A 144179-nucleotide genomic window follows, 5' to 3' on the forward strand; every position below is an offset into this window, starting at 1 on the left:
TCAGTGGCTTTTGAATAAGATTTTGAAGAAACAATTTTTTGTATCAAAGTGAAACCTTTAGTAAATTATTGAGAAAACCATTGTCTAGAACCTTTGTTAAGAGTTCAATAATATTTAACTAACAAGTCTTAAGTTATTGCGGTTAAAAATTCAATAAAGAACTTTTATTCTGAGAATTTCTTCTAGAGAGAACTTTAAGAATTTTGAGACCTTTAATCAAAAAAAAAAAACAGTATAAAACCCGATTTGTTGTCGTCTTTTTAAAGCTTATAATAAAGCCGAAACAATCTCATTATCCAAGTTAGGATCTCCTCGTATTCCCAAAACAATCAGCGTGTATGTGAGAAAGACAGAGAGTGTAGCGAGACTATTAAATTTTCTATTAGCGCGCCACGTTCGTTCGTTCGTTCGGCGGGAGTATTAAAACTTTCGAAAGTTTCCTAAACCCGACAAACGATCCTCCGGGACTAAATATATATACACACACACAACCGGATCATAATCCCCCACGGGAGAGTCGGGTTTCCGATATGATTATTAAATTACGTTTTATGATAAGTTCATTAATTACGTAACTGATCGGGTTTGAAAGAACTATTGAGGTTCTACTGCTTCTCGTGCTTTAGCTGTGGTCTTGAAATGCTACTCTTTTTTTATACAGACGAGCAAATTGTTTATCATTTTAAAAATTGAGAAAAAAAATTACTTTGAGCGTCAGACCGGTTTTAAAAACATGTTAAAATTTCTTTATTGAGTTCACATTTAATCCTTTATTTGAATAAACTATAAGGCGTCAGTAGAATTTTTTTTCATATTTTCAACCAAAATTTAAGAAATAATTATTTCAAACAATAAGTCGTTTGAATTAATTTTTACTTGGTATCAGTTTAACATCGCTTTGTTTTTAAGCAAACTATTTTTGTCAATATTCAAATACTTGATAAACATTTGCCTCGTCATTTTGAAACTATACACATCTCACTATAGATCAGACTATCTATGAGTCGTGGTGGATGTAGTATCCTAACCAGACTGAACATACTAGAGACCACCCAAGTAACAATTTGCAGTCACCTAAGTTGAGATTACTCTTATTTTCACTAGTTGTAACGTTTTCAGTGCAAAATTTAGTTGGTTTTGCAACGTTGTTTATTTCCGACCAAACTTCGATATACTGCACCTGTATCGCAACTATTGTAAAACTCTGCTGTTTACAACGTTTTTTTTACTATAGATGGTAGCAGTGGTGATTTACACTTAAAACAACGACGTGCAGATGAGTACAATTTTTCGGATCAAAAACGCAGTAAGCACAACTTTACCTCATCGTGGGTATTTCATTGCCTGATTGTCTGTGTTAAGCATTTTTCGCTGTAAGGAAGCTTTTTGACATGTTAAGAGTTTCAGGAAGAAGATGAAAAATAAAGGTAGAGAGAATAAGAGGAAGAAAAAAATATTCAATTCAACATAACCTACTTAATCTATATTTTTATTTTTAAAATTCATTTTTTTGCTTGGAAATATTGGGATTTATTATTATTGTTTTGCTTTAAAAAATGAAGAGATATAAAGACTTTAAATATTCTGCAACTTGCAATGGAAGCAAAAATGCCTTTAACTAGCTTACCTGAAGTTGATATGGATTATGTAGAATCAATGGAAGTGGCGGAAGATAGCAGTGAAAAGGTTTGTAGTAAATTTTACATATTTAGGTCCGATTGTACAAGCAGTGGTGCAACTTAAATTCTACTAAACTGCAGTTCTTCGTTGAACGTAGTTCAGAGGTTTGTGTGTTGTTCCAGTACAAGTTTAGTTAAAAAAAATTAAGGCAAGCAATTTCTCTGTGAGAGACGAAAAGGTTCTTATTCATTTAGTAAAGAAATACAAGAAAAGCATAGAATGTAAGTAAACGGATCACAACAATCAGGAATTTAACAGTGTTCTCGGAGAGCCCCTGTAATATACATTCATATATATAAATATCGCTGTGCGAAATCTCCTTAATAATTTTTAAAATGCCAATAGTTATTATATAAATTTTCGATGCTTTGGCCCTGTCGCACATCTATGTATGTAGGAATTTTTCCAGTTATTATTAAATGAACTTACTAAGATCAGTAGTCATTTTATTTAATTATTCCCCAAATTCATATTAATTTTGATTTCATCTAGGGTATTAGTTCATTTTGATCCATCGAGAAAAATTAAACTTCATCATTTGCTTTGGGCGCTACATTAAGCCATATTTTTTATAAAAATGTCAAAAAACCAATAGCATTTGCTTCGCGACTACTAAATAAAGCAGAAATGTATTATTCCCAAATTGAAAAAGAAACGGCTGCAATTATTTTTGGCGTAAAAATTTTTTTTTTGGTTTATATAATCAAAGGTTTATATTAGTTACAGATCATAAGCCGTTATTAACCATTTTTGGCGAAAAAAAGGGCATTCCGGTTTTTACAGCTAATAGGTTACAACGATGGGCTCATATCCTGTCAGCTTTCAATTTTAAAATTCAGTATGTTTGTTTAGAAAAAAATACAGCGAACTTTTTTTCTAGAGTTCCTTTAGAAAATTAAATTAAAGGGCCAGATGAAGATAAACTTTTATTAAGTCTCAAATTTAAACTTTTTACAAAATCAAAAAGTTCCCTTGCATTTTGTACAAATTAAGAATGAAATTGTTAAGGACAGAATTTTGGCTAAGGTATGTTTTTTTTTAAAAATGGATGGCCAAAGAGCTGCCCAGACAATGATTTTTTACCTTTTTTTAAAAGGAGACACGAACTTAGTATCAAACAAGAATGTTTGTTATGGGAATTTAGATTGATTATTCCATTAAAATTTCAAGAAAATATTTTAAAATTATTACATTCTACTCACATGAAAATGGTTAAAATGAAAGCGTTTGCTCGATCCTATGTTTGGTGGCCTCAAATGGATTCTCAAATTGAGTTAACAGTAAAAAATTGTCCGGCTTGTATGTATTTTCCAAATCCCAGCAAAAAGTTCCTTTGCAAGTTTGAGAATGGCCACGTAACTCTTAGACACGCTTACATGCGGATTTTTTTGGTCCTTTTTTAAATAGGAATTTTTTGATGCCACATCAAAGTGGATTGAATGTTTTCAGGTACCCAGTTTGATGGCTACAACAACAATTGAAATTCTACTTTTTGTACGATTCGGATTTAGTTCGGCCAATAGTTTTTATATAAATTCTCGATGCTTTGGCCCGGTCTCACATCTGTGTATGTAGGATTTTTGACCAGTTATTATTAAATGAACTTACTAAGATCGATAGTCATTTTATTTAATTATTCTCCAAATTCATATTAATTTGTAGAATATCTCAAGATATTAGAGCCCCTTAACTGTTACATTTCTAAAAAATAAGTATGAGAGTATAAAAAAAGAGCCAAGCAAAACTTTATAACAATAGCTGCAAGCGAGAGTGATATCCATGAAATATTAGGGAGCCAACTTACAGGACTAACATCAAAATATGACATTGATGCTACTGCAAGTTTTTTTAACTTGTTTTAAATCATCTTAAATATTGTAAAATTTTTAGAATCAATTGTTATTCAGATTGAAAGCAAAAATGCTGACGATATTCTATCTAAAATCTAAAAGTATTTTTAAAGTCTATGAATAATATAATTGAACTAATACAAATCATCATACTTGTCCGTAACCGATGAAATTTGTTCAGAAATTCTATCTACTATAAATCTTACAGCTTGCTTTTCCAACCTAAATCTAGCCCTAAATTCTTTATCATCCTAAATGTTTAAATGATCCGGTCTATCCCTGTATATCTGTGATGATCTAAAGTGTACAATTTTATTTACTAATTCTAGAAAATTTTCGTCATCCGTAATATCTTCCCAAATACAATCTCTTTTTATATGTATGGTTTGTAAACTAAACCTAGGGTACCTAGTAGCTAATAAATTAGCACCTTACCAGACACAATAAACAGGCGGCTGTATTTACATAAATAAAAAATATCACAATGATATACTAAATATTAATTTATTCTAAAAAATTTGCTTGAACTCCCTTTGAACGCTCCAAATTGGACGTTCAAGATGGACCGCAGGTTATCGTTTGAACCAACATTGTACAACGGATTAATTCCGCTGAACTTGGAGAACTGTTGTTGAACGCCCATTGTACAACCGGGCCTTCAAGTTTAAAATACTGGGTTTATTTTTTGTAAATGGTTTCCTTCATGGTTCCTATATCCTACTTTAAAGCCTTTCTTTACATTCTGAGTTCATACTTGTACATACAGTTGCATACGCGCAACAAACTGCAGACAATAATTGAACTATTGAAATTTTAGGTCAGGTCTATCCGTTCTTCCTCTTGCTTCAGGCCAACCAGGGACAACGACAGCGGGTAACCAATAAAAAAAAATTACTTTTTTTTTTTTTCGAAATCCGCTATAAATTCAGGGCGCGCATGTTATTTAGGGCTAAAATAACATCTTTTTACAGTAAACTATGTTTATAAATTAAGTGCTTGTAAATCTTTTAAAACGGATATTTTACCCATATAATTCACTAAATTAAACTACATACAAAACAAATATTAATAAGGACTGTTCAAAAGATGGATTAAAAAGGTTGTATTATTGGAGTAGCTGCCTACTGGAGCTATCTATTAGTTTATTGTTAAAAAAGTAATTAATTTTTCTGTCGCTAGGGCGTCCATCCGTCCAAAAATTAGTAAGTCTAAAAACGTTGCAAAAGCGTTTAAAAAGTGAACGGGTAGTCACTACGTCACGTTAAGACAACCAAAAAATCTCTGTCAAATTGGTGTAAAACGGAGTTGTCTCTACGGTTAAGACAACGTAACAATGCAACGTCATCGCGTCGAAAAATTGCTAATTGGGCACAAAATATGGAAAAAAATATGGTACTGACGTAAAATGCGCACAAGCCTACTTTCAAACCAAAAAATCAATAAAAAGGAGCGTGCATATTTCACTCATTAGGTTTAGGCCGCTTACAGACGGGTCGGTATGGCAGCGGTACAACAGCCGTGCGGTAGACGTTCGGTATGCAGAGCGAATGTCGCTTCTATATAACCAAATGTTTGACTTCACACGAGTCGACGCAACAAGATTTCGGCACGACATGCTTTCTACATGCTGCTTATCTGCAAGTTTTTAGACGGTAAACGGTTTATACCGCATGTATGTTTGATTGTTTACGTTTGTGTTTGGAAGTTGAAAATGTCGAACGAGATAAATTTAGTACCAGAAATAGAAAAAAATGAGTGTCTCTATAACTACAAAATCGCAGAATATTCGCGGAAAGATATTACGGATAAAGCATGGGAAAGAGTGGCAAAAAAAACAAACCTCTCAGGTAATAAACATTTTTTATATTAGTCTTATAAACAATGGTTATACTGCCATGGGATGCTACCATTTGGCTTGATAATAATTTGGCTTGGCTTGCTAAATAATTACGACTGCAAGGTTTATGCGAATAATCTCTTCTAGCAAATTATAGTTTTGAACTGCGATATTCAGTCGATGTTCGGATTTTGGTATCGAATACCACGTCCCGTCTTTAATTCGTACAAAATTATGTAAAACACAAACACATTTTATTAATATTTATAATATTAGAGATTTTTGTACACCTTATGAGGGTTAGCAACACTTGAAATTTTTGAGTTACCGTGCCAAAACTACATTCTATGGTTTTTCGTCCCCTGCTCAACCTATAGTTAAATATACCTTTCTTATTATCCAGTGTTTGTATAGGGAATGGTCTCATTAAATATCGTTTTAAGGGAAACGCGTTATCTCCTACGAAGAAATATGGTACTTTTTCCTGGCTCTCATCATGTGGCAAATAAGCGCTAGCGGGTAGATTTAGACCATTTCTTTCCAACCACTGACCTAAATTTGATGCACGAAAAATTCCTCCATCATTATTTCTGCCTGCATAGCCGGTTTCTATCATTGTGAATAAGCCATCTGCATCACAAATCGCAAGTAAAACAATTGAATGGTAGTGTTTGTAGTTGTAATTTGTTGATCCAGAGTTGGGATTTTTTTGTATTCTAACGTGCTTGCCATCAATTGCTCCTAAGCAGTTAGGTAAGTTCCATAATTCGTAAAAGCGATTTGCTATTTCCGTCCACTTTTCGTTAGAGGGAATTTTCATATAAACATTGTGAAGAGTGTTCCAAATAGCTAATGTTGTTTCATTTACTATATACGATACTGTCGTAACTCCTCTTGAAAAATATAGGGCCAGAGCAGAATAAGTGCATCCCGTGGCAAGATACCTAGAATTAATAAGAAATAATCAAACATATAACTTTTGTATTTCTACAAATTGATTTGTTTTTATTTTATTTCAGTTCAAGAGTGTAAGGAAAAATTGCGCAACATCAGATCTTCATTTCTTCGAAGTATGAAGACCCCTCCAAGTGGTTCTAAACCAAAAAAATCGTATTACCTCAAGGATTATTTGCAATTTATACTGCCTTATGTAAAAGCAGTAAATACTTATGAAAATAATGGCAATGTCCCAGAACCTATTCCTGATGAAGACCGTAGTTGTGAAAATCTAGCAACAAAAGACTCACCTTCAAATTAAAATTCTCGGAATGACGACTTTAATTTAACAGAAAAGAAACAAATCGACCTGCATCATTAGCAAAACAGAAAATAATACAACATTTATCAGCGACGCCAGCATCTACCTCAATGAGTACCGTTCGATGTCGAAAACGTTACAATACAGAAGGTGAGCAAACATTTGTCAACTACTTAAAAGCAAAAACAAGAAAGGTTCAAGATGTGCAGAACTCTGAAAATAAAGAAAAAATCAGCCACATGCATCACTTCTTACTAAGCATGCTACCTGACCTCGAAAGTATGACAGAAGAACAACAAGGGAAATTTAAAATCAAACTGATGATCCTTGTTGATGAAATAAAATCGCAAAATGTTCAACCTACATTCAATCCATCCTCTTCATCTTCATTCGAAAGACCATCTATTAGCCACTCTGTACTAACACCTTTAGTGTCTCCTGATCGATCGATTCACTCTCCAGAAGAAACTTATTACAATGAAATAACACCAAATGTTTACTCTTTTTTCTCGAATTTAAATACAGATAATGTAGAGTAGTGTGTTTTGTTTTATTCATAGTACTTACTGCAAAGTTATTAAAATCCTTTCTCCAGCACTTACACATTCTCTTATGTTCGTATTTTGTCTACGAATAATTGGACTAATAATTTGTTCAAGTTCTTGGAATGAAGCTTTTCTCATTCTGTACATTGACTGAAATTTTCCATCATTTAAAGTTAATTCTTGAGCAGCAACAAATAACCGACAGTTAATGTTTCTTTCAATGTATGGATGCACCCAATATTTTATTTTTTTTTTCTCTATTGTAATCTATTAAAATACATATATAACACAATGTCCTCTTCATCACTAGACGACGACATGTTCACTACACTGCTGTGGAATATGTTGCCTCATGTAAATAGATAATGCGGCAGAGCATCGTTACAGTAATTGCTGCGCCGCTACCAGACCGCTGCTACACCGACCCGTGTGAAAGTGGCCTTACTTGACCATGAATACAACCATCCCGTGCTTTCACAAGAAAAAAGATAAAGTGATAGTCCCATGGTTTGAACCTTTGGTGTGATACTCAAATTACGAAACAGTTTTACCACTAACAGAAACTCCTTAATTATACTCTTGACACGTGTTTCGTTAACGATATTAGCATCTTCAAGAGAAGATTAAATCTAAATTAAAACTTCTTACGAATGGCCGTATATATACTAATGATGTAAATAATAGAGTGGAAAATTAAATGAAGCATGGCCGAAAAAAATCTTAAACACTAACGAAACTATAATATAATTGACTAAAAGGGATTGGACCTTCATTCCTGTTAAGAAAGTTTAAAATGTTTTTAAAAATAATAATAAGTTAGAATTTGATATTTATAGAAAGGAAACTTCAAAAATACTTCATTATAGTGCCTCGACCTCCAAAGTTTCGGATTTTTCATTTTTCGGGTGTATCCCCGCGTATCCAATTTTTTCACCAAAACTTGATGTTTATCGAAATCGAACTGAATGAGAGCACTTTGAAAATTCGGAAAAGGTCATTTTTCGACCTCGTTTTTGAGCCCAAAAATGGACACTTAAAATGCGTGATCTTATTTAATATAAGAGCTACGACCTTGCAGATAGTCTCGTTGAATTTAGAATGACGAAACTAAAACAAAACCGTTGGAATTTTCTCGATATGACCCATAGAAGCCGAGATATCGACCTTCAAAGTTTAAGATTTTTCGACGTTGACGACTACGACCTTGCTGATAGTCTCGTTGGATTCAGAATGATGAAAGTAAGACAAAATCGTTGGAATTTTCCCGATATGACCCATAGAAGCCGAGATATCGACCTTCAAAGTTTGGGATTTTTTATTTTCCAAGTATACCCCCCCGTATCGAATTTTTTCTCCAAAAATTGATTTTTGTCGAAATCAAACTATACCAGTGGCTTCCTCTCATCACCCACATCCCGAAAACTCCGGGTTATAACAAGATTCAAGCAGAACTAACTACTGAATGAGAACACTTTGAAAATTCGGAAAGAGTCTTTTTCGACCTCGTTTTTGAGGCCAAAAATGGGCTCCAAAAATGCGATATCTCAGCTAATATAAGAGCTACGCTCTTGCGGATAGTCTCGTTGGATTCAGATTAGCGAAACTAAGACAAAACTGTTGGAATTTTCCCGATATGACCCATAGAAACCGAGATATCGACCTTCAAAATTTGGGATTTTTCATTTTCCAAATCGCACTAACTATACCAGCGGCTTCCTCTCATCACCCACATCACGAAAATACCGGGTTGTAATGGGATTCGAGCAAAACTAATTAAATAAGAGCACTTTGAAAATTCGGAAAAAGTCATTTTTTTACCTCGTTTTTGAGACCATAAATGAGCTCCAAAAATGCGATATCTTAGCTAATATAGGAGCTACGATCTTGCGGATGGTCTCGTTGGATTCAGAAGGGCGAATCTAAGAGAAAACCGTTAGAATTTTTCCGATAGTGCTTATAGAAGCCGAGATATCGACCTTCAAAGTTTGGGATTTTTCATTTTCCAGGTATACCTCCCCGTATCAAATTTTTTCACCAAAAATTAAATAATTAGGAAAAATAAGATCCTTTTTTAGGAAAAATAAGACCATATTTTTTCGAAGAAAATCTAAATGAAGATTTATATTTAGATTTATTATGAATAATGATGAATGAATATTTCAGAAATTTCCATTCTTATATAAAATGTACTAAATGTTACGTTTTATATAACAGTTTTTGAATCATATCTTTATCTCCAATAGTAAAGGAGTTATTCAAAATTTTGAAAATTATTTGAAACACAAAAATGACAAAGAAGTGAAAATTTTATTCCTCATAAACCATTTATTTCTCAGAAATTTTCACTCTTCTATAAAATGTACTGAATTTTCCATTTTATATAACAGTCTTTGAATCATATCTTTATCTTCAAAAGTAAACAAGTTTTTCATCCAAAACATTTCCAAATCCCAAAAAACGGTGTAGGTACTGAAAACTTTCTAATATTAATAATTGTCAAGTTATTTAGAAAGTTTACTATAAATATAGCCATGTATTAAACGAGTGTGACTTAGAATATGTTGATCTAGTGAATGATGGAATGGTGGTAATTTTTGAATATTTTTGACTTTTAATGCCCCTATCGACAACATTACAATAAAAAGTTTTAGAATGCTAGATTTAATAAGACATTGTAATGAAATAATAAGCAACATTAGGGCCATAACACGTTTATATAATAGTTTAGTTCGTAGTGTTTAAAAATCTTATTGTTTTAGAATATAATATGGTCTCTAATTAATAATCTATACATTGATGGTATAGAATAGTTCTGATAGTTTTTACTTTATCAATAAAGATCACTTACACTAGGATATTAGGTTTTAGTTAATCAGTCTGCAAACCTTGGAAATACGAAGAAACAATGCATTAATTTATTTTGCCTTTAAATTGTTGGATAGTAAAATCTACAGCTCGTTTCTTTTAACTAAAGTTTCATTAAAAATACGGATTAGAGCTACACACCAAATAATTCAATTATGGATTTAGAAGAGTAAAAGATGTTGCATAACGTGCACTTTAGTAATCGTTACTTGTTCATCTAAAAGTTTTTTACAATTTTTAAAAGTAAGAGTTTAAAGGAAATCTATGTCCAATAACAATTATGTAGTACTACTCTGTTACTTTATTTTCTTAAATATTAGTATCTTTACCTGTAGGTGTTTGTAAGTTTTAAATAGCTAAATACTAATTTTCAGCCAATTTTACCTCAGAAATTCAATAGTAAAACCAGAATTTCCCTATCATCAATCGGTTCTCTTAAAATGAATAAAAAAATATCTCTTTCGTGCTACTAACTAATTTTTATTAGACAAGTAACGCCAATTAATATCTAACATCTCCTTTTGTCGTTAATTAACGTCAATTCAATCATCATATTTTCCAAATAACTAGTTAATTTAAAACCGATTGTTGCCAATTAAGAAACACAGCAGTTGGCTGGTGTCTCAATTAAATTCATAAAATTAAATTTGTGCGGGTGTCTGGAGACGAATAAGGCCATCAATGTTCATTCAAATGATAACGAACAATATTGCCTATGAAAAAAGAAGAATAGAAAAATGTAGGGCCCAAAAAATCCCGTTGAAAATTCTAAATTTTAAAAGGCATAATCGCCTCGGCCAAACCTCAACACTTTATCCGAAATAAGTTTAAGAAAACTTCTTTGAAATTAAACCGACACTAATTTTCCGGAGCGAGAATCGAGTTTAAGTGGGAGGGGGAGGCATTAGAGCCAAATGAATTTAAATGTAAATGCCCTTTACATTTAAATGAGAAAAGCCGAATAAGCCGAGTGGACGAGAAACGAGAAAAACCGCATCGTACGTTTCGTGAGAATGTTGTTTTTCGGTTTAACTTTACCTCTATGCGGTTTTACCCTTAACGTATGCACAGAGGTGCAAAAGTCAACGTTTGGAGGATGGTAACTTAGTTATTTTATATAGGACACCTTCTATATTATCGTATTTCTGGATTCCACGGGAAATACCAAGATGGGTCACATGCCATACTTTACTCAAATAGTTTTTGAGCTGTAAAGAGGTGAAAATCGTCAGTTTGCCGATTCTTCCAGGCTCTAGAATAAAAACTATTACAGATAGAGGAAAATAGTTGTCACTTTTGTTATCTTAGATTTTTAAAATGTAACTATTGGCAACTTTTATGAATGTAACTATTTGGCAAATTTATATGAAGAGTTTTTAAAAAAATTAAAATTTATGACTATGAGAGATTAAAGGTTCAAGATTTTGCTTGATATATTGCACTGTGATGAAAATCTTTTTGAGAAAGTAACATTTTTAAATTCTATATAACGACTAGTATTTCAGTTATACACATACCATAGATCAAAAACTGGTAATAAAGATAGTCGAAAATGGTTTTCAAAAGTATTACATTTCCCTGTTATACCGGTATAGCAAAAAAATATTATGGACACAGTATACAAGGTTATTGACAACGGAGAATAATATGGTTAAATTACAAGGTTGAAAAAAATTTAAAAAAATAGGGATTATTAGTGTCTCAAAGTGTAAAAACATATCAAAGTTATGTTTTTCTTTAATGGATATTATTTGATTTTTGGATTCTACGTCATAAATAAAGCTATTGAGGTTTTAAACATTAAAGGTTTCAAAATATTGTATGTTTTGTGAAAATACTGACACAATTTTAATGATAAACTCCTTAAAATATGTTTTATTCTTTTGTACCATATATGAAATGAGGAACACTAAATTAATAAATTTTATATTTTATCTGTAAAAAAAAATACTATTGTAATGGGATTTTTGGTCCCGAGGTTTCTTACTTTAACAATTTTTTTTTAAAGTTATTACATTTCATAAGCAAGTACAAAATACAATATAAAAATTAAGAAATACACAATGTCTATGAAAAATAAAAGGCCGTGTTACGTCAGTATTCTGGTATGCAGACCAGATACTGTTTAGGCGCTCTCTAAAAAAATGTAAAAAATATAACATACAACCAGTACCAATATTTCAAATTACAGATCATAACAGTTGAAACTTAAAAATACAAAAACACATTCAGCGACATCACACAAAAAATCAAAATCAAAATAAAAGACCAACTTTATTTACTGACGTAAAAACAGAATGTCTCTAGTTTTTCTTTGAAAAGTAGAACAGGCCAGATCAAATGATGTAATCTTTAAGGAATTCAAACTGGAAGCCAAATTATATGAAAAGCTTCGTTTAAAAAGTTCTTTTCTGTGTCGAGGAATGGTAAGAAGATGTAAATTGCGTAAGTTACGATTATTGTTGATAATTCTAAAATTGGGGAGATTTAAATTTTATTACCTTGTAGCCCAACGAAATGAAGTGTAGTTTTCTGCGGCTATACATATTAAGCCAGCCGATGTCTACAAGCTTATGAGAGATCCGATTTCTGCGGCGTATCCCAAAAATAAGGCGAAGGCACGCATTTTGTACTTTCTGAATTCTACGAGAATCAAACTGATCCAAACATGGGCCATATACAGTGTCACAGTGGTTTAAGTTGGTAAAAAAGTATCTAAAATTTAACACCTTTTAATAGCAAACATAGATAATATAAATCGCTAGACAAGAAACAGGAGAGTTGTAAGCTTACCTTTTAATAATAAAAGCACTGAACCAAATTAAAACGGAATCACACACTCAAAGGCACGACACTTCTTTATTAAATGGTGATACACGAAGTAATAATCATAGGAAGAATCCGAGCAAAAATATAGGCTTTAAAGAATATCATGCATTTCCACAAATAAAGTAAATATTCAAAGGCGCCCGATGATCTAATAGAACAAACTATAGCAAAGGTAGAGGTAGTTTCGTTATACTATTTTATACAGGACGTTCAAAAATAAGGTTTATATTATCATAGATTTTTTAAGGCAATAAGTCTTAAATGATATTATTGATGCTACCAAATTTAAAATAGAACTGGTTATGCCACGTGGAAAAGTCTGATCTCTTGATAAGATGGACGACGGACAAAAAAGACTTTGGAATGGAGCCTTTGCAGTAGGGTATACCCACCAACCAGATGGTTCAACGACATCAAGAAAATCCGGACAAATTGGATGAGTGCCCCAGAGGACCGGTAACAATAGTGGATTACCGGAGCCTATATGAACAAGCCAAGCAAAATTGAAGCTTTAAAAATCAAAAACTTTTAAAAGAAATCTTGTGTATATCTCGTTCTTTTAAATTACGGATTTTTTACTAGAATAAACCATATAACTGAGAAAAACATTTTGTCATTGACTTAACGTTATCAACTCCAGAAATTCAAAATAAAATTTTGTGAAATACTTTAAATAATAATAATAATAATAATAATAATAAATCGTCTTTTATTAATCATGCATATACATTACACAGATTTAAATGTTTTATAATGGTATAAATAATATGAATGGTATATACATATAAGATTAAGGTTAAAGAATACAAATGGCGAAGTTTAGCCTTAGGCTACTCTTACACTTAACCATCCCTATTCTAAATCAAAAAAGAAGTGAAAAGTAAACATAATTCATAATGACACTAAGTATTTTGTAAATTTAACAAATAAGTTTTAAACTGAGACCTAAAGCCGTTTAAACTAATATCTCTTAAATAGGGATCTAAGGAGTTATATAAAGATACTGCATTATAGGTAAAACCTCTTTGAAAGAGTGCTGAATGATGTTGTGGCATAGTAAAGTGATTTCCATAACGAAGTTCACGGTTATGAATAAATGTTCGAAATACTAACTTTTCCCTCAAATATACAGGAATATTTGATATTAACAACCTCATTAGAAAAGTAGCAAAATGATGCTTTACCACACCCGACATATTTAACCAATTTAATTGTTTAAATTCTGCTGAGACATGATCATATCTCCTCAGACCAAATATGAAGCGACAACAGTTATTTTGCACAACTTGCAATCTATTTTTTGTCACTAAATCTAAACAGGGGTAGTACACTATATTACAATAATAAAAAATTGGCAAAACCAGAGATTCACAGAGTTTTTTCCTAATATTAAAGTCTAAGATAAATCTGTTGGCATAGAGAACTTTCATTTTTACATAACTTTTTTGAAGTAACTTATTCACATGATCTCTGAACCTTAAATCAGTATCAATGATAAGCCCTAAGTTCTTCGCATTTTTAGAAAATCCCAAAGTTGTGTCGCCCAGTTTCAGGTGCAACCTACCTTCTAGCAGTTTTCTTCGCTTTTCTGAACAAAAGAGAAGTACCTCTGTTTTTTCAGGATTTATCTTTAAGTTATGTTCTCTTGAGTAATCATTGATGGATTTTAGATCGTCATTGAGAGATGCTTCAGCTGCTGCTGGTTTATTGGGGTCAAAATAATGCAAAACCTGTTTATCATCTGCATATGACTGTGAATCTGAATTTTTGATTACCTGGAAAATGTCAAAAATGTATATTAGAAACAAAAGTGGTCCAATTATAGATCCTTGTGGTACACCAGATATCACAGTCTCAGCAGAAGAAAACTTGTTACCAATTTGTACGCGCTGTTGTCTATCTGTCAGGTAGCACCTGAAAAAGGAGACAGAGCATTCGTCAAAGCCCAGATATTTTAGTTTAGCACACAGTAAATCATGGTCTATCAGATCAAAAGCTTTAGAGTAGTCCAGGGATACTAGGACAACCGCAATATTTTTGTCTAATGCCCTTATTATGTTGTCAGTTAAGTTCAGAAGAGCAGTAGTAGTACTATGTCCAGACCTAAAGCCTGACTGATGAACTGGGAGCAAATTATTAAGATTTAGGTAATTTAATACTTGTGTGTGAACAGTTCTTTCAAGAATTTTAGATAGGACAGGCAACAGGCTTATGGGACGAAGTTCATTCACAGCAGTTACTTTTCTGGTCTTAGGAACAGGAAGAATTATGGACTTTTTCCAGTCCTCTGGAAAATACCCAGCTTCTAGGCAAGAATTAACAATATGTGTCAAATGAGGTAGGATAGCAGGAAGGCTAAGCTTTATCATAAAAAGTGTCAAATTGTCATGACCAGAAGCATTGGACTTAATGGAATAAATATTTTTTTTCACTGAACTGGAATCTATCATATTAAATTGAAAGTGCAAGTTGTTCTTAAGTTTATTTGTGTTATAGAAATGTATTTTTTGGTCACATTTATTTGATTTTTTAAATACACTCAAAAAGTAGTCATTTGCACTATCAGGATTAACAGAGTCAAGTGGAAATTCACTATTAGAAGTTTTTGAGCTTACATTTACATTCATATTTTTAAGATTTTTCCAGAGTAACTTACTATTTTTTTGTTGTTCCAAAAAACTTAAATAGCCCTTTTTTTCCCTTCGAATAGAAGCAAGTGCAAAGTTTCGAGCCCGCTTATAAGCTTCAAAATCAGCTAATGACTTTGATTTTTTATATTTTAAGTTAGCCTTATCACGTTCCTTTAATATGGCCTCTAGAGCTGGTGTAAGCCAAGGTGCTGGGGGTTTATTAACGCGGACGGTCTTTATTGGTACATGTTTGTCAAATAATTTTATTAGGTTCTGTGTCAGAAATTGTACTTTGTCATCTATATTTGGAAAATAATATATGTTATCCCAGGGTATTTGTAAAAGCTCTGTATTAAAAAGGTTTTCATTAAAATGTTTGTAACTGCGGAATGATATTATTTTCTGGACTCTTTTAAGATTTGGTAAGCGTATATTACAAAATGCCAACTTATGGTCACTTATCCCGATAGCAGAGATGGTGCCAACATCCATAACAGCATCTGCATCACTAAAAAATATAGGATCTAGTAATGTTGATACTCTATCAGTGACCCTTGTAGCCTCATCAATGGTCTGAGTGAAACCAAAAACATCAAATATGTCGGATATTGGATTATTGCTGTTAAAAAAATTAATATTTAAATCCCCTAGAACCGTTACATAGTCGGAGGTTGATATTATTTCTGGTAGAATATTGTCGAGTGCATTTGCACAAGCCCCAATATTATTCATAGTACGATATATGACCCCAGCAGTAATAGAGACCCTGTTTATATTAATTTTTAGCCACATATTTTCAAAATCATCTATATCTGTACCTATATTAAGGTTAAGAATCTCAGCCTTTAAGTGAGATTTAACAAAAAATCCTACCCCCCCACCTCGGCCAGTAGACCTATCTTTGCGATAAAAATTGTAACCAGTTATAGAAATCACATTTGACGAGACGTTATTAGTTAACCAAGTTTCTGTCACTGCGATAATGTCATAATCATTACCTATTACCAAATCCACAAACTCCTGAAATCCCGTGAAAATCGACCTTAAGTTTAAATGTGCCATTTTAAGAATGGCAGACATATTGCTATTAATATTATTCATATTGAAATAGATTTATACACAGTCAGATAAATAGTCAACCTTCTTATTATATAAGCTAATTATTCTCAATAGGCAAGGACATTCTCGACTTAAGGCTTCATGACTAACATCTAAGTTTTCATTTGGCTTTTTAGATTTTATACAATTCATACATTTTTTTTCATTAGACCTACATTCTTTATAAGAGTGATTGCCAGAGCATCTTGAGCAGATTTGTTGTGATTTACAATCCTTACCATAGTGATTAAAGCCCATGCAATTAAAACATTGTAGGACACTTACGTGATTAAAAACACGACACCTAGACCACCCTAGTTTGACCTTTTCTTGACTTAATAATTTGTTATGAGTAATTGAATCGACTTCAAGGATAAGATTTATATTTTTAAAATTATTTACCGATTTTTTTAAAACTTTCATATAAAAATCTTCCCCGTCAAATAAGTTATTCCACTTAACAATTAAATCTATTATTGTACTATCAGAGTCTTCTAAACCTACATCATCCTTGTTAATATTTACTATTTTCATTTTTGGTTTTTTCAAAGATGGTACCTCCACAGTGTATTTTTGTCCTAACTGTTTTTCCAATTGTGTACGAAGATCCTTAATCTGGTTTTTATCCGAACAGCCTATTACAACACCACCTCCGTTAATTTGCCTAAACTTCGAAACTTCAATTTTAGAAGGATCTACGTTTTGCCTAATCTCCTTTTTGGTTAAAATGCCATCCTGCTCATCAACAGGCTTTATTAGAACAACAGATTCTGGTTTTCCTCTCCTTACCACGTCAGAAAAGGTCCCCTTGCTCTCGTTCTGCGTATTTTGAAGCTTCTTCTCTAACATCTCTATTTTTTGTAATAATTCCTTATTATTTGTTTCCAGACAACTGATAATCTTCTCTTTAGCTTCAATATGTTTTTGTTTCTCCTCAATAAGTGATTGATATAGAGAAAATGATTCACCTTTAGTACATTTTTCACAGTAGAATTTCAAGTGCCGCTTTGATTTAAGCTGCAAAACCTTGTATTCAGAAGCATTTATCAATGACAACACTTCATTTCTACATAATCGAGTTTTGCAACCATCACAAGCAAAAATTTCAATTTGCGAGCTGTTTTTTTTACAAACATCGCATTCCATAATTAGTCAGTTTTATCCGACAAGCCGGCAATACCGCAACCAACCTTGTAAGCAGGTTGCCTTGATATTCGCTATACTGCGCAATGTTTACGTTTCTCACATGCGGACCCGAGAAAGGAATTTAAATAGTTCTAAAGTTATGTGTCTAGAAAATTACAGACTTTTTCCACTAATTTATGGACTAGTTTCTAGGTAATATAAATTACCAGGTTTGAACAATTTTTATTGCCTTAATCTGCATAAAAACACTAAATTTTTGAGGAGCAAAAACAAGGTAATATTCTCGTCACTTTGGCGACGTTGCCACCATGTTAAATGACCCTTATGGATCAGATGATATATGGAATAAATGATAACATTTATTCCACAATATCAACAAAACTATAAAGAAGGCAAATCCTAGTGGAACGAGAAATTCAAAAATGTATAGTAAATAAACAAAAAATCTATTTTAAAAGGTCTAAATTAAAGCCAATGTTAACAAATTTAATTCAATATTTTGCCAATACTAAAATTAAAAAGCGCCTGTAAGTAGTATTTGGCAAAATTAAATAATTTTAAAAATCAAAAGCAAAAAAAGAGAAAAGCAATACTAGAACAGATTTTGATGCAGGAGCTGCATTTAAATCTGGCACATCGTTAGTTGTTTGTCAATCACCTTCATTTATGAACATCACAAAAAAAAATAAGTTTATTTTATCACAAGTGAAATTAAAATGTAGAAGTTATTTAGGGCCTTGACGCAGAATAACAATGCAGCACAGATAGTAACCAATATTCGAAAATCTTTAACTTACGAGAATCTGTATAGATATTATCCCTGTCAGTATTTACAGAATATTGAGACAAACTCATCCCAACTCGCAAGGCCGGAAAGACTACATTATTATATCCATTAAGAAATGAGAGAAACAATTAAACGTAGAAAGATCATTTCGTCCAATTGATCTCGTGTCTCCTTAAGACATATGAGCGAATTATTAAAAATTAATTGGAATTTTAAATAACTACTAAAGGTAAATTTTCTGCTACCCAATTTAGTGTTTGAAGAGCTAGCTCAACTTAAGAAGCTCTATCAGATACAGATATTTAATAAATGCGTCAGCTATATTTCTAGACATCAAAGGCGCTTATGACATATAACATTTTAATTAAATCATTGGAAAAAGTGTGTCTTTACAGAATTTTTTTTTATTGACATTTGATTGTACATAAAAAATACAGAACAGCAGTGTCTAACAGAACTACAAAGAAACTTTTCACATAATGCTATCATCGTTAGCGGAAAGGGGATGAATGTTACCAGTAGAAAAAAACGACTTTATGTAACTTTAACGACGTCCAACGAATTTAATAAAATCTTTCTATACTTTTCCTTTATTTACGATGCAGAATCCAAAAATCAAGGTGTTCCAATTAACAAAAAACATAACTTTGATTGTCTCCCTCCTCCCTCATATCTTTTAAATGCAGTTATATAAAAATTTGAAATTTGGCACACATTATTAGCAATCTAAATACTACTTTTTGGTCCCTAACCTAACTTATTTTGCAAAACTTCAAACAATTTTAAAATATTAAATTAAATGACCCCCTTTTTAGGTCATGCGATACATCGCTTGAAAGCTCTCACTGAATTCTTTATTATCCTACAATATTAAATCATTACTTCTATTCATAGTAAAATGGCAGCCTTTCAAAATCTTATTTTTCACATTTTTATTTCCATTTAAAATAATTAAACTTTAGTTAACACAGAAATGTAGCTATTTCACTACAAAAGATATCCAACATGCCTCATTAACTTCAAGAGAGTAAAATAATCTATTGGAGAACTCTTCACGAATATTTTGGAAAGTGGCAACAACAATATTGCGACATGCATCAATTATTCTTGATTCTGGCTTTGTTTCAAGTAGCCCCATACAAAAATGTCCAGAGGTGTAAGGTCGGGCGACCTGGCTGGCCATTCGGTAAGCCCTCGAGGACCAATCCAGCGATTAGGGTAAGTCTTAGTGAAATATTCTCTAGCATTTCTGCTAAAGTGAGGCGGTGCCCCATCTTGTTGAAAAACTGTTTCCAACTCAAATTCATAAGGGTTGTCTTCAATAATCTTCAATAAGTAAAGGTTCCCTGTCAAAGTTATTTATATAGTTATTAGCCAGCGCACACATTTATTTTTTCTGGGTATTGTGTGTATGTGTTTTATGAAATATGTGGGGATTTACGTCGCTTCAATAACGGACATTTTGTTTATGAACATTACCATTCAAACAAAAAGTAGAAAGAAAGAAATTTATGTATTTTAAGTACCCTTTTCACAGTAGCAGAAGATACATCACACTAACTGTGGAAGTAGACTGTTTTCTTCTGCGGATTTCTTACCATAGCTGCTATAATATCCACCTGTTTTTCTTCTGGATAGCGTCCCACCTATCCTGGATTATTTCTACTGGCAACACTATCCGTCTCGGTAAATTTCTGAATTCGCTTACGAATAGACTTTCCACATAAATTGCACCTGAACAGGTGTAGTAAAGAAACTAAAAATACGAAAAAAAAACATTTTTAAGGCTGCCATTTTGCTATGCGTAAAAATAATGATTTGATATTCTAGGAGCATAAAGCATTCAGTGCGAGCTTTCAAACGATGTATCGCATAAATAAATTTTTATTTAATTTTTCAAAGTAACATCCTGCCGCCGTTTTGAAGTTTTGCAAAGTGAGCTAGGGACCAAAAACTAGTTTTTAGGTTGCTAATGTTGTATGCCTAATTTCAAATTTTTATATAAACGCATTCAAAAGATAAGGGGGGAGAGGACAATTAAGAGCCGCACGTATGTTTTACTAATAAAAATATTTATTGTTGTGACTATATGTTAATTCACGTTAAACTTCATCGTTATTATTCACCTGTTAATATTATTTATTGAGTCAACAGCAAAACCCAACAAATTAAAAAGTGTACCAGACAAAACCAAAAAATACTATTGGGGACACACTGAATCCACTCCCATTTTTGTCAATAAGGTTGTCTATGTCTGTTCAATTTTTTCCTGTGTGTAAATTACAAAATATGTGATTATAACGGTACAAAGTGCTATAATAAAAAAAAACTAATATTAAATAATAAATCGCGCACCCTCCGACATCGTCGGTTTATGCATCGCAACTCACCCCTCACCTAAATAATTAAAAAGTTCTTCATCGATAAGTCTTGAAATAGTATTAATTTCCCGATAGTCTTTCTATATTAATTTTATCATATAAACTTTCGCTCATATGAGTTTCAGGCTATATCAAATAGTTCTCGTATTTTTTTTTACGACTTTGTAACCCCTTAGCACACCTACGCAACGCAACTTGGCCAGCTGAGGGCTGATTCGTGACTTTGCTGCGATCAAAGTAGAGTTTGATGAAAACATTTCGGAAAAAATTGAATAACCATGACTTGTCACTGTACAGGGTGTCTTAAATTCGAGCTTCAACATTGGGATCTCGTGAAATAGAATAGATACGAGGTCGGGTAAGTTGAGGCAAAGTTGCGCAATTCGGTGCTCATTAAAACGCCCTTTTGAAATTTCAAAAATTCCGAATACTTCCGAAGATATTTGGAAAAAACCGAATATTTGCGATTTTATTTTTTATTTTCTTACGACTCTATTTGAATAGATATAACAAAATACATTACTTATTCTCATTGCTAGTTTCCTTAGAAAAGGCCTTTCAATGTTCCAAGCTAGTTTTTCTATTTTACAAATTGGATTCGTCAGATTTTCAAACCGACCTTTTGTATTTGAAGCCCTGGATTTTTTATTACGGATTTTAAGAGCCCCATATGATCCTGAACCAATGATGTATCGCACTTATTCAAAAACTTTATATTAATAGATATTTCCTTAAGGACTTATGTGTTAGAGAGAACTTCTTTTAACTTCTGAAAGATATGCAGATTTAATAAGGATCAATATAATGGATTCCTTAATAAAAGAACCTTTGGATGTATTACGTCAACTATGGTAGCAACAGAACGGTGCACCACCCCATGGACGATGCGTCACTAATTTATTAAATAAATTGTTCTCTAACAAATGAATTGGAAACCAAGGATCGGTACGTTGGCCCGCTAGAAGCCCCGACCTAAACCCTTTAGATTACTTTCTTTGGGGGTTTCTTCAAAACCGTCTATCAAAATACACTTCAAAATCTTGAAGCCTTACACATGGACTAACTCGAAAATGCATCCAAGCCGGCGTATTACTATTTGAATATTTGCTTTAATAGTGTTATTTTTGAAAGTCGTTTTATGTTAGTTTTTTTTTTAATTAATGCGTTATTATAAAAAAGTTATTTGTTTTTAATCCCATTAAAAATATATTTTTTGTCTTTCTCTTTAACACTCTGTTAAAGAGAATGAGTCCTTATGGAAATATCCATTAATATAAAATTTTTGAAAAATTGATACATCGTTGGTTCAGGGAAATAAGGGGCTCTTAAAATCCGTAATAAAAAATCCAGGGCCGTATTTAAAAAAACAAACTTAAGTTGACAGCTCAAATACGAAACGTCGGTTTGAAAATTTGACGACACCATTTTGTAAAATAGAGAAAGTAGCAATGAGAATGAGTAATTTATTTTGTTATATGTGTTAAATCTCTAATGTCTAAATGTCTCAAATAGAATTGTAAAAAAAAATATTTTTCCAAATATCTTCGGAAGTATTAGGAATTCTTGAAATTTCCAAAGGGCGTTTTAATGAGTACCAAATTGCGCAACTTTGCCTCGATTCAACCGACCTCGTATCTCTTCTAGTTTAAGAGATCCCAATGATGAGCCTCGAATTTGAGACACTCTGTACAGTGCACAATGTTTGCTTTTCTGACGAAGCCACGTTTTGCTTAAATGAAGAAGTAAATCATAATAACTGATATTGGAGTGACAGTAACCCTCATTTATTCTGTGTAACACATACCCACCATCTTTTAGAACTAAACGTGCAGATGGGAATTCTAGGCAATCTCATTGTTAGACCTTTTTTCATACAGGCCAATTTAAATAGTGAAATTTATTTAAATTTACTTGAAAATGCCATCAATTGCCAGATCACAGAAATTTTAGGAAACGATCCGGATTTAGTCGAAGACTATTGTTACTCTTTCAACAAGATAGAGCTTCTCTTCACTATGCTTATCCTATAAGAGATTTTCTAGATATTACTTTTTCTGGTCGATGGGTTGGACGGAGAGGCACAATAGATTAGCCGGTATGATCACCTGATTTAACACCGTTGGACTTCTTTCTTTGAGGACAACTACAATCAGTTGTTTATAAGATGCGACCAGCCTCACTTGACGATTTAAGACAACGAATCCTAGTTGAATGCCGTCATCAGTAAATGGCGAACATTTCGAACAATTTATAAAATAAACTATTGTTTGTACAAAACATTATTAATTATATTTATTTATTATTTAAAAAATCACCAAAACTCTCTTATTTTTATCTCAACCCAAGTAATATCGCAGCAAAAAATTAAATCTTTTCAAATAAAATAAAACAAATTTTTAAAATGATACCTTCTAATCGTACTTATTTTGCGATTCTCTTTTTCAAACTCCGTTACCAGCTTATTGTAAACATCCTCTGACCCTCATGATTAGTCACGCAGTTTAAAGCGGCTAATTTTTGTGGTTCGTTAATTAAATTAAAAATATTTGACAAGCTGTCATTTCAACAAGAATGACAGTAGAGGCCTCAAACTTGGCAGTTGTTCTCAAAGGCAAGAGACCTTGTCGTCAGATGTCATTTTTTGATATTTAATTGTTGTGATTAATCGACACGATTTTCCATTGAATATATTAGGGATGAAGCGGTGACGCTGAAAATAGGTACAAAATGTTTGCCCTTTAAAACAAAAATCGACGGGTCCGAGCATTTTTTTTTGGAGGTGGGCAGTTATTAATTAGTAATTATCAGTTAAGCCTAGGGCCAAAAAAAATACAAGAGAGGGCTGTCCAATAAACAGTTAATTAACCAATATTCAAACTGAATAAAAAAGATACTTCTCAGACGCAATGGAAGTAGATTAAAGCAGCCCAATAATTGGTGGTGTTCAAAACCCTTTACAGTCATCATCAAGCCTATAGGCTAAGTACTTACCAAACCTTCGTTGAAGAGACTGAATCAAATCAATGTGACACTAGTAAACTGGACTTCACACAAAGCAACTAAAAAACAGTTTAAATATAGACTCCCTAGTAAAGCTCTAAAAGCTTCTAATTATCAACCCCAGTTTCTTCATGGCTGACCTCACAACCCTATTCAAAAGTGGTATAAACGTAAATATACCAAGATCAGTAATCTGACTAAGCCTGCTCAAAATAGCATTATTGTTAGAGTAGTTGTAAGTAATGGGAATCTTCAATCTTGAATAACTAATTACACTATACTTCACAGCCACAGATTACCTAAACGTTTAGGTAATCAGGTAATCTGTGCCTACAGCCTGTTATCAGCACACCAAGTCTCTAAGAAATCCAGACAATTCGGAAAAAATTAACATTTTAAACATAAGTCCAAAATAACCGGAAATAACTTCATGTTTTTTTAACTATACCTCGTATATTTTAAGCCCTTGTAGAGAAATGACAAAAAAAAAACGTTTACCAAAGAAAAAATATTTACCGGTGAATATCAATATCTCAAACATCGGCGGCGTATAACTCGTTTTTCCACCGTGTTGTAGAATTTTTTAATGAAAAACTTTTAATCAAAAGGGATAATCTTCGATGCGGAGCGGCTTCGACGTGCTTTCCTCTTGGTTCTTTTTTTTTTTTTTTTTTCGTAAGGTAACGATCGGTTTGAAAGCAGGTTAACCCCCGTTTTCGACATCTTTTTCGAGCTTTTATACACAAATTAGGAAAAAAAAAGTTGTCTCATGCAACGAACTATTTTTTTCACCAGTCTTTCCGATATTCCGAATTTTCAATCAGATGCAGTGTGACGAGCATATTATGTTGTATCAAGAAGCCTAACCAATCATAATTTAGTATACGCCATATTAAATTTTCCAAAAATACAAAACAAAGTACAACATTTAAAATACCTTAATAATACAAATTTTTTTGTGTTTTTGTATATGTATGCTATAGTCGTTGTTACATTTACTTGTTTATTACATTTTATACGAGCACCCACAAGCACACGTTTTTTTTTAATTTACTTTCATTTTTTATTTTTGTAATTTTTTTTTATTGATTTAAAAGTTTTAAATTATATATATTATATTATCTATATTATGTATTACCTTTGTAGCTGAATCTAAATAAATACATTATTATTATTATTATTGAAAACATTAATTTTAAGGATTTTCGCAGAGATGCTGAGCAAATAGACTGGAATGGAATTTATTTCACAAACAAGATTGATACAGAATTAAATATTTTCAATAAAAATATATAAAATTTAATAAATAAACACGCTCCACTTCAACAGAAATTGGTTAAAGAGAAACATTTTATGCCTTGGATAACTGATAAGATAAAACGTGCTTAAGGGATAAGGCACACAAGAAATATTTAAAAAAACCTTGGGTAACTTAATAATGTTATTACTAAAACCTACTTATTTTAACCAATTTTCTTCAAAGAAAAGAAAAAAATGTATGGGACAATGCTAAAAAATTAAATATATCATCCAATAAGACAGTTGAAATTCTCAATGAATTATGTGATCCAGTACAGATTTGCAATTGTCTTTCATCTGTTTTTCAAGCTCCTAACTCTGTGTCAGATGACAAAATCTTTTTCTATCGTTCAAATGTTCATCCCAATGTTAATGTCAAACTGCATTTTACCCGTATAGACGAGAATTCCCTGCCAAAGATTCTGAATCGTAGGGTAAAAGGAGGAGAGATGGACCTCATTTAAAAAAATTAAACGTGCCTCTTTAATAAAAAAAATAACAAAATTGGAAAAAAATATATACAGTGCTTTCATTTCAAAACGATCCACCCTTAATAATTTTTTTTTTTTAAGAAAGTTATTAAGGGTGGATCGTTTTGAAATGAAAGCACTGTATAACATAACATAACACTGATATTTCTTTTGGTATAATTAGGAATTATAAATATTAATTCTAGGCACTAGAAAATATATATAATGACAGGTATGCCATTGGTCCATCTATCCTGCTCTGTGGAGATGAGATGGACCACAACGGGTAGGATAGACGGACCATGCTATACTTTTTTTTTTTGGTGGCTACAGTCTTTCCACACTTATTGCAAAGGTTAACGAAGCCAGAACAAGTTTCATGTAACCAATGTTTACAAATGATACATTGCAGCCATTCGTCTTTTTTAGACGTTTGGTTATAGTCCTCCTTGCAACCGACACATTCATTTTCTAAATCACTAAAGTTTTCTTCACCACTGGAACTGTCATCAAGAGTAACGTCATCTTCAGACACTGAATATTCACTCACCTTTCTCTTACTTTTTAATTTTCTTACAGGTTTTACGTTCTTTTTGAGTTGTGCATCTTTCTTATTTTTTATAAATTCATTAGCTGTTATCTCTGCGGATATTTTTTTACGAACTCTTTTCACTGCTGCAGATAAAACAGGTACAGGCGTTACTTTATCAAGAGCCTTTCCGCGAGTTATATCTTCATCAGGTACTGATGACTTGTTAGGGTTGATGGGTAAGGCTTTTAGATTTTGAATTCCGGGGACTGGTTGAGGAGACTCAGCTCTAACTGATAAGTTATCTGTCTGGACCGTCTGTAATGTTTCTGTTTCAGGACTTTCAAGGGGAGTCTGTGTTAAAAAAGCATATTCCGGGATAATTAACGGATTAAATGGATAAATCCCAGTGGATTTAAATGCAGAGGCCGCATTTTGAACAGTTGCCGAGTATCCCCATGCTCGACCTAACAGCTTACCAAATTGAAGACGATTAAGGACCCCGTTTGGGTTATTTTGAACCATAAAACGGCATTCGGCGTAGAAGTTGCTTTTAAGAGATTTAAAGAAGGCGCGATCAAGAGGCTGCAGGTAGTGAGTGGTATGCGATGGTAAACAAAACAAAATTATATCATTTTGCTCATCAAATTCTAGTAGGTCCAGGTTGGTCGTATGGGACGTATGGCCATCCACTATTTACCCGAGGGCTTTCTTGGTAGAAAATGTGTTCGTAACCATTTTAAAAAAAATCTCGCTATTAACGTAAGCAGATTTTTCCGACATTCTAATTTTAGAACCCGGTGGCATACCTTCATGCCAGTCTTCTTTTTTATTTTTTCCTTTGAAAATATAATATGGGGGGATAAAAGTGCCTTCTGCGCTACAACATGCTATGACACTAATTGTCTCACCCTTTTCCCCAGGGCTTACGCTTGGAACAAATTTTGATTCTTTTTCGGCTAGTACCTGACCAGCCCTAGTGTTCAGCTGTAATCCTGTTTCGTCTGTATTGAATAGGTATATGCCCGGGTTTATCATAAAAAATGTGTTCAGTCATAATTCTCTGTAGATCCGAAAAGTAATTATTAACGGTTTCTCTTGACATTCCCAAAGCTCGCGCAATTGAGGTGTTCTCGGATTTTCTGATTGAAATTTCAGGTCTTCGCTTTAAAAACAGTTCTAACCATTTTGGCCAGCTTTACCTAAAAAAGATGATAATAAATTAGCAACGTGGTTTTCATTTTTTTTTAATATACCTTCTTTTTTATTAAATTTATTTGGAATCCCCAATCGTTCAGCTAAATTAAACACCATGATTCTTACATCTGTTCTGGTGGGTGCAAAGCCTGCCTTTTGCAGTTTTTTTATGTGACTGACTATTTTTATTTCGACGTTCGAGCCCAAAGAACAATCTGGCCCCAGACGATTACAGCTATCGATGTTATTTGCTTTTAATCTGCGCTTAAAAGTTGTTTTTGGAATCCCAAATGCTTTCGCGGCTTCGTTAATGCCCATACCACCATTCTTCACAGCATCAACTGCATCACCGTCCAAGAACCTCTTTTAGGTGCGTTTTGTTTTCGGATATATTTATTGGGCATAATCCTAAAAAAAAATAGGCCGGTCCAACTCTCCTCCACTTAAGTGGGCCATCTATCCTCAAATAGGAGGATAGATGGACCAGTGTCTGGCTTCTAAAATATGCCGATTACAGTTACGAATGGTCCTCTCTAGTACACCCTGTATATGGTATCTAAACACTAATCCAACAAAAATCGGTTAAACTTACCTGATTTAAAAAAAATATAAAATTCTCAAAACTGATCTAAAATTTTTGCACGTGGTGATTTCAACTATGGTAAATAACATTCGCGAAGGTGCGTTATAATGCGTTCCAGTTGCCGTCTCAAAGGCAACTGGCGCTAAGAAACAGAACGGAACAGGTTAGTCTTGCCCTGTTGCCAAACCTTGCCGGATATTTTGAGTGGACCGTCTACCCTCCTGGTCCATCTCCCATCCTTTTACCCTATATCCACTAAGAAAATTGGCGATGATGGTATGTCAGTAGAGGATATTAAACTTTAAAGATTACAAATAGGGGAAGTCTAAATGCATGTAGGTCACTTATTATGCATTTCGGCTGTCTAAACAGCCATCATCAGATACAGAACATTACAAAAACATATATGTATTTTAGAAAGTTATTTTCCATTTTTATGGAATTCACGTTTCACATTTTTACGGTCAGGATTCCGATCTGTCTACAGCACTTCTACTTGTTTGGTAAATCTTATAAATGATGTTGGTCAGGCTGAAGATAAAACTGATAACTTGCACTGGAATTTCCTGATTTTAGCAAAGCATTCGATACGATGGACTTTCTGATTATTCTATAAAATTTTTTGAATAATATTTCATTTTTGTGTGGGAATTGTGAGAGATTTTCAAACCGTTCGATCTGAATTTTTACCAATTGCCACAGATGTTCCTCAGGGCCCTAATATATGTAAGCGGAAATGCCTGTGTATAAACCTGATGATGAGATCATCGACTTGATTTTGGTTCTTTGCAAGCTCAGCAAAGCTGAGCTTGAGGCGAGGGGAACACGGGAATGGGTCGCGCGTTCTGGCACCGTTGCATCAGTCTTTGCGGGCACTGTATAACTGTAGTGTCAAGTTATTTTGTATAAGTTTAATAATAAATTATTGTCCTTTGTTTTGAAGATTTATGTTTATTTGTTTTATGTGTTTTATGTGTTGTTTTATGTGTGGTGTAATTTTGTATCAAGATACGTGCGGTGTAATTTTGTATCAAGATAAACTTCTTTTGTGTTTTTTTTCCTTTATACCAAGAACAATGGCTGAAGAAAACAGTTCGCGTTGCGGAAGTATCGAGTCCGTTAACAGTGTAGTGGGTGAAGTGGATGGGGATGGTGAACTTCCACGTCAAAAACGTCAAAAAGTAGATTGGCAAGAAACTTTGGTGAATTTAGTGGCTGCTCAGCAAAAGCAGTTGGCTGAATTATCTCGCCAATCAAAGATGCCTACACAAATGCTGACGTGTTCAACGCCAACGCCCAGTACCTCGGGCGTGGATTTTTCTCATGCGCCTGTGCAGGGAATTATGAACGCAGGGTCTGTGACCTCATTTAAGCTCATCAGTTATGATCCGGATAAAAGTACTTACTCTATCAAAGAATGGTTGGATGACGCAAGCAAACTAAAAGAAGAACTCAATATAAGTGATTACCTCATATTTTTCTAAGGCGAGTGAAGCTTTGAAAAATCGTGCCTACCGCTATTGTTGTGATTGGCGGCCACTTTCTCGCAGCTGGGCAACCTTTTGTGCAGATTTGACAATTGCGTTTCCAGATCGAGAAACTCCAGGTGCACGTGCATTTAAAGCCGCGACGCTTCGCAGCCGAGAGTATGATTCACTTAGCGAGTATTCAAAAATTGCGCCATGTCAGCCGTTTTCATGAAAATTTTCCATGGTTCAAAATTCTTAGTATGGTGGAATTTGGGATGGATCATGGAGAGGCATGTTCTGCATTGCACATCCAAAATCCACAAAATGAGCGGGAATTGCTAAAATTATTTAGCGAGTTTGATGCAAGACGACTTGGCTCATCAAAAATTCCCAGAAATTTCGATTCAGAAAGCCAGATCGACGGTCTGAAACAACAAATAAACAATTCAGAGGAAGTTCAACCAAGTCGTGCATGCCAAGTTAAAGAACAATTAGAGCCTAAAAATGACAGTGAAGTACCAATCTGCAAGTTTTGCAAAAAAATTGGCCACACTGAGGCTAATTGAAAACATCTTGTCGGACTTGCATTGTCTTATTTATTTAATGTAACACGACGTTTCGGTTGGTAAGTATCTCCAACCGTTATCAAGTGTAAACTGGCTTACGCATATTTGGCATGACATAGAGCGTTTATTTGATCATCAATGATGGGCAAACAGTTTAAACTTGTGCAAACAGTTTACACTTGATAACGGTTGGAGATACTTACCAACCGAAACGTCGTGTTACATTAAATAAATAAGACAATGCAAGTCCGACAAGATGTTTTCACTGTACCATTGTCTACCACCTTCAAAAACTGAGGCTAATTGTTGGTCGAAAAATGGTAAACCGAAGAAGGCATGTTCTTTAAAATTGTTTTTAAAAAATGACGCCAGATGCGGAGAACCCCTATTGCCACTGTTTTATGTTCCCAGTGGTAAAATATCTCATTGACACCGGTTCCGATATTTCAATAATAAAGGAATCTGTTGTGAAAGCAATTAATGGGATTATTAAGCCCGAGAACAGCGTGCGTGTTTTTTCGGGACTCGGTTCTCAAGTGGTTTATGCCGTTGGCGTTAGTGACCTAATAATTGTTTTGCCTACGTTGACTTTGGAAATTTGTTTTATGGTAGTTTACGATAATGTTATTCCTGGCGATGTTGATGTTATTATAGGATGGGATGTCATCAGTCGACCTTCCATACGTATTGAGAAAGGTCATGACGGGATCGAATTACACCACTCAAATGCGATTGAAGCCAAAGTGTTTAGTTTACAAGTTGATGTAGTGCGAATGAAGCAATTAGATTTAGAAGATAGTTTAAGGTATCGTTTAGAGAGTTTATTGACATTTTATAAAAATAGAACCCCAGATAAAATTACCTGTGCCAAAATGACAATTCGGTTAAAAGACAATACTCCGGTAGTGTACCGTGCATGTCGTTTGGCGTATCAGCAAAGAGTGGAAGTGAATAAAATAATTAAAGACCTTTTAGATAAAGGAATTATTCGAAAAAATCGTTCTGAATATGCTAGTCCTATAGTACTTGTTCAGAAGAAAAACAATGAAACTCGAATGTGTGTTGATCTTCGCGATGTGAATAAAAAGGTGTATAGTTCAGTTCAGAGATCTATTAGAATCTTTGATGTACCGCAAATAGTCCGTGTGCCGGTGTTGCTTGTATTGTCACATGACATGCATCTTTAAACCGCAAAATTTTATGTGGAAAGAGTCATAAAGTATTATTCTAAGCGATATTTAATCATTTCATTAAATAAATAAATGTTTTAAGCATTTTTTTAAGAATTAATACATTTGATTCGTAAAATGTGACTGCATGTGCCCACGTACTATTTTGTTAAACGCCTGACCTTAGTCACAGCCACTCAAGCGTGAAAAGTTGCCCAGGTCCGGCCTTAAAATTCATTTGTATTTAAAACTTTATTATTCGGGATTTTTGGGTTTAGTATTATTAAGTTAGAAATTCAGGATAGTTGATAGCAAGATAATATTTAATTTAAATATAAGATTTAAGTACGTTAAATGAGTTTAAGCAAAATTTTTATTTTCATAAGTTTAGTTTTTAGCGCAATCAGTCCCTTATGTCAAGTCTCTTTACTTTGCAATATGTCAAGTTGGAATAATGTATTGACTACTGTTAACCCACTGCATAGCTTTCATCAAATAGTATTAAACAATTTTAACACTCCTTTTCCTGTTGTCAATATTAATAAACGAAATAGAAAACCTCGATATACTAAGGGTTTACGAGTATCTGGAAAAAATATGCGCTTCCTTTTTTACATTAGGAAATACGCTATGAACAATGCAACATTTTTAAATTATTATAACAGATACCGCAAGATTTACAGAAACTCAATCAGAATGGCTAAGTGGACCTACTTTCAAAGGAGGATAAATAATTCCTCCAACAGAGCAAAAGAGTCTTGGAAGATTTTAAATGAGCTTAGGGGTAAAAATAATGTTTTGGTTATTCCAAGTACCTTAGATTCCAATGTCCTCAATTCCTTCTACTGTGTTATTTGCAGCCAATCTCTCACAAAAAATAGATCCCAGGAGCTATCTCAGCAATGTGGTAGTAGCCGAATCTTTCTTTTTTGCCCCCACAAGTGTAGAAGAGCTTAAACAGTTAATGGTTAATATTAAGAATAAGAGTTCATGCCACAACTGCAGGTAACTGGTGTGCCGATGATACCACCATCCTCTGGCACGACTCTGATGTTTCTCAAATGGAGGCCAATATACGTGCAGATTTGTGAAAAATAAAAGACTGGTGTGATGCAAATTTTTTGACATTTAATGTTTCCAAAACAAATATCCTTAAATGTAATACAAATGATATATGTTTAAATAATGAAGCCATCAACATGCCACCGTTCAGTAAGTTTTTGGGTCTTTCCATAGACAAGTTCCTTAAATTTGAAGACCATATTGTGAATGTATGTAGAAAAGTCTCATCAGGCTGCTACGCCCTAAGGGTTATTGCCACCAGTCTTAATTTCTCCATCGCCAGATCTGCATACTTCGCGATTATCGGGTCGCACCTTCAATATCGAATTTGCTTTTGGGGTTCATGTTCAAATTCACTTTTTAGTTCAGTGTTTGTACTCCAAAAAGGGGCCATTAGATATCTATGTGGGGCCAAGCCTCGTGATTCATGTCGCCCGCTTTTGTAAGTCATAATATTTTAACCCTGTGTTGTATTTTTATTTTGGAAACAGTTTGCTTAGTTTTTAGAAAATATAAACAGGAACTCCACTTAGGAAGCCACTATAATACGCGATAAAACTATTTGTTGAGGCTACCCATTCCTCATTTTGAACTTGTCCGTAGCTCTATCATATATGGAGGTAGAAAGCTGTTTAATAAACTTCCACTAGAAATAAGACAACTTAAGACTGAAAAAAGCCTACGTACAAGGAAGAAAATATTTCTTGCTAGTAAAGCGTACTAAACTATGTAGCACCTAAACTATGATGAATTTTTAATGATTAGCATTTAAGTATTTTTCAAAGTTTTACTATATAATTTTATTTTATTTTAAATTAGTTTCTCGTTTTTATTCCTTTAATGTACAGTCTATTGGCTTTGTCTACAACTTCTATGTTTATATTGACAATAAAGCATTTTGGAGTTTAATGAGAGAGTAGGTGACAAATTACTTAGGCCCATTTATTCTGTGGATTAAGGCATTAAATAGTTACTTTTTGACACAAAAGTGTAAAATGTTTTGGTTTGTCTTCAAATTTTATATATTTCCTTTTTTTGGGAATTGAGATTTATTTTTACATGGTGGTGGTTATTAATGGGGATTGTGGCTGCCATATTCAATGTCCTTTATTATAGTTTTTTTTTATTAATACATATTATGATATATTATTATAATAATATACTCATGAAAACCCCCCATCTCTATATTTAGTACCAACTTCTTTTGATAAAAAGTAATTATGTAGTCAGAAAATTGGAAGTATATTTTTTAAAATAAACTTTTACATTAAAAATCATCTGGCTGTCTATACTTTATGCCTTTAAAAGACACAAGTTTTACTTATAAAAAAAAACACACCTTACATCCCTAACGTATTTATTAATTTGTTTGCCTCGTATTTAGTTATTATGCATATTAGGAGAGATTAGATAAAAATTAACAAAAATAAATGCTTATACTAAAAACTAAAAATCTTATACAAAACACTACATTTTAAGTATACTGGATCCTAAAACTACAGTGAGGATACTAAATACTTTTATAAATTTATCCACTCTTTTGAATCTGGCCCAAAAAGTTAATACAAATTTTGTAAATTCTGTTTTTTTGCCATTGTTCTTTAGCAGTTTCTTCCATTAAGGAAGGAAACAGTTTCTCTGTTGCTGCTATGGATTTCAACTTCATCTCGCACATCAGCATATGGATACTAAAGCATTACATTATAATTATATTCTTTATTGTGTCGCTTAAGGACAAACAGGGGCAGTAAGCTGAAAAAAACAAAACTTTAAACTTGTTTAATTAATAAAAATAGGATTTTCTTACTATGGCAAAAAAGGGACTTTTTTCCAGAGAATGGAGGAAGAAGCAGTCTTCATTGTGTTGCTGAAGGACAACAGGGGTAGTAAGCTGTAAAAAACAAAATTTTAGATTTGTTTTCTTATAAAAAACAGTGTTTTTCTTACCATAGCAAAACAGGGTTTTTCCCAGAGAATGGTGGAAGAAGCAGTCTTTATTGTATCACTGAAGGACAACAGGGGCAGTAAGCTGTAAAAAACAAAATTTTAAACTTGTTTTATTAATAAAAATATGGTTTTCTTACTATGGCAAAAAAGAGACTTTTTTCCCAGAGAATGGAAATCATACATCAATCATAAATGTATCATATCATGTTTCGGCTAAATAATATATGGATCTTTCTTCCTCCCAAATTTTTTAAATTTTCCTCAAATATTCTATACACCACCTGACAATTCCATTACAGCAGCTCTTTTGTTAACCATCTTAAGCTTAAATCCAAGTTTTATCAGGTATCTCTGCAAGGTTAAGACTGAGAAATGTTCGTCCCTTGCCGATAAGGTGTCTATATGGTCAGAACCTCATTGTTTTTGTATTTAGAATACACACCTTTCCTTAGCAATTTGGCAATATCCATGTCAAGTCCCTTTGATTGTCCTGCATCTTTCCTTTTTATTCTGTGTTTAATCCTTTTTTTTACAGGCATATTGTACTATAGTACATATATCCCTATAGGGAACCCCTGTTAAAAACGCTATTTTTTGCAAAGCACTACAATCATTTGTGAACTGAGTATCATTTCTTAGATTGTTATAGATATTTAGATAAATTTGTTCTTTTAAAACTGCTTGATTTCCTCTGTAGCTTCTACTTCCCTTGGTTCTTTTTGCTTCCTCAATACTAGAAAATGAACTATCAGAACTATGTAAGTCTAAATCACTGCCCAGATCACTCTTATTTTTTTTTTTCACAAATGTTATTGTCTTTCTTTCTTGTACACCCACGGCCTCCGTAAGCCCGCACAAACACTTTCCTCTTCATTTGCCAAATTTTCCTGCCTATTTTTCCAGGGTCGAAACATTTTAAGGTCTATAGGTATAATACCAAAACAAATCCACAAACACAAATAAAAAAACACTGTTCCTCACAGTAAAAACTGCAAAAAATTTACAGGAATACAGGCCAAATTCTAAATTCTTTACTTTCATAAACGTGTAAAAAGCATAACCGGCAAAACACATCAAATAATAACCTCACATGGCCCCCCTCCCAACTATTAAAGCTGAAAGACCCATCCAACAACTATTTTAAAGGCGATAGACCCATCCGTAAAGATCTCTTTAAAAACACGACGAAAATAATACAAAAACGGTACAAAAATTTATTTGGGCACGGCCCCGTAATTCTTAAATTCAGTGGGATAGAGAGAGATACACAATCACTTGCACAGCCTAAAGTGGGAATTGTCAGAACGCAGGTGTTTTATCTTTGTTTAATAGACTGGCTAAAAAGAGGTGACAAGTCTGTGAGTGCTGGAAGTGTTTAAAATATTTTGTCAGATGCTTGAATTTTAGTCCGCGGTCAATTTTTCGATATTATTTTCTTGTGATATTATTTTCTTTCTAAAAATTGACATTTTCGAAAGAAAAATAAAAAATAGTATAAAACATGGGGTTTTACGTATATTTAAATGATTTCATAGATAGATAATATAAAATTTTGCCATTTAAACATATATATCATGCAACAATAAATATGACATAGGCGCACGGACTAGTTAGTGCGGCATCTGCGACACATCAAAGATTCTAATAGATCTCTGAACTGGACTTTATAAGGAAATTTATCCCTTGCCCATCATTGATGATCAAATAAACGCTCTATGTCATGCCAAATATTTTACAACGTTGGACATGAAATCTGGATTCTATCAAATGGAAATTGATAAGGATTCTAAACACATTACCGCCTTTATTACTCCAGATGAACTGTATGAGTTTAATCGTAGTAAAGCCTACATTTATTTGGATGATGTTCTCGTGCCTTCAAAAACAATCTCGAAAAGCTGTCTGCGAAAAGTGAATGCGTTACTTCAATCGCCTACTCCTAAAGATGTATAAAAGGTGTTAGACAGTTTATGGGACTTGCTGGATATTTTCGCAAGTTTATTAAAGGTTTTTCTATGTTGGCTGCTCCGATTACAGCATTGTTAAGAAAAAATAGTGTTTTTGAATGCACTACAGAATGTGAGAGTGTTAAACAATTAATTTTAAAGAAACTTACTGAAACGCCAGTTTTGCGTATGTTTAATCCGGCATTAGAATGTGAACTTCACACTGATGCAAGCTCAATCAAAGGATTAGCCATAATGTGCTACTAGCCAATATTCATTACTATGGAAATTCTGATTATTCTATAAAATTTTTCGAACAATATTACATTTTTATGTGGAAAGATTCAAACCGTTCGATCTGAATTTTTACCAATTGCCACAGATGTTCCTCAAGGCCCTAATATATATAAAAAATATGTAAATAGTTTCTAGTATGGTCCATTTCTTTGTAAGTAGATATTTAACTAATATGTGAAATTAATGAGAAGTATTTAGGTATGTCAAAATGTCAAAGCATTATTTACTTTGCAAAGCCTACTTAAAAATATGTTAAAAAAATAAAAAAGTCGCATTTATTCTTCATCGTTGAATTTGTAATAAAAAATGGAATCAGATCAGGGTATACTTTTTTCCGGGCCATATAAAAAAATAAAGTTGATGATGGTTTCTCGAAAGCCATCACGTAGTTCTTAAAAAGTTATTAATTTTTTTATATCTTTTAAAATAAAGTCAGAAAAAAATAAAATCGATTTTGGCAAATTTCCCTTTTCCCCCAATATATCGGCAGGCCATGAAATTTTTTGAATTTTCTCAACGGCATAATTAAATACGCTTCAAAGTACGCAACTTTTTTCTAGTTTAACCTAAGCTGTAACTTCAATGGGTACTGAGATCCCCATGATTAGGATCCTTAACTTGAACACCCTGTATATATTCGGCAACTAAAAAGATTTTGAATTTGTATTTGTTATCCTTCTTTTTGCTTTTGATGAGGAAAAGAGATAAAAAGCACCAAAATCCCGACGGTAAATGCGATTAGAACCGTCAAGTAGAACATGCCAGGGGGGATTTCTATACATGGCTGGTTTGTGTTTCGATGTGTTACCCACTAATCTTCTCTTGTTTTGGAAGACGTTCGGTCTGTTAAATGTTGTGGATGTAAAACAGAGATTCAGACAGCCTTGTCGCTTGTTTGTTTCTGTAATTTTATATGTGAGAATGTTGTGGCTTTTATAAAGAACGTCTTGGCAGAGGATCCGTTATTTAAATTATTGATGATCGGGAAAATGTAATTCACTTATTGGAAAGAAAAAAAGTAGCTTAAAATGAATAACATCAAGATACAAAATAACAAGAAGATTCTTAAAGAAAAAATTGCTAAAAACGAGTACCAGAGAGTAGTATTTAGGTTGCTAATGATGTGTGCCAAATTTCAATTTTTCATATAAATGCATTCAAAAGATAAGAGGGAAGACAAATAGGCACTGTATAACTACAATAGAACTTTATTACAGGTAAGTCATTTGATTTAGTAAAAATAATATTTTGATTTGTATATTTTAAATGGTTCTGATAAACATAGTAATAAAAGATTTTTTCAAGTTCCTTCAGTCCCCATTATAAGAAAAACATGGAGAGCGAACCATGAATTTGTTTACATTAAGACCTCACCCCACTCGCCCGCAAACCGACACAACATTGTACATACATAAATCTGTGCAAACGGTGGGTGAAGAAACAACAAATCCGGCTCACGAGCGCCAGTTTCGACGTTTTAAGGCCTATAAAAATAAATTAAGCCGCTTAATTTAAACGGTTTACCTCCCCCTTCCACCTCACAGTCGATGGGGTGGAGTAGGGGGCTAAGAGGGAGTGAGGAGGAACGCGAGGCACCGCCGTCGTAAACCAAATTACTTTCATCCAACCTCCGGTTTCGTAATCGCATGCCATTACGGCCCTGCCCTTAAAACCCCACCTCGATTCAATTTTGAATATATTTTTAATTAACCAGAATGTATATAGATGACTAGTCAGGATCATCAGTTTTTTTGAGGTTCCTAAGCAACATGCAATGTTAATTTTTAGTTTATACCAGATGTAGATTTTTGCTTGAACTTCAATTATAAATATCGTATAAAATGTCCGTATGATATACGTCGAGGAATTCGATATTATGTTTCATTCACGTTTAACAAGAAGGTTTATTACATGGTGATAATATACAATTATTATCTCATAAAATTCAAACTTTTAAGTATGGTATAATGTATGATATTCCATTATTACACCATAAGATATATAGGTGTATGAAAAGTATAACGTATGCTACGCGATGGTATATTGTATGTAATATCGGAGTCATTTTATCGCATATTTAAGGTGTAGTAATCGAATGTAAAGACTAATTATATAAGTCCTTTGTCAATTTTTTCAAAAAACCAAAATTTTCTTCCTTGTATAAACAGAATCGTATATGATATACGTATGTATATTCTACTGTTCAATAAATATACCTTGACCATATACAGTTGATAATTACACCAATAGTTTTAATTTAAAAACTGTATTTTTGAACCTAGATAATGAAAAGTTGAAGCAGCAACACTACGACCGTCATCAGGTGGTTAATGCAAATTTTTTCCGTTATTCTCCTGAACAACAAATTGACAAGAATTATGGCGAGTGGAAACTCGGGCCGTAATTTCCGAGGATTTATGCGCTTGTTAAATGGATTAAAAGATTCCGGTGACCCGATATGGAGAGCCGTATGTATGGGTCACGTGATAGGAAATCGCTTGACGGTTTCATTTTGTTTTATGGCTAGGTTTTGGGTTTCTTGCGTTTTGTCAGTTTCCGGTATATAATTGGAATTATGGGTTTTTTTTTAGGATTAAAACGATCAGTATTAAAAGATTCATTATATTTTTAATGTATATGTCGTAGCTGGATTATAAACAAAGTCGTTTTATAAAACAACTGTGACTAATTAATCAGAGTACCAAACGATAAGGTTTTTATTATTTAACATTCTTGTGGGTGAAGCAAGTTTGTCAGTTTGTAAAATGCTAATTGTATTTAATAAAATATTGATACCATACACAATACCGGTGACAATTTGAAAAAGAAGAGCATTTAATATTTCTTCTACCAATGATTGAAGTTGAAAGTTGAAATTTTGAATTCATGACTATTTTTCTAAAAAGTTCTCTTTCAACATTGGGAGTAATATTTTAATTGATTTGCGGCAAGCAATTCCAAGTTTCTGGTAAGAAAATCTGATTTTATTTATTACTATTTTGTTTTTGTATTGTCAATCTTTAGTCTTTAATAAAATCAAATTCAGTTGATTTCAATGAAGAAGTTTCACTTTTCAAGTATTTAATTTTTAACTACATTATTATAAATACATATTACAGAATGTCTGGTTTCTCATTTTCTATTCAACAATTTAAAATTGATTTAAAATTTTTCAATTTCCTTGATGTAACATCTGTCCTTGAATTAAGTTTTTATTAATATTATAGTTCCAAGATATGTTGTTAGTATTATAAGTGACCAACAAATATATATAATACTATGTAAATGATATACGTTCATAGTAAAAAGTTGTTTTCATTTTCAAAGAGTTTATTTTGTTTTGTAGATGGATATATTGTTTCTTTAGATAATACTCTGCTATAGAATTTTTAATTAATTTTTAAAATTTTTCTTTTGGAAACCGATACAAGTACATATTAAATAAGGATAATTCATCCTCTAGTGAATCTATGTGTAAATAAAATGATATTATTAACCTAATGGAAGTGCCTTTGGATGTATGATGACAAAATAGAACAAAAATTTTGATAACCTTTTCTAATCTGTTTAAAATTAGGGTAGTTCAGTGCTAACAAAATACTTTAAAACATTTTTAGATTAATTCTAATTTATATAATGTGCTGTTATAATAAATTATTGTATATTATGTACCGTGAAACGGGGTTAAATTGATCATTTCGATTGTAAATTGGTTATTTTTTAGGTAAAATAAAAAATAAACATTGCAGTTTTTCAATACTTTATTAAAAACACTTGCTTAAAAATACAAAAACTTATAAAAGACATTCAAAAAGTAAAGAAACAAATTTTCAATTAATAGATAGAAGCAGTAATGCGTATAGTAAGGCTTTACATCTCCTTAATATCTACTGCTTTTTTGAATTGATAAATGATTTGACCTTTGACGCATTCAGCGGCAGGTTCTGGCAAAATAGCAATTATATCTACCAACTCTATCGAAAACTCGTAGCCTTCTTGTGGTTTAAAAACAGTTTTTCTTCCATCGACAGATTTTAGTCCCAGAACTTCGAATTCCTTTTCATTGAAATTTTGAACTGTAGCTATGTAACGATAGCTAACACTTTTTCGCATGCCCCCCAACACTTTAACCAATAAAAATGTCCCAATTTTGATCTCACTTTGACGCACTTCCAAATATTCAATGTCGCTGTCTGAACTGTTGGAATCATTTTGGGCTGTCACACTTTTCCCTGGCTGAACATCAAGTTTTGTTCTCTTCTTATTTCGTCTTGTTGGAGCATTTGAAAATCTCTGTTGTTGTAAGTAATTTACCAACACGTTCTACGCTTAATCTTGATTAAAATCTTCTCTAGGCAGCTTGTCTAATACTCGGTTTGGATTTAAAGGGACTATGCCACTTGCTTCAAAAGAAGAAATAAGATTTCGTTTAACCGCATGAGGTATTTTATCTTTGGATAGTTTACTATCCATTGTCACCAAGGTTTTTTGCAACAAATGTGGAAAATCCTTTTTGTCAATTGATGAATGTGTCGAATAGGTATTTTTCCATTCTAGCAAGACTTCTCTCCAGGCCATTTTAAATGGCCTGAAAAACCCTACGTCCAACGGCTGACATAAATGTGTCGCGTTCTTTGGCAAGCATACAAATCCAATGTTATGTTCTTCACACAGTCTAATAACTTTTTCTGTGAAATGTGAGGCTAAGTTATCGCCTATTAGAATTTTTCGCCCTTGCTGTCTTTTGGCATGTGGAAGAAACGCAGACTTAAACCAGTCATTAAAAGTTTCGGCGTCGATCCACCCATGTGACGTTCGGTTGTATCATGATCCAGCTGCACAGCATCTATCTATGCAACAGGGTTCTAATTTTGGTCCTTGTTCAGTCCACTGCGCCCACATTTTTTCTCCTTGATAAATTATATGTGGTGGCAAAAAAACTCCTGCTGCAGAACCACACATCATCACTGAGGTTATAGATTTAGTAAAATTGCACACTCGTTCAGGGTATTTTATTCCACGGGAATATATTATTTTTTTGCGCCCAGGGTCGTCAAGCAAATTAGTTTCATCATAATTATATACGTTGCACAACGGAATACCATTTAAAGTTGTTTTAAGGTTTTCAAAATATTCAGTTATGTTTGCCTGGAAACATCAGCACGAGCCCTTTTAATATTAGCTGCAAGCCTTTCAGTTATTATATTGTTATGTCTTTTTAACAGCAAAAATACCCAATCGGTACCGGGTAAATTGTCCTTAAATTTTGCCACTGAACGACCTTGGATATCTAGCAGGTTTTTTGCCATATGCCTTAAATCTGTTAAATTAAGAGGAAACCCCCATTCGCCACAAATAGCAACACATTTAAGAATTGATTGCTCTTCATTGGAGCTAAAAACGGTTTGCCCGCCGTTACTTTTAACATGATGCCCATGGTATCTATTATTTAAGGTCCCGTAAGAAATCTTGAACCATTTTGCAGCTTTGCGTAAACTCCACCCTTCATTTATGAACGCTTTTTCTATGGGCTCTTGACCGTAGTCTTTGTACCTTCGTGCCCCAACTTTTCTCTTATAAACTCTCGGCATTATGTCAATATTCTAAAACCAAAAATATTATTATTACTAGTAGTACTATACCCTTAAAATTATATAAGCTTTACAATCTGCTGATCAATTTCACCCCATTCAGTTGATCAATTTAATAATAATAATAATAATAATAATAAATGCCTTTATATTACGAAAATAGTTACAAAAGTTATTATCCAAAAATGCGGCGAGATCTAGCCTGGGGCTACTCTATCTAACCGCACTGCTAACTTAACATACGAAAGCATAACAATGTAAATAATAAATAAATTGAATAAGTTTTAAACATTATGAAAAACATGCAGAAAAAAAAAAGAAAAAAAGAGAAGCCTAAAATTATAAGAAACCTAAAATAGAATTTTGCTTATATCACATGACGTAATTAATTATTAAAATAATTATAATTATATCTAGTTTATAAAAGAAAAAAGTAATTAGTGATATAACTTAAAATTAAATGAAATATATATTTTTTATATTTTAGTTATTAGTTCGCAGTGTTAGAAAAGTAAGATTTGACAGCTTTTCGAAATAAGACAGCCGAGGTTTTAGCTTTAAGGTTATTTGGCAATGAATTATATACCTTAACCGCACTATAACTGAAAGACCCTTGGAATTTGGCAGTTCTATGATTTGGTATCAAAAGGTTTGCAGAGTGGCGCATTTCACGGCCATGTATGCTGTTATGACTGGATAATTTGTCATATAGATATTGGGGAAGTTTATTATGGAGTACCTTATAAACAACAACAGCCATATTGATTTTATAACGTTCATCCAAATTCAACCAGCCAGAGGCAAGAAATAACGGGGTGACGTGATCAAATTTTCTTCTATCGTAGCAAAACTTTAGGCAAGCATTTTGTAGCTTTTGTAGGCTTAACTTGTCCTTTTGAGCAAGAGCTGGCCAGAAGAGTACACTACCATAGCTAATTAAAGAGAGAATCAACGAATCACTTAATTTGAGTTTAACATCAGAAGATAAAATATCCTTATGCATGTATAGAATTTTCAATTTATAATAGGCTTTTTGTAAAATACTGGAAATATGTTTTACAAAATTAAGCTGATTATCAAGAAGAATGCCTAGGTTTCTTTCGCAGTCAGATGGTTGTATAATATTTCCATCGATAATAACATTTAAATTCAAATGATAAGACTTAGGCATTCCAAAAAGTAATAGTTTAGATTTAGTACCGTTGAGAGCCAGCCCATGAAAATTAGACACCTGTACAATTTGATTTAAATCGGTATTAATGCGTGCTAAGCCAGTATTCAGTTCATTTATCGGAAAAGCTGAGTAGAGTTGGACGTCATCTGCATATTGGTGAGACTTGCAGTTATGCAGGAATTCAGAAAAATCACAAGTATAAATCGAAAATAGTAGTGGCCCCAAAATGCTGCCTTGAGGAACTCCCTGATTAATATTTAAATATTCTGAAAAGGTGGAATTTAAGCGCACTCTTTGCTTTCTATTACTTAAGTAATTACAAAGTAGACTCAGCGCCGACTCGTGTAATCCAAAATATTTTAGTTTGGTAAGAAGAAGAGAGTGATCCAGAGTATCAAACGCTTTGCTATAGTCCAGCAGCACTAATGCAGTAACCTTTCTATTATCCAAAGCACTAAAAATATCATCACATACATGCAATAGTGCTGTCATGGTACCATGCTGCGATCGAAACCCTGACTGAGTACTAGGAATTATGGAATTAAGTCTAAAAAAATAATTTAATTGCATATACATGGCCTTTTCCAATATTTTAGAAAGGGTTGGCAATATACTTATAGGTCGATAATGAGAAAATTCCGTAGGGGTATTATTTTTTGGGATGGGCAGTAAATCAGCATTCTTCCATTCAGATGGAAATTTTGATAATACAAGTGCTTTATTAATTATAAAAGTTATATAGGGTGTTAAATAAGGAACTAAAAGTGAAATCATTTTAATGCCCATGCCATCAGAACCAGTTGCAGTAGATTTTATACTACAAATTATTTTTTCAACTTGCTTTTCAGAAACTTCTTTAAATTGAAATAGTTTCTTAACATTAGGGTGTACTTTATTGGTATACTTAGTTTTAAGGCCATTATTAGTGCATACCGTATTTACCTTGGGACCATTTGACCTCATCCAATAAATCTTAAAATTTGACAAAATCCGGCAACGCCGCAAACTTCATTTTGAAGTTATAAAAATACAAGATATTCAGGATACTAAATATATCACGCACATATCCACAATTTGCATGTATTTTTAAATAGCAGTCAAATTTTGGAAAGTTATATTTTTGTCTAAATATTACTTACATGCTTGAGAGCCGCAAACTCCAAAAAAAAACGTTTAACTGACAAAAAACATGCACATGGATCACTAGCCACACCATTACTGAATATGATTTTTTACCGAACGGAAAAAATCGGCACTTAATATGCGCGGGAAATTTCAATGTAAAATATTTTGATATGGTGATCAAAGTCGCCCCGTGAAATCAAATTCACCCTATTTGACGGTATATCATTTTAAGTAATTTTTTTCAGGAAAATTAAAAAATTAATGTATTAAAGAAAAATATTGTTTTATTTTCATTTGTCCAATTGGTAATATGTCATGCACTATTGTTAATTTATTGCAGTAAATTAACTCATATACAGATCGTGTTTTCGTTCGTTACTTATAGGAAACCGCATAGAGGCGAAATTTTGCAACGTCGCGCGTGTACGAGTGCCTGCGACAGAGCACCGCCCCGGCCGGCCCGAGGACGGGATTAGTAAACATCTGACTTTCGTGGGAGCTGAGTCGTTTGGTGACAAAATGTCCCAAAATATTGCGCGAAAATCCAGGCATTTTTAAAATATTTAATCTAATGCGGATTTTACAGACATGACAATGTGTAAAACCCGCATGGAATTGTAATCTTAAAATGTTTAATTTGCTGTGTTTTGCATAATGAAAACTAAAGCGTTATTCTAATAAAAAATAAAATATCAACTCTGATAAAAATATAATAAAAAATCAGAAATAAAACTCTAATAAACAAACTTAACAACATATCATTTTTTAAATAAAAGGCTCAAATAAATCGCCTTCTTTCGCTAAACAAAAACTTAACCTATCGTAAAAGCTATTTCGCACCTCCAAAAGAGTTTCAGGTAAAATGTAATTGGCACCCTCGACAATTTTATTTCGCAACTCCTCTAAATTTGTTGGCCTACTAAATTCATGCTTGTAAATGGTCTGTTTAGGGTAACCCCATAGATAAAAGTCATTTGGAGACAAATCTGGAGATCTAGGAGGCCATTTAATATCGCCAGTCCCACTAATAAGGCGGTTAGGAAAAGTATTTGTTAAAAATTCTTTTACCCTAGCCGCGTTATGAGCAGGACAGCCATCTTGCTGAAAATAAACCGATCCCAGGTCTACATCAGGTAGGATTTGAATGGCAGGAAGAACTTGGTTTTGCAGCAACTCAAGGTACTTTTGGGCGTTTAAAGTGCCATCAATAAAAAATGGCCCTATAACATTGTCGCCCAAACATTCAATTTCTGAGGATACTGGGTACGAAACTGAAAAGTTCTGTGCTCGTTTTCCTGAGACCCATAACGAACAATGGAAGGATTGTGTTTGCCATGTAATGGAAAAGAAGATTCATCAGAAAACAAAATATTTTTTTAAAAAATATTCGTTTTCATTTGCCTTTTCCATCATGGTTTTACAAAATTCCAATCTTCGCCACTGGTCTTCAGGAAATATTTCCTGTGTTTTTGAATACTTGAAACATTTGTACCCATATTTTTTTCCAGATACGAGGCAACAGTTTTATTGCTCATTCTCAGTTCCTCTCCAACACTTCTAGTGGACCGTGTCGAATCAAGTTCTAGGGTACTGCAAACCATTTCTTCCCGCCGTTCTATATCCTGGACCATTTCAACAGGTGGTTCTTGACGTTTGTGTGGCATTTTTTACAATCTTGAAGACAAAAAGATGTCTCAAAATTTGTAACCACATTTAAAACCGGTTTTGCACAACGAATCGGTCTATTCTCAAATGTCACTGAAAACAAATATCTATATTGTTCTGCCGAATTGCCCCCATCAAACCATTAGTTGAACTCTTTCGGAAGGGGTATAAACAGCCATAGTGAAAAAAACACGAAAATAACGCTCAAAAATTATTAATGCAACGTGCAGTAACAGCAAAGTGAGGTCTGTTGACTCCCGGTTCAAAAAATAAAAACGAAAAATTCCGCCGCGCTGCCTGCAAGCCGCAACCAAGTGGTGTTACCATTATTTTGGGTAATACGTAGCTCACGATAACACGATCTGTAGATACATATGTAAAATAAAGCTGAAAAGTTTTATTTAAATTCAGATCAATATCTGATGCTAACACCTAATCAAAAAGGCTCTTTTCTCTATGAGTAACCTTTTTGATTAGGCGTTTTCATTAGATATTACGATTAAATGATAAGATTGTCAGATTAAATGAAACTTGATTTCCCGCCTTAATTTGGCCACGCCTTTCTACCATTTTGATTGGTACAATTAGGCACGTCAAACTGTCAAGTTAGTTATAACAGTTTCCGTTGCCAAGCGAGAGGACGCTAGCTGACTTGTCAGAAGAATTTCAGTTTGTATGCAACCACCACTTCTCTATTGTATATTTGTATTCTGTGGTGTAGCCTGTGCGCAGTTCTCATTGCCCTGAATTCCACAACGAGGTCCAGAGATAGTATGAAAATTAGGCGAAACACGTCAATTTAAATCAGATTTTTCCATCGTCATGGAATTTGTTTTTAGCTACTTTTGCCCAACTAAGCCTATGGCATAATTAGTTTTTTGATAACAACATCGGTTTTTCCAAAAACACAAATTTTTCGTAATTTTTAAAATAAACCCATTGACATGGCACTCTTTTCCTACAAAGCTAATGGTATAATCAAATTTATTGTACCATTAACGGGTTCCATTAAACTTCTCGGTTCTGGTAACGAATGGAATGACCTTTGACCATCAACCTAATATGCTTCATACAAGCACCTCAACCTGAACCCAAATATCCAGAAAAAAACGCGATTTTGAATTTTCGCTATATTACCATTGTTTTCCCGTTAAACAAAACGTTCCCTTAATTGCCATTAATTTACACCGCGCGATCGTTCGCGTGTCTCTTACATTGTATAAAAAAAAAAAACAAGAAAAAACCCATGGGGGGGGTGAAGGTGGTGGGCACACCCTTATGTCACCCCCTCGATCCAGGGCCGCACCCAGGCGAACAAGGGCAGGGCCGCGCCCCATCGTTTCCGTCGACGGGGCCTCGCCTACTTCCATTAAGTTAATGGGGGGGCTCACCCCCCCTTTTACCCAACGAACGATGGAACGACACCGCAGTGGCGTTCGTGCAGTATGTTTGTTTTGGTTTGTGTACATTAGAAAAATGTCTAGGAATATTCTTTACTAATTGGGAATAAATCAATAAAATAAATAATGCGCTTATTTAACTAACAATTTAAACAAAGATTGTAAAGTTTTTAACAAAATATCATGTCGCTACCTTCCAGAAAGACCGTCACAAGTCCGAAAAATCGATTTTTCGGTTTTCCACGAAAATCGATTCAGCAGAAGTTGCTTCTATTACAAAAAATATCGCATCAAGCTAATTTCGACGAATAGCCGCTTGGCGGCGCATGTGGTCAGTGTACTAAGTGAGAACCTTTCCTGTTTTAACACGCAAGAGCGTATCAATTCAGTTGTGCCTGGTCAGTTGCAGTCATCACCTGTGTTTGTTCAGTTAAGAGCGTCACAACATAAAAGTGACAAGTGTTTTTTAAAATATTTGTGGGAAAGACCGTCCTATATAAGTTTAGGTTCTTTTTTTATATATTTTTCGAGAAATATCGTCACATTTTATGTTGGTGCATTTTTTATGGAAAATGTGGTAAATAAAATATAGTTTTTTTCGGAAAAAAAACGTCATATTTAGAATTAGTGCGCTCTTCCTTGTAAAAATAAATAATTTTTTTACTTTGTGTTGAACATTGTTTATTTACGACGTTTTATTATGAAAATTTCTGTACTTTTAAAGACCTGAACACGTCTCATCTTGAGTTATGACGTTCTTTCTTGAATAAAAATTCGTTTTTGTTTGTATTAAATATTAAGGCGTAAGTATAACAGTTTTATTTATAAAACAAGTTAAATAAAATTTGCCAAAAGTTGTCTGTTGCTTTTTACTTTTTTTGACTTTTTTTTCACACTTTCAGTCCTAATTAATTTTAATAAATTTTTCATTATCTATTTTGTAGTTCTAAGATGTCCCGAAGAACTTCTATGATATTGAAGCTTGCCAAAAAAAAAATTACAAGTTCATAACATAGAGCAACCATCCTGGGAAATTCAAAATTGCTTAATTGAAACAGAAAATGAAGTAGCAAAGATACCAACCCAACCCAACCCAACCCAGAAGAACAGGTCGTGGTAGCAGAATTATGTGCAGAAGCAGTTAAAGGAGGAAGATAAAAATGAAATTCTTGAAACCAAAAAAAAGGGAATTATGCAGTTACTAGAGAAAAAAATAATACCCGACTTTTATCATGGTTTCTACCACAATTTATTTAAGTAGATTATAGATTTTGACTGTTTTGTTAGATGTTTTTACTTGAGAGTTAAGAAGAAAATAACTAGGTTTAAGAGTTAAGTTTTTCTTAATACGTTTTAAAACTATTAGAAAAAAAGCTTTTTTTTCTTTAATACGTTTGTTCTGGTGTAAGTGTAATCTAGTATTATAAAAGTTCAATATTATAATTTTTTAAAATATGTTACCAAAAATTTGATTTAGGTTTATTTTTCATAAGGTTTGTTCCAATCCAACGCGTTAGAAAACCGTCATCAAACGATCACGCTCATGCGCAGTAATTGAAATTCGACGGATTTTAATTACTGCGCATGACCGTAATCGTTCGGTGACGGTTTTGAACGCGTTGGAATACACTATAGTAGATAATAAACAAGTTTCGTTTACATGAATTTAGCTTAATACTTTTATTAACTCAAATTGAAATAAAAAAACGTCATTTTTTTTTCAGCAAAGACTGTCACATTTAACTCTCTTTTTTGTTTGATGACACAGACTAAAAAAATTATCATCAAAAAATATTCTCCACAAGGGTCTTTAATAATACCAAAAAAAAAAAATTAAACATATTTTTCAAAAAGCAGCGTGGCCCTATGAAATAAATATTGGATATTTTTAAACGCCTCTACTGAAAAATAGCAATTTTCGAGTTGTGACGGTCTTCTTGGAAGGTAGCGATGTGTTGTCTGAGGTACAAAATGGATTTCGTGAGAAAAAGTCTACAGAAGATGCCATATTAAAAGAAAGTGCAAGCCTGTATGATTCCTTTAACAAAAATCAACTACGCTTTGTATTTTTGTAGACTTGTCAAAAGGATTTGACTTTTTGATATTTTGATTATTCATAGTTGTTTTGAAAGGTCGACAAAAACCTTTTACAGTAATTAACGTGAGAAAACAAAGTAATACTAGAAAAAACAAGTAGCTTGTAAGTACAATATTGTTTGGACACTTTATTTAGACCTTACTAGATCTGTATATTAATGCATATTTTTTTAAAATGAAAACACACTATAACTTTATCATGTTTCCAATTTGATTTATAACTGCTTTGTGAAATTAATTTTGAAGTAAACAGTATTTTATTATTATTATGATTTTTGCCTTGCGGCAATCACACTCATTCACGGAACATTCACTTATCCCAGATATCTAAGATATCAAAAGGATTAAGCTCTGAGGGGACCCTTTCCAGGTTGTCGGGCCCTGGATGGTGTTCGGTCTTCTGTACCCATGAACTTTCTGACGACCCGTGCTGTCCCCAGTAGCACCGCTTTTTGCATGTTTTTGTAGTGGTGCTCACTTAGTCCCAGTTGTTTGAGGTTCTCTACAAGGGTTTTTGGTATAAGTCCAGTTGACGAGATTATTATCGGAATTGTTTGAACATGCTCCATCTCCCATTGCCGTCTGATTTGCCCTTCAAGATCTCGATATTTGATGATCTTTTCGTTGTATTTTCCTTGGAGGTTATTGTTATTAGGTATAGCAACGTCAATCAGCGTGGTTCTCCTCAGTCGCTTATCCACCAGGATAAGATCTGGTCTATTGTTGACAGTTCTTTGGTCGGTGAGAACAGTTCGGTCCCAGTACAATTTATACTCGTCATTTTCAAGAACCGGTTCTGGAGTATAATTGTAATATGGAACTTTGTCCGTCCTCAAGAGGTTCAGTTTAACTGCAAGTTCTTGGTGCAGTGTTTTTCCCACGCAGTCATGACGTGCCTTATACTCAGTTTGGGCAAACGTTTGACATCCTCCCGTTATGTGTTGGATGGATTCTGTCACTTGGCATCCATATCGACATTTGTCACTCTGTACTGAAGGATCCGAAATAATGCACTTCAAGTAGTTTCTAGTTGGAATAACTTGGTCTTGTATGGCCAAGAGGAAACCTTCCGTTTCGGGAAACAGTTGTTCCGAAGTTAACCAGTAGTTCGACGCGTTGGTGTCGACATGTCCCTGGCTAACCTCGTTGACGTGTCTCCCGTGCAGTGGTTTTTGTGCCCATGATCGATGTTTTTCTTCATCAGTAACGTAGTGACTTTCGAATTCGCGATTCTTCAGTTTCAGTCATCGACCTCGCATATAGCACGGTGCAGAGCGGACGATCTAGCCTTTTCATGAAAGAAATTTTTCAGAACTGAAATTTGTCGGTCTGTTTGCTAATGTCTGCCAATCCTCTCAATCTCCCTGATGTCTTGGTAGCGTAGTTCTTTCTGTGGCACTTCGAGGGTGGTGTTTTTGAGCCTTAGTCAATAATGTTCGTGCCTTCCGTTGCAAGTTCTGGATGTCCGTCTTGCTCCATCCCACAATTCCAAAGGAATATGTTAGTGCTGTACAGGCATACGTATTCAACGCCTTAAATAGATTCTTACTGTTGAGGCTCGTTTTCACTATGTGCTTTACTCTTGTTGTAAATTTAGCAGTGAGTTTATCTTTCATTGTTCGGTGGTCTATTCGCGCTGCCTGCACCATTCCCAGGTATTTGTATGTATCACCCTCTTCCATGGCATCTATAGTTTGGCCATCCTGCATCTCGAAGGATCCGACAGCCCAAACCTCATTCCGATATCAGCAGAGAATTCCTCCACGATGTTCAGCATCTGATCCAGTTGATTACTAGTGGCACCCATTAGCTTTAGATTGTCCATATAGAGCAAATGCGATTTCCCTACTATTCTTCTTAATAGCAAAGCCGCAAGAGGTGGAATTGAGTCGAGATGATAGAGGATTCATGGCTAGACAGAACCAAAGTGGACTCAGAGAGTCGCCCTGGAATATATACCCTTACGGATCGGTATTGTATTTGTCTCAATACTCTCTCCAGTAGGAAGTTGTAGATGCATAATTGTTCTCCATATCGCCATTATGCTCTCCAGTAGAGTCACAATGCGTTCATCTATTTTATATATCCTAAGGACATCAATAAGCCATTCATGTGGGATAGAATCTAAGGCCTTCTTGTAATCGACGTAGGCGGTGTAGAGATTTCTCTTATTACTATAGGCCTGGTTGCAAATTACGGAGTCGATGGTCAATTGCTCCTTACAGCCCATGTCTCCCCTAGCACATCCCTTCTGTTGAACAGCAATAATGTTGTTGTCCTCGCAATGTTGGTATATGCGCTCTGTAAGACACGCGGTTATTAGCTTATATAGTGTTGGTAAACATGTTATTGGTCGATATTTCGCTGGATCTTTTGATAGCAGAAAAGTTGATCCCTGAGTGAGGAACGTTGTAAGTTTGTTCGGTTCCATCAGCAAATCATTTATTAGTGTGGTCAGTTGTTTGTGGGCTGACCACAGCTTTTTGATCCAATAATTATGTACGTGGTCTGGACCAGGGGCTTTCCAGTTGTGAAAGCCTTTCATGAGACCTCTTCAACGGTAAATGGCTGATGATGCATTTGCTCAAAAAGTTGAGACTTTTGTCGCTCTTCATCTATCCAACTTGCCTGGTTATTACATGGTGTTGTCGTTGTTAATTGACTACTCCAGAATGTATGAAATTTCATCGCTGGTTGGATAGTTATTTTTGCAAGGACTGGTTGAAAACTTAAGTTTTCTATAAAAAGATACGAAAAGCGCGTTGTCCTGTTATTATTATGATTATTATTATTATTATTATTATTATTATTATTATTATTATTATTATTATTTCTTATTACGTCCAGGCAGTTGAAGCAGTTTCTCATTTTTCGTTTTTTTTCCAGAGTTCCAAGGTAATTTTCTCTTATTTCCAGGTAATTAAAATTGAATTGCCAACTGCCTGGAAGTAATTTCATATTTTTTCCAGACAGATGAAAGTCATTGATAATTTATTCCAGGCAGTTTAAAGCAATTTCTGAATAATAATTTGAGGGTCATTCCAAGTTTGTTTCTATTAAAGAGGATTTTTTAAGAATTTACTTCTGTTTCTCATATATCCCAATAATGAATTGATTCATTCTTTTAATACTACAATTATTCTTAAAAAAAAAGGAATTATTTTTAATTCTCAAGGGTTTTGACTTAATAAATTTTTTAATTAATAAAAGTAATGTTTGTATTGTATTTGTAAGTGTCTTCAATCTTATTGGGTAAGATGACAGGTAGTAGATCACAACATTTTGTTTAACAAACTGGAAATGTATGGCATTCGCGGTATAAGAATCCCTTGAAAAAGGATGGAATCAACATCTCTAATATAGAAAGTGCAATTTTCCATAAATCCCCTTTGACAATCTCTACAAACTCTTGATATACATCTACCTTTATGGCATGTGTTTAAATGCACTTTATGATGTATTTAAGTAAACATCATAAGGTCAAAGTAAACGCGTTAAGGCATTTAATAATTTTAATGTTAATGTCGGTCGAAAAATGACTCTCGGAGCCACTCTCCGGGTGTCTAATCTAAAATATACGCAAATTCCTTTACCTTATGGTATTAAAACCGCGTGAAATACCTTAGGGGTATAATTACCTCATTTTCGAGATCGCGCCCATGCATTCTGCGAACGTGTTGCCAGCTTCATTTCGCTTTTACTTTAATATCAATAGTGCGGTTAAATCGGATTTTTTTAATTTTTGAACGCTCTGTATGTATTTAAGAAAAAAACATTCAAACGATTTTATTTGACGAATATTTGTAGAAATTTTCAAAAGTGAAACTTTCTAGGTTTTGGTGCAAAATAATCCCAATCCGACTGGACTGCATGATGTTATATAACGTATATGAAGTTCACCTATGACTCCGCCGCTCCGGTGTAATTACGACCTGTAAAATTTAATTGGACCACCTGCATATGCCAACTTTTGCAATTTAACTGTACTTAACGTATGTATGTACATTAGCGCAGATGAAAATGTAAAAAAATCACAGTTTTTGACTGTGATAATTGAACTTTATCCAAAAAACAATGTTATATGCTACTTAAAGAAGAGACTATTTTTAGGGCATTTGCACTCTTGTTTTCTGTTAGAAGTAGAGTTAAACTTTCTTATAGAACACTCTATATATTATTACATGTTTGGATTCTACGTGAAATTTTAGGAAATTGGATTTGTTACAGATATTTTGTTTGAATAGTTTTTGAGATGTAAGCTGTTGAATATGGTGGTTGAACAATTTACGACCCAACGATTTTTGGTATGTTTAGGAAGCCAATCTTAAATCCATTAAATTGAAACAAAAACAAAATTTGATGAGCCATTAAAAAAAAAATTATTTTGTATATGAATGACGATTTTTCTATTTTCGTATGTATGTTATTACTTATGGATACAAATATTAAAAACACACTACGCGGACTCTTTTAATTTAGGCACGTTGCCGTTTATAATTAACTTCCAAATTATTGACATTTGACCCACAACCTATTCAGAAAAATCAAACTAGTAGCTACAGCCGTTGCCGGATGGTGAAGCTATCATCTTACGTTTTATTCCTTACATATTCAAATTTTAATTTAAAAAAATATATATACAAGGTGTCCCTTTTCAAATGGTCAAAAATGTTAGAGTATATACAGGTGCCATAAAAAAGTGGTTTAAGATAGGACACCGATCACACAGGCGAAATTCGGGGAAAAGCCGGCCATAAATCGGAAATACCAACTTCCCAATTAAGGCCTATTCTGAGTATAATTCAATTATCTAGTTACCTGGGTATAATAAACAATTACCCTTTTGTTTTTCGTCTTGTCACTTGCAGAAATATTTTAGTTGAAAGTTCATGTTCGTGGAGACTATTTCATTGTGATTCAAAAGCGCCTGTAAAAAGTAGTAATTTAAATTTAGTTTTTCGGCAAAGTGTGGGTGAAAATTTTGTAAAGCAGCAATAGAGCCTATTGCTAGTGGTTAGTAGAATATTAAAAATTATATTAATTAAAAATATTTCTTTACTTTTTTTTATTACTGATTTTTTGAAAAGTTAATATAACAGTTAATTTTTTTTAAAAATTTATATTTCTGATCTTCTGCCAAACTAAAAGTATTATTTCGCGTAATTTCCCGAATTTAAATTAGTTTTAAATTATTGCTTAATAAGTCCTTTGTAAGATCCAATATTAAGTTGCTGCGATAATTTGCGATCTTGACGAAAAAATATTTTTAAAGATTTGTAGTCCGGGTCCAAATTCGTAAATAATGCTATTGTAGGTCCAAAACGCAAGAAATAATTTTCTGCTACTAACTTGAAGAATAAATTAATTTTTATAAAATAAAACATCATTTAATAGAAAATTTAATATAGAAATTGCCATATGGGTTTAAAATTCAATATGGCAACCAATTTTAAATGGCAAAATCTTATGAAAAATAATTAACAAAATTACTTATTATTTCAGGGACAGCAACAAAATCTGCTTGGTTTAAAAGAAGCCAACTTGTCAGTTGGTTAGGAATTTGTCAGTCCAAGAAAAGAATGGAGCAGTGCCGTTATTTGGCAGAAAAAGTGACCTTTACCATGCGAGTTGAACGCTTGTCAGAAGAGTCTTCAAAAGTCATATATAAATTCATCGAGAAATATGACACAAAATGGTCATCAGCATCAAGAAATAAAACTGCATTTGAAAATAAAAATCGAGATTGGTTAAATATTGAGTTGGAATTTTCTTCTGCAATGAATGAAGCTCAACCAGGCGAAATGCAGGATACAACTCTATCGAGTAGAGGGAGGCCATTCACTGGATTTTTAGATTTAAGTGACCGATCAAAAAGAAGAAGAACTGAACAGATGCGAGCAGATCGAAGCCCTGAAGAACTAACATTTGCTGCTCAAATGAAGTTTAGGTCCGAAGGTAAACTGGATGAAGCAGATGTGTTAAAAAATGTTGCATTCTCATCACCAACCCGTGCATCAAAATATAAAAAATCTCTTGAAAAAGAATGTGAAATACCATTTTCAGCGGACGAAGCCTTATCGCTTTTTGTAGAGGCTAAATTGACAAAATTTCAATATAATCTTATAAGAAATTCGGCAAAAAGCCATAGGTCAACTCTTTATCCTAATTATGAGTCAATAACTGCCGCAAAAAAAAGGTGCTACCCAGAAAACCTAAACATTTCTGAGGATGTTACTGAAGTGCCACTTCAAAGTTTGCTGGATCATACATCTTTAAGGTTATTTGAGTCCCTAAAAGAAGTTTTAAATTCTTTAAACCAAGAAAAATATAATAATTTAAAGTTAATTTGCAAATGGGGGTGTGACGGGAGTTCTGGGATGAGTCAATACAAACAGCAGTTTGCAGAGTCCAATATTTCAGATGCTAATATCTTTTTAACATCAATGGTACCAATTCAGCTCATTAACGGTGATCCGAAATCAAAAGATAAGTTTGTAATCTGAGAAAATCCCAGAACTTCCTCCACACGATTCTGTAGACCTCTTAGAGTCCAGTTTAGGCATGAAACAACAGAGTTATCAGTGAGAGAAAAGCAATATTTTGACCAACAAATTTCAGATTTGCAACCAACAAAGCTTGATATTCAAGGAAACAATGTATTTTTAAAACACATTTTATATTTTACAATGATAGATGGCAAATTGTGTAATGCTGTTACTGAAAATACTTCAACTCAGAGATGCTATTTGTGTAATCTAACATCCAAAGATTTTAACAATATCGATAAGGTTTTAAAACCGAAAATTGCTGACGAATCTAGATTTCAATTTGGTTTGTCATCTTTACATGCTTGGATTCGTTTTTTTGGGTGTTTGCTGCATCTATCTTATAAGATGGAATTTAAGCAATGGCAAGCGCGAGGCCAGGAAAACAAAGAAAAACTTGCAAATGCCAAAAAACGAATCCAAGACTTATTTTTTAAAGAAATGGGAATATTGGTTAACCGACCAAAACCTGGTTTTGGAAGTACTAATGACGGCAACACTGCTCGCCGTTTTTTTGAGAATGCTGCTAAAGCTTCGGAAATTACAGGCATTAATCAAGATTTGATATTTAGATTCAGAGTAATTTTATTAACAATTTCTAGTGGTTTTCATATTAAAATCGATAGTTTTAAGGATTACTGTCATGATACGGCCAGAAAATTTGTAGAATTGTATCCGTGGTACAATATGCCAACTTCCGTGCATAAAATCTTAATGCACAGTTCTGATATAATATCATATTTTTTGGTTCCAATTGGGCAACTTGGCGAAGAAGCCCAGGAATCAAGAAATAAAGATATTAAAAGATTCAGAGAATTTCATGCACGGAAGTTTTCAAGAAAACAAAACGTGGAAGATATATTTTGTAATCTCTTAATATCTTCTGATCCTTTAATCTCCAATATGAAAAAATCATCTGCTAAAAAGCTTAAACAGTACCCTTTAGAAGTTTTGGCATTTTTTGATGAACCAACAATTTCTGCTGATGAAAGTGATAGTGAAGATATTGATTGATTTTAATTATTATTAAGATAGGTTAGGCTTTACTATTATTACAAAGTTATTGTTAAGTAAGCTCTGTATATACTTTACATACTTAAATATATTACTCTTAACATGTATTTTAATTGCTTATTTTTACACACAAAGCAAAGGTTACTTATAAAATTAAATAGCACAAAAACAAACAAATCACAACTTTATTTAGTAATTTATAATAAGAAATTTTATTAAACTCAGGTACTTATATTATCAAAAGTCTCAACATTTTGAATTTTATTTCAAAAATTTTCCGTATTATGAATTTTAAACTCTTAACTGAAAAATTGTTGAAATAATAACATTCTGAAATTTTTTTAAGGAAATGCGTACTTACGCAGCGCCTATGTAATGCAATAAATGAACCCAAGGGGGGCGGGGGGGATTTAAAAAAATGTTTAAAATGAACGTGTTATCTTAGTTTTAACATTTTCTTATGATTAAATATGTTTGTGGTTCATATCAGCACTACTACTATTTATGGCCGGCTTTTCCCCGATTTTCGCCTGTGTGCGATAGTCGAAAGTGCACCGTTTCTAGAATACATGGTTTGAAATTTTTCAAAAAAATCGATTTTTTTTTCTGTATTAAACATGCATAAAATTTTTAGTTTTTAAATGATAGGTGATGAGGCAACTTTTTCAGCAATTGCAAGCGATTTGACTTGTCCAGGGACGGAATTGCAGCACATGTATGTTAACTTTTAAAAAAAAAAAAAAAGCAAGCCACTGTTATGTTGAAAAACAATTTTTTTTTCCAAATATTGTTTGTTTATTTTTAATAAAATGCATCTCTTGCATTTTTGTGCTCGCACCGTTTTCGTGCGAAAAAATAAAATCCATGCAAGGATCCTTCAAGACTTTTGTCACCACGAAAATTTTAATATCATTACAATAAAAAATAAATAAATTAACTAAACAATAAACAATTGAACGTATCCTCCGAGCATTTCCACACATTTTCTGCACCTGTTGACCCAAGATACCGGTACCCAAGCAAAGAGAATTAATTAATAATTAATTTAATTACTACTAAATTAGTGACAATAATAACAGTGACTTTTGTTTGATTACTGTCATTCATTTTTCCCTTGTTCATGTTATCGCCTTGACATTATTTGCCATTGGGTATTGTATTATTATTATTATTATTTATATTATGAGATTATTATGAAAAAGTGGCTAAAATTCTTGGGAAATAAAACAAAAAACAAATAAAATGAAGAACCCTGGTAGGGATTTTATTTTTTTGCACTAAAACGGTGCGTCGGAGCACAAAAATGCAGCGGTCGTGTTTTACAAAAAATAAACAATTTTTTTTTCAAAAAAAACAGTGGCGTATTTGTTTAGCCTACATTCCTTAAAAAATTCCTGTAAGTCGCTTAAAGCGTTCATAATACAGGGAGGGACAAGACGACTTTTTTGAAAAATTTCAACACCTTGTATTTTGGAATTTATGTTCTATCTCAAGTTACTTTATTATGGTTTCTGTACACACTGTAGCATTTTTGATGATTTGAAAGGGTTTTTACACTCTGTATAAATAGCTAGTGCATGTTAAAGTATGTTAGAGTCATTATCTCAATATTTTTAAATTATGTGAATATGAACACTAAACAATAAAAAATTGACTTGCAAGAAATTCCAAGTGAAAACTCGAATTTATCATTATCTTTGTTATGAATTTCCGAGTTTTACCTAAATTTCATGGATTTTTGTCAATAGGAGAGTTTTCGCATAGCAATGTTTTAAAAATGACGTCATTAAGTTTTTTTTTTATTTTTTAGTGCAAAATATAAACTTGCGTGCATAGAAATCGGTCCACTGTAAACTTTTGACTTTAAATATATATTTTTTTAATTATCCATCAGATCAAAAAAAGAAATATGCTGTTTGAAAGACAATTTAATATCCTTTAATGTGAGTAGAAATTTATCAAGAAGGCTTATCGTTTATATGCGTAGCAACCGGTAAACAAATGAACCGTGTTTATGTGGTGATTGTAACGAATATAACAAATTTGTCAAATAATAAAATTATTGCGTTTGCAACTAAAATTTGCATATTATTCGTTTTTCATAACCTCAATAGTGTTCAAGTGTGTTAATTTAATGCATACTATACCACAAAAAGCCGCCCAAGTTATTGCTTTAATCGAAAATGGACTTAGTCAGCGAGCTGTTGCTAGACAATTGGATATGACTCGCGCAGCGGTTCGAAGAGTGTGCCAACGTTATGAGTAATTCATAGGCGACCTGGAACAGGTAGGAAGCGATTTACAACCGTTCGTGATGACCGCTTTATTGTGTCAACAATATTAAGAAATCGTCACCTTAATGCCGTTCAAGTGCAACGACAGCTCCGTGAGGTGCGAGGAGTGCCTATTAGTCAGTGGACAGTGAGACGAAGACTGCAGGAAAATAACCTGACCCCTAAAACACCTGCGATTGGTCCAAAACTTACTCCAGCTCATCGGCAAGCACGCCTGCGTTTTGCAAGGGATCATCTGAATTGGACGTTGGAACAATGGGGATCTGTTCTGTTCTCAGATGAGTCCAGAATATGCCTCCATGGTAGCGACCGAAGAAGAAAAGTGTTCCGAAAACCAAGAGAGCGATTTGCAGATTGCTGCTTTGAAGAGCGAAGTGCTTATGGAGGTGGTTCCTGCATGATCTGGGGTGCAATTTCTATAGAAGCACGAACCGACCTTCAGTTCATTCGTAGGGGCGACCGTGTTCACAGAAGAAGAGGTTTAACGGCTGCTAGGTATATCGAGGAGATTTTAGCAATTCATGTGGTACCTTACGTCGACTACATTATAGATGAATTTACCTTTATGCATGACAGCGGAAGGCCGCACACCGCAAGAATCGTGCAAGATTACATTGCAGAAGTCGGTTTTCGGGTTATGGAGTGGCCAGCATACAGTCCTGACCTAAATCCGATCGAACATTTATGGGATGAGCTAAAACGAAGAATTCGAGCTAGACTTCGTACCCCAAACTCGATCCCAGAGCTTATTGTTGCAGTAGAAGAAGAGTGGCTAAACATCCCACAAGAAATAATAGCAAACTTGATTAGATCTATGCCTAATCGTATGAGAGATGTTATTAGGGCAAGAGGAGGTTATACCCATTATTAAAAAATTAAGTGTTAAGTTTTAAATTGTCAATAACCCTATTTATGTTAATAATAAAAAAGCCTAATTTTCTTAATGCATTAATTTCACTATGTTAAAGATAGGATGTTCAAATAAGTTTTCATAAATTTATACTCATAATAAAGGATATTAAATTGTCTTTCAAACAGCATAGGTATTTCTTTTTTTGATCTGATGTATAATTTAAAAAAATATATATTTAAAGTCAAAAGTTTACAGTGGGCCGATTTCTATGCACGCAAGTGTAGTTCATCCAAATTTTTTTTTGTTTCAAATTGTTGTAGAACGGATCCTTTCTACTAAATAGATTTTTTTCTGGAGAATCGTTGGATCTTAAATTGTTCAAGCATCGCTGAATATTACCGTTTTTGGTTTTTTTTTCAGGTAATAGGGCCAAAATTATTTGATGCAAAATGTCGATTTTTGGGTTATTGATTAAACTTGTCAAGTTGTTAAGTCTACGGAGAGATGTTAAACAGGCGATTAAAAACAATATGACTTTTCAAAGGTTTTCGGATTTTTAGGAAAGCTGTAAGTGGTACTAAAAAAATAATTTTAGCATTAGGATTCATGGAAAAAACAGCTGAAAACTAGTACTACCATGTCGGTTTATTTTAATTTCTTAAATAGTTGTAATTTTTAGGCAAACCGTTGGTTAGTGGTACCAAAAACCTGATTACACCGTTGAAATAATAAGGAAAAATGAGCTGAAAATTAGTGCTGATGGGTTTATTTTAATTTTTAAGAAAGTGATCATTTTCAGTCGTAGCAAAAACTACATTTTACCATTAAATTTGTGCGAAAAAATTAACTGAAAAAAAGCACCATATCAAAGGGCTTAAAACCATTTTTAAGAAAGTTATTTTGACTTTAGAAAAATTATCAGTGGCACCACTAATTTCACCGTTAACTTTCATGGAAAAAATTGGTTGAAAATGAATAGCATATTGATTATTGATGGGCTTATGATGATTCTTAAGTAAGTTTTTTTGATTTTAGGCAGATGATCAGCGGTACTAAAAATGTAATTTTATCGGACAATTTCTTGGCCAAAATTTATTTATTTACATCAAACCAGCTTACAGGTAATAAACCCAATTATAAGGTAGATTATTCAGAAAACTAAAAATTATACAGAAAAATATTACGTAACAGTTTAGATGTTTTATTCTTGATTAGATGGGTTTTAAGTGGACTGTATTTGATAAGGGAAGCTGATTCTAGTTATTAGTTCAATTTTTCTTTATACCCTGACTCAGTCCTCAGTATTTATATTGGGCGGTAAATGTGAAGTAGTTAGATATTAACAAAGCTCGACTTACCCATAATTTAGCACAAATAAGGGTAAAATAGGTCGAACCCTTGGCACCGTAAATTAGAAGCCGTAAAGCCGTATCTCAAGTGTCGCGTGCGCGTTAATTCTTGCCACTCCGTTTACCTTTTTCTCCTAGGTACTTTTTTCTAACATTCTTCTCACTTTAGCGTAGGTACCAGGGCAATTGGATAAGAATGAGAAAAATACAAGGAAGCAGAAAGGAAATATCGGGAAAAAAATGGACAAATAAAGTTTGTCGAGCATAAAAGTATTACCAAAAAAATATTAAGTATGTGAATAAACAGTATATAAAACAAAATAAAATATTCCGATTCAATTGCAAATTACCCACTGCAGATACCAGAAAGTATAGACCTTATCCAGCTATCCAAAAAATATTTAAAAAAAAAATAAAATAAAAAGATGTATGGGAGCAAACCAGTTTAGATGATTATACATTTATTAAAAAAATTTAGGTAACAGCTATATTGCCACCAATTTAATGTTATACAATAAAATTTTGCATTTCTATATAAATACCAATATTTTTGAAGATTGTTTTTAAACTTTACTGCAGTATCTGCATGCTTTGACTTCTTCTCTTAAAATAATTTTTTTTTAATTATGTCATAAAGGGCGCCACCAGCAACATTTTGATTTTTTTCATATTCCATAACTTTTTTAGGCTTGGCATAATTTAATTTTTTATTAAAAATATGTGTTGTGCCAACAGTTTTGCTTAAAAAGGGTAGAAAAAAAAATTCAATAAAAAACGAGATCATAAAACATTTAAATTGCTTTATTACACATTGAATGATAAAATACAAAAGATAAATTGAAAAAAAAAATTATGAAAAATTTTCATTTAATGATTAATAATTTCTCTCATTACATTTTAAAACTCTTCTACTGAAAGATCGCCGAATTTTTCAGTAGCAGTTAATATTTTTACCATTAATTGATCTCTTGTGATTACTTATTAGTATTTTCGTAAACAATTATACAGGGCGTTTAATTCGATCCTCAACATGATGAGATCTCAGAATCTATAAGAGGTCTGAGAATGGTTAAATTGGGGTAAAGTTGAGAGTTTTTGAACTTAACATATAATATTAGCGTTTAAAAAATGTTAAAGTTCCGAATGGTTGCGAAGATATTCGAAAAAATACGAAATTTTTAAAAATCGATTTTATTTTTTCTAGGCTTATTTCTTATCTGATTTTAGAATAATTTGCAGTTTTGCATTTCCATTTTTTTCGTGCTATGTGATGGTGTTTTTAGATTTTTAATACGACGTTTCGTCTGTTGCCAACCATCATCAAATCGATTTTTTCTTATGAGCGCAATATTTGGTTTTTGCATTTTTAAAACCTTTGAAAAATTTCCTTTTTAACGAAGTATCACAAGTAATATTTATTTTTTGTAAAAACCCGAATGTTTAAAAAAAAACTATTTTCAACAGTAGTCTGTGTATAAAACTGACAATATAATATTTAAACTGGCAATAAATGTTACACGTTATCGATACAAGATAGACAGAAATACTAGCAATGCAATACCGTAATAGTGCACATATTACTTCAGCAATTATTTCAAATTCAATTACTTTAATATTACATTTACTATTTTTTTCACATTCAATTACTTATTCCCAAGCAACACACGATGGTTAAATAGACTTTTATTTTTGGTTTACACCAGGTGTACATTTTTAGTTGAACTTCAACGATAAATATCGGATAAAATGTCCACGTGATATACGTTGAGATATTTAATATTACGTTTATAACTTATAACTATTATGAAATAATATTTGTTTATTACATGCTAATAATAAAGTTTAAGTATGGCAAATTTTTATTCTTGATTTTAGGTTTTTCAAAAATTTTAGTTAAAAATTTTACATTTAACATTTAAATAAGAAAGTGAATATAAATGAAATATAAAAAAATATACATTTTCAAGCGATATTTAACTTTTTATATCTGGAAATCCGTTTATGTGAGAAAAGTATAGATACAAAAACTAGATTTTTTTTTATCAGCTATGATTTGCCTAAAAAACATTTTTTTCAGGCAATTATTTAAAAAAAAACATTTTTTCATTAACTTTATCCTTAGCCCCCCACCCACCCCACACAACTTACCAGTAAAAAATTGTTTGAAAAAATCATTGTTTTTTAAAAAAATACGCATGAAAAACAGCTGATTTCGTCGTTAATAATTATAATCTAATAAAATAGTTTGTTTATTTAAATTTTATATACATTTATATATATATTAATAAATAATACAAAAATAGTGCTCTTAGTTTGGATATTATAGACAAAAAACGGTGATTTTTTAAAAGAATTTCTTACTGGGCAAAAGTTTGGGGTGGGCGGGGGGAGCAAGGGTTGTGTTGATAAAAAACAATCTTTTAAACTATTATGAAATAATAATTGTTTATTCCATGCTAATAATAAAGTTTAAGTATGGCAAATTTGCATTCGTAATTTTAGGTTTTGAAAAAAAAATTATCATTTAAATAGGAAAGCGACTATAAATAGCTATAAATAAAAAATAAAATATAAAAAAAGATAAATTTTCAAGTGATATTCAACTGTTTTTTATCTCGAAAACCGTTTGACCATTATGGCATGTGACCCATCAAATTCCTTAAATTTTCACCCATAACGCAAAAATGTCATAACATATATGGTACCTGGGGTTACCACATCTAAAAACAAAAACAGCAATTTTTCATATATAATTTATATTCACAGAAACTAACAATAATCTACCCGATAACAAAAAGTGTAATAATCCATAATCAATAATAAAAAAAAAATGAGTGAAACTTTCAAAATCTGGACCGTTGCCTGGTAAGTTCGACCATGACTCCGCCCTTACGAGTTCTCCCTAAGACCTGGCGGGTTTCAGTGTACGACTTGGTGGTGGGGGTATTCGCGAAAACCCCGCCGAATCGAACACCGGAAGCAGACCTGACGAATCAAAACAATTGCCTGAATAATTTTTTTTTTTTTAATAAAAATCAAAAGACAGTTTTTCTCACCCACCTTCTTTACTACCCTTAAGCATGTCCTTCTTCAAAGGTTCAGTGGGGAAGTAGGTGGCTCCGTAAAAATCCAACCCTTGTTGCAAAAGGGTGTTGTACTCATCGAGGGAGGCCACGGTGATCCTGATGGGGTTGGGGGTGCCTGGGGGTTGATCCAGGCGGCTTTGTAGCCTCGTCACTTCCACCTGGAGAAGTTTTAGCATTAAAGAACAGTTTTTTTTAAATTATTTGAATCCCAAGTAACCTACATTAAATTGTTGAATCAAACGTTTTTTTTGGTTTACACCAGATGTAGATTTTTGGTTGAACTTCAACTATAAATATTGGATAAAACGTCCTCGATAAATGACATGTTTTGATGAAAAACAATGTTTTTACAAAAAATATATACTCAATATTTAATTTAATAGCACTGTTTATTTAAGTTTGATATAATTTTATATATAAGTATTTAGTACAAAAACAGCCTTATTAGATTGGATAATATAGTCAAAAAACAGTGATTTTTCAGAAGAATTTCATCAAATATTTCAGTAATCGAGTTTAAAAACTAGATATGTAAATCCCGTGACAATTTTTTTTTAATATCAAAATTTTCTCCCTTTTGTAAACAGAATCGTATATGATATACGTATATTCTACGGTTTAATTAAAATTGATTTAAAAATCAATTGAATTGAATAAATATATATTTAACGATAATACGAGTTGTTTTTTCCTTATTCAAAGGCTGTAACGTATCGAGGAAATCAAATCCAATCAAACCTGTTCATAGGACGATCGGCACGTGCCGTACGTACTTTTGCATATCGAAATCCTATTTACCGTTTCGAAGACTTTTTAAAAATATAAACAGAGAACTGCTACTTATGTAAGTGTGTTCCTTATGTTACTTTACGTGTCTTGAATGGGAATTTCGCCGACGGAATATGGGATTCGAACGAATGTGATTTATTCATCGGAATAGTTGGATAAAGTTAGATAAAAATGAAAGGAGCCTGTGGATTTCAGACAGTTAAAAAAGTCAACTGTCTGTTTAACTAAAAATTAAAGAAGTCAACTGTCTATAACTTTTGGGATGCACTGTATAAATGAGAATTTGATTTTTCCACCTATTTTCTATATCTTTTCATTTTTTGAATAGTGTTTGGATCGCCTGGAAATAGTGTTTTTCTCTTGAAGTACGTCTAATTATACCCGAAAAACATCATTTTATTCCCATCCTCTTCTAATATTTAGACTAAGATAGGGATATACAGTGCTTTTCCTTAATTTCCCTCCCCCCCTTAATTTTTTGAATGGATCAATTCAAAATATTGAAATTTGACGTAATGTAATTGATGAATAAATACTATGTTTTAAAGCAAAATTGACAGATGAAAATTTCAATATGGCTGCTGGGCGCCATCTTGGAAAAAAAAATTAAATGAAAAGGGTGGTCTTGTGGCACATAATTTTGAAGCATTTAACGAGTACTTTATAACTCTAGAATATAAATTCAATATCTTACAAAAATACTACAAAATGGTGGTACATTTAATAATTACCTAAATACATTAAAATTTAACCTGATACGTCGAATTGAGTTTAATTGACACGAATCCTAATGAATTCGATATGTATATTTTTTATTTTCCCGTTCGTTGGATTGGCCGTCGAGAACCTGTGGAATGGCCAGCTCGCTCGCCAGATTTGACATCTCTAGACTTTTTTTTATTTGAAGCAAAAGGTGTACGAAACTGAACCTGCTTCAGTATTGGATTTACGACAGATAATAGTGAATATTTGTAGAAATATCGATGTTAGTGTATTTGAAAATGTTCGGTGTGAAATTTCGGACCGACTGTTCTTATGTCAAGAAGTTTAAGGCCACCATTTCCAGTATCTTCAATTGAAATCAATGTATTTATTCAAGTTAAATGTTAATGTATTCAGGTCATTATTAAATGTACCACCATTTTGTAGTTTTTTTGTAAGTTATTGAATTTATATTCTAGGGTTATAAAGTACTCGTCCATTTCATTTTTTTTCCAAGATGGCGCCCAGCGGCCGTCTTAACATTTTCATCTGTCAATTTTGCTTTAAAACGTAGTATTCATTCATCAATTGTATTACCTCAAGTTTTAATATTTTAAATTGATCCGTTCAAAAAATAAAGGGGGAGGGGGAGGGACATTAAAGAAACGCACTGTATAATTGAGAATTGGACTTTTCCACCTATTTTCCATATCATCGTTTTATATTCTAAATAATGTTTGGATTGCCTGAAAATAATATTTTTCTCCCGTAACGTGTCTAGTAGTTTAGCAAGTAGTATTGTATTATAACTGGTCACTAATACAGTATTTTTCAGATAGCATGGAAGAACACATTATGTGTATGTTAACTTTTTTTAAATATTTTGTTGTATAATAAACGTTTATTTATTTATTTATTTAAATATCGTTGAAGTTTGACTTACCACTGAAGAAAAACGATATAAACTTGCCCTTATATCGTCCTCCGGAAGATCTATTGGCACCTCGTGCACCAGCAACGAGAAGGTCTTTTGCGGACGACACGGAATAGCCACTTTTCTATATAATCTTCCACCCGTAACCTTAAAATTAACACAGATCCTCAGAAAAATACAATAATAAAATTATACTATATACCGTCAAACGGGGTTAAGTGAATCATAGTGGGTAAAATGAATTAATCGGGTATTTCCGCAAAAAAGTCGATCCCGTCGCAGACCTGCCCCATATAGTGACATTATTGCATCGAGATGACCTCGTTAGTATATCTTTGTATGTGGTAGGGTGTGTTTCGCTGCTCAAAAAAATACATGTGAGTACCATAACGACATGTTCCGGTTAAACGATTTTTTTGTATTTTACAAAACTTTGGAAACGATTGGTTGCGGAAGTGATCAATATTAATATTTATTTACTTGAATGTAATTAATGTGTTTATTAGACATTAATAAACAAATTTGTGCTTAATTTTTGGTAAATTTTTTTTTTGTTGAATTTTAGCATTTTTTTTTTCTAAGATGGTAACTTTAATGGGTAAAATGAATCATTTAAGTGTCGCTGTAAATTTATGATTAAATTTTTTAGAACTTTTTTTTTAAATAATTTTTTATATAAGAAATATTTTTTATTAGTTTTGGTCTTTTTAGCATGCCGAGAATTTACAAAAAAAAATTGGGGCCGCAGGGAAAATGTAACTACGATCAAGAATATGTTCGTCGAGCAGTGGCAGCGGTTAGACGAGGTGATATGTCCATGAGACAAGCATCTGAAAGATTTGGTGTACCTTTCAGTACCATTCAAAGAAGATATCATGGCAAACATTCTTTAAAATATGGTCGACAGCCTGTACTAAGTGGTGAGCAAGAGCTAAGACTAAAGGAGACAATCAAAATTTGCGCCGACTGGGGATTCCCATTAAAAAGTACAGATGTTAGAGCAATTGTGCAACAATATCTAAATAGACTAGGAGTAAGGGATTCCAGATTTAAAGAAAATATGCCAGGGATGGACTGGTTCAAAAGTTTTATGAGCAGAAATAAAGACCTTACCGTTAAGTTGGCTGAAAATACAAAACGCGTTAGAGGTGCATTAACCCGCGAGGTTATTCAAAAATATTTTGAAAACTTGCAGGTCACGTTGAAAGACGTCCCTGCTCAAAATATTATCAATTACGACGAGACCAATTTTGTGGATGATCCCGGGTCGGCTAAAGTAATTACAAAAAGAGGTGCAAAGCATGCCCATAGGTTAATAGACTCCTCAAAGACCAGCACAACTGTGATGTTTGCAATAGCCGCTGATGGAACATTACTGCCTCCATATACGGTATACAAGGCAAAACATTCCTATGATGGTTGGACAGAGGGAGGAATTGAAGGAGCAAGATATAACAGAAGCATGAGTGGATGGTTTGACTCTGATATATTTGAGGACTGGTTTAAGACAATTGTCATGCCTTATTTTCGAAAGCTTGCTGAGCGTAAAGTTTTAATAGGCGATAACTTAAATTGCCACATTACCACTAATGTCGTACAGCAATGTGAGAATAATGAAATTGATTTTGTCTTACCCCCTCCCAATTCAACACATTTGCTTCAACCGCTCGATGTCGCGTATTTTAGGCCTTTAAAAGCTGCATGGAGATCCACCTTGGAACAATGGAAACTAAAACACCGTGGAGTCATTCCTAAAACGGAGTTTCCAAGGCTGCTGAGACAGAGTGTGGAAAAGGTTGGCATAAAGTCGAAAGAAAATTCCATTGCTGGTTTTAAGGCATGTGGAATTTTTCCGCTCGATCCCAACAAAGTTTTAAATAAAATTCCACGAAATTTACACATCGATGAAAATGGTGAGAATAATGATCAGGCCTGGAGTAACACAATAATCAGTCACCTAAAAAATTTAAAAACTACCCCGAATCAATCAACAAAGAGAGGAAAAAAAATTATTATCGAGGCTGGCAAAAGTGTGTCAAGTCAAAGTTTATTATCAACGATAATAGATAAAACACCCACAAAAAAATCATCTAAAAAAAACATGAAAAAAAACGAAAGAAGAGCCCTGGAAATATCGGATGATGAGTTAGATCGAAAGTTAGATAAAGAATTTTCCCTAAGTGATTTCGAAAATATTGTTGAAAACTTTGACGAGTTTGATCCAAATCCGTCGACATCGAATGATGATACTTACATGATCGACACAGACTTATCCATGGAGCCAAGGATTGGGGAGTTTATTATTGCAAAGTTTCCAACCGAGAAACGAGATCGATTGTTTGTTGGCAAAATCGAGAATTGTTCAAAGAAAAAAGAATTTACTATAAATGCCATGAGAAAAAAGGGAAACTCGGAAAAGGGGTATTTTGTTTATCCAGAAATACAGGACCTTTGCCTAATAAGCCAAGACCAAATTATTAGAAAACTGCGTCAAAAGTCTTTCAAGAGGGGTAAATTTGTTTTTAACTTAAACAACGACGAATTTAAAAAGTTGGAGTAATTTCTTTTTTGTTAATTTTCCTATGTTTTGTATGTAGACTTAAGTTTTTTTTACCAAGAGTGCCATTTTTGTTTAAAGAAAAGTTCCTAAGTTTGTTGTTTTTATAAAGCCTTAATATTCTGTGATAGAATGTGTTATAGAATAAGACTTTGTTACTTAATCTTACTTTTTTTACCTTTAGAATAAAGAATTTGTTTTTTTTTAAGTGTTTTTTTCCGTTTAAATCTTCTTTTTTTATTTTTTGTTGATTCATTTTACCCACATTATGTTTAAAGTGAATTTTACAGCACTTCTAATACATGATTCACTTTACCCCAAACCGGAGGGTAAAGTGAATCAGACTTTATCAAAAAAATGGAGGACTTCCCATGCTTAAATGCTTACAAGTTTTAACAAAATCTTTTAAGACGTTTACCAGAATTTACAATATTTTTTACATATTTTTTAATTTAATACTTTGGCAGAAAAACGAAAAAAACCACTTATTTTGAGTCACTTAACCCCATTTGACGGTACTGGATCGTTCAAAAAATTATAATAACTTAAATGTCTTATGATTTTATTGTAAAATTTGATAAAAAAAATAACACAATTTACTTTTTTACCACACTTTTAACCAGTGTTATAATTTCAATCCAATTAGCCTCTTAATACAACAAGTAATACTGCCAAATTTCAAAAAAATCGAATAAATTTTTTTTTAATATTAATAAAAAAATAATATTTAAAAAAAAATTATCCCTGTATCTTGAAAACTGTGCATTTCCGGACCCACGTTTATAAAAACTTTTTCTCATATTTTTTTACAAGGAATCACTCATTGAAAAATGTCCATCTATTTTTCGAACACCCTGTATAATGTGACATGAGAAAAAACATTACTTCCGAGCTAAATCTACATAAACCCTTCACCCTTCTTCTTCCTCATTTTACTATCTGTTCCTATTCAAATACGATCCAATAACTCTGGATGACAATGGTCGGTGCCCCTCCCTCCCTCCCTCGAAGGAAAGTTCCAGAAGACACCCGAAATTTACGAAACTTTCGAGCAATATCGAAGTTTTGATAATTTTCCCCGTCGCGGAAAACACGGAAAACCACCTACCTTCCAACGGGAAAGTTTTCCCTTTCGAAGTCATGGTCTCGGGAAACTTTAAACAATATCCGCGGCAGTTTTGTATGCAATTTCCTCGAGAAATGCTGCATTACATTAAAGGTGCCTGTCGGGTTAAGATTGATTTTCTTTTGTGGGCTAACTTTTGAGACGAAAAACCAGTATTGAGTTTTCCCCAAATAAATCGATATAATTAAAAGTTTCATCACGAATCGATCGTTGCATTCATAAAAGCGGTGTCATCGGCATACAAACTCTCACCTTATGAAATCCCTTCCTAAACACTTGCTGATAGTCGTCCGGTTCGGAAAATTTAAATAAAATCCCGGTGGCCGTCTTGGTGAGGCTAAAACTGCCCCTGAAGTTCAGTTTGTCGCAAATGTTGGCGGCCTTGTCCAAGCTAAGATCGTGGGAGGGTGTGAGGAGGAACGCACCTGCAACACCAACGTAACTGTTAGCTGAAAAACAAGGGCGGCGTTGGTGGCTACCCTGTCCTGATGATGATTTTGGAATATATTTAATAATTTAGATAAAAGTGAGATTTTGGGGAAATTTGGTTGGTTAGGAAAAAGTAGCTGAAAAAAAAATAACAATATCCATGGGTCTTTGTTTTGAGGGATTGGTTAGTGCGTAGAGCATTGAAAGGCTAGATTTAGTAAAAAACAACTTTGTTTGAGTTCAACATGTGTACAGGGGCAAGGAGGGTGTTTTGTTCAAAAACATATTCACCGATTCTCTGTTGTCAAGTTTACACGCATTTTTAAAAGAGGAAATTTGCAGCTATATATACCAGACTCCTTATAACAAAGAGACCCTTTTTCTTTCTAATACGTGCAGTTTTGTTTATTTCAATACAATTAAAATATTCTTTGGGGTCAAAGTACAAGCAAGAAAGGATTTTGAAATAATGGGACAATTTTGGATGCTTTGAGCTTTTTAAAAAGGAGTTAGTTAAGACGACACCGTTTTTATTTCCCATTCTTACAAAACCTAAAACTACACTAAAACAAGTACTACTTACCCTTAGTCAAAAATCTCGCGTGTTCACTCAATTCACTGTTGTCGTCGTCGTTATCACCGCCCATCATATCAGATAACATAATAGACATGATAACCCCCCAACATCTAAAATAGTTTATGCCACTTTATCGACCCACCTGGATGTTTTATACACGATCTTGGGGCGCTCCTTTAAAAAAAATAACATCAAAAATTAGTCGTCCTACGCCCGATCAATTTTCCTTTTCGATAATTTATCGCTAATTTTAACAATCCATCTGGCTTTTATTACTACTGTTGTAGGAGAATAGATTCGGCCAATTATACGTTATTATATTGTTTATAAAGATTATTATTATTATTGCTATTGGACCTATGGGTTGGGCCGATTTTAATGGAGGTTTTAAGAGAGCGTTTGTGGGTATGTTAAGGGCTTTTTTTGATTGTTTCTTTGCATTTTTCGTGTATTTTTTGAGAAAATCCTGTTTGTAATTAACATGAAATTAACAACTGCAAAAGGAGACATTTTGAACTATTATTGGAAATTTCTAATAATAAGTAAGATAGGATAATTTAGATTTCTTTTCTTTTCGGTTAGTTATGGATGTAGGGTATGCATGCTACTTGTACAGTTTATAATGCGGTTCGCGATATTTTTTTTTAAATTATAAGTGTAATATTCAAGGTCTTAACAGCTCCTTCTTCTGAGGGTAGCTGAAACATGACCTTTATTTCCTCTTTACAGTAACATGTTGAATTAATATACACTGATGGATTTCTTTTTCTTTGTATTTATATTGTAAACTTATTTATATCTATGTGAGCATATGTATTATCTTATGAGGAAATATAAACAGTCTATTATTATTATTATTATATGCCGCAATATTTTAACGAAAATTATGGATTGTACTTTTTTGGGATGAAACAGAAAAAGGTGAAGCTACATTTTTAAGAATTTAATCGGTAAGCAGTTTTATGACCCCTATTGGGCTAGATTTTAAGAAATCATTATTTAATTAAATTTTGAAATATTTAAAGCACTGAAGTCAATATTTCTTCAAATTGCATATTTTCTGCTTTTTATAGTTGTAGCAAATTCTTGGTAATGATTAGGTAGGTTCCCAAGCAACAAACCATATATTATTATTAAATAATATGTAAATTGGACAATTTTTTAGTAAATTTTGGTGTATTTATCAACCGTATACAGTCAAGGCATATTTATTAAACTGTCGAATATACTTATATAGTATACTATTCTGTTTATAAAAGAGAGAAAAATTATAAATTAGAGATCTAGTTTTGAAACTCGATTACTACACCTCAAATAAGTCACTATTTTTTTGTCCACATTATCCAATCTAATAACGCTGTTTTTATACTAAATATTTATATACAAAATTATGTCAAATTTAAATCAACAGTGTAATTAAATTAAATATTGAATATAGATGCAAAAAACTTTGTTTTTTCAAAAACACAACCCTTACCCCCCACCCACCCCAAACATTTGCCTAGTAAAAAATTGTTTTGAAAAATCACAGTTTTTTTGTTCATAATATCTAATCTAATAGCACTGTTTTTGTATTAAATATTTATTAATATAGATATAGATAATTGTACCATATTTAAATAAACAAACTGTGTTATTAGATTAAATATTAACGACGAAACCAGCTATTATACATGCGTATTATTTTGGAAAACAATGATTTTTGAAAACAATTTCTTACTGATAAATTGTGTGGGGTGTAAGGGTAGGTTTAATAAAAAACGGTTTTTTTTTGCAGAAAATAATTGTCTGAGAAAAAATCTATTTTATGGAAATTATAGGTGAAAAAAAGTATAGATACAAAAACTATAGATTTAGTTTTTGTCACACATAATTTTCACATAACCTTAAAGTTTTCGTGTAAAATGTGAAAAAACCCTATTGTAATTCTCGAAAGCAAAAACCGCTTTAAAAAATTCAGTAGTTATGCCATTTTGTATCGCAAATAAGTGAAAATTGTTCATTTTTTTTTAAGATGTCATTAACTTTTGAGAAAATTTCAGTCTTTTTTGATTCTAGACAACTTTTCATTATCTAGGTTCAAAAAAACAGTTTTTAAATTAAAACTATTGATATATTTATCAACCGTATATGGTCAAGGTATATTTATTAAAATGTAGAATATACGTACCGTAAACCGGGGTGACTTTTCCACCCCCGTGGGGACTTTTCTCCATTTAAAAAAAAAGTTTATTTTAATTCCCGCTCAAAAAGGTGTAAATATAACGCACCCAAACTGCGAGTGTATCCAACATTACCAATTTGGCTATCGATCGCACATCGATACCTTCAGTACCGTTCAGTCAACTGCAGAGAGAAGATACGCTTAATATTATGTTATAATTGAACCTCAAAAAATTTTGTGTGTATTTTGGTTTTTATTCTAGGTGTAACAAGTAAGTATGGCAAAGTTGATATTGAATTACCTTGTGATTATTTTTTACCTAGTAGAACTATTTAATAGTCGTAAATAATTCTTGAAAAACGAATTTCGGTTTTACTGTTAACATTTCGCAGTTTTGGGGGTTACTTTTCACCGGAGCAAAGCCACCTTAAACTACAAGTCTGGGGTTACTTTGCTCCGGCTAAAGTATTTCAAATAAATAATGAAGAAAGCTTCTGTTTGTTTCTTATCAAAAAAAAACTAAAGGTCGGCGTCATGAATTTTTTTTTGTTTCAGCATGCCTAGGAAATATCAAATATAGTTTGATTACTTTAGTAAAAGAAGCGTGTCAAAATCCTTAGGAATGGCGGAATGCACGGTAAGAAAATGGCTAAAAAGGAAAACTGTAGCTTCAAAACTGGGAAAACATTATCGCATTAACACTTCCTCCTCATAGTAACCACCGTATGCAGCCACTTGACCCATGTTTTTTTAGGCCGTTAAAAAAGTTTTATTCCAACGAGTGTGAAAAATTGTTGACGAACCATCCAGGGCGGGTAATTACGGTCTACCAAATTGCTTCAATATTTGCACCTGCATATTTTAAAGCTGCTACTTTAACGAATGCGATTGAAGGTTTTAAAGTGACAGGGATATGTCCCTTTAATGATGATATATTTACCGAAGCTGACTTCATGGCCACTTTAGTCACAGAACGAGAAAATTCTGCTACAGCTACAGTAGCTACGCAAGTAGAAGCGCCAAACATTCAGTTAGAAGTCGCTGATAACTCAACATCTAATCATCAAATCTCTGAATTAGTCTCTGAAAATGCTTCCAAAGTTCTTGACAGTCCAACTGTTGTTCTTGAGAGTTCCACTACTAAGAAAAATTCACCTCAGCCTACAGAGCTGGTTTCCAACACATCTGCAATCATTTCAACTTTGGAACAAACAGTTGCTGTAGCGCCAGAAGCCAAAACATTTGATTTATTGAACACTCCTGGAACATCATCAACTTATATTAAATTAACAACAATTTCTCCATTACCCAAATCAATTACGTTCAGGTAGCAAAAAGTCGGAAATTATCACCAGCTCCCAGTCATATAGTCAAACTAGATATGGGCGATAACCTACCACCACCACAAGAGCTTTCGGAAGAGAGTTTAAAAAGAAAATGCGCTGTGAACCTCAGACAGGCAAAGAAGACACCGAAAAATGGAAAAGCTGTTTTGAAGAAGCCAAAATCACCGCCTCATAAGAAAATGTGGAGCTGTCCAGAGTGCAACGAAACATTTAAAGAACCTGTTACAGAAGACTGGATTGAGTGCATATTGTGTGCTGAATAGTGGCATGAAAAATGCAGTGCCTACGAGGGTTCTGGATCTTATACATGTGACCTATGTTCATAAAATTGCGTGCGTACTCTTACAATAACTCTTAAAAAGCGGGTTTATAAGAGTGCGCAAAATCACTTTTTTTTTAGTTTAATTTTCTCTGTTGAAGTACTGATGTTTAGTTTGCAAATTATACCTTATTTTGTTGTTTAAGTAGTAACAGTCATAAATAAAAAAATATATATTTTCAACGCAATTCGTTTGGATTTTTTACCTGATTAAACCTTAAGTGCGCACTCTTGAAGCACTCTACCCTAATTGCCGAATTCATGTATTCGGCATAAATTTGCTTAATTCGTGAAATACGCAGTAGAGTTGCCGATTTCTTGTAATAGGCAAAACTGTCTCTCTTAATACGTGAAGTCGTACATACGGTCGGCACATACAGTGACCGCCTAAAGTTCCGCATAAATTCGGTCATTTTTTTAAATAGAATGCTATATTTTTTATTGCATTTATGAAATATAGGCGAAATTCCAAGCAAGTTTCGTATAACACGCTTTATTTCAAAACTCAACTGTTTTCGAAATATTTATATTTAAATAACAAGAAAACAAATAAGTGCGTTTTTTACAAATTAAAATAAGATCGAGGATAAAAATAATGTTATAAACACTGCCAATTGTTTCTATTTCCATGGTTGCACTTGTAAAGAATCTCCATTTTCGAATGTCACTGTCAGTTCGAAAATTAATAGTTTTTATCAGAATAAATTACGGCTAATTTAACGGAAACCCAACGAACTAAAATTTTGATGATGCTAAAAGAAGTAACTGAACTGTTTAATGCCAAATACCCAAACCATCCTATTTCTCAGTCAACAGTTAGTAGAATAGAGCACAAATTTATAACTTCAGGTCATGTTAGGGATTTGCCAAGATCAGGTCGTCCAAAAATTCTTGAAAAAACAAAATTAAACGTTCTGCTCTCCGTCGAAGAAAATCCAAACAATGCAACTTCACAAATTTCAATTAATAATAAATACCACCCTCATAAAATCAGACTAATAGACGAATTAAATGAGGACGATCCTGATCGAAGAAACCAATTTTAAGAGCAAATGATGAACATTTGCAATAATAACCGTCAGTTTGTGTTACGAGTTTTGTTTTCGGATCAAGCAACTTTTTGTTTAAACGGTGTTGTCGGTACTGGTCAGTGTCAAATCCACACTGGGCAACTGAGGCTCATATACAGTACCGCGTAAATCTATTAATGTTTGGGCTGGTATCGTAGAAAATAAAGTAATAGGGCCATACTTTTTCGAAGAAAACTTAACAGGACAACGCTATTTGAATTTTCTTCAAGAAGATCTTATCCCTGCTTTGGCTGCCCTATACCCCGACTAACAAGACCAGATAGTATTCCCAGGAAGATGGATAGGACGAAGAGGGCCAATAGAGTGGCCAGCCAGGTCACCAGACCTAAATATCTGCGACATTTTCTATGGGGGTACCTGAAAAGTAAAGTTTATATTGAGAAGCCAAACAACGTAGAAGATTTGAAAAATAGAATTAGATATGAAATTAGACGTATATCACCAGAAATAATTGATAGTGTTTTACATGAGTTTGTAAACCATCTTTTTTTTTTTTTTTTTTTGGGGTCGGTGGAGAAATTCTTTATGAACACTAGTTACGCGGCGCTGCCCCCAGTAGTGTGGGACTCAGTATCGAGTCTGTTTCGTCCTATACCCACTAAAACTCCACCGCTGGGTGGTGCCTTGTGGCTCCCTACACTGCGGTCTGCTAAGAAGCAGTCCTATTGTGTCCCATATGTTTATTCCCACAGGTTCAATTCTGTAGCTTCAAGGAAGTCCAGGATTGTGCCCAGTGGTAGATTTCTTATACCCTCTGGTGAGGATTTCTCTTCCCCCAGGAATGTTGCCCTGGTTTGATTAAATGCTTCACAGAAGCATAGTATGTGAAGAGTTGTTTCGTCCTCCTCATTGCATCCCCTACATATCGAGGTAACTGATTTCCCTAGCGTATGCAGGTGTTTCCTGTTGGGTGCATGGCCTGTAAATAGCCCTGCGACCCTTCGCAGTTGTTGTCTGGAGAGGCCCAGTATGTTCTCACCCTTCTTGAAGGGTGGGCTGCCTATAAGTTGTTTGGATTGTTCCATCTTTGGCAGCTGCTCCCAGTAGAATTTGTTCTGGTTTGTTAGCCAGTTGCCGATTTCCCACTTCCAGGTCTTATCGCTGACACAACATGTTGATTCAGGGCCTACCAGGCTGCTGCTGGCTCCGTGGGTTGCAAGTTGGATAGCCCTTCTTGCAGCCTTATTGTTGCCCATATTCTCTGTTAGGATTATCTCTGGCCTATTTTGCGCTTCGGCGAGGTTCCTGAGATCCTCCCAGCAGCTTTGCACAGTCCTTGACTTAGTCTCGAACTGTTGTAGTGCAAGTGTTGTAGCCTGGTCTCCTGTGAAAATTGCGAAGATTTTGCCTCTTGGCAGCCCTTCTCTCATCAGTTGGACACAGGTTTGTATTCCTATTATGCTTGCCTGTAAATTTGTTGTTTCCAGGCCCAGATTTAGCATAAGTTGTCTGCCCTGTTGTTCGTCCTCCACCATGCCCACAGCTACCCCGATCTTGGATCGTTTGGTTGCCGTGTGCCATACTGAGTAACCTCTTTGCCTGAGCCTGTCCGCTTCTGCGTCCAGTGGTCCCCTTTTCTCTTTGATGACAAAAGGTTTGTCTAGGTATGTGACCTTGGTTCTGTCTGTTCTTAGGGCCAGACGCCCAAGGTCCTGTATCTTGTCAAATAAGGCATTGTGCCCATCTTTCGATAGGATTGTTGCGCCATTTGACAGCAGTCTTTTCGCCCCCGTTATAGCTTCAGCCCGTACCACTAAGTGTAGCGGGCTTAGTCCTATCAGGTTCTCTAGGGCAGCAGTCGGCGTTGTTGACATCGCTCCTGTTATGCCCAGACATGCTATTCGTTGTGTTTTGTTCAGTATCTGTATTAAAGTCCTCGTTTCTGCCGCATGCCACCATATAGGTGCTGCGTATGTAATGATGGGTCTAACCATTGTCGTGTACATCCAATGTACCATTTTTGGTGACAGTCCCCATGATCTACCGAACATTCTCTTGCAGTACATAAGAGTTTTCGTGGCTTTATTTGTGGCCTGGATTACATGTTTCTTGAAGCTGAGTTTTTTATCCAGGGTTATACCTAGATATTTGACCTCGTCTTCAAGTCGCAGATTTTCTCCATAAAATTTTATGTTTCTAATGGGCTCTAGTTTCCTTCTTTTGGTAAAGGAAACCAGAGTAGTTTTTGTGGGATTTACCCTCAGTTGTTCTTCCTCACACCAGTGCTCGACAGTAGTCAGGGCTCTTTGCATTTTTTCGAATACATGAGCCTGACTACCCCCTCGTGTAAGGATGACTATATCGTCAGCATATCCTATAGCGAGGATAAGCTGCCTCTCCAGTCGTGTCAGCAAGCTGTCCGATACAAGGTTCCACAGCAGCGGTGACAGTACGCCCCCTTGCGGTGTTCCCCTGCACACTTTGGCCTTAACCGTTGTGCTGTTGAGATTTGCTGCTACTTTCCTATGATTTAGCATTTGGGTTATCCAGCCGCCAATCATGGGATGTATTCCTCGTGCTGCTATCGCACGGTTGATTGAGTCATATGATGTATTGTCGAATGCTCCCTCAATGTCTAAGAAAGCTCCTAGGGCGATCTCTTTGTTGTTCAGAGATTGTTCGACCCTCTGGGTTATCTCGTGAATCGCTGATTCGCAAGATTTACCTGTTTGGTAAGCATACTGGTGTCGATGTAGAGGGTTGACCCGTAATACATTGTCCCTGATATGCCTTTCTATGAGCTTTACCTCTGTTTTTAGGAAGAATGATGTAAGGCAGATTGGTCGGAAGGATTTAGGTTTCGCATAGGAGTCGCGTCCCGTCTTTGGTAGAAATACTACCTTCGCTTCCCTCCAACTCTCTGGTATATGCGCCGTGGCTAGACTTGCCCGCATTATTTTACATAGTGCAGGCAGCAGCAGTTCGCTACTCCGCTGTAACATGACTGGCATTATGCCATCCATTCCGGGAGATTTAAATGGTTTGAAGGAATTTATCGCCCATTTAACCTTCTCGTAGGTTACTACCTTTTTTGCTAGTTCCCAGTGTTCCCTTTTGCCCCCGTTCGGAATGATAGGAGTTGGGTCCTGGGTATGTTCTGGTTGGTGGAGAATTTTCGATCCCGGAAAGTGCGTGTTTGTAAACCATCTTGCTTTCTGCCAAGAAGTAAATGGGGATCAGTTTGAATACTAGATACATTAATAAGAGTTTTCATAGTTTATAAAATTTTATCCTCCATCAGTTAGTCCTCTGCCACACTTGGATCTGGGAAGAGTAACTCTTTCGATGGCTGACTGAGGGTGGTGTGCTCGAAACGTCGTGAGGGTTGTTCTGGTCTTCCTCTCAATCTTCTCTATATCAGTCTTTGTCCACCTAATAGGCAGTTTTCGAAGATGCATATGTTTTGACTCTTACCATAGACGTAAACGTTATCTTAGATGCTGTTTGACAGCTCTAAGAGTGTTTTCGAAGTAAGTGATACGTTTACCGCCAACCTAACGATAACAAAAAGCTTTATTTCCAAGAAATTCGTTTTTATTAATTATTACTGTTTTCTTGGTGATTATCATTCCTGTCCATTAGAAGTATTTGGTCATCTTCATCATTAAATCTGACCCTACCTTGAATTTTGTCAAGACACTGGAATTTAAATTTGGGTTAGTCATGATCATTGTTATGCAAAATTAAAGCAAAAACAAATTTCTTTTTACTGTTTCAGACAAAAACTTAAATTACCAATTATTATTATTTGACAATAATGTAAACAGCATTAATGCACATGCGTTTCGCTAGGTTTATGGCTATGCCTATCGTCCGTAAGGTAGCGGAGGGTGCCGATAGGAATATACGATAAATAACACTTCAAATGTCATACATGTCAATAAGTGGTTACCGGTGATACTTTTTAATGGTTTCGAAAACTGTCTAATGACTCCAAAAGAATACGTTAAGATAGGGATAGCGTAGTTATTAACCGCTTTAATCATGTTCTGACCATTCAGTTAAGTTTTAAAAATTTGCTTAAGACGATTGATAAATTCCTTTTGGAGGTTCTGCTTCATTTTCTTGTACTCTGTATGGGCTGACTGATGTACGCCCAGGTACTTATAAGTTTCCCCTTCTTCCATAGCCCGAATGGGACTACCATCTTGTAATTTAAAGTTGTTGGTGTTGTGTTTACCTTTGATAACTGTTTGAGTTTTGCATTTATCGGTACCAAAGCTCATTTTAATGTCGTGAGAAAATATTTCAATTGTTCGCAGCAATGAGTTGACATGCGTTGATGTCCCAGCATAGACTTTGATATCATCCGTGTAATATTATATAGGTTTGTTTTTATTATATAGTTTTTTTTTAATTATTATTATTATTATTATTGTTATTATTATAAAAAAAAGTGTAATTGTAAATTAGACTTTTTTCCTAACAAAAATTGATATTTAACTCTGTGGAATTGTTTGAAATTTGGATCGCTTCCAAGTTAAAACCAAATTTTTCTTTACATTAGCGACCCTCGTCCAATCGTTTATTTAAAATTAAATATTTGTCCAAGAAAAGACAGTCCCGGACCGACTTCTCATCGTTTTTCCATCTTGATGGCGCCGCCAACAAAGGCCCTAATTCCTTTGATCGATAGTCCCGAGAAGGGCTCCTGGAAATCCACTCGAATGTTGCACGTATTTGCCGAATGCTGAAATTTAATCTGCCGCCATTGACTGACTGTACACGGACCGAGGAGCGAGGAAAAAATGAAGTTGTTTTCCATTATGGGGAGATTTTAAATTGGGAAAAACTATGGAAATGACATCGTGTTTATTCTTCTCGCTTTCGGGCACTTTCTGTGCCTGCCGTAACTTAATGTCGCGGAAAAATACTCATTAGTTACGACCTCCTCGTTATTTTTAATTTCGATCCGGGGAGAGAAATATTTCCCAGTTAAGTGCTAAGGGACTCTCTCCTTGTCATATTATTTATTACTTTCAGCCCTTACAGGCTGTTACAATTATGTTTTTAGTCTGTTTTATTCCAGGGGATAATTTATATGTTCAACTAGGTCATTGTTTAATATATTAAATGTGTCTCAAGATAGAAAATTGGTAGGAACTGCGTTATTTTATTGCATTTTCAGATTCTACGTGAAATTGTAATAACTTTGATGGTTCATATGGGATAGTTTACTTTAAACAAACTGCTTTTGAACCAGCAAAAGATAGAGAAAATTATAGTCACTCTGAAAGGTCTGGAAGCTATGAATAATTGCGTTCATGAGACCAAAGAAAATAATAGTAAACTATAGAAAATTCATCCCGTGTAAATTTTTTGACCACCATCCATCGGTGAAATTACGCGTTGAAATCTGGCCGATCGCTTGGCTGTGTTGCAAAATTTAATTCGGCGGCTGCGACTCGGCTGAGCAACACAATATTATTTTTGTTATTCGCTCTTGTGATGGACGTAATTCTGTTATTTTTTTTAAATTTTGTCATTGGGTCTGTAATACATAATGTCGGGCAATGTATGCCAATATTATGACTGTAGGCGAACTAGAAGAGAGAATCCTACCTTAAAGATGTTTAAATTTCCTTATAAATATTCAAGTATTTGCGAAAGTTATAGATTTTAGAGATATAAGATTTTAAATTGCAGTATGTCCTAGACTTCTATAAATATACTCAACCTTAACAGTGCCTTAGTAAGTAAGTACAGGGTGTTCCATTTAAGAGGAAAAACGGCATATTTTTTGACTTTCCCGGTATATTTAAAAAAAATTGAAGATAGCCAATCGACGTATTTTAACTCGAAGAATTTCAAAATCGTAATAAGAAAACAATTCCATAAAAAACAAAAAAGACTGACGACATTTTTTTTTGAAAACACTTCATATATTAAAGCAATTATCTGGTTACAAAATTAATTTTTTTTACATTTTTTTTCTTAATACATATTTATAATATTGCCTATTTCATAAACTTAATAAACACACAAGTCCAATATATGAATAAACTTCTAAGCAATGCTTATATTAGCATTGGTACCGAAGTTACATTTAAAAGAAATATGTTATTGTAACAATGTGGCCATAGAATTACATATTAGTAACTTTGTTAATAGTGTAAGGATTGCTTAACCATTCTAATAAATTTATAATAAGAAACTTCTTGTTTTATTTCATAAGACAGATCATTATAGGTTTGTGTCGCTGCGTTGATTGGGTTTCTAAGGGCAATGTTTGTTCTAGCACTACTTAGTCGAATATTGTTGTTTCTTAGATTATGTGCATGTATTTCACTAGAATAAACAATAGTGTAATTTGATTTTTGTAGCTTATTAATTATTTTAAATATTAATTTTGCTTGTTCTATTTTAAGTATGTGACTAATTGAGTGGATTTTCAATATTTCAAATATGTCCCCCGCATGCATAAAATAATCAAGATTAAATAAAATCTTGAGTACTTTACTCTGCAAAATTTCAACTCTTTGAAAATTGTACTTACAACAGGTTCCCCACACTGGAATTAGGTACCGCAAGTTTGAAAGAAAGTAAGCATTATATATTTTATATTTAGCTGCGTTACTTAAGAAGTGCTTACATTTATAAAATGCTCCTGTAAAGGGAATTATCTTACTTTTTAAGTAGTCAATATGAGCGTTCCAATTAAGATTCGCATCCAGTGTAAGTCCCAAATATTTTATATTATTTACATTTTCTAAAGTCGCACCATTTAGACATATTCTAACTTGATTTATTGTCTTATTTTTCTGTTTAAATAGGATATATTTGGTTTTGTCCAAATTTATTTTAAGATTATTTTGTAGTAACCATTGACTATATTTAGTTAGATCATCATTTACCCTATTAACCAATCTATCACAATCATTATCCGAATACAATAATACAGTATCGTCAGCAAATGTATAATATTGGGCGTCTAACCCTGCTACCCGTAAACTCAGAACATACAGTGAGTACAGTAATGGTCCCAACACTGACCCCTGAGGGACACCACAGTTAAATGTTAAGATATTACTTTCTTTATTATTTACATGTACATATTGTCTTCTATTAAGTAAGTATGACCCAATCAAGGACAGTGCAGATCCCCGAAAACCCATTTCTTCCAGCTTGTTTAATAATATGTCATGATTAACTACGTCAAATGCCTTTCTTAAATCGACAAAAACTGCTATGACAATTTTGCCTTGATCTAAATTAGCTGACACATAGTTAAGGAGATCTATAGTAGCACTTAAAGTGCTGCTGTTTTTAAGAAACCCATATTGGTATAAATCGTATGAGATATATTTTTCTATAAATGACATCATCCGCCTCTTAATCACTGTTTCGATAATTTTTGAAAAGACACTTGTTATAGATATAGGCCTGTAGTTATTTAATTGGGCTTTAGGACCAGATTTATGAATTGGACATACTTTAGATATTTTGAGGTCAGGAGGAAATTCGCCTATGTTGAATGCATTATTTATAAGTATGACTAGTATATTTAATATGTACTCTTTTATATTAGTTAGATTAAGTATTGTAATTTTATCATGGCCCGGAGCCGCATTTCGTTTTAGGCTTAATATTATGTTGCTTATTTCATTACTGTCTGTCGGCTCAAAAAATATGCTATTATCACATTTAATCTTCTTAAAATCTTGTTTTAATATATTTTTTGTATCAGTCCGCATGTCCTCGATTATGGTCGCACCTACCTCCGTAAAATATTTCTTCAAACTGTCTGCAATTTTTTTATTATCATTTTCTAATAGACCATTAATTTTGATTTGGTTTATATTGCTTTTAGTAGAATTATTATTTAAAAACAGATTTATTGTATCCCACTGTTTTCTTGTATTTTGTGCTGCTTGGGCCCATTTGTTTTTAAAGTACGCATTTTTTAATGATTTTATTTTATTATTTAGTGAATTTTTTAACCTTGTAAAATTTAATTTGAAGTTATTATTTTCTGGAGCTTTTTTATATTTCTTATACGCCAATTCTTTTTCTTTAATTAAAATTAATAAGTCTGGTGTTATCCAATCATTGTTTTGTCGACATTTAATTTTTTTATTAATTGTTGATTTTATTTTACAATTGCTAATTACGTTAATTAAATTTTGAAATGAATCTATATTTTCTTCTATTAGCTTATCTTGGAGTTTTTGTTTAAATTTTTGTATATTTAGTACGGGACGTTGAACAAATATTCCAGGCTTGAATTTCCTTATATTTGCGCTTATTTCTAAACAAATTTTTCTATGATCAGATAAAGAAGTATCTTCTACACTAATATCACATTCATTTTTTTTGTTAGTAGTACAAATCACATGATCTATTATTGTTCTACTTTGTGAGACTCGAGTGGCGCTGGCAGGACCAATCTCATTGACAAAACAAAAATTATTTAATGCAACCATATTTTTATAGTCTTTAGTAATTATAGAGTCTTGATCTAAAAGATTAATATTAAAGTCACCTAAAATAATATGATTAGACCTATATTTACTTATCACAGATTCCAGGTTATCTAGGAACTCATTTGGTGAATACCATGGAGGTCTATAGATTGCACTCAGTTTAAGTTTATCTAGTTCTATACACACCCAGTTATAGGGTTCTGTTTGATCACTGCAGTTTATTTTGTTAAAATGCACTGTATTCTTAATGTAAATGCTCGCGCCCCCGCCCCTAGAGTCCCTGCAGGAATGAACTGCCTGATATCCATCATGCCTTCTGTATTGGTAGTAAATACAGTAGTTCAGTCCAAAAGATGTTTATTTTGTCCAAAAAACATTTTATTAAATATAAAGTGCAAGATTGTTTGAGTCTCAAAATAAAGAACAAAATTATTGCTCAAAAAGAGATTTCTACTAGGCTAGGAAGTAAGGACGATTCTTGTTACTCACACAAACTTTTTTTAGTGCATCATTTGGTTATCACTAATATATTTAAATTTTGCAAATGGGACGAGCCTTTAAAAAAAGAACAAAAACAAAAACTAAAAAATTTAAAAAATAAGTACTTTTTCGTATTATTTGTTATTATCAAGCTTTCTTCATTATACAAGGTGTCCCACGAACTGACGCGATCGATATATCGAAAACAATTTTTTCAGTTGGTAACATGATAAGGCTAATGGAGACATATGACTAAAATATGTTCATGATGATGGCATTTCCGGTTATACCATAAGTTTTTGCTAACTTCCTTATTTTAAAAGGCACGCTCTACACTTCATTTAGTTTTTTAATTCTACGTTAAATCTGATCTACGAAAAACATGTTTTTTACTATTGAAGGATATTGCCAAACTTTGTGTTCTCAAGACGCATGCCATTTAGCCAAAATATTTAAAAAATATTCGTATTTGATTAAGAATGTTATTGCGCCTGTTAAAAATTTGACTCCAATTTATTTCAACACCCTGTACCAAATTTGGTACATTTATGTTTTAAGTGGTCCTGAACAATAATCCAGTACCATTTTTCAAAAATAAATATCGCTAATACTACTTCTCGATTTTTCGCACTTCAAACTTGAATAGAGTAGGCCATGACCTGCTTTCTCTAAATGTCGAACTCGCCATTTTTGACCATCTATCCAACAAAAAAAAGTTTTTGAAAATTGGTCAAGAAACAAAAATTTTAGAGGGGTGGCTAACCTTTAAGTGGGACACACTGTATAGACATAATTTAATATAAGCTAATGAGCATTAACTTCCTGTATAACCGGAAGTGCCACCAGCATAAAAATATTTAAGTCGTTTGCCTCCCCATCCCTATCAACCCTATCAAATTGCCAGATTTTATAATTTCTTGTTTTCGAAAACAATTCTTTTGTAAATGGTTTTCGACTACGTTCATCCAGGGACACGCTATATTAAAAATGTGCATATTTTATTTGCAATTTTTTTGTCAACCGCCCATTTTTTTAACTAGTTTGTGGATTTTTTAGGGAGAAATTTAAGAAAACAATACCCATTAATTGCATCAAAATTTATGTTTTTTTTAATCTGAGACACCCTGTATTCTCCTATTTATGAAAAATCCTACAATTTGAGTTTAAACACTTAACTGTATCAATTATATAGCTGTAAATTAAAATAATTCGTATTTCTATTGTATTAGATTATATATACAGGGTGTACAGGTGTATTAGATTATATAGATTATATGTATGTGATGTACAAATAAGTATAAGTATTAGAATTATTTTCTTTTTTTTCGTCTAAAAGTGTTAATTATTCGCTTTATTGATTTTCAAGAGGCTATAAAATGAAAACTGTACGAAAAATTAAAAAAAACCGGCTTCCAGTTTTCCGTGTTTTATTTTCAAGACTTTTAACACTTGCACAGATTTTGTCCCTGTTAAATTGTTGGCACCGGTCAAATAAGAAAAATGTCAACGTCATTTTATTTAAATTAATTGAACGACTACATACTGGAAGGATAAAACACTAAAATGAAAATCGGTTCTCTGTAAATCCAATAATTTAGGAGCTACAGTTGCTGAGAGTTCAATTCCTCATATCTAAAAAAGATTTCAACCAAAATATGAGATGCGACCCGTCAAATTTTTTAAAATTTCACATTCAACGTAAAAATGCATAAAACACTCAATATCTTGAATTTTTGGAAATGATTATGATTTGAATTTCTGAGATATTAACACCCAAACATTTGTTGTTTTTTTGACTTTAAGAGGTTATAAAATAAGAACTGAAAAATATAAAAAATCTGTTTTCACTTATCGAACATTTACATATATTTTAATTTTATCAGAGAAGTGTTGACGTACCTTGAAAATTATTTTAATAGATAGATATTTAAAAGAGAATCATGAGTATGAAAACCGATTTTCCCTATATCAAATATTCTCGATTTTGTAGCTTGTAAAAGCCAAAATAAGACAAATTTCAATTCTTTGTATATTGAAACCAAACTGTGGCATGTGACTCATTAAATTTCTTGCAATTTCATCTAGAATTTTTAAAATAGCGAAGCTCATGTCTACCTTGGATTCTACTTAAAATTTTAAGAAAGGTGATGGATCACATGCTAAACTTTGGTTGAGTAATTTCTGAGATATAAACAGTCGAAGATTGTTTTTTTTATTGTTCAAACAGCAATAAAATGAGAACTATTTAATATAAAAAAGCGGTTTTTATATTTGATTAACTTACTAAAATCTCAACAAGGTGTCAGCGGTACGTAAAGAACTTTTAACAGCTTGAAAACTTAGATCGATATTTAAAAGAGACTTACTATTGTGAAAACCGTTTTGCCCTATATCAAATAGTCTCGATTCTGTAGCTTGTATGAGTAAAAATAACGAAATTTTGAATTTCTTAAATCTCGAAAACCGGTGAAGTACACTTTGACATGTGACAAACCACCTTTGGTGAAATAATTTGAAATATAAACAGTTAAATATTAGTTGATTTTCAAGAGGCTGTCAAATGAACACTATACGAAAAATTAAAAAAAAAACGGTTTTCACTTTTCCGTGTTTTATTTTGAAGACCTTTAACAGTTACATAGATTTTGTTAAATTGTTGGCACCTGTTAAATAACACAAATATCGTCATCATTTCATTCAAATTAATTGAACGACTACATATTGGAAGGATAAAACGCTAAAATGAAAATCGGTTCTCTGTAAATCTAATAATTTAGGAGCTACAGTTGTTGAGAGTTCAATTCCTCATATCTCAAAAAGTTTTCAACCATAACATGACATGTGTCCCCTCACATTTCTTAAAGTTTCACGTTCAACCTAAAAATGCATAAAACACTCAATATCTTGAATTTTATGGAAATGATTGAGAAAAACTGTTTGAACTATTATTATACAGGGTGTTTGGCGGAGAGTTAGCCAAACTTGGTGGGCATATAGATAGGCTCAGATAGAAGATATTTTCTTAATAAACTTGTCTACTAAAAGTCTCGGGTTTTTTTTATATCATGTGTTATTTTCAGGATTTTCAAAAAATTATGCCTTTTGACATCTTTAAGTTTTTTCAGCATATTTTTCACGTTTTTTTACATTTGTATTTAGTCTGTAATGTATCCTGAATCTAAAAAAAATCAATATCAAGTATAAATAATACCGAAATAATTCGTTTTGAGCTCAAAAAGTTAATATTACCACAATTCATGACTTTAAAGGACAATAAAGAAAAAAAAATATTTTTTTAATTTTATGTATTTATTTTAAAATTACAAATTTTATTAAAACTGCGCTCCCCTGGCTCTAATACATGCCCTACGTCGCCGTCGCATTATCACTGTCGTAAGACGAAGTCGCATCTCTTTTCTGATAGTTTGAAAAGCGGCATCGATTCTTTGAATGGTCAAATGAGGAGATCGTGGAACATGCTATGGGATTGTTGTTGTGATAACAACAATATGTGCTACATATTGTTGTTGTCATTTGACATTTGTCATTTGTCATGGTGTAACTTTTTAGCATTCTTACGTACCCAAGTCGTTAATTTAGTATTGTTTCGTTTCGATAGTTTTTATATTGTTTTTGTGACTTTCCTTATTTTCGTATCATTATCGCCACAATGGCTGCATACACTACCGAAGAATACGCCGATATTGTCTTTGCTTATGGAAGAGCCAATGGTAATACGCGAGAAGCACAAAAAATTTATGAGGAGCAATACCCCAATAGGCGTGTGCCCCACCACAACAGTTTTGCTAACACTTTTCGTCGATTAAGGGAAACAGGCAATCTAAGTTTTCAAGAACCGAGGATCAATCGGAGGCAGTATGATGTTGCTGTAGATGAAAACGTAATTCGCGCATTCGATGAGGATCCCACCACTAGTACAAGGAAAGTAGCTACAGATCTAAACATTTCTACATGGAAAGCATGGTCAGTTGTCAAGGCAGAAGGAAGGCATCCTTTCCATTACACCCCAGTGCAAGGTAATTTCATACTACATCAACAACTTAATTCCGCAATTTTTAATGGCATCGTGGTACTCTATTCTAGGTCTTCTACAAGCCGACTATGAGCGACGGGTACAATTTTGCTTCTTTTTGCTTCACGCAGACGTTGAAAATGGACACTTTTTAAAAAGTATCTTATGGACAGATGAATCAACATTTACACGTGCGGGGATATTCAACCAACATAATTTACATTATCGGGAAAACAAAAACGTAAATCCGCATTTTGACCAGAGCCAAGTCTCTCCAAACAAGATTCAGTGTTAATGTTTGGGCAGGTGTGATTGGGATACACCTCGTCGGTCCACACTACTTGCCGAGAAACCTCAACTGGGACAATTACTTACATTTTTTACAAAATGATTTCCCACAATTATTGGCTGATATACCCATATTTAATGAAGACGTCTTCCAGACGAATCGTCTTCCAGAATGACGGGTGTCCTGCACACTATCGGATCGCCGTTAGAGAATTTCTGGACAATACTTTTCCCAATTCGTGGATCGGAAGAGCAGGTCCCATCGCATGGCCTCCACGGTCCCCTGATTTAACCCCTCTCGATTTTTACGTATGGGGACGTGCGAAAGAACTCGTGTACGAGGTGGAAATTGACAATCTAGACCACTTAATTCAAAGAATCAATGCCGGAAATCAATGAATCAGGAGAGCGCAGTTTCAACAAAATTTGTAATTTTGAAATAAATACATAAAATTTAAAAAATATTTTTTTTTTACTTTATTTTCCTTTAAAGTCATGAATTGTGGCAAGTTAGTTGGCTTTGTGTTACACATCGTATATCATTGAAAAGAGTATTAACTGGAGATGTTTTTAAAACTACCTGAACATCTTGATAGATTTTAGTTTTTTTTTTGCGTCAAGTTAAAGTTACCTTTCATAACCTTTTTTGCTACTTGTATTAACTTTTTGAGCTCAAAACGAATTATTTCGGTATTATTTGTACTTGATATTGATTTTTTTTAGATTCAGGATATATTACAGACTAATTAAAAATGTAAATAAAACGTGAAAAATATGCTGAAAAAATTTAAAGATGTCAAAAGGCATAATTTTTTAAAAATCCTGAAAATAACACAAAATCAATGATATAAAAAAACCCGAGACTTTTAGAACACAAGTTTATTAAGAAAATATCTTCTATCTGAGCCTATCTATATGCCCACCAAGTTTGGCTAACCCTCCTCCAAACACCCTGTATAAATATAAATAAATTTTTAATAACGAAAAAATAAGAGAAAGAATCTGATCGAACAGGACGGTCACGTGTTCGTATTTCCGATGATTTTCCCATTTTCCCCGTTTTCTTCGAGACGCGCCAGCTGCAAGCGAATGCAGAATTTCCCTTTTTATTTCCTTCCAGTTTTTCCCCATTTTAAAGGAAAATATGATATTTTGGATTCGTGAGGGGCAGTCAGCTAAAGGACGTCCTTAAAAAAACGTTTTAGTTTTTATATGTTATATGGACATATCGGGCTTCATATCATTTAAGGGTCAATTGATTTTTCCGATTTATGAGGCAGTCTCAGAAATAAATTTTAAAATAATTCAAAAATTGTATAACCAGTTTTTTTTAAGTAAATATTGTCATTAGTAACCTTGTTATGTTAAATGGGACGCTCTATATTTTAATTAATTATTAATAGGATTTTACACGTTGTACAGCTTAAAATATTTAAGATGTAACAAAATGGTTTGTGCTTGTCTATAGGAATTTTTTCAATATTTCTGGATTTCTTGGCATTGCAGAAAAAATTCAAAATTTCTATCGACTGTCAAAAAATAACAATTTTTTTTTCATGCATTTGAAAATTATTTTGCTAAATAAATTCTGCCAAATAGAACAGAAAAGTGAAAACCTCTTTTTTCTAAGTTAAATGAGGAGCAACTTTTCAAATAAAAATTTTTTTTGGTATTGACAAAAAACGATTTTTTTTTAAACCCTGCTATATATTTTTACAACGTGGAGTTGTTTTGATAGAAATTAACATAAAAACCCATTAAGTTATCTCAGTTAAATCAATATTTATTAGAAAATCTGGAAAAATCGAAAAAATGTTTGGACTCAATGCGTGTTGATTCGTAACATTGTATCTTTTTGCTTCAGAAGAATCGTGCATCAAATATGAACCAACATACTTTGAAAATTTTTTTTTGTGATTCCCTTTGTTTTTATCGTAAATCTGGAAAACGGCTAATTTTATGAAAAAAAGTATATTTCGTTAAATGATAGCTTGTGAGTTTTTCTATTAAAATGGTAAGAATAACTTTTCCCATCGGATCAACCGTTCATGAGATATAGGTCATCAAACGTGAAAAAAAATTTTTTTTCAAATCTCTATTCAATAATTTTTTTTGCATATATCTCAAAAACAATTGATTTTATGAAAAATTTTATATTGACGTAATTGATAACCTAGAAAATTTCCTAAAGAAATAATAAGAAGAATTTTTTCTTTAGTGAACGGTTCCTCTGACAAAAAAAGTTATTCCTAACATTTTTATTAAGAATCTTCTTGGCAACAAATAAGCTTTTAACATATTTCTTTTTAGGCCCCTTAGTTTTTGAGATATTTGCAATAAAAGCCGTGGGAATCGTAAAATAATTTTCGTGGAAAAAATATATTTTCAAATTTAACAGTTCATATCTGATGAACGGTTCCTCTGACAAAAAAAGTTATTCTTAACATTTTTATTAAGAATCTTCTTGGCAACAAGTAAGCTTATAATATATTTCTTCATAGGCCGCTTAGTTTTTGAGATATTTGCAATAGAAGCCGAGGGAATCGTAAAATAATTTTCGTAGAAAAAATATATTTTTCAACTTTGACAGTTCATATCTGATGAACGGTTCCTCTGACAAAAAAAGTTATTCTTACCATTTTCATTAAGAATCTTCTTGGCAATAAATAAGCTTTTAACATATTTCTTTTTAGGCCGCTTAGTTTTTGAGATATTTGAAATAAAAGCCGAGGGAATTGTAAAATAATTTTCGTGGAAAAATTATATTTTTCAACTTTGACGGTTCATATCTGATGAACGGTTGCTCTGTCGGAAAAAGTTATTCTTATCATTTTTATTAATTATCTTCTTGGCAACAAGTAAGCTATTAACATATTTTTTTATAGGCCGCTTAGTTTTTGAGATATAGCAATAAAAGCCGAGGGAATCGTAAAATAATTTTCGTGGAAAAAATATATTTTTCAACTTTGACGGTTTATATCTGATGAACGGTTGCTCTGACAAAAAAAGTTATTCTTAACTTTTTTATTAAGAATCTTCTTGGCAATAAGTAAGCTTATTACATATTTCTTCAAAAACTGCGTAGTTCTTAAGATATTTGCAATAATAGCCGAGGGAATCATGAAATAATTCCCAAATAAAAATTTTTTTTAACTTTAACGGTTCATATCTGATGAACGGTTGCTCTGACAAAAAAAGTTATTCTTAACATTTTTATTAAGAATTTTCTTAGCAACAAGTAAGTTTTTATTATATTTCTTTATAGGCCGCTTAGTTTTTGAGATATTTGCAATAGAAGCCGAGGGAATTGTAAAATACTTTTCGTGGAAAAATTATATTTTTCAACTTTGACGGTTCATATCTGATGAACAGTTGCTTTGACAGAAAAAGTTATTCTTAACATTTTTATTAAGAATCTTCTTGGCAACAAGTAAGCTTCTAACATATTTCTTTAAAACGTGCGTAGTTCTTAAGATATTTGCAATAATAGCCGAGCAAATCATGAAATAATTCTCAAAAAAAATTATAATTTCAAATTTGACGGTTCATATCTGATGAACAGTTACTCTGACAAAAAAAGTTATTCTCAACGTTTTTATTAAGAATCTTCTTGGCAACAAATAAGCTTATAACATATTTCATCTTAGGCCGCTTAGTTTTTGAGATGTTTGCAATAAAAGCCGAGGGAATTGTAAAATACTTTTCGTGGAAAAATTATATTTTTCAACTTTGACGGTTCATATCTGATGAACAGTTGCTTTGACAGAAAAAGTTATTTCCAACATTTTTATTAAGAATCTTCTTGGCAATAAGTAAGCTTATAACATATTTCTTCAAAAACTGCGTAGTTCTTAAGATATTTGCAATAATAGCCGAGGGATTGATGAAATATTTCCCAAAAAAAAACCATATTTTCAACTTTAACGGTTCATATCTGATGAACGGTTCTTCTGATAAAAAAAGTTATTCTTAACATTTTTATTAAGAATCTTCTTAGCAACAAGTAAGCTCATAACATATTTTTTTTTCAATATTTCTGGATTTCTTGGCATTGCAAAAAAAAAATCAAAATTTCTATCGACTGTCAAAAAATAACAATTTTTTTTTCATGCATTCGAAAATTATTTTTCTAAATAAGTTCTGCCAAATAGAACAGAAAAGTGAAAACCTCTTTTTTCTAAGTCAAATGAAGAGCAACTTTTCAAATATACTTTCAAAAAATACTTTTTTGGGTATTGACAAAAAATGATTTTTTTTTAAACCCTGCTATATATTTTTACAACGTGGAGTTGTTTTGATAGAAATTAACATAAAAATTCATTAAGTTATCTCAGTTAAATCAATATTTATTAGAAAATCTGGAAAAATCGAAAAAATATTTGGACTTAACAATGATTGATTGATTGATTCGTAACAATGTATCTTTTTGCTTCAGAAGAATCGTGCATCAAATATGAACCAACATACTTTGAAAAAAAAATTTTTTTGTGATTCCCTTTGTTTTTATCGTAAATATCTGGAAAACGGCTAATTTTATGAAAAAAAGTATATATCGTTAAATGATAGCTTGTGAGTTTTTCTATTAAAATGGTAAGAATAACTTTTCCCATCGGATCAACCGTTCATGAGATATAGGTCATCAAACTTGAAAAAATTTTTTTTTTCAAATCTCTATTCTATAATTTTTTTTGCATATATCTCAAAAACAATTGATTTTATGAAAAATTTTATATTGACGTAATTGATAACCTAGAAAATTTCCTAAAGAAATAATAAGAAGAATTTTTTCTTTAGTGCAATGGTGCATAAAATATGCAGCATCAAACTTAAATACAGTGACAAAAAGTATTTTTTGCTAAATGGTAGCCTGAAAATTTTCGTATAATTAGTTCTGAATAACTTTTCTCATCAGACCCAACAAACTTGAAAAATAAATATTTTTTTTAAATCTCATCATTTTTTTTGTAATATTTTTTTCATCAGAGCAACCGTTCATGAGATATAGGCCATCCAACCTATAAAATACAAAATAATCACAAGGGTTAAAATACCCTTTCACCAAATACGAATCAACAAGCCTACAATTTCACTCCATAATTCAATGATGTAAATTAGATAAAGAATGAAATTACAGGGCGTAAACCAGGAATAATAATATAGAAAAACGGGAGCAGAAAAAAAACGAAAAAAAAGACAGAGCAGAGGGAGAGAAAAATAATCAGGACATTAAAAGGCAGAGGGCAAACGGGGCGTACATATCGGCACACTGTTGATTCTGTCATTAAGGCACTGTTTGTGGAATTAATGGCGTCGGGACGCCGGCTGACGCCGCCCGCCCCAGACGCATCTCCGGCGCCGGGACGCGTTCCTCGACTTTTAAACTGGGTTATCGGGAACGGAACGTCCGAGAGCAGAAACTCCCTGACATTATCCCGGAATTTTTTAAATGAACCAACATCTTTATAATTTTCACAAAAATTTACGTGGAAGTGAACATCGTAAAATTGAATTAATCGGTAATAATTCAAAAATAGTTGAATACATTTCAATAATGTAGAGGATATTGTATAAAAACGATAAGAGTAACTTTTTTTGTCGAAGTAGTCGTTGATGAACTTTAAAATTTCTGAAAAGGCCACCCAAACGATCCGTGAATGCCTGAAGGGGTCGTAAAATTAAACACGGAAAATATCACAATAGAAAGACCCTCCACGGGCCAAATACCATGTTAATGATCTGTTTTAAGGTTAATGATGTTCGTTCTGCACTTCTACTTCTTACTGCTCCATAGGGAAATTAACCCCTTAACAAAGCGGATTCATCCAAATCAATCTTTCCATCATGTTTTTTTCTTCTTTCTCTAAAATGACGACAATACGAGACGTGGAGAAATACGAGCGGTTTCAGTAATAGGGAGAATATATCGCATTTCACGAATAACCAACAGAAAACGATGATAATGATGATGATGATGTTGATATGAGTCCATCTGTCAAGCGGAGACGGGAGCCGCAGAGTGATCGATCAAAAAAATTACCGACCTTGTTAGCGAACGTGAACAAACGAGTTAATATGTCAAAGTCCCCTCCTTTGTGTGGTCATTTGATCTTTGTTAGAATAAGACACTAATAATATGAATTGTTTTTCTTTTTTTTCTTTAGGTTGCTATACTAATTTTGGTAGTAGCATTCTTGGGTATATCCGAAATCGATCGTAACTTATCCCATATTTTATTACATATTTGGATTCTACGTGAAATTCTCAAGAAATTTGATGGGGCATATGATATACATTGGTTGAATGGGTCTGGAGATATAAGCCATTGAGAATCGGACCAATTCTCTTTTGACTTTCAAAGTCTAAAAACCTTTTTTACTTTTCAATATTTTGCTATTTTTTTAACAAAATTGTTGACATTTTTGACCTTCAGTCTTACAAATCTTCTTAGAGACAAATAAGCTTTATTTCTTCATGAGCCTCATAGTTTTTGAGATGTCTGCAGTAATAGTCGAGGGAATCGAGAAATAACTATTGTGCAAAAATTATATTTTTCTAACTTTGATGGTTCATATCTGATGAACGGTTGCTCTGACAAAAAAAGTTATTCTTAACATTTTTATTAAGAATCTTCTTGGCAACAAGTAAGCTATTAACATATTTCTTCATAGGCCGCTTAGTTTTTGAGATATTTGCAATAAAAGCCGAGGGAATTGTAAAATACTTTTCGTGGAAAAATTATATTTTTCAACTTTGACGGTTCATATCTGATGAATGGTTGCTCTGACAGAAAGGTTATTCTTATCATTTTTATTAATTATCTTCTTGGCAACAAGTAAGCTATTAACATATTTTTTTACAGGCCGCTTAGTTTTTGAGATATTTGCAATAAAAGCCGAGGGAATCGTAAAATAATTTTCGTGGAAATAATATATTTTTTAACTTTGACAGTTCATATCTGATGAACGGTTGCTCTGATAGAAAAAGTTATTCTTAACATTTTTATTAAGAATCTTCTTGGCAATAAGTAAGCTTATATTATATTTCTTCATAAGTTACGTAGTTCTTGAGATATTTGCAATAATAGCCGAGGAAATTATGAAATAATTCCCAAAAAAATTAGATTTTCAACTTTAACGGTTCATATCTGATGAACAGTTGCTCTGACAAAAAAAGTTATTCTCAACGTTTTTATTAAGAATCTTTTTGGCAACAAATAAGCTTATAACATATTTCTTCTTAGGCCGCTTAGTTTTTGAGATATTTGCAATAAAAGCCGAGGGAATCGTAAAATACTTTTCGTGGAAAAATTATATTTTTCAAATTTGATGGTTCATATCTGATGAACGGTAACTCTTACAGAAAAAGTTATTCTTATCATTTTATTGACAACCTTCTTGGCAACAAGTAATCTTATAACATATTTCTTCGTGGGTCATTTAGTTTTTGAGATATTTGCAATAATAGCCGAGGGAATCATGAAATATTTCCTAAAAAAAAATATATTTTCAACTTTAACAGTTCATATCTGATGAACGGTTCATCTGATATAAAAAGTTATTCTTAACATTTTTATTAAGAATCTTCTTGGCAATAAATAAGCTTATAACATGTTTCTTCAAGAACTGCGTAGTTCTTAAGATATTTGCAATGATAGCCGAGGGAATCATGAAATAATTCCCAAAAAAAATATATTTTCAACTTTAACGGTTTATATCTGATGAACGGTTGCTCTGACAAAAAAAGTTATTCTTAATATTTTTATTAAGAATCTTTTTGGCATTAAGTAAGCTCATAACATATTTCTTCATAAACTGCGTAGTTATTGAGATATTTGCAATAATAGCCAAGCAAATCATGAAATAATTCTCAAAAAAAATTATAATTTCAAATTTGACGGTTCATATCTGATGAACAGTTGCTCTGACAAATAAAGTAATTCTTAACATTTTTATTAAGAATCTTCTTGGCAATAAGTAAGCTTATAACATATTTCTTTATAAACTGCGTAGTTATTGAGATATTTGCAATAATAGCCAAGCAAATCATGAAATAATTCTCAAAAAAAATTATAATTTCAAATTTGACGGTTCATATCTGATGAACAGTTGCTCTGACAAAAAAAGTTATTCTTAACGTTTTTATTAAGAATCTTCTTGGCAACAAATAAGCTTATAACATATTTCTTCTTAGGCCGCTTAGTTTTTGAGATATTTGCAATAAAAGCCGAGGGAATTGTAAAATAATTTTCGTGAAAAAAATATATTTTTCAACTTTGACAGTTCATATCTGATAAACGGTTGCTTTGACAGAAAAAGTTATTCTTAATATTTTTATTAAGAATCTTCTTGGCAACAAATAAGCTTATAATATATTTCTTTTTAGGCCGCTTAGTTTTTGAGATATTTGCAATAGAAGCCGAGGGAATCGTAAAATACTTTTCGTGGAAAAATTATATTTTTCAACTTTGACGGTTCATATCTGATGAACAGTTGCTTTGACAGAAAAAGTTATTCTTAACATTTTATTTAAGAATTTTCTTGTGTAATAAAGTAAAAAAATAATAAGTAAGCTCATATTGTATTTCTTCATAGGCTACGTAGTTCTTGAGATATTTGCAATAATAGCCGAGGAAATCATGAAATAATTCCCAAAAAAAATTATATTCTCAACATTAAAGGTTCATATCTGATAAACGGTTGCTCTGGCAGAAAAAGTTATTCTTAACATTTTTATTAAGAATCTTCTTGGCAACAAGTAAGCTCATAACCTATTTCTTCAAAAACTGCGTAGTTCTTAAGATATTTGCAATAATAGCCGAGCAAATCATGAAATAATTCCCAACAAAAAATTATATTTTCAACTTTAAAGGTTCATATCTGATGAACGGTTGCTCTGACAAAAAAAGTTATTCTTAACGTTTTCATTAAGAATCTTCTTGGCAACAAATATGCTTTTAACATATTTCTTTTTAGGCCGCTTAGTTTTTGAGATATTTGAAATAAAAGCCGAGGGAATTGTAAAATAATTTTCGTGGAAAAATTATATTTTTCAACTTTGACGGTTCATATCTGATGAACGGTTGCTCTGTCAGGAAAAGTTATTCTTATCATTTTTATTAATTATCTGCTTGGCAACAAGTAAGCTATTAACATATTTTTTATAGGCCGCTTAGTTTTTGAGATATAGCAATAAAAGCCGAGGGAATCGTAAAATAATTTTCGATGAAAAAATATATTTTTCAACTTTGACGGTTCATATCTGATGAACGGTTGCTCTGACAAAAAAAGTTATTCTTAACTTTTTTATTAAGAATCTTCTTGGCAACAAGTAAGCTTATAAGATATTTCTTAAAAAACTGCTCAGTTCTTAAGATATTGGCAATAATAGCCGAGCAAATCATGAAATAATTACCAAAAAAAATTATATTTTCAACTTTAAAGGTTCATATCTGATGAACGGTTGCTCTGACAGAAAAAGTTATTCTTATCATTTTTATTAATTATCTTCTTGGCAACAAGTAAGCTTTTAACATATTTTTTATAGGCCGCTTAGTTTTTGAGATATTGCAATAAAAGCCGTGGGAATCGTAAAATAATTTTCGTAGAAATAATATATTTTTTAACTTTGACAGTTCATATCTGATGAACGGTTGCTCTGACAAATAAAGTAATTCTTAACATTTTTATTAAGAATCTTCTTGGCAACAAGTAAGCTCATAACATATTTCTTCATAAACTGCGTAGTTATTGAGATATTTGCAATAATAGCCAAGCAAATCATGAAATAATTCCCAAAAAAAATTATATTTTCAACTTTAACGGTTCATATTTGATGAACGGTTCTTCTGACAAAAAAAGTTATTCTTATCATTTTTAATAAAAATCTTCTTAGCAACAAGTAAGCTTTTAACATATTTTTTCATAGGCCGCTTAGTTTTTGAGATATTTGCAATAGAAGCCGAGGAAATTGTAAAATACTTTTCGTGGAAAAATTATATTTTTCAACTTTGACGGTTCATATCTGATGAACGGTTGCTTTGACAGAAAAAGTTATTCTTAATATTTGTATTAGGAATTTTCTTGGCAACAAGTAAGCTTTTAACATATTTTTATATAGGCCCCTTAGTTTTTGAGATATTTGCAATAAAAGCCGTGGGAATCGTAAAATACTTTTCGTCGAAAAAATATATTTTTCAACTTTGACGGTTCATATCTGATGAACGCTTGCTCTGACAGAAAAAGTTATTCTTAACATTTTTATTAAGAATCTTCTTGGCAATAAGTAAGCTTATAACATATTTCTTCATAGGCCGCTTAGTTTTTGAGATATTTGCAATAGAAGCCGAGGGAATTGTAAAATACTTTTCGTGGAAAAATTATATTTTTCAACTTTGACGGTTCATATTTGATGAACAGTTGCTTTGACAGAAAAAGTTATTCTTAACATTTTATTTAAGAATTTTCTTGGCAGTAAGTAAGCTCATATTGTATTTCTTCATAAGCTACGTAGTTCTTGAGATATTTGCAATATTAGCCGAGGAAATCATGAAATAATTCCCAAAAAAAATTATATTCTCAACATTAAAGGTTCATATCTGATGAACGGTTGCTCTGGCAGAAAAAGTTATTCTCAACATTTTTATTAAGAATCTTCTTGGCAACAAATAAGCTTATAACCTATTTCTTCAAAAACTACGTAGTTCTTAAGATATTTGCAATAATAGCCGAGCAAATCATGAAATAATTCCCAAAAAAAATTATATTCTCAACATTAAAGGTTCATATCTGATGAACGGTTGCTCTGGCAGAAAAAGTTATTCTTATCATTTTTATTAATAATCTTCTTGGCAACAAGTAAGCTTATAACATATTTCTTCAAAAACTGCGTAGTTCTTAAAATATTTGCAATAATAGCCGAGCAAATCATGAAATAATTCCCAAAAAAAAATTATATTTTCAACTTTAAAGGTTCACATCTGATGAACGGTTGCTCTGACAGAAAAAGTTATTCTTATGATTTTTATTAATTATCTTCTTGGCAAAAAGTAAGCTATTAACATATTTTTTATAGGCCGCTTAGTTTTTGAGATATTGCAATAAAATCCGAGAGAATCGTAAAATAATTTTCATGGAAATAATATATTTTTCAACTTTGACAGTTCATATCTGATGAACGGTTGCTCTGACAAAAAAAGTTATTCTCAACGTTTTTATTAAGAATCTTCTTGGCAACAAATAGGCTTTTAACATATTTCTTCTTAGGCCGCTTAGTTTTTGAGATATTTGCAATAAAACCCGAGGGAATTGTAAAATACTTTTTGTGGAAAAATTATATTTTTCAACTTTGACGGTTCATATTTGATGAACAGTTGTTCTGACAGAAAAAGTTATTCTTAACATTTTTATTAAGAATCTTCTTGGCAACAAGTAAGCTTCTAACATATTTCTTTAAAACGTGCGTAGTTCTTAAGATATTTGCAATAATAGCCGAGCAAATCATGAAATAATTCTCAAAAAAAATTATAATTTCAAATTTGACGGTTCATATCTGATGAACGGTTCTTCTGATAAAAAAAGTTATTCTTAACATTTTTATTAAGAATCTTAATGACAAGTAAGTCTATGACATACTTCTGCTTAAACTGCATAATTTTTGAGATAATTGCAATAATAATCCAAGGAATTGTAAAATAATTCTCGTGGAAGTTATATTTTTCAAGTCTGACTGTTCATGTTTTGTGAAAAGGTTTTTTTTTATTTCTTAGAATTTAGCGTAGAATCAAAGTGTTTATGTGTATAACCGCTAATATCGATCATATGTTTACATATACTTCGTTATTTTTAATAGGACTCCCATATATGACTACATTTTTGGATTCTACGTAAAATTCTAAGAAATTTGAGGGGTCACACGTTATACTTTGCTTAAATCATTCTCAAGATATGAACAATTGAAAATTGTCCTATTTTTAACTTCCAGAGCCTGCTATTCCCAAACTATTTGTATTAGAAAAAAAAGATTTTTACTTTTCTGTTTTAATTGCCAGCATCTATTTCCCAAAATAATGTTTAAATGCTTTTAAAAGAAATTGTAATTTTTTGACAGTTCACAGATAACAGGAATTTTAAAATTTTTACTACCATTATTTGTTAAATATTTTTAGTTGTATAACCTGTAGAATCTCAAGAATTAAGGTATTTATAGGGACCATGAAATAATTTCATTTTCCAACTTTAATGACCCATATCTATTGAACAGGTGCTTTGAAAAAAAATTTCATTCTAACCATACCTACATAAAATCGTCTAAGCTATCGTTAAGTTTAACACATAAGCCCATAAACCCAACCATTGCCGAGATATTTACAGTCAAAGTGATAAAAAAACAAACAAACTTTGACGGTCAATTAAGAGACAAAAGCGATAAAGGGACGCCAATGGTTAATTTATAAACAAAACGAACGACGGACCAGCCCATATAAATGACAACACAAACAAAAATTAAATTAGACGTTACGTAAAAAGGGTCGTGACATCATTGGCGTCGTGCCGCGCCTCTTCCACTAATTTCCTTCATTTTCATTCGATTTTTCCTATTGCGAACTTAATTAGATTTTGGGGTGAAACGTGAGATTGGGGCGCTCTCTGTTTAAATTTACTTAGAGGGGCAGGGAGACGGAGGGCGAGCTTTATTAGGGCTATAAACTCATTTATGTGTATGGGGGTCATTTTGGGATTTTTAGTTCAAAACAAACGAAGGCGTAGTAACCGCCGGGTAAGTATATCAAATAATCCGGAGCGGGAATATCGCGTGTTCCAGGCCCCCCTTGGGGAATATCCATTAGCTAATAAGATCCGAACATTCTGTCCTCCGTATCACTAAAAACTTCTTTTGTTTTTCCCTTAGGAGACTCTCTCTCTCTCTCTCTCTATCTCTGTCTTTTTCGCTCTTTCCATTTTACTTAAGGTAAAAGGGTTATTTTTGCAGGTAAAGAAACTATCTATTATAATATGGTGTTTTGGATATAGTCGTAATAAGATGAAGAACGGTGTATACTTCTTAGGGAAATAAGCGAGGAAACCATAATTTTTCTTACTGTCAATTAGGGTGTCTTGGGCGTACGTAAGGTGTCGCCTTATCTTATTTATTTCCACTCTGCGGTAACTGTAATAAATGCGAAAATGTTATGGAATATGCAAGGATGTTTCTTTAGTAAGAAAGCTGAGATACGTATTACTTTTTTTTAACTTTGATATTCTATACCTCTTGAACAGTCGCTCTGACCAGAAAAGTTATTCTTATCTTTTTTGTATAAAATTTCATAAGCAATTATTAGCCTAATACATATTTAGTCCTAAAGTAAACTATTGCTGAGATATATGCCATAAAAGCAATGATTATTATAAAACAATTATGATGCCAGTTTGACGGTTCATATCTCATGAATAGTTGTTCTCATGAAAAAAGTTATTCTTAGAGTTTCAGTAGGATATTTCTTCAACTATGATTTAGCTTAATAAATATTTGGTCCCAACTGTTTTGGAGATAATCGCTATAAGAGCAATGGCAATTTCAAATTATTTTTTATAAAAAAAAATATTTTACTAAGTTTGACTATTCATATCTCATGAACGGTTGCTCACATAAAAAAAGTTATTCTTGCCATTTTGATAGAAAAATTCTCAAGCTATCAATTAGCTTAATACATATTTGAGCGTAGAAGCAACTGTTTATTAGATATTTGGCACAATAGCAATGACAACGATAAATAATTATTATAAAAAAAAAATATTTTTCAAATTGAACGATCCATATCTCATGAACGGTTGATCTCATGGAAAAAAATATTCCTGGCGTTTAATTAGGAAATTTAAGAGCTCAATCAAGCAAATAAATGTTTATTTTTGGTTTACACCAGATGTACATTTTTGGTTGAACTTCAGCTATAAATATCGGATAAAATGTCCGCGTGATATACCTTAAGGAATTTAATATTATGTTTTATTGACGTTTTGCAAGGAGGTTTATTACAGGTAAATAAAATAAAACTATTATTTCATAAAAGTTAAACGTTTAAGTATGGTATATTGTAAGAAGAGTGCATCAACCAAGGCCTCCAAAGAAAACACATATTTATACTATCAGACAGCCAAGCTGCTCTAAAGGCCCTGAAAGCTTTTAAATGTGATTCAAAGCTAGTCTGGGAGTGCAAACAAACCCTAAAGCGCCTAACAACAAAGAATCAAGTAACACTAATGTGGCTACCTGGCCACCGGGGTATAGAGGGGAACGAAGAAGCCGATCGCCTTGCAAAAAAAGGGGCTCAAACACCATACTATGGTCCAGAGCCATACTGTGGTTTAATGAAGACCCACATCACCGAAGACCTAAACAGGTGGGAAAAAGAACAATTGCTGTCGCACTGGAGAAGAGCACCAGGACTAAGACAGGCAAAAAAGTTTATAACCACTCCTAGAAAAAGAGCTGAACAGCTCCTAGACATGAACAGATCAGACATCAGAACAGCAGTCGGACTCCTAACCGGTCATTGCCCAGTGAAATATCACCTAAAGGCAATAGGTATAACAGAGGACGACCAATGTAGATTCTGCAGCAATGCCACAGAAACAGCAGAACACCTGCTCTGTGAATGCCCGACCCAACTCTGCAAGAGGCTCAAGTATCTGGAAGGGGTACAACCAACACCTCAAGAAGTGGGACAACTACCTCCCAAAAATATAGCCTTGTACGGCAGAAGTCTAAGACTTTTTGAGACAAACTAAGACAAGTACAGTTATGCACAAAATATCTCACAGGTAGCAGTGCTGAGCGGCGGATCAGCCGAAACGACTCCCTTCTCAATCTACATGGTATATTGTATACTATTTAAAGACGTTTATAAAATGCGTTTAATGGAATGAGATTTTTGTTTTAATTTCCAGATGTATTTTATGCATCAGAGAGCATTTTTCGGCATCTATAAGGGATTTATCGTAAATATTATTTAATAAGAAAAAAAGAACACCACTGCATTTTTCTAAAATAAATTTAATTTGTTAAATCACTGTTTGGTTTTAAGCAAATTTGCATTCTTGAGTGTTGTTTGTATTTGTTGTACTTGTATATCTTATTTGGTATAATTATTGTTTCATACACGTTAATGCATTTCTTATTTTTTTGTAGATTTCTTTGTGTATATTTAGAAAAATTTATAAAGAACCGGTGACATCAACAGGCGGCAAAATCCGCGCATCTCGTTATTCTATCGATCGGGTCACATGACTATGTCGAGGTCTGAAGACAGTGGAGACGGCACACTTGTTGAAATTTTTAATATTTATTTGTACTAGAGTTTAAATAGCCGTAGATTTTTAGTAGGTATAGCTAGCGATAATATAAGTGCGTTTGATTTAGTTGAAATACCAACTAAGAATGCATATATTTGAATTTAATTTCTCCGAGATTCGTTTAAAAAAATGTAGATAAATTAAAATTATATTTTTTAGCATTGTAATGTGCCCATTAAAAATCTAATAAAAAATAGTTTTACTTACAGGAGGATGCAGTTCGCTAATTATTTTTAAAACAGGACTTCAAATAGGTAGCTGAAAATTATTCTTTATTCGCATTTTTTTTTAAGGATTAGGTATTTTAAACGACTTGTGGAAAGAAACAAATTGGTATAAGCTCTTCAAGTTTTATTTCAGTACCCGCTTATCCAATCCAGTAACCCATTATTTACCAAACCATTTCTTCCTCCAGCATGAAGAATTATCAGTCTCTGTCCTTTGGAAATGGGTTTTCTAATTCCATGTCGACTTTCATCAAACCACCATTTGTCCTTTGTATGACTGCTATGTATGTAACTTTCATCAGTATATACAATATTACGGCCTTCCTTTTTATATTTTAAAATTTGCTTTAAATATTTGATCCTTTTCAATCGTATGTCGTAAGATTCCATAAGAGCTTTTCTGTTATCTTCCGTTTTGGTCCATCTATAAAAAAACTTATATGTAATTAAAGGATCATATTAATGTATTAAGCAAATTTCTCATGATATTTAAAAATAAAATTAGCAAAGACGTAACTTAATAAAATAAAACGCTTAATAAATTAAAGAAAGGATGGGTACTCTGCCAGGTACTCTGCAAAGAGGTATCTAGAATTAAATGGACTAAAATGTTATAAGTTCCTATTTGTAGGTACCTATACCCTTTTTATTTTATCTATGTGCCAAAAAATGATTAAGAGTTTATAAAGTCAATAAAATATAATCCCTAGAATTAATTTTGACGCAACAGCTAATACTGGTTGTAAAGTTAAATTCCTATTGATAAACTTTTCAGGTAACTGTCAACTGGTTAGCAGGTAAATATAAGAAGGTACATATTGAATATAATTTAAACACATACCTAAATCCAATTTTTTTCAGCAATTTTGATAAGGTTGGTGTACTTATAGGCTCTTGAATAATAGCCCGATCAAGAAGCTTTTGAAGTTTTACTGGAAAGAAAATAACATAACATAATAAGTTTATATTTAAAATTGTAAATAATTAAATATACTCCATATGGTTATTTTATGTCAAACCCAAAAAAATACTTAACAGGTGCCACTTTTGTCTAAATAATAACATTTTCTGGTGTTATATTGCAATGTAGGGTGAGTAAATTACTTGGGTTTTACAACTGACTGAAACATACTGTACTTACATTATAGAGTAGGTCTTCTTTTTTCAACTATGTAGAAATCATACACTATTTGTTTTATATTTTTAATTTGGGTCAAAGTAATGTTACCAATCTTCTGAGATTTTCTTAACCTTTTTTTCCTTGGACTGCTAAAGGAACAGTAAGGTATATTTTCTATATCTTCTGACTCTTGGACCACTCTTCTGTAAGTTGACTGGGATACTCGAGTGGCAGCTAACGTACGTTGTCTAAAATAATTATATACTATTATTGTAAGTTATTAATACAATAAAAATTAAAATTTGAAAACATCCTACAATAAAATATGAATTTATATTGTTCACTTACCTAACATTTTTCAAAGGAATAGTAATTCCTTGCTCTGCTTTTTTCTCATAAAAGCTGCTACGTTAGAAATAATCTCTCTCCCTTGGCTGTGAATTATTTGTCCTTGTTTGCTTACTTTCTTAGCTGACATCTAAAAAAAAATTAGAAAGTAAAAAAATTAATATACACATGCACACTCTAGGATGTACATATATACCTACAAGTTAAATACCTATTATTTTGTCACTTAAAATCAAAGTATATTTTAAATAATATAATTTTTAACAGTACTTAATTTTCATTTATTTTGTTTAAATTATTAGACAATTGAATAATTTAAACTAATTTTACTTACCTTTTACAATAAAAATCGGATAGTCTAACTAAAAAAACTATAGTCTATTTCACTATTATACTTTAAAAAAAAACACACAACAGATTTTAAATGCCTTATAACACGATTAACTCACTTCCCGTACGAGACGACACTGAGTAGGCCTTCAGGCTACGTCATAGGCTTTAAATCCCCGGCAGGTACAAAGAAACGAAGTACGGCGGCTGCTTTGTTCTTGCGGTTTCTTTAATAAGAAGCGAGAGAAAATATATTGCGGTCGTCTTTTCTCTCTGCCACCGGATTTTCTATCGATTTTGTGTTGAAAAATGGGTTTGTGCGCATATTGAGCAGCCGATTGTTTATAAACTTTTTTACCTATATGATATTTCATTATTACTCTATAAGATATATACGTGTATGAAAAGTATATCGTATCCTACACAGTGGCATATATGTGATATCGGGGTCATTTTATCACATATTTTAGGTGTAGTGCTTGAGTGTACAAACTAGCTATGTAAATCCCGAAATTTTCTATTTTGTGTAAACAGAATCGTATATGATATATGTATATTCTATTTGGCGCCAAAGTTAACTGTTTCTGAGATATTTGCCTTGAAAACAATGACAATCATAAATTAATTCCTAATAAATGTTTAATGTCCTTAGTATGAAATGGAAAAAATAAATGATCTTATTTCAAAAGAATTGTCGTTTCGTTTCGACCTTTACTTAGCCCATCCTCAGAGCTATTTCCATTTAAAAAAACAGCCATGTCCAGTGATAATAAAAGCAAATATTGTGAAGTATTACGCTTTACATTTACGTTATCAAATTCGCCGTTGAGTGTTTTTACGAGCTGTTTTGTTTTGTCTCTTAAATTGGAGTGTTTTTTTATTTTTTTTCAAAATTTGATAACTTTAGATGTGAAGCGCAACACTTTGTATTTAGCCACTAGGCATAGGCTGATTTTTTAAACAGAAATTGCCCTAAAGATAGTCTAAATAAAGGCCGAAATGTCGGCATTTTTCTTAAATAAAGTCCAAAACCTGCGTGACTTGTAAAAAAAAATATTTTGCCACTTTGATGATCTCATGAACGATCGCTCTGGCTAAAAATATTATTCTTGGCATTTTAGCAGGACAATTTTCGAACGGTCCGTTTTGTCCACGAATTTTAAGCGCACGGTATAGTAGAGCGAATTTTAAATTTGGCGCCATAATCAAATTTTAAATTATACGCTCTTTTGACGTCACAAACCCATTTTCACGTCCGGTTAGATCGAGATTCAGAGGGCGCAACAGTCAATCTATGGCATTTTACTTCAGTTGTTCTGTTTGGGTTGACTGCTATATATCGCGTTTATATTTGTATTTCAATATTTATAAATAAAATTGTAATGCCATCAAAAAGGAAACATATAATGTTATCAGGAAAACAAAAAGCAGATATCATTAACCGACTAGACCGTGGTAAAAATGCTAGAAAATTAATACGAGGTAGGAATGTCGATAATTTCGGATATAAAGAGAAACAAAGACAAGATTAAGATTTATGGCATTGCATATCTCTCTTCTTGTTTATTCTTGTAATGGGATTGAAGGAAATTGAAAAAATCTTTTAATAGTATGTTTATCAGAACCATTTAAAATATACATACTTACTCTTACATGAAGGATATTTACAGAAAAATTTTTATTAGTTTTTTAATTGTGGAAAAGAAAATAAGAGGCCAGACATTTTGTAATATGTATTTAGAATAATCGAGTTAAAAATTAAATATTTGAAAGGTGAAACATCTTGATTGAAACCAACTGAATTTGATTTTATTACAGACTAAAAATTGACAATACAAAGAAATAACAGTAATAAATAAACTCACATTTTCTTACCGGACACCTGGAATTTCTGCAAATCAATTAAAACATTACTCTCCATATTGAAAAAGAACTTTTTAGAAAAAAAAAACAGTCCCAATCCACGCTTCCAACATACATTGAAATAAAAAACAAACTCAAATGATGTTCTATCAGTCAATGTCAACAACGTCATTTCTGTCAGCTCCTGTCAATTTTGCCAAGCAAGATGGCCGACATACGATTCCGATTTTCACCATACAAGCTTCATACATGTGGGTCCCCACTGTAATAAAATTAATAATAATTTCCCACGATAATATATTTGTCACGGCGTCATCCCCTTACGTGAAGAAAATAAAAAAGAAAAATTACAGCAAACGTTACGAGAATATCCAGAGTAGCGTGTCTCCTTTTTTTTGTCCCTTCTAAATTGGTGTTTATGAGGTTCATAAACGCTATTAATCTCATTCCCCCAACGGTATGTCTTAATCACCTTATTTCTGGATGGTTTTTATTCCCTGTAATTTTAGATCATTGCATTGATCAACGAACTAAAGCCGTGCAGCAACACGAAACGTCGCTAAAGCTCTGCCATAGCTGCGGTCAGCTACGGGCGGGAGCTGAGATTAGGAATTATGTTCCAGCGCTGCGGTCGAGCGATGGACAAATTGGTCATTTCACACGGACAACAGAAATGTGGTCTGCCGCACCACCCACGTAATATCTCGTATGTGTCCTTGTGTAATACGTTTATGGAGGATAGTAATAGTAAAAAGTACCTAGACACTTTTTTTTGGCGGAAATCGTTAAAAGAGCATTGAGCTTTTGAGTTTTTTAAAAAAACTTAAAAGTTTTTTGGATTTCATTTATCTCGAGAATGGTAGGTTTTTGGAAAAATTTGTAAGGACAGAAAATGTCGCGGACATCATTTTCTATAACTCTTCTCATTGATTTACTCAACGTTTGTAGTGAACTCACTACAAACGAAAGTTTTTTGGTAAAAAATTATTGAATTTATAGTCGTTTATATTTTTCTACATCTAAAAATTCAATAATTTTTTGTCAAAAAACTTTCGTTTGTAGAGGTTTGTAACTATCTAAAAGCAGTTTAGATATTTATTGTCTTTTATAGAAAAAAGTTTTATCCAAATCCTTTGGGAATTTCGGGAGTTAGAGCCTTTTTCATTTCTTTAACATTTGACTAAAAAGTCAAATGTTAAAGATAATTATTAAATAATTAATTAATTTTCACAACAAAACCTTAGTTTGTAGAGGTTTGAGACCATCGTAAGTCGATTTAGGTATTTATTGTTGCTATCTGGACAAAAAATTATTAAAATCCCTTGGGAATTTCAGGAGATACGGTCAATATATTGATTAAATAACAGGGAGCGCGGACTATAAATTGGTCGCTGGCAATCGACATATGCTGCGTTCTCGATTTTGGTTGCTGGATATCGATCGGACGCTAGCTTCACACACATCGAAAATTTCCCGAAAGGTCGCCCCGTTAAAAAAAAACCGTCTGATGCATAACATTATTGACCACGACTCGCATTTCTTTACTTCCCCCGAAAAAGCCCTTTATTAGCTCAGTAGGGCACCACGAGACGAGAGAAAACCGACGCAGGCGTCGCGACGCTAAAGCAACAGGCGATCGATAGATGGACGTCGCGTCGTCGTCCGACGGGCGTCCGTCCGACAGGCTCCTCCGTTTCGGGACAATGTTGGACTGCCGCTTTATTTTATCGCTTTGCCGATATCATATTAAAGGCGTCGTAAAATTTACGAAATTTCATCTAAAGTAATATAGCCGGACCGTTTCGGTATGTCATAGTTGCAATTTACGGTCATTTTGATCGAGAAAAATGAAAAATGAACTGTATTTCGATTGGTAATAATTGCGTTAAGGTGACGTGTAGAATGGATGACGTCACGGCGGTCAGCTGTTTAATCGTCTAGTTTAACAGTGAAATTTTCTCCATTTCAAAATGGTGCCCAATGACGTAATAGCACTCAGATATTAAACATCCAATTGATGTTCGTTTTGACAGTCCGTTCTGACTATTTGCCGTGGACATTTTCAATTTTAAAATAGAAAATTGAAATATTAGGGAGAAGAGATACATTAACAAATTACACTAATAATAGTTGTATGTACACCTAGATAAACATTTGTGTATGTACAAGAAAATTGTACAGCAATCGCACAATTTTAATTAGCACACTAAATTTTATTTTAACAACAATGCAAAACGTATCTATTAAGACGCCACCTATTGCATTCATTTGTATACACATACGAGCCCTCTTTATTAAAGAAAATCTAAGGCTTTGAAAAATATTTAGTTTCAACCTGAAATGCTATCCAGCTGCAATGATTCTTAAATGATCCTCGTTTAAAATCGGAACTATATACATAAAGTCTTTCATACATCCCCAGGCTGAAAAATCCAAAGGTGTAAGGTCGGGCGAACGGGGTGGCCACGGAACAGGAGCATCTCGATCCCGACCAATCCAGCGATTAGGAAATACTTGATGTAAATAGTTCCTATATCCCATTTATAGCAAAATGAGCAGGAGCACCGTCGATTTGAAAGATTTAATTCCTTTTGTGATTAGTAGTTAGCCTTAAGGTATAATGGAAAAACAATACACTAAAATACTAATTCAATCAAAAGTATTTTTTCTTACAATCATTACCAATATTATTCAAACCGATGTAGGTCAAGAATTTTTAAATAAAGCCAACTTTAGAAAAATGTTTATTCTTCAGTTAAAATTGGTATGATTTTACTATAACCTCTAAAGGATTAGGAATACTCTAAAGTATATTTAAAAAAATACACCAAGTTACTAACTATAGCAGAAGTATTTGTTAAGAGTTACCAAAGAAAACACTCATTTTTTTTGACTCGTTTCATTAAAAAATTCACCGTTCACTACATATTGGGCCAATTTTACTTTAGTGTTCACTTATGATTAGTAAACACCTTAAGGTATAATGAACAAAATACACTAAAACACTATTTCAATTAAAAATATTTTCTTAAATTAACACACAATGTCATTAAAATCAATGAATATCACGAAATTTTAAATAATTCCAACTAAAATATTTAAATGATTACTGCTTAGTACAAAATAGTCTGATTTTACTCCAGTTTTCACTTATAACTACAGAACACTCTAAAATATATTTTAAAAAATACACACAAACACTAGCTACAGCAAAAGTATTTTTAAAGAGTGTCCAAAAACACACTTTCTTTACTCGTTTTATTAAAAAATTCGTTACCAATACCATTTAAACTGATGTAGGTCGAGAATTTTCAAATCAAGCCAACTTTAGAAAAATGTTTATTGTTCAGTTAAAATTGGTATGATTTTACTCTAAATTCCACTAGAGGCTAGACAAGACTCTAGAGTATTCCTAAAAAGTATACCACAACACTGACTATTCCAGAAGCATTGTTGAAGAGTTACCATAGAAAACACAATTTTTTTTAACTGGTTTTTAAAAAAAAAATTACTGTTTGTTACCTATGACACTAATTTTATTTTAGTTTCCACTAGTCGTTCCAGAATACTCTAAAGTAAACCAAAAAGGAAACATCAAAACACTATCTATAGTCAAAATATTTTTTGAATATCACCAAAGAAGACACTATTTTTTTTTGACTCGTTTTATAAAAAAATTTACTGTTTTTTGCCTATAGGGTTAATGTAACTGTAGTTTACAGTAGTTGGTAGAAAACACTATAAAGTATATCATGAAAAATACATCAGGGTCATTCTCATTTAAAGTCGTCAAACCAATAGTGAAAATCGTTCATTACAAAATATTTAATATTATGCAAAAAAACAAACAAATCATTTTCTAATCATGTTTTATAACACAATTTGGCAAAAGCAGTGCAAATTTTTTTTTATTTTACCCATTTTTGAGTGATTCTGCTTACTGAACTTTGTCAGGTTCGTCACTATTTCTTAAAAGTCAGAAAATTAGCCTTAGACCCAGGTTAAGAATTCTTTTTAAAACATTAATTATTGCAAGAAGCCGATGGGTAATTTATTTTTTTTTAGTTTCTATTTTTCTATAAAAAGCAATACCATATTTTATGTGTTTTTCTAAATAGTGACGAACCTGACACTGATGTAACAAACCTGACAATGATGCTAAAAATTGATAGAAAACAAACACATTTAAATAATAATTGTTTTTTTTTTTATTAAATGGCTCCAATTACAAAAACGTTTAACCAAAAATGTAAATTCTAAATTTAACCAAACATAACAAAATAAACTCTAAATTTTAAGTAACTCATAACAAATAATAAAATACTTAGGTTAAATTAGTTGATGCCTTCCCCATTTTCAAGCCAAAACGGCGTTTTAAACTGTAAAATTCGTTTAGTTGCATTAGTAGGTGCTTCAATAGAACCCACTATATCTTCAAATTTATACCAGATCTTGTCTTCCTTGATTGGCCAAATGTATTTATTGACTCCTACAGAATGCAGAACTTTAACTTCACAGCATTCATCGTTATTTGTATCAGTAACAACGCCCGAATATATCACATTGTTATATTTAACAAGCAGCCATTGATCAATTTTTACATTTTCAAAGGTCACAGGTAAAAATTGTTGTTGTTGAAGCTGTTGTTGAGGAGTGGTATCTTCTGGGTTATCGTCTGAATCTACAGTTTCACAGTCTTGATAATACATCCGTTGCAATGAATGACAATCACATGTTGTAGGCAATTTCTTGCAAAAACACGATAATTCGCGTCCATATAAATCGGACTCAGAATCTTTCAAAATAATTTGACCTACTTTCATAATGCCTTTAGTCATTTTGTAACTATTATTTATTTCTTTTTTGGAATCAAAGTTAATGACATCTTCTAAATCGATCCAATAAAGTTTCACATTTACTTTTCCTTGAAGAATCCTAAATAACGCTTCTGCATCTGGAATGTCATTCCCTTTACAGACAAGTCCATCAGCTACTCTTTTGACTGCAGCCCCAACACCATCCGGAGCACCCTTACCATGCGAAGCCTCTGAAAAGTTCCATGAAGCATTTGAAAATCCATAATCTCTAAAATATGTATTCAAATAAAAAAAATTGTCCTTGTTGCGGTATTGTGATGTTGGGCCATCACTAAAGAAGTTAACAGTTTGCACACCATTTTGTTTTAGTTCTTCTAAAACAGGACGTAAGTGGGCCCAAATAGCAGGAGGGTCATGCCGAGTACAGGAAGAAATGGTACATATACTTTCAGGAGGTTTATTGTCATAGTAAACTACAACGGTATGGAGACTGGCCTGGTTGTGTGAGGAACCGAAATGCATTGCCTGTATTTCTGAACTCATTTTGCATGAGTAATTTTCAGAAAAATCTATATGTACAGCAGCCTCTTCATAAGTTAGTTCAGAAATACATTTTTGCCTTTGACTGGCTTGATGATTTTTTTTAAAGACATGCCAACAGAACATTGTTTTTAGTTCTGCATTAAAATTTGTGCATAGGTTCTTTAGCATTCCAGATTCACGGATAAGCTTTGTTTTATTAACAGAAAATGTTTTGCCTGATTTGCTCCTTTCCTCTTTTTCAAGTTTCCAAAAGTTCCAATTAACTAATTTATTTGGATCTTTAATATCCGCGAGGATTATAGCGGCCTGATCTTGGCATTTTGGGCAGATATTTTTCATGCAATCTTTTGATTTTACATCACACGTAACCAGCTTACATACGTTTTCGATGTTGCGTTCTGTGCATATTTTTTCTTTTACTAAAGTATCCAGTTTATGCTGTATATTGGAATGTTTTTTGCACAAGCAAGAATCTCTATCGGAAAGTTTTGGTTTCACAACCCAACAAGGTCTATGCCTGCAAAATGTCGCAAAACTAATTTTACTACAAGGAAACTCTTTGCAAAACTTTTCATAAAGATTTTTAAGGGTTTCCTTTAGCAATCTTTTCTGATATTTGATCTTGCCTCGTGTTACTGTTTGTTTTTTTCCCGGTGTTAACGTAGTTATGTCATCTCTATTAAAAAAGTCTCGTATTTTTTTATGAAGTGGATGTAAAGTTAGTCGACATCTTCCTTTCCCTTTTGACATTGTAGTTGAAGAATGACATTGGAGTACCTTTTTAGTTCTTGTTAAAAATTTATATTTTTTGACAATGGTTCCACTAGTGGCTCTAGAAATAATTTGCTTTTTTTTTTCGTTGTTTGTTTTTGAGTAATTGTCTTTTATTTGTGCAACTAGTGCATTATGAAAAACTAGAGTTTTTTTACAGTTTCAGGAACATTATATCCTTTGGTATCTTGGATGGCTTTACTGTAAGGACTAGCTGTTTCACTTTTCTGACTCCCTGCCACAACATTCTTTTTCTGGTATCGCTGGCAACGTTTCTTATACTTCCGTAAAGACTGCTTTGTTTTTTCCAAGTCCTTTTCCAAACGCTTGATTTTCCTGTATGCAGCAGTTCTGTCCTTGCGAAGTCTCTTTCTTCCGGAAGACCTGTTAGCCTCTAAGTAAGATTGATTTCTTGGAGGTTCATTTACTATTCCAACATCTTCCATAGGAATATGATCGGGCAGGGGTATCGGACTTCCCGGTGGAGTATTTTGCTGAAGAAATTGGTCCTGTTCACGTTCATGTTTTTTTATCTGCCGACTTTTCTGTTGGTACAATCTCCATTTTTTTCTTTGGTAACGCTGCTCCCTATCGGAAAGTTCTTCTATAGACTTTTTGGACTTCTTTGCCCTCTTTCGGCTTTTTTCCAAATATTCTTATCTTTTTTCGGGGTTTTCTTTCAGTTTTTCTCTATAACGCCTTGCACGTTCAGCCGGTGTTAACGGCATTGCTGAAAATAATGTCTACTTTACTACTTTTAACGTCAGGTTCGTCACGAACTTGTCAGCTGCGTTACGAAAGAATAGTAACGCAGCTGACCGTGACGAACCTGACATTTTATTAAAAATAAGACTATTTGACTATGACCGGCGACCGGTATTTTATTGTAAACATAACCTAACTTTTAGTTTGCTTTGGTTAACAAAATACAATAATTAGTTTTAAGAAAATATAAAGAAATTTAAAGTTATTTGCGTGACGTAACTGACAAGCAATAAACATACTCACCTTAAAGTCACAAGAAAACACTTTTTTAAACACAGTATTTAACTAAAAAAACACATTCTTTACACTGCGTAGCGACACTATGGTTTCATTTAGCAAGCAGGTGGTTAACTGGAAATAGTAAATTGGTCCATATAAGAATTTTACGCTTTCTTAATAGTAGTGACGAACCTGACATATTTTTTAGAGACAATACTTTGAAAGAATTTAATAAATACGAAAAGCAAAGACGTGTTTCCTATAGGCGAAAAGTTAAAAATTAAATCAATATTTTTTAGTTATCTAAGTAAAGCCTAAGTAAAAAACGATTCCTTAACGAAAAATCATGATAGTATGAAAGCAACTAAGAAAGAGACCGTGACGAACCTTGACATTTTGTGACTTTAAAACTAAATAAAATTACATTGATAAAATCAAGATATATTATTTCCTAAACATGTGATTAATCCGTGTTTAGTTTTTATTTTAAAACATCTAATCGACACTAACAAACAAAACCTGAAGAAAAAAGTCTTGAAGACATCAAATATCAAAGTTAAATGAGAATGACCCATCAACATACTAGCTATAACAAAATTATTTTGAAAGAGTATTCAAATAATACACTAATTCAGTGTTCATTCGGCCAATTTTACTGATCTTTCCACTTAAAACGATGTTTCAAAAACAATATTATTCAAATTGATAAAATCCGAGAATTTTCAAATAAAACCAACTATACAAAAGTGCAACTTATTACTAAAGATGTTATTTATAACCTCAAAATGCAATTTATCATTTTCTTATTAAAATGGCGTCTGATGACGTGAGGGCATTGCGATGCAGAGTTGTCAATTTATGCCAGACCTCCAAGGAATTTCCAGAATTTCAAGCTGAGTGAAATAAAGTGAGCTTATAATTATAATTATAAGGCAACTAATATAACTCTTTTGATTGAAATTAATATATTTTAACTCAATGCCACTCAATGCCCATACAGAGCTATTTCAATTTAGACAGTGACATGGGACGATTTGACAGTGTTGTCAGACGTAAATAAATTTCGTTATTAAATGCCCTATAGACTCAATGAAACTTATCGAGTTAATTTAAGAAACCACCACCCGCCGAGGCTTAATCCCCGTCATACATTTCGTTCCCGATTGAGCAAAAGAGGGGGAGGCCTAACCCATTTCTCCAGGACATTTTATTAACCCAAATCGATCCGATTAGATCGGTGTCTCCCTTATTGATGGGGGTGTCATATCGGTTTGCATCGATGCTTTTTTTTTCCTACACCCGGGTTGGGTTTAATTTGTCGGAGGAGGGTGCGGGTCTTCGCCGCGCCCAACACAGTGACGGTCCCATTTATCCCTTAAAAACCACATAAAACGGATTTTTTAGTGCCCTTTATGAAAACGTTAACCTTAAAAGTAGATTTCAAAGGACTCGCGGGGGTGACTTTATGTCACGAGAAGACACGGCTCATATCGCGCACATTTTAACTGACATTTACCGAGCGACAATTCTCTGCTTCCCTTTTTCGGGGGTTTCGGCATTTAAGGTTCGCTGGAGCCCCTTTTATGCATCCCTCTTTGACATTTTCCATATTAAACCTAAAGGTCGGGATCAAATTTTGACCTAATTTATAACTTTCGTACGATACAGTGGAAACTAAATTAACACTGGCCTAGCAGGTAATGAGCAGGATATTTTTAATAAAAAAACGAGTCACAAAAAATAGTCTGATTTAGTGACCTTTTAAAAGATTGCTCTGCTATAGTTAGTATATGGTTGTATTTTTTAGACCATTTTTTAACCACTAGTGGTAACTAGAGCATAATCGGACCAATGTTTATTGTTAATGAATGGACTGTATTTGATTATATTTAAAAAAAAATTAATAAATGGCAAAACCAAAAGACTTACCTCGATAAGCGTTGGTTTTCACTTTATAGGTTTTGGCCGGCCATTGTTAGTACGAACGTATAAAATTAGTACCGTTCGCGTTGCTAGCACTATTGCAAGAGAGCTCGCTTTTGCTGCGAGTTCATACATCCGCATATACGCGGAAACTGCGCGTGTCCATGGAACTGCCATTTTGCACGCGCCAATTTTAAATTTAATTTAGTATTATGCAAGCTGTGTTTATCATTTTTAAGAAAGCTGCAAACCCAATTAAAAAATACCCCAAGAATATTCCCAGTATAATTCTTAGTCTAGCGTTAATATTTTAAGTCCCAAACATTACCGCCCACCAAAATACCCAATGCGTATTTTGCACACACAAAAAATGAAAAATATTAAAGTATTCTATAACGAAAATTCTAAGACAAAATTAAATTATAAGGCCAATAAGCTTAAAAATTATTGACCGGGTAATGGACAAATTTTCACCACTGGGCGCTGATATAAACCACGAGCCGTTTTAACTGTTACGACTCTACATATTCCACACAATTTTACCACTCTGGCAAATTCCCACTTTGAAGGGGGAAGTTGCTCATTTTGGATCAGTACAAGCATATCAATCTTTGGTGGATCAGAAGACGCATTCCATTTATATCTTTGAGACAAAGTATATAAATATTCATTGCGCCACCTCTTCCAAAAGTCCTGGCACATACGCACCAATAGCTGCCAACGCGTCAATGTGTTTAATTTACAGTTAGTCAAATCAAAATCAGGAAGTGCCGTAATTGGCTCTAAAAGAAGAAAGTGACTTGGCGTAACGGCGTTAAGGTCGTTTGGGTCTGAACTTATAGAACTTAAGGGTCGTGAATTTAACATAGCTTCTATTTGTACTACCACAGTATTAAACTCTTCATATGTTAATATCTGATCGCCAATGACCCGAACCAAATGACTTTTTACGGATTTAATGCCAGATTCCGCTAAACCATTAAAGTGGGGAGCGGCTGGTGGATTGAAATGCCAGGTAATTTTCTCAGTTTCGAAGGCGGATTGCATGATATCCTTGAGATATTTGCTGCTGGCCACAAAGTTAGTGCCGCAGTCACTGTTTATATTTGCGACTTTTCCTCGCCGGGAAATCATTCGTCGTAAAGCAGCTAGAAATGACTCTGAAGACAAATCTGTTGTAACTTCAAGATGCAGGGCTTTCGTACAGCAGCAAACAAATAGACATAAATATGCCTTTAAAATTTTACAGCCTCTAGTCCGATTGGGAGTTATCTGAAAAGGCCCGCCCATATCCACGCAAACATGTGAAAAGCACTTTAACTGGTTGACACGAAATGTAGGGAGATCAGCCATTTGAGGCATATTTGACCTGGGATGTACTCTAAAACATCTTAAACATTTTCCAATTACGGAGCGAATTGCCCTCTTGGGATTTAAAATCCAGAAATTTTGAACAATAAGTGAATGAGTGGTTTGGAAACCTGGATGAAAATTTTCCACATGAGTTTCCAGAATAATTAACTCAGTAAGTCTTGCTTGACGTGGAAGTAGCATGGGATGCTTATAATTGTATGCCACATTAGCATGTTTAAGTCTACCTCCTACTCTTAAAATATCGGATTCATCCAAAAAGGGAGCTAATTTTCGTAACTGATTTGAAACCAATTTTTTATTTTTTAAGTTCAGAATATCCTCAAAAAAGTACTCGATCTGAGTCTCTCTAACCAAGACCAAAACAGCCTTATGTATTTCTTCTAAATCAAGACCATAATTTCTTTTATTTTTAGGATTTTTGCAATTGAAGATAAATCTCAAACAATAAGCAATTATTCTTTTAATTTTTCCAAAATTTGAAAATTTTGTTAGCAAATCTAATATTTCTGAAGAACTGCGTGTTGAAATAAGAACAAGTGGCCTGGATTCTTCATGACAATCACTAACATCAATTTCGCTACAAGGAACAACCCCAGACTGCAGCCACGAAGGTCCCGCCCACCATAAGGGATGGTTTAGCAACTCATAAGGCAATAAGCCTCTCGAAGCACAATCCGCTGGGTTTTCCTTAGTGGAAACATAATGCCAAATATTTTGAGATACCTTTGCTTGTATTTGTGTTACTCGGTTGCTGACAAAAGTCTTCCATCTATGCGGAGATGATTTTATCAATGCGATTACTGTTTTGGAATCACACCAACCATATACCTTGTCAAAGGCAACTTTAGACGAGTAACACTTAATAACTTCTGAAAGTAAATTAGCTAGAAGACCTGCGCCACAAAGCTCCAACCGTGGAACCGAAATTCTCTTTAAAGGAGAAATTTTTGACTTAGCACAAACTAATGAAACAATGGATTCTTCATTACTACGTACCACTCGACCATAAACAACAGCTGCATATCCTTTTTCGCTTCCATCGCAAAATCCATGAAGCTCAAGAGACTCGAAATTATTTGAAATAATTCTGCGAGGAATTTTTATGGCCTGTAATAAGGATAATTCATTTTGAAATTGCACCCAGCGATTTTCGACATCTTTAGGCACAGGCTGATCCCAATCCATGCCCTATACCCATAAATACTGTATAAGATATTTGGCAAAAAATGATATAGCGGCTATAAAACCCAAAGGGTCAAAAATTCGTGCTAATTCAGATAAGATGCCTCTCTTTGTCGGCAAATTATTTTTCGGTATGCATGTGTAGGAAAATTTGTCTAAGGTAGGTAACCATGTCAGACCCAAAATTTTTATAACACAATCCGAATTGTCAAAAGAGAGAGGTTGCTGCTGACAATCAGACAAGGGTACTGTTTGAAGAATTGCCTGATGATTTGAGGCTCATTTTCGCAGTTCCAGCCCAGCTCGTCCCAATAATTGGATAAGATCTGATTGCAGGCGTAAAGCTGATTGAATGGAATGTGCGCCCGTTGCCAAATCATCTACAAAGGAGTCCGACTGCAAAACTTGTGAAGAAATAGGAAAGCTTCCCTTTTGATCTTTTGCTATTTGCACAATAGTACGCAAAGCGAGAAATGGTGACGAAGACACACCATAGGTAACCGTGTTTAAAATAAACTCTTGAATCGGGTCTTTTTGTGAAAATCGCCACAAGATTTTTTGATATCTTCTATGCTCTTCTTTGATTAAAATTTGGCGATACATTTGTTTGATATCGCATGTAAATACTATTTCATGAAATCTAAAATTTAATAATAAAGAAAAGATATTTTGCTGAAGCTTAGGGCCAACCAAAAGAGCATCATTTAATGAAATCCCGTTTGCATCTTTAGCACTGGCATCGAATACTACTCTTAATTTAGTAGTGGCACTGTCTGGTTTAAAAATGCAAAAATGTGGAATAAAATACCTGGCCGTTTAAGCCCCCTACTTTCAAGGAATCTAAAGACATATGTCCAAGATCTAGATAATCTTTCATGAATTCCGAATAGGCAGCATATAAAGTAGGATTTTTAATTAATCGTTGCTCCAAGGAATAAAAGCGCCGAAGAGCAATTTCTTTTGATCCGACGAATTTAGGATCGGTTTGTTTAAAGGGCAACGAAACGACATATCTTCCCTTTGGGTCAGTAAATGTAGTATCACAATACAATTTTTCACATAAAATGTTCTCCGCTGAAGGCAAAACTTCAGCCGAAATTTCCTCATTTTCCCAAAATTTTCTAATGGTCTCATCCAAGGGTGACTGAGAGATAGTAAGAAGAGTACGAATTCCTGTTAACCGAACATCTGTTTTCCCCATGACAACCCAACCAAATATAGTGTTAAGAGCTACTGACTTTCCGGGCTTTGCCTCAATTCGTCCCACATCCATAAGGAATGGAAATATATCCGCTCCAAGCAACATATCTACAGACCCGGGTTGGTTGAATTTGTCCATCAGCCAATTTTAACGTCGTTAAGTAGGAAAAGGTTTCCAATGAAATATATTGCTCAGGCAAGTGAGAACAAATTTTAGGTACGACCTTAACCTCAACATCAAATGTGACAGAAGATTTACCAATAGTCCCAATTGTACAGCAAGCTACACCAGATGAACTTGTGGAAGTTTCACCTAATCCATAAATGGGAATCGGTGACCTTCTACGAGGTAAACCTAATCGCATGAGGCATTTATCTGTAATAAAACTGGCTTGACTTCCGCTATCCAGTAACACCCTGACAGTCTGAAAAATACCACGACTATCAAGTACTGCTACTTTAGCTGTTGACAAGAATACCAAGGAGGAAGAAGACGTTACACTAGTGAATGCTTTTACCTGAGGAAAGGCACTGTTCTCAGGAGTATCCTCCAGGGTACTGGGCATGGTTTGAGTTTCTGTTGAGGAGGTGGTAGCGATGTTATGGGGCGGAGAATTATCATTAAAATGCAAAAGAGAATTGTGTCTCTTTTTGCAAATGGAACATCCATTGGAAACTGGGCACTGACGTGCAGAATGGGAGCCAAAGCAATTTATGCAGGCATGTTTGTGTTTAATAAAGGAAAACCTTTGATTTGGAGTTTTCTTCAAAAAATATGAACACTGTTCCAAATCATGATCTTTGGCGCAACTTATACAGTTTTTCTGCTCAGAGGTATTACCCTGGAGAAAAAAGGTAGAAGGACCTGCCCTAGGGCCCTTATATGTGGGTTTATTTGGGCTAGAGGAATGTTTTGGCAAATTATTACCATATGACGGCTTGAATAATGGCTTTGTAGTTGGACTCGTAACTGTCAAAGCGGCAGAGTCAAGTGCTATACATTGTTTTTGTAGAAAAAAAGTTAATTCCTTATAAGAAGGAATATCTTGAGAAGGATCAGTCGGATTAAACTGCAATTAAAATCGTTTAACTGATTGAGAATCAATCTTTTTTTGTAATAAGTTAAAGATTATAAAATCCCAGTGGGGTACAGGAAATCCTAAACCTTCTAAAGCTTTTAAATTTTCATTAAAAATGTCCAACAAATGTCTCAAGGCCTGAGGATTCTCAGAAGTTACTTTAGGGGCATTTAATATTTCATTCCAGTAATGAGAACTTTGAAATCTTTTATTTTGATATCGTTGGTAAAGGGTATTATAGGCAATTTCATAATTAGAAGAATTAAGTGGAATAGTCTTTACAATAGTTAATGGTTCACCTGTCAGAGATGTAACTAGATATTGGAATTTTTCAATATTAGATAAATCTTGATTTCTATGTACTAAAACTTTAAACAAATCTATAAAAGAACTCCACTCTTTAAGATCGCCCTTAAAAATGGGCAAAGATAACTTAGGTAGTCGTATATTATTATTCGAATATTTTATTCCAGAAAAATTCAATGAACTCGGAGGATCTTCACGGGAAGGAGGAAAAATATTGATGTATAACGTACCAATTGAATGAAAAATTTCATCAAATGAAGATCTGATAGCCTCCTCCTCACATAACATACCTTCAGACTCCTCCAAGCCTGACAAAATCCCTACAATGTTACTGTGTGCATGAATAAAGTCTTTATATAATATTTCTCTCGAAGAAAACCTTTATTTAAAGGAGCCTGCTTTAGTTTTATCATCAGGATCTCCTAAACATTCTTCGGCGAGTCTATATAATTCTTTAATTCTATTCATCTCAATATTACGCTGAATCTGCAGCTTTTTTATTTCTTTTTTAGTTCTTTCTGCCATTACAAAAATATAAATTTAAAAGTTCCACCAAAAATTTGTCAAGAAAAAACCTTAAGTTAAATTACTCTAAACTTTAAGTCGCTAGATCTGCGAAAATATTTAAATTTTGTCAGTTTCCACCTTTATAACATCATTTAGACTAAGCCTGGATAACAAAATAACGTATGACACTTTAAGAAAAATAGAAGTTTCTAAGTACTCACTTATTCTATTTAATCCACAGGATATAGATGTACGAGTATTTATATGTCTTTTATCCAAACAATAGCACTATGTTTACACCTATTAAGTATAATTCTATACCTAATTACCCAATAAATACCAAAACGAAACACCTAATGTTAAATAACACTAATTTTAAATATATTTATTCAAAACCGTATTAGATGCACCATTGATATGCTCGTATTATTTACTTGAAAATAAATAACGCACCGAACAATCCCGATAATTATTAATTAGATATTTCTTGTCGTATCAGTTACCACGGCATTTATTTACTAAAATTCCAAATTTATTTGTGCCATCTACAGCAGAACTATTTTTAAAAAAGCTAAAAATATGCGTCCACTTTTCAAGGTTGGCCAACTTCTCCCGCAATGTGGAATTTTGGTATAAGACCAATGTTAAATTATTATTTTTAAAAGACTAAATTTTCATTTTAAAAAATGTTAAAATGAGTTTTTTTTTTTAGATAAATGCAGTTATAATGAATTGAATTTCCGAAAGTCTTTAATGACTAAATTTTACCATTAAATGTAAAAAATATATTAAATTATATATTTTTTTACACAACTTGCATAAGACAAAGACCTGTAATCCGGCTTCAGAAGGTACCAAATGTTAATGAATGGACTGCAGAATAGTAAATATTTTTTTATTGCTGGCTCTAAAAACTAGCGCTAAAATTATTAAACGATGATATTATTTCAAAATTTTTGACAAGCTGTCATACTGCAAATACTTAAGTTAGCAACCCCGCCCAGGGGTTGATGTTAAGGGGTTAGAAGTATTAAAAAAACTGGTCCTCTAATATCAAAAATCGACGGGTCCGAGCATTTTTTAATTTTTTTTTAAGAAAAGGGACCTAAATTTTGCTGGACTGTTTTCGATGGGTTACCCTGTATATAATTATATTAATATTTGAGCGTGTGAGGTACTATTTTCTAAATTGTTTTCTTTTATTTGTTACTGTAAGTGACGTAAAACCCAATAAAATAAGTAATAACTCATTATGAATTCGTTACACCAATACAAATTTCACTTTTGTGAAAACTAATTTTATTTGAAAACTCTCGACCTTCATCGATTTGAATAACAGTTTCTAATTGCATAATAAACATTTTAAAAAATTCGTCAATGGTGTCTCGTTTTATGATTCACTCTCAGACAAATGCCTTCAACTGTCAATATTGAAACGGGCCTGCGTGCCTGTCATAAACAAAACTAGCCACTTTCATCCCCTCGCTATGTGATCTAAACTATAAAATAATAATTTTTCTTCCTTTATTTGGTTGCTCGTCGGGCCCTTCCGCTGTCGTTCAACTATAAATTTCTAAGCAGTCTCGTCTCGGAAGCCCCCAAAAGATTTATAAAGACGTTGCAAGACAAATTGAGCCTCTATTAGATTTAACGCGGAATGACTTTCTATCGGAGGTACGACGTAAGGAGGCGGAGGCTGGAGCTATGGCCTCCCTTTTATCAAGGAAAATACCAACATCGTTTAAAAGGAAATTCTTTATGGGCCAGAAATGTTCAGAAGGGAAAATCATCTGACGAAGTTTGATAGGTCACAGGCCCATTAAATCTTAAAATCATAATAAAAGCCGATTCACGTATTAAATGAGTCATACTGTGCAAGAAAAATACAATTTTAAAATGATTCGGGACGTAATAGAGGCGTGAAATGTGGTAGAGGCGACGAAAAGTAATTATTTATTTGAATAGTTTTGTTGCTGCTTATTCCACCAGCAAAAAAATGTAAATATAAGTAGGGGTTCATAACAGATAACGAAGGGTCCATGAAAAATAAATAATTATCGTATTAGTGCTGCTTATTCGACCGCCACGCCCGTATTTAATTATTTAAATGCACGGCTGCTACAATGTGCAATTGTAGACTATAATTATTATTTCAAAAGAAAAAAAAAACCGTTGTATTTAAAGCGTCGTCCCGCTCTCGGTAATAAAACGACAATTCGCAACTAAACCCGAGCGCGGTACTTTTTGGAAACTAAAAAGGGCGAAATTTTCGAAATCCGAAAATTTAATCATTCGTGTTTTATGCTAGTGAGTTTTCCAACTTAATGGCTTTTAATAGAGCGGATTGTAAATTTTGTCCTGTTTTGCCCTGGTTTTTTTTCTCTCTCTCTCTTGTTCGATTTTATCTTGCCGGGGCTTAGGGCCAAATGAGCTGCGAGACAACCGGTACAATTTGTATGAAAAAAATCAGTATATGTGTTTAATTGTAAATATCGCAAAATATGTTTAGTTTAGAGCAAATGTGTATTAATCCAAATTGTAGCTAAAAAGATTCTGAATAAAAATGATGAGGACAGGTTTTTTTGTTGGGGCAACTGTTCGGGAGATATGGAGCATCAAAGTAACTTTTTTTTCTAAGAAATTTCGAGGTTCTTTCATTTTAATAGGAAATATCTCCTGAACAGCTGGATTTAGGGCCAAATATCTACTAAGCTTATCGATAGCTAAGAAAATTTTTATTAAAACTTATAAGAATAATTTTTTTTGTCAAAGCAACTGTTTATGAGATATGGAACATCAAAGTCAATAATTTTTTTTATCGAATTTCAAGCTCATTTTTACCTTTATAACTAAGATCTCAAAAATAGCTAAATTTAGAATTAAATACTTGTTCAGCTACCTTATAGATAATACATTTTAATAAAAATTATATAAGTAAGTTCTGTTAAATATTTTTATCCAAGCAACTGTTCACGAAATATGGAACATCAAAGTCAAATTTTTTTTATTCAAATTTCTTGCTCACTTTTACTTTTATAGCAAATATGTTACAAACAGCTGCATTTAGGGTTAAATATATATTAAGTTAATTGGTAACTAAGAAAATTCTTAATAAAAATAACAATTATATTTTTTTTTATCAAAGGAACCGTTCACGAGATATGGAGCATCAAATTTTATTGTTTTTCCAACAAGTTTCCAACTCACATTCACTTTTATAGCAAATATCTAAAAAACAACAATATTTAGTGCAAAATATGTATTAAACCAATTTATAGCTACGAAAATTCCTAATAAAAATATAGGAATAAATTTTTTTTGTCAAAGCAACTGTTCACGAACTATGGAGCGTCAAAGCGAACAATTTTTTTAAATCCAATTTCTACCTCACTTTCACTTTAATAGCAAATATCTTAGAAACAGCTGCATTTAGGTCCAAATATACAGGGTGATTTTTATAAGAAGGTCATGGCTTTTGGGGGATGATAGGGGACGTTCAAATATAACTTTTGATATAAGACACTATGGGTCGGAAATGCCTCAGAGGCAAAATACAGGGGGTTAAAGGTTTTAAAAAAATTAAGAAATTAATTTTTAGTTTTTTGACTGTTTAAGATATCGGTGTCAAATTTTCTCAATAAAGCTACCTAATAAAGATGCTTTAAATGTAAAAAGTAAATGTTTTAGTTTCTACCAGTGGCGTAGATCAGATAGGCATTAAAGTAATTTTTTAATAAAAAAAAAATAGTACGCCACTGATAATCAAAAATTTTAAGAATCCTTGGTTTATTTAACAGAAAAAAAGGTATCCTGCATATTTTTCCCAAAAAGGCACCATTTTATCAGAATTTAAAAATAAATAACTTTAATAAAAACTAAGGAAAAAAAAATTTATTGGATAACGTTAAAAAATACTAAATAATAATTAATTTTAAAGGTGCTCAAAGTAGCCGCCATTTTGTTGGATACAGAGCCTGCAGCGTAATGTTAAATTGTCGTGAATTTTCTGAATAACTTCACCCCTATCTTTAATTTCGCCTGCAGCTACTGGCAATGCGAGCCACATGATTCTTTAACTGGTGTCAAGTAAATAAGTAGATGAAACTGATCCCACAAATAAGATTACAAGGATTTCAATTAGGGGATCTCGCTGGCTAAGAAACCATGCAGGCCACCACAACCAAAAGCTTGGCAAATGTCTGGGTGTTTAGCCCCTTGTTGAAAATGGGTCAACAGATGCAGAACCTTTGTTTTTTAATTGGATAAAGTTGGTGTCCAGCAATTTTTCAGGTATTTGGTCTCGTACGAACTCATCGGATTCGCCGAGTGAGCATATCTGCTTACTCAATGCCACGCAAATTGTAAAGAGGAACTTGATAACAAAATAACTAATAGCTTTGACGGTTCAAAATTCAAAATTTAAAAATCAAAACTTTGTTATAACGTCATCTTCCTGATTAATTTAAATAAGGTAGTTGTTCTGCCGTTGCTTTATTTTGAATGTTATAGAGCGATTTACGTGGAATGAATTGGCAGATACGCATTTAACCCTTGGTGAATCCAGAGGAAATGCTGTATTGGCTCGCGCGATTTATGATGAACGTTTTCCCAATCGAATGGTCCCAGAAAGAATATTTTTTCTTAAGGTCGACGAGTCTACGTGAGAGAGGACAATTACAAGTAAGTACCTGCTTAAAAAAAATAAAAACAAAAAATTAACATGTACTTTTTTTAGGTGAATTCAGGCATAAGAGTTCGTGCAAGACCTATTATTCGTGATAATGTTGAAGAGAAAATACTTCACAATATTGAAGAGGATCCAAATACAAGTACCCGAAAAATTGCTGATCACCTGAGGATAAGCCAAACGTTGGTTTGGAAAGTTTTGCATGATAACCACGTTTATCCATTTAAAAAACAAAAGGTTCAGCATCTGTTACCCCAAGACTATGCTAATAGGTTCGCGTTTGCCACTTGGTATCTTCAACAAGGGGCTGAACCACGAACTTAAAAATATACCTGGACTGCTAATGCATATGGCCACGATACCCAAAAATGGCCACTGCATGGTGGCCGCTATTTTTATAGTGGTTGTGTCCTTTTGATATTGGTCACTCTGAAAATTTTTAGTGATGCCAACAAAAAATATATTAAATAACGGTAATGAAGTTGACATTTGACGTGTGAGTATAGCGGATTGCCTAGTTTTTAACGATTTGTAAACGACGCTTGGGTATATCGTCTGGAACAGACGATGTATCACCATCTTTATTTAAAGGTATTTGGTTCAGTTTCTCAAAACCAAATTATTGTGAATTGTTCGTCTGTGTTGTTTATAATAGAATAATATATTGAGTTGTTGACAGAATAATATATTTTTTCTATATAAACTCTTTATAATTACAAACCCTCATAAAATCATCTATATTTTGATTCTTATATGTGGTTGTACCTATTAATGTGGAAACACCATGGGCGAAGTTAGAGCCTCAAAAATGGGGGGGCTAAAGGTTTCCACTAAACCACTTTATTTAATGCGCTCGTATATAAACTTGATAACTGAAATCCTTCAGGGTGTTTTTAAATATTTTATTTAATAATAATCTTGTAACTATTTTCTTATATTTTATATAATTGTTTTTATGATGGTTTTTCATTTGCAGAAATAATAGACTGAGTACGGATGCAAGTTTTATTAATAATATACCATGTTTCTATGTTCAAATTTATCCCCGATTTAATGGAAAGTTTCACATTTCAAACTTGAAAAAACATTTAACAAGAAATTTAATTTAGCAACCCTGTAGGCAAACAAATCTGTGTAAATAAATAATTTACCTCTTGAAATATTTAAATTCTAATAATAATCATATATAGTCATGTCTATATATTATCACTATTATATCTTCAGTCAAGGAGGCTGAAGTGTTATTTAGCAATTTGTTGCTTTTTAGTTGTATGCCTACTTGACTAAATGGTTGCTTTAATATAATATATGTCGGCTATACGTATTTTTCTAAGAATATTAAGATAAAGATTTGTTTTTATTAGTAGATCGAAGCCGGGAATGAATGCTTGGAGAAGCATAAAAAAAAGAAAAGGCAGTCTTTTGAGAGAACTGATGATAGATAGACCGGCTTCGGATCACTAGTTCTTTCATTTTATTCGCGACGGTACTTAGTACTTTGTACTGTGTGTTTTCATGAATTACGAGTTTCACTTATAACGAACATGTCCGCCGAAAATAATAATACTGACTCTCCGACATCAGAAGTGGGATTGACCAGTCCACAATTGGCTGAAAATATCCTGACGAATCAGCCTAAAACGCAGACAAATATTCCAAGTAGTCGAGTGAAGTTGCTACTTAGAAAAATGAATGAAATGCAGAGTAAAATCAGGTGCTGATTGTTAGAATGCCAATGTTATCTGGCATTACGCTGGTGACTATGGTGACTATAGACATGGAAGGAAAGTAAAACTCGTAGTAGTAAAAATAGAAAGAAAATAAGTGTTTTTAACTGAATTTGTTAAGTAAATACAAGCAAAACTTTAAATGAATATTATGATTTTCAGGATATATAAGATTCAAGATTATCAGAATGATAAAATAAAATATTTTAAAGTGTACGAATCTAAGTTGATTGAAATTTTGTCTCATTTTAGGTGAGGATTACTTTCTTTCATAAATTTTAACGAAATTCTTAAAGAAGTACCAGAAAAATCACAGATCTAACGCAACTATCTTAAATTCTTACCTATAAGTAACTTTCTATTTTGTATTTTTGTAAACATAACCTCTCAAAAACTTTAATTGCTTTGTTTCCCTACAGTTGGCACAACTAAAATTTGTCAGAGTGACCAACATCGAAAGGACACAATCACGCAAAATGGCGGCCCCCTAGTAGTGGTCATTTACTTTTCATTGAATTGGCAGTCCAGGTATATTTATAAGTTCGTGGGCTGAACATCCAGACATTCGCCAAACTATTTTGTTTAGTGACGAATCAACGTTTTGTCGAGAGGGACATTTCAACCCAAGAAACAATCATGTCTGGGCTGATGAAAACCCTCATGCTAAATTTATCCGTGGCTACCAACAAAAATTCTTTGTGAATGTTTGGGCAGGCATTGTAGGGGAGAACTTGATTGGTCCGTACATTTTGCCAAGACGTTTCATTACAGGGAATTATTTGATTTTTCTTCGAGATGTACTGCCTGAACTTTTAGAAGAGGTGCCATTGGATGTTCGGCAAATAATGTGGCTTCAACATGATGGTTGTTCGGCACACTATGGTCGCGTTGTCAGGGAATATTTGAACCAAAGATATCCTAGACGTTGGATTGGGAGGGGAGGCCCAGTGAGTTGGCCAGCGCGCTCCCCCGATTTAAATCCCTGTGATTTTTATTTGTGGGGTCATTTGGACCAACTTATTTATTCTACACTTGTGCCAGATGAACATGATCTTTTGGCTCGCATTGCAGTAGCTGCAGGCGAAATTAAAGATAGGGGTGAAATTATTCAGAAAATTCACGACAATTTTACATTACGCTGCAGGCTCTGTATCCAACAAAATGGCGGCCACTTTGAGCACTTATTAAATTAATTATTATTTATTATTTAGTATTTTTTAACGTTATAAAATAATTTTTTTTCCTTAGTTTTTATTAAAGTTATTTATTTTTAAATTCTGATAAAATGGTGCCTTTTGGGAAAAAGATGCAGGATACATTTTTTTCTGTTAAATAAACCAAGGATTCTTAAAATTTTTGATACTACGTATACATTTTTTTATATTATAAATTTTTTAATAAAAAAACGTCTATCTGATCTACGCCACGGGTTAAAACTAAAACATTTACTTTTTACATTTAAAGCATATTTATTAGGTAGTTTTATTGAGAAAATTTGACACCGATATCTTAAACAGTCAAAAAACTAAAAATTAATTTCTTAATTTTTTTTAAAAACTTTAACCCCCTGTATTTTGCTTCTAAGGCATTTCTGACCCATAGTGTCTTATATCAAAAGTTATATTTGAATGTCCCCTATCATCTCCCAAAAGCATGACCTTCTTATAAAAATCACCCTGTATATTAAGCTAATTTATAACTAAGAAAATTCTTCATAAAAACAGCAATTATCACTTTTTTTATCAGAGGAACTGTTCACGAGATATAGAGCATCAAGTTTCCAGATCACTTTCACTTTTATATATAATATTCCAAAAACAACTGTATTTGGGGAAAAATACATCTGAAGCTAATTTATAGCTCAGAAAAATCTTAATAAAAATTATAAGAATACATTTTTTGTGAAAGCAACTGTTCACGAGATATGGACCATCAAAGTAAAAGAATCTTTTGCTTACAAATTTTCAGATAACATTCACTTTTATAGCAAGTATCTCAAGAACAGCTGAATTTAGGGCCAAAAATATGTTACGATAATTTATAGCTAAAAAAACTCTGAGTAAAAATTATAAGAATATATTTTTTTGTCAGAGCAACTATTCACAAGATATGAAGCATCATTAGAGAAAAATTTTTTGAAACAAATTTCTAGCTCACTTTCACTTTTAAAGCAAATATCTAATATATATAAGCTAACTTATAACTAAGAAAGCTCTTGATTAGCTCTTAAAATGATAGGAACAATTTTTGTTCCTAAAGCAACTGTTCGCGAGATATAACTGAAAGCCTCTACTCAGTCTGATAACAAAATATCCATTTATTGCCAATTTATACCTTGAAAATGATTTATTTCAGCTGCGGGATATCGAAGTACGATATCGTAAAGGTCTTACGATTCCCCCTTTTGAAATCGCATTTTCTAGCGTTTCATTTTATAGTTGTCATCAGTAGCGTAACCGGACATGTTTAATATGAATCAATAAAAATCAGTTTAAATTTTAAATAAAGAAAAATTTCGCTTCACTTCCGCGTCATCCTTCACCCAGTCAACACGTGGTCGTTCTATTCCTTTCCTATCCTTCGGATTTCTTTCCTAAACCATTTCCTACCCCTTGCCGTTGGATATAACGTGCCTTTAAGAAGTAAATTTAGTGAAAGTATCAAGCCCACTTCCGCGTCATCCTGCACCCAGTCAACACGTGGTCGTTCTTTCCTTTCCTATCCTTTGGAACCCTTCCTAGACCCTTTACTGGCCTTGCCCTTTGCCAGTGGTAGCTAAACCTATTCACGCCGGTAGCTATGCATCGTAGGGGAGGCGTCATCGTGCATTTCAGTATTAAAAATTGTGAAAATATCGATTCGGGGAACAGGGTACATACATATCCGACAGTTTTCCCGAATCTCCAAATCGTGCTGGCAGATTGCCTCGTAGCAGAAGCCATTAAAACCACAAACCAAACCAAACCAACTTTTCGGTTTCCCCTGGTCTTTCCAACGTCAAACCAGTGGCAGGAGCCTAGACTGATCACGTGACAACAACTCAAGCAATACATCATTATATTATTATTGTTAAATATATATTTATTCAACGATCTTTTAACCAATTTTTAGTTTTGGATATTTATTAATCGTATATGGTCAAGGTATATTTATGAAACTCTTGAATATACATACGATTCTGTTTACAACAGGGAGAAAATTTCGGCATTTTAAAAAATTGACAAGGGATTTACATAACTAGTATTTACACTCGATCATTACACCTTAAATATGTAACAAAATGACCCTGATATCACATATATACCACTGTGTAGGATACGATATACTTTTCATAAACGTATATATCCTATAGTGTAATAATAGAATAACGTGTATGAAACAATAATTATACCAAATAAGATATACTTGCAAATAAAAAAACTCAAGAATAGAAGTTTGCTCAAAAATAAACAAGAATTTAAAAAATAAAAATTTATTTTAGAAAAATGCAGTGGTGCACTTTTTTTTATTAAATAATATTTACGATAAATTCCTTATGGACGCCATTGGCAAAAATTAATATTTTTTTTGTACACAGAAAAATGCCTCGTGATGCATAAAACACATCTGCGAATTAAAAAAAAACTTCATTTTATAAACGTCTTTTAATAATATACAATATACCATAATTAAACGTGTAACTTTTATAAAATAATCATTGTATATTATTAACATGTAATAAATCTTCTTGTTAAACATGAATAAAATTTAATATTAAATTCTTCAATGTATACCTATCACGCGGACATTTTATCCGATATTTAAAGCTGATGTACAACCAAAAATGTACATCTGGTGTAAACCAAAAATAAATATTTATTTAACTATCGTGTCTTGCTTGGCATGATTATTCAATAAGTGTTTTATTTAATATTTACATGACCACTTTTTTGTCCCACTTTATAGTTAATTCAAACCGCTGGCTGAAAAAGCTGTAGTTCGTTATGAACTTTGTTAAATTGTGTTTTTGTTAATTAATTTTCCGGCGCGTTCACTCCGCTCTTAACATATAATTTTCGACGATTTTCAGCTCTCTCTATGTAATAGAATGGTCCCCTATTAGGCGGTCACGCTCCGGAAATTCACCATGTTTTCCTATGTAATTTAAACTTTTCTCAACGGATTTTATAGTACATAAATTTCGAAAGAAAACGAGCGAGAAAATCGGTTAATATTAAATTGAAAAGAAAAAACAATGAAAGTTTCATTCCGGCAAGGCACTCGGCGATTGCCGCAAAACACCGCTGAAAATCCCATTCGCTCATAAAGAGGTTAAAGGATGCTTTAGAGGAAGCCTTTCAATGGAATGGCCATATAGAGAAGAGCACAGTGGCGTTACTTTTAAAACATTAAGTAGTACTTAATATAGTTGTTTATTATCGCTTATAATAGTTTACAATAAGCCACTGCCCTCCCACTATAGGGTTAAGCTCCTCCCACTTTCAAGATGGCCGCCAAAAAGTCCTTTTAAACTTAGATAATTTTTTTTGTTAGTCCAGGCAGTCGAATTGATTTTCTAATTACTCATTTTGATTTTTGGGAAAGAATTATTAACAACAATAAATAAACGATCAAGTGAGAAGCTTTTCAAGTTTAAGCTCCTCCCACTAGTCTATGACGAGGCGGTTCATGATGGCCGCCATATACCGGGGGAAATCAAACAATGTTTTAGATATTTAAAAAAATTAACTGACCGGTATTATTTACATATTCGAAGAATTGATATAACAGTATTTAAATTAATTTGTGTTTTACTTCCAGGCAGTAAAGTTGGTTTTTAAAATAACAATTTACACATAACTTGACTTTTTGAATTACCCTGATAGTAAATTCCAAGAAAACCACGCCTCCTATTCGGTTAACACGTCATTAGGTATTCCCCCCCCCCCTCTCGTTGGTTTCACAAATGGCTGCTATCGTATGAGTCTGTCAAATTTAAGCTCCTCCCACTAGTATGACGTAGCGATTCAACATGGCTACCGATATACTGGTGAAAACGAGATCATTTTTTTGTATTTTACACTTTGAATGTGTATATCTCGTGAACAGTTGCTCTAACAAAAAAAAATATTCCTACCATTTTTATGAAGCATTTTCTTAGCTATAAGTTAACGAAATAAATATTTTGCCATAAATCCAACGGTTTTTTAGATATTTGCCCTAAAAGCCAGGAAGCCTAAAAATATTTCATGAAAAATTCCTGTTTTCTACTTTGATGGTCTATATCTCGTGAACAGTTGCTCTAACAAAAAGAAATATTCTTACAATTTTTATCAAGCATCTGCATAGCCATAAGTTAACTTAATAAGTATATTGCCGTAAGTCCAACTGTCTTTGAGATATTTGCCACAAAAGCACGAAGGACCAAGAAATAATGATTGTAAACAAATTCACTCTTCCTCCTTTGATAGTCTATATCTCGTTAACAGTTGCTTGCAAAAAAATTTCTATAATTCTTTATCCAGAATCTTCTTGGTTATAACCTAAGCTTAATATATATTTTGCCCTAAATCCAACTGTTCTTGCGATATTTGCCATAAAAGCCAAGAAGTCAAAATTGATGTTAATGAAAATTTCCCTTTTTTCCACTTTGATGGTCTATATCTCGTGAACAGTTGCTCTAACAAAAAAAAATATTCCTATAATTTTTATTAAGCATCTTCTGAGCTATAAGTTAACTAAATAAATATTTCGCCATAAATCCAACTGTTTTTAAGATATTTTCCATAAAAGTTAAGAACTCAAAGAATATTGTTCATGAAAAATTCCCTTTTTTCTACTTTGATGATCTATATTTCGTGAACAGTTACTTTAACGAAAAAAAATGTTATTATCATTTTTATCAAGCATCCTTTTAGCTATTAGTTAACTAGATAAACATTTTACCATAAATCCAATTGTTTTTGAGATATTTGCAATAAAAGCCAAGAAGTCAAAAAATATTGTTCTTGCAAAATTCCCTTTTTCCACTTTGATATTCTATATCTCGTGAACAGTTGTTCTAACAAAAAAATATATTCCTATCATTTTTATCAAGCATCTTCTTAGCTATTAGTTATCTAGATAAGAATTTCGCCATAAATTCAACTGTTTTTGAGATATTTGCAATAAAAGCCAAGAAGTCAAAAAATATTGTTCTTGCAAAATTCCCTTTTTCCACTTTGATATTCTATATCTCGTGAACAGTTGTTCTAACAAAAAAATATATTCCTATCATTTTTATCAAGCATCCTCTTAGCTATTAGTTATCTAGATAAGAAATTTGCCATAAATCCAACTGTTTTTGAGATATTTCCAATAAAAGACAAGAAGTCAAAAAATATTGTTCATGCAAAATTCCCTTTTTCCACTTTGATATTCTATATCTTGTGAACAGTTGCTCTAACAAAAAAATATAATTCTATCATTTTTATTAAGCATTTTTTTATCTATAAGTTAACTAAATAAATATTTTTTGATAAATTCAACTGTTTTTGACATATTTCCCATAAGAGCCAAAAAATCAAAAATATTGTTCATAAAGAATTGTCTTTTCGCACTTTGATGATTTATATCTCGTGAACAGTTGCTCTAACAAAAAAAAATTCTTATCATTTTTATCAAGCATCTTCTTAGCTATTAGTTATCTAGATAAGAATTTCGCCATAAATCCAACTGTTTTTGAGATATTTCCAATAAAAGACAAGAAGTCAAAAAATATTGTTCATAACAAATTCTCTTTTCGCACTTTGATGATCTATATCTCGTGAACAGTTGTTCTAACAAAAAAATATATTCCTATCATTTTTATCAAGCATTTTCGTAGCTATAAATTAACAAAATAAATATTTTGCCATAAATTCAACTGTTTTTAAGAAATTTGCCATAAAAGCCAAGAAGTCAAAATTAATGTTAACGAAAAATTCCCTTTTTCCACTTTGGTCTATATCTCGTAAACAGTTGTTCTAACAAAAAAATATAATTCTATCATTTTTATTAAGCATCTTCTTAGCTATAAGTTAACGAAATAAATATTTTGCCATAAATCCAACTGTTTTTGAGATATTTGCCATAAAAGCGAAGAAGTCAAAAAAATATTGTTCATGCAAAATTCCCTTTTTCCACTTTGATATTCTATATCTCGTGAACAGTTGCTCTAACAAAAAAATATAATTCTATCATTTTTATTAAGCATTTTTTTATCTATAAGTTAACTAAATAAATATTTTTTCATAAATTTAACTGTTTTTGAGATATTTGCCATAAAAGCGAAGAAGTCAAAAAAATATTGTTCATGCAAAATTCCCTTTTTCCACTTTGATATTCTATATCTCGTGAACAGTTGCTCTAACAAAAAAATATAATTCTATCATTTTTATTAAGCATTTTTTTATCTATAAGTTAACTAAATAAATATTTTTTCATAAATTTAACTGTTTTTGAGATATTTGCCATAAAAGCGAAGAAGTCAAAAAAATATTGTTCATGCAAAATTCCCTTTTTCCACTTTGATATTCTATATCTCGTGAACAGTTGCTCTAACAAAAAAATATAATTCTATCATTTTTATTAAGCATTTTTTTATCTATAAGTTAACTAAATAAATATTTTTTCATAAATTCAACTGTTTTTGAGATATTTGCCATAAGAGCCAAAAAATCAAAAATATTGTTCATAAAAAATTGTCTTTTCGCACTTTGATGATCTATATGTCGTGAACAGTTGCTCTATCAAAAAAAAAAATTCTTATCATTTTTATCAAGCATCCTCTTAGCTATTAGTTAACTAGATAAATATTTTTCCATAAATCCAGCTGTTTTTGAGATATTTGCCATGAAAGCACGAGGGTCCAAAAAATAATACTTAGGTATAAAAAAAATAATTTTTCCACAAACAGTTCTTTGCTTTTCACACTAAATGAGGATAAAGGAAACTAATTAACACAAATTAAATTAACGATTTATTCCATATTATTCATAACATTCGGTGGTCCAGTCCTGAACGGTCAGCCTCACAGGTTTAACGATATCAGCGAACTCCTCTAACCCACAATCAAACTCACATCCTGGCAACAGGATTTTATCGAAATTCGTGCTATTCTTAAAATACATATTCACATAATACTCATTTAAATTACTCTTGATCTCCCAGATAACTGTGGAGGCGAACTCTGGACTGGCATCTGGATACACCCCCAGTGCGTTCAGACGTTCCCCGATGGTGCTGTCGTGGGCACTCAGCATAAGGAATTTCGTACTAACTGTAGAATTTCTGACTGAATCGAAAAAATTGAATAAATAGTCGAAAAATGGCCCGGTCCTGAGTCTGGCTAAGTCGGGCGTTCCGGTGGAAAATTGAAAGTTCTTGGCACCCCAATACTTGATGAGATCCCAATACTCATCGGTCCATTGAGGTAAAGGGTAGTTGAATCCCTTGTATATGGTGATGGTGGAAAATAATCCAGAAAAACTGGATACCGACAGCTCGTCCAGAGAATATCCGGTGAATTCTGATAAGTTCTGGAACACGGGAGCCAGATTTCGGTTAAACTCTTGAAACTCTTCGGAGTTCATGTATTCGTTATAAAGTTTGTCAAACTTGGGGCAAGAAACTTCTCCCGTGAGTATAGGGTCTTGGTTTCTTGGGGTAGTATGGATCGGAATAGCCTGGAAAATTCAATAAAATCACCTTTGTAATGCTGATGAGCAATTTTTTAAGATATTTCTTACTTGCCAAGGTATATTACTGTTCCAAACCTGATCTCCTTCCGGTGGATAAAGACCAGCCAAATTATGAGCTGCTGACATTAATGTTCTATCTACGTCAGTTGATTTTACGTAAATATCATTAGGATTGTACCGCTGGGGTAAGAGATCATCGTATCTCTGTCTGAACCATTTGCCTAGTTCGTAATGGCGTTCTTTGCCCAACTGTAAAAAAATATACAGGTATAGAAAAATTACATTATCCAACTTTGAAGCCTCATATCAAAAATTGTTTCTATGATGTTTATCAAGAATCATTTGGCTATAAGTAGTTACATAGGTATTTTGTGATAAATTTAACTGTTTTTGAGATATTTGCCATAAAAGCACAAGAGGTCAAAAAAAATGTTTGTGAAAAAAATACGTTTTCCTACTTTGATTGTCTACGGGGTGTCCCAAAAGTATGGACACACCCAAAAATCTTGGGAATTATGGGCGCTAGAAAAAATCTTTAAATACAAAAGTTTTGGGGAATCAATCGGTGCATCTGATGGTGACCTAAAACTTGACCTTGAGCTTGACCTTCAAGGTTATTTAAAGGTCAAAGCGATTTTTTTAAATGGGAACCCCTATTTTTGACACCGGATTCTGGAAGAACGGACAATTTTACGTCCGGGTATGTATTGAGGTATGAGGTTGAAGTAATCCCAAGAGGTCAAATAGAGGTCAAATAATAAGGATTTCCATTTGAAGAAATAAGGTCAACCCTCAAATGACCTCGAAAATGAGGTTCAACGTCAAATCCAAGGTCACCGTTGGGTTCCTCGTTAAGACTTACCTAGGGTATGACCTTTATTTGTTTTCTTTTACCACTGAACTCGCGAGATTTTTAAGAAGTCATTATTTAACCTCTATTTGACCTCTCGGGATTACTTCAACCTGATACCTCAATACATACCCGGACGTGAAATTTTCCGCTCTTTCAGAATCCGGTGTCAAAAATAGGGGTTCCCATTTAAAAAAATCGCTTTGACCTTTAAATAACCTTGAAGGTCAAGCTCAAGGTCAAGTTTAAGGTCACCATCAGATGGACCGATTGATTCCCCAAAACTTTTGTATTTAAAAATTTTTTCTAGCGCCCATATTTCCCAAGATTTTTGGGTGTGTCCATACTTTTGGGACACCCTGTATATCTCGAACACTTGCTGTGACAAAAAAAAATTATCCTAATATTTTTATTGATGATCTTCTTGGCTATAAGATACTTTGATATATTTGGTCCTAAATTTCACCGTTTTTAAGATACTTACTATAAAAGCATTAAAAGTCAAAAAATTGTTTGTGAGAAAATATCGTTTTCGCACTTTGCTGGCTTATATCTCGTGAACATGTATTCTGATAAAAAAAATATTTGCATGATTTTTATCAGAAATCTTCTTGGCTATAAATGATCTTAATACATATTTTGCCAAAAATCTAATTGTTTTTGTGATATTTACCATAAAAGCACAAGAAGCCAAAAAATAGTGTTTCTGAAAAAATTACATTTTCCCACTTTAATGGCCTATATCTCGTGAACAGTTATTCTGACAAAAAAAATGTTCGTATAGTTTTGAACAAGAATCTTATTGGCTATAAATTTTCTTAACACATATATTGTCATAAATTCAATTGTTTTTGAGATATTTGACATAAAACATAAGAAACCAAAAAAATTTCTAAGAAAAAATTACATTTTCCCACTTTGATGATCTATATCTCGTGAACTAATATTCTCACAAAAAAAATTGTTCTTATAATTTTAATCAAAAATCTTCTTGGCTATAAATTACCTTAATACATATTTTGTCGTAAATTCAACTGTTTTTGAGATATTTGCCATAAAATCACAAGATGCCAAAAAGTAATGTTGGTGAAAAAATGACGTTTTTCCACTTTGATCGCCTATATCCCGTGAACAGTTGCCCTAACAAAAAAAAAATGTTTTCATGATATTTAGTAGTTTCATTTATAAAATCCTAAGGTAACTACTTAATCTGACGTCATCAAAGAAAAAATAATAATTACGTTATTAAGTTGTCCATATCCATCTGGCCAAAGAGAAGCATTTCCGTAATAAACGTCATTAGGCCAGGAGCTGAGTGGGGAACGATCTCCGTGCCTAAAAAGCTTTAAAAAAGAAATGTTTAATTAGAATTAATTATTGGATTTTTTTCTTACCACTACTACTGCTTTTAATTCGTCCCCCTCTTTACCCTTCACCATGCACCCCAAAAAGGCCACAAGTACGAAAAATTTTAGGGAAATCAACATTTTTAATACCAAGGAACGTTAAAAAATGATCGAAATTATGTGGGACAGACACGTAATATGATTTTTAAAAAAAATTAAGCAGCGATAACGCTGATATTGTCTTTTATTGTCCGCCAAAATGTAGGTTTTAGGTTGAAGTGTTTATTGTAATTTAAAGTTGACGTTAATGAATATCCACTTATATTTAGCGATAAATCAATTTTTTTATTGACGTAAAATGACGAAATTTTAATTTGAATTTTTACCACAAACTATTGTAGCTCTTATTAATAATAATAATAATACTAAGTTATGATTTTTGTCAATTGTTCATTAGCAACATGCCCCTTCGTTATACTCTTTTAGTGCCTTATATAACAAACGGAAACACCCAATTTTAATAGAAATTTTGACATTGACATTGCCATTGACATAATACAAACATTTTTCAAAAAATCAGTTATATGTTAAAAATCTTTAAAACTAAAAAGGATAGAGAAGGATACATATGTATGTAATTTTGCTGTTTCCATATTGCTCATTTTGACACCTGTTGTTTTTGTTTTTCACCCATCTATAGACGTTTTCACAGAAAATTCCCCTGTAGAAATGCAAACGAATGAAACGAATTCTGTGAACGAACGTGTCAAGTTGTTTTGAAGTTGTGCGCTTGATCGAAAGATGGCTCGCCACTTTATCGATTTGTGATATATTACAGAAACTTTATTAAAAATGGTTTGTTTCATTCATGTTCCGATAGATGGAGGCACTGTATTTTTAAACTGTTTTGACGGCATTTTTAATATATAAATAATAATCAAAAAATATATGAACACATTTTTTTTATTGGATTAATAAACTACCTAAGGTATTGAAGGTGAAGTGGGAACTTTTTTTAATATAGGGGCAACATTCAGAGGGCGCACCATTCATCGACGTTCAAAAAGTAGTATTAATTAATCTATGGTAAGCGTCTGACGTCGGTGGGGTCTGTATTTCTTGAAAATTAAAGCGCTGTTCTTATTAAAATAAAACATAAATTCTAATTAAAATAGAATGTAAACATTATAAAAAAACAGTAAAAAACAAAACCTAAATAGAAAACAAAAATAGTGGCAATATATATCGTCGGGTTACAAGCAAAACACACTAAGTCAATTTTTTTCAGTTTTAAGTTATTTACACCACCTGGTTACATTTCATAAAATTTGTCACCATTAAGTCGATTGAGAATTTCTTATTACACTATATTGCAGAAATCATAAGGATTCACTATGTCAGTAATAACGTATTTCGTTCTGGCAAAATACACTAACTGACTTAATGGATATTTCTTGTAAGCGTTTTTCTACGGATATCGCGAAAAATTCTGCCTTAATGTCTTTTACGGCATAATAACAGACATATGACTCGTATGGACCTGCAAAATATCGTTGATTTAGATCGAATTTGCTACAAAACATTTTAGTTTATCTTGTGTACAGTTTGAGTGATGTGCATAATGAAGCGTGTGGGCAAAATATTTCAACAATTAAGGGCTCAGCAGAGTGTCAGGGGTAAGTAGTTTGTTATTTATACTACTGTTTTAAATACATTGTTTCAGTTTTTTTTGGCCTTTGGTATAATCTAACCACGGCGTCACATAAACTTTTTCGATATAATTTAAATATCTACTGCTGTCAGTTGTTTGAGTTATTATAATAAATAATCGCATTTTTTTATTTTTGAATATCTCTTTTGCAGACTCCACTACGCAAATAAATTGTACAGACTCGAGAAATCGAACTTATACCACATTATCTCCTGTGAAGGCAGATGACTCTTTCCCGGGTAAGAAATGGACAAATTGTCCAGGACAATTATTATAATATAGCATTAGAGTAATCAGTACATTTCCACTTGGTTTATTTAATATTTCTCGTACCTAATTAATATGCTCTAAAGTTAAAATTGACTAGTTTAAAATAACTTTTAAAAACATTTTAAAGTAGATGCCTACCTAATTTTTAAAAAAATTATGTTAAATATTTTTAATTGGTATAGAGTTTAAAAATTAAATTAAGAGAACAAATTAAAAAACTTGTAATTTCGTAATATATTTTTGGACTATTTTAGATCGGCTGAGTTCAGGACAGTCATCGCAAAGCATTTCTTTACATTCAAGAACTGAGCATACAACTGACTGTGGCATATCGTTTACGCCAGCGTCACAAAATAGCGTGTCTTCAGACGGACAAATAAGAGCAGAAATTTCTGTACCAAGCAATATCGCGTCTGTCAACTTTGGCTTAGATGTGGACGGCTTTAATACTCTGTGTCTTCCGAACCAAATCAACTTTCCCTCTGTGCTAAATCCGGATGTACCTGGAACTAGTAATTACCAATTAACGAAATATAGAGGACATAGAGGACTCGGACGATTCTTTAAAAGATAATGACTATGTACCAGAAAAAAACGATGATAGTTCAGCAACTAGTGAAGAAGGCAAAGATGGTGAAGAGTTTAGAACTCAAGTTATACAGTTATAGATGAAACTAGCTTAAAGAAAACTAGATGGAGCACTGCAAGGCCTTCAAGCTGGAAGAGAAATATAGAAAAGAAGCCAAGGGCAACCGTATAAAAGTGTAACAGGAAAGATACAAACTCCCAAAATTGCCAAGCCAGTGAATTGTGAGAAGTGCCGTTATAAATGTTCGACATATTTTTCTGACGATGAACGTAAGGTATTATACCAGGCATTTTGGAATCTGGAATACCTACGGCAAGAAGGTTTTATACTTATGAATGTTTTAATAAAAGAAGTAAAATATCGGCGGCCTCGAAAAGGAGAGGAAAGTAAACAAAGCAGTAATGCAAAGTCATACTTTTTTTCTAAAAAGGAAGTTAGGCATCAAGTTTGTCAGTCTTTTTTCTGCAAAACCTTATGCATTTCAAATA

The 144179-nt window shown here is 32.9% G+C and overlaps 3 protein-coding genes and 2 long non-coding RNA genes across 8 annotated transcripts; 2 read left to right on the plus strand and 3 right to left on the minus strand.

The window, feature by feature from the left end:
• Positions 1-33543: 33543 nt before the first annotated feature.
• On the minus strand, positions 33544-34742 carry LOC126750436 (uncharacterized). Its single transcript, XR_007665725.1, has 3 exons — positions 34198-34742; positions 34058-34141; positions 33544-34002 (listed from the first exon to the last, which is right to left on the minus strand). It is a non-coding gene; the product is annotated as an uncharacterized LOC126750436 (long non-coding RNA).
• An 18599-nt stretch (positions 34743-53341) lies between these two features.
• On the plus strand, positions 53342-61063 carry LOC126750211 (uncharacterized). The gene is made up of 3 exons (XR_007665639.1): positions 53342-53484; positions 60619-60765; positions 60878-61063. It is a non-coding gene; the product is annotated as an uncharacterized LOC126750211 (long non-coding RNA).
• A 3223-nt stretch (positions 61064-64286) lies between these two features.
• Positions 64287-71919, minus strand: LOC126750200 (uncharacterized). Of its 4 annotated transcripts, none has more exons than XM_050459739.1 (5): positions 71754-71919; positions 70994-71166; positions 67068-67205; positions 64608-64791; positions 64287-64532 (listed from the first exon to the last, which is right to left on the minus strand). In XM_050459739.1, exons 1-5 carry the CDS (start codon positions 71839-71841, stop codon positions 64450-64452), a joined length of 666 nt encoding a protein of 221 aa, XP_050315696.1. In that variant the 5' UTR covers positions 71842-71919; the 3' UTR covers positions 64287-64449. The 4 variants fall into 4 exon arrangements, with proteins under 4 accessions (XP_050315696.1, XP_050315695.1, XP_050315693.1 ...); XM_050459738.1 differs by having other exon boundaries at positions 64287-64553; XM_050459736.1 differs by having other exon boundaries at positions 64287-64553; positions 70994-71190; positions 71754-71883.
• Positions 71920-89220: 17301 nt separating this feature from the next.
• On the plus strand, positions 89221-90274 carry LOC126750201 (uncharacterized). Its single transcript, XM_050459740.1, has 2 exons — positions 89221-89607; positions 89675-90274. The coding sequence occupies exons 1-2, from the start codon at positions 89241-89243 to the stop codon at positions 89896-89898; spliced, it is 591 nt and encodes a 196-aa protein (XP_050315697.1). The 5' UTR covers positions 89221-89240; the 3' UTR covers positions 89899-90274.
• Positions 90275-138191: 47917 nt separating this feature from the next.
• Positions 138192-141546, minus strand: LOC126750553 (prostatic acid phosphatase-like). Its single transcript, XM_050460195.1, has 4 exons — positions 141170-141546; positions 141017-141118; positions 138974-139174; positions 138192-138910 (listed from the first exon to the last, which is right to left on the minus strand). Exons 1-4 carry the CDS (start codon positions 141260-141262, stop codon positions 138215-138217), a joined length of 1092 nt encoding a protein of 363 aa, XP_050316152.1. The 5' UTR covers positions 141263-141546; the 3' UTR covers positions 138192-138214.
• Positions 141547-144179: the final 2633 nt, after the last annotated feature.

This window comes from Anthonomus grandis, chromosome 2, assembly GCF_022605725.1.
Source record: "Anthonomus grandis grandis chromosome 2, icAntGran1.3, whole genome shotgun sequence".
Classification (NCBI taxonomy): Eukaryota; Metazoa; Arthropoda; class Insecta; order Coleoptera; family Curculionidae; genus Anthonomus; species Anthonomus grandis.

What these genes read in the sequence shown, in the direction of transcription:
- LOC126750553 (XM_050460195.1), bottom strand. Translation starts at nt 141,262, where the DNA reads ATGTTGATTTCCCTAAAATTTTTCGTACTTGTGGCCTTTTTGGGGTGC. An exon ending in GATATGGACAACTTAATAAC is followed by an intron (nt 139,175 to 141,016) that starts GTAATTATTATT and finishes ATTTTTTTACAG; the next exon opens with TTGGGCAAAGAACGCCATTA. An exon ending in ACAGTAATATACCTTGGCAA is followed by an intron (nt 138,911 to 138,973) that starts GTAAGAAATATC and finishes TGAATTTTCCAG; the next exon opens with GCTATTCCGATCCATACTAC.
- LOC126750201 (XM_050459740.1), top strand. Translation starts at nt 89,241, where the DNA reads ATGGCTGCATACACTACCGAAGAATACGCCGATATTGTCTTTGCTTAT. An exon ending in CCATTACACCCCAGTGCAAG is followed by an intron (nt 89,608 to 89,674) that starts GTAATTTCATAC and finishes ACTCTATTCTAG; the next exon opens with GTCTTCTACAAGCCGACTAT.
- LOC126750200 (XM_050459736.1), bottom strand. Translation starts at nt 71,841, where the DNA reads ATGTCTATTATGTTATCTGATATGATGGGCGGTGATAACGACGACGAC. An exon ending in CGCGAGATTTTTGACTAAGG is followed by an intron (nt 71,191 to 71,753) that starts GTAAGTAGTACT and finishes CTTGTTTTTCAG; the next exon opens with CTAACAGTTACGTTGGTGTT. An exon ending in GCTTAAGGGTAGTAAAGAAG is followed by an intron (nt 64,554 to 64,607) that starts GTGGGTGAGAAA and finishes AAAATTATTCAG; the next exon opens with GCAATTGTTTTGATTCGTCA.